At 45.9% G+C, this 144,179-nt stretch overlaps 1 protein-coding gene and 2 long non-coding RNA genes across 4 annotated transcripts; 1 reads left to right on the forward strand and 2 right to left on the reverse strand.

Moving 5' to 3' along the window:
• Window positions 1-17,087: 17,087 nt before the first annotated feature.
• LOC144687136 (uncharacterized) lies at window positions 17,088-103,779 on the forward strand. The gene is made up of 3 exons (XR_013578078.1): window positions 17,088-17,290; window positions 73,534-73,605; window positions 103,470-103,779. It is a non-coding gene; the product is annotated as an uncharacterized LOC144687136 (long non-coding RNA).
• LOC144687134 (histone H2B type 1-O-like) lies at window positions 44,194-44,624 on the reverse strand. Its single transcript, XM_078552885.1, has one exon. The coding sequence runs from the start codon at window positions 44,598-44,600 to the stop codon at window positions 44,220-44,222; it is 381 nt and encodes a 126-aa protein (XP_078409011.1). The 5' UTR covers window positions 44,601-44,624; the 3' UTR covers window positions 44,194-44,219.
• On the reverse strand, window positions 50,893-80,043 carry LOC144687135 (uncharacterized). Of its 2 annotated transcripts, XR_013578077.1 has the most exons (5): window positions 79,596-80,043; window positions 75,564-75,741; window positions 66,008-66,130; window positions 61,882-62,368; window positions 50,893-51,538 (listed from the first exon to the last, which is right to left on the reverse strand). It is a non-coding gene; the product is annotated as an uncharacterized LOC144687135 (long non-coding RNA). The 2 variants fall into 2 exon arrangements; XR_013578076.1 differs by lacking the exon at window positions 50,893-51,538 and having other exon boundaries at window positions 61,642-62,368.
• Window positions 103,780-144,179: the final 40,400 nt, after the last annotated feature.

Genomic DNA, 144,179 nt, shown 5'->3' on the forward strand with positions numbered 1-144,179 from the left:
GGCTCTTTGAACGAGCTATCCAATTAGTCCCAAAGCCCTTCAATTTCCTCATAGCGCTGTAATTTTCGTCCCTTCAAGTATTTATCCAGATACTGAGGCTTCCTATTGCTGCCAGTTGATTGTCATTTCATGGAGTAAATAAACAGCTAAGTTCAATGCCCTGGCAAGTCAGAAGGACCTGAGCATGCATAGTATGGCTCTCACTTGGATGAGCAGAAATTAATAGGTTTTGAGAGGAGTTTATGAGTTTCAAAGAATAGAACAACATGTAATGGTGGCTGTCTTTAGAAGGGGTTTCATGAAAATGTTGCGCTCTCTCATTCCCGATTACCTTGTAAATGTAAAAGAGTCACTAGGGGACATCAATTCCAATTTAGTAGGCCTCATATCTGAGTAAACAGCTTTAGATTTAGTTTTCCTTGGTTTTACGGACAGTTAAAGATCAGAACAGTCTCCCCCAGGAGAGCAAGACTTACTCCTGAGCTGAGGCTTCTCAAACGTACCTTTTAATTCACAAAGTCGATGCTCAACAGTGAAGGTAGCTCTGACAATAAATAAATTAAGCAGTTAAGCACTAATTATGTAGTAATTGGAGTGTGTTTGATCTCCTTTTTTGGAAGGCCGCAAATAAATTAGGAGTAAACACTTCTGAGCTGAGCTGAATTGATAATAAAGCAGGATTTTAGCTGTCGTAGGGCAGCTAGTGATAAAATGAAGGCTGTCAATGTGACCACCCACTGTTGCCATAAAAGGAGATCTTTTTTCACCACTGATCATTTGACAAGAGTTGTAAATTGAAATCACATCTGCCCCCTTTTGTTACTCTGGCATTGACATCAAACCTCAAAAGAGCAAGAAAGTTATGTTTTCTTTCATACCCCCATTTTTGCCTTATTTTTGTTATTCGACCATTCTCTCCTGAAGGAGAGCCTCAGGATATCATATCTTTTCTTTTACACCCTTCCAGCTTTCTTCCCTTCTGTCTTGAAGATGCTGACTCACAATAGGAACGAGAAGGGTTACAGCTCAGAATGAGGCCATTCGGCCCATGGTGGCTGACAGCCTACTGACTGACAAACACTGGTGTGCAAGTGAGCTGCATGATTGCTTAGCAGATGCAGGGCATGGACCAAAAGATTGAGGAAAATCAGGGGTAATGATTTAATAGTGCACAACCCACCCCAGTCCTGTACATAGGAAAAGACTTTGCCATTTCTGGCCTATTTACTCTATCAAAACCTTCATAATTTGAAAAACCTTGATTAAATCCTCTTATCCTTTGCTGCTGCAGTGGGAAATAGTCCAAGTAACCTAAGTCTCTCCTCAGACTAGAGGTTTCCATTCCATCACTCTTGATGAGGGAACCATCCACTAATCCTTCACTCGAGGGGCCACTTGTGAACTCAAACAGTGAATGTCAGCAGGTTATTGAACTGTAAAGGGCATCACAGCCTAGCCAATTCTGTCCTCACCCAATGTCCACAAGCCCTCAGTTGGGATCACAGGATGACAGGTGAGGAGTGAGAACCATAATTGATGCTTCATATTTTCTGAGCCCGGGGCGCTTGTAGTCCCTCTGGTGTTGCCCTAACTGAAAGTAGTGAACAGATCTGGGATTGAATCTGAAAGTTTCCTGGTCTGGGAGTATTCACGAGAAGAAACTACTAATATGCCAGTTATTATAGGAGGTTATATAAATGGACCTAATTGAAATTTTGCTATCACTTGCATTGATATTCCAGATAGGGCTAAGGGCTCCAAGCCAATGCATTTCTACAGACAAATTCTACATATTCTCAATGGTGCAAAGTAAGACTTGGGCCAAAATCTACAAAATGCTGACAGTCACCAAGAGTGAGTTAATCAATGCAGAGGCTATTGGATTGCAAGCAGAACATGTGGTATATATTGCCAAGGAATGCAACAAACAAGCCCGGTTAAGTGCATTAACTAGCAAAATAATAGAATTGGTCATTTAGAAAAAATGTGAAGACTGTCTATGTGAAAAGGATCTGGTTGGTAGAAGCTAATATGTCAAAAGGGACAGACCCTGTCTAACCAGGTTCCTTGGCGTTCTTGAGAAGGTCTCACATCAAGTTTAAATGATAAAATCCTATGTTATAAATGCACCTATACAGCCAGAAAGTCTTTGACAAAGTTCCACATGAAAGCTCAATATGGTAGGAATGTGAGGTAAAACCTGAGGTGGACAAGATGAAGCAAGGAAGCAGCAGATACAAGCTAGGGAAGTTCTGAGTAGAGTGGCCTAGTGATGAGTAAGGACTCAGAAACATTGTGTAAATTGATCGAATTGGCAGTTGATACCAAACTAAGGAAAAAGCAATTGAGTCTGTTAAAGCAGCCAAGGATATATATAAGGATCCAGGAAAAAGTTACAATTAGGATTAACTATGGCAGGCGAAGTATCATACAGACCCTTAAAATAGATTCAGATTAATATACCAGGATATTTCTCACTCATCACCTTCACAAAGGATGTTCTGGATCTTCTTCAATCAATGGGTCCATGAGAGAACTTAAGTAAATGAAGCAGTATATTGCCCACTCAACAGGATCCTTATGGGACTCGAAATGAATAACGGTCAACAGAGTCTCCAGGAGAATGAGTCAATACTGTAGGATATACCTCAGTCACCAGAGTCTGCAAGTGAGTCTGTATTTATATCAATATATAAGTACACACTCTCCTACTTTTATTGATAAACCTGCCACTTGGACAAGCTGGAGATAGGGCGGTAACTGAAATATGACCAATGACAGGGCCTTCAGCCACAACAGTCTCACATTCAATCTCTTAACACTTTCCCTTTGCTTCTTGTCTTCCCACAGTCAAAAGCCTTCTGAAAATCTGCTTCTTTGACCATGTCTTCAGCCGCCTCCTCTTATCTTTCTCCCCTATTTTCTGCTTCAATGTCCATCACTTGTCCTGTCAAACACCTTGGGAGGTTTCATGTATGCAAAAGGCAGTCAATAAATACAGTTTGATTCGCTGGTTGATCAAAGTGGCAGAGTTAATGGCTGATACGACCTGACGTACGGTGGTCATGATGCTAATGTCTAGTAATAGTAGAATGATAACTGAAAGGGGTGCATGTAGTGATGAGACTGCCCCTTTAACAGTGGCTCTCCTAATCCACAGAATCTCTCATCCAGTGACATACAGCACTTGTCAATTTCAAGTCAATTTCACAGATTCAGAATTACCCAAGCGGTGAGCAGGCTGTGATTTGAAAGTGGGGCCCAACAGGAAACAGATTACTGCAGCAATCTGTAGGGTGGAAGAGCTGGCGCTAAAATAATGACGCCGATTCCAAACAAGGACAATCTGAGCACCGGCCGACAACTTCAAAGAGGAAATCCAAATGAAAGGAACTAAAAGGCGGGAATAGCAGAAGATCCAGTGAGGCAGGTCGATTTGTGTTTATAAAATGACAGTGTTTAACACTGATAAAAAGCAGATGCTTTTCTCTCTCCAGAACTGATGGTGGAAGTTACCAAGGCCTTTCCTATTCAATCATCTGGTTTTGCTTGTATTGGTGCATGATTTCCCTTGGTGAGCATTTTCCACCCCGCTTTCTCCTCGCAATGACACTGAGGTACAGCTCCAGACATGCTGGCCACCCTTCGATACCTCACTCAAATTCTCAAGCATCAGCCCAGATGATGACTGCCAGCCAGCTATTTGTGCGATGGAATGCTCTCCACTTGCCTGGATGAGTGTGGCTCCAACAACACTCAAGAAGCTTGACACCATCCAGGACAACGCAGCCCACTTGATCGCCACCCCAGCCACCACCGTCAACATTCACTCCCACCACGACTGACACACAGTGGCAGCAGTGTGTACTATATACATGATGCAATGCAACAAATTGCCAAGCCTCAACAGCACCTTCCATACCCGCAACCACTACCATCTAGAAGGACAAGGGCAGCAGATGCATGAGAACACCACCACCTGGAAGTTCCCCTCCAAGCCACACATTATCCTGACTTGGAAATATATCACTGTTGCTTCACTGTTGCAGGGTCAAAGTTCTTGGACCTCCTTCCTAACAGCACTGTGGGTGTAAGTACACCACATGGACTGCAACAATTCAAGAAAGTGGCTTTAACAAGGGCAGTTAGGGTCAGGCAATAAATGCTGGCCTAGTCAGCGTTACCTACATCCCATAAGTGAATACATTTTTTAAAAGCCAGCTATTTAACCATGAGAGGAGCATCACAGCTTTGCTTGGACCTATTCTGGAACATATGGACTTTCCAATGGTAGGCAATGGATTATAAACAGAAGCAGGAAAGCCTGGCTGTATTTTTTTTCTTCCATACCCAGAGTACTCTGAGCAATCATAACTCCCCATCCCATCACCACCACAGGCAGCAGTTAATTCAGTTGTGTCGCTCAGTTCCCTTTTGATGTACTTGAGGTTTGAAGGGACCCCAAAGAGCTGAAGCTGGTTGAGAAATGAGAGTGAAATGGATGGCTGTTCCAGTCTGCAATTCAGAAATGGCATTCAAGAGGGAAGAGGAGGAAGCAAACCTGATCGTGGAACAACAGTGACTCTAATTTCTGTCCTGGTGTCAAAATTACCCATAACACCTGTCCATCAAACATGACAGTTTTAACACAGGTTTATAAAATTCCAGGGAAAACGTGACAACAGTTGCTTCAAAACACTTCCCCTGGCTTTGAGTCATAGAATCAAAGAATGGTTACAGCACAGAAGCTGGCCATTCAGCCCATGGTGTTCATACCGGCTCTCTACAAGAGCAATTTAGCCAGGCCCTTTTGACATTTTTTTAAGCAGTAAAACAGTAAGGAATGATGTGAAGGCTGAATCTCACAGGGGGCCAGTGTTGGCTGGGGAGGCTTTTCTCCAGTGAATCTTTTTTTTCCCCTTGTTGCTTGAATCCCAGTTTATTGACTTTTTTTTTGTTTGTTTTGAAAGAGAAAGCTGAGCTGCTTCTTACCAGATCAGTTTTTGTTATGTCCTAAGACAAAAGATCCAGTCCTACCCCCCAACCTGAGGAATAGAAAGGCAGAGAGAACTCCCTTTAGTAAGCCCCTTCACCGGAGACATTCCAAGGGATGTTTGAAAAGAATGAAGCAAGATGGTTTCTGCCAAACAAGAAAAGAAGGGGAAAGGTCACCATTCATCCCAGCAAACTTGCCAACTTTGTGTCTATCGATGGGGAGGAAACTCTCTGCATTGTGGAGGGAGACAAAGGGGCCTTGGACTGTCAGTCATTGGGTCTCATTTGCATGACCTGTCAATCACAATTAGAAGGAATGTGTCGGTTCACTGGGGTCAAAGAGGCAACCAATAGCCTTAAATAAATAGTAGCAGGTTCAGGCTGAAAAGCTAGGCCTGTGGTCAATGTAAGTTCCCCCTTTTGTGGCTCCCATTGCTCTCCAGATCTGTCCATCTTTTCCCTGATATATCGGTCAGGTCAAACAATCCCCGCCAGCTGCTGCTTACTTTCTGCTGCAGGGCCAGGGCTGACAGCAATGGGCTTTATTTTCCATTTCAGTCGGTGAGGTTCCCCTCCACAGAACCAACACTCACCCCAACCTCCTCCCACTCACCCCCACTTACACATAGGCCGGGTGCCTGCAGAGCTGAGGCTCCTTCGCAGACTGAACTGAGACCCTCGGACCTCGTGAGGCCCGAGGTGGGTGGGGGGCCAAGGGTGGGGGCACCCTGAAGGCTTTGTTTTGGTTTTAAAAAAAAATCACACGCCTGCTCCTGCTTTTTAAAACAAAGCCTAGTACTGGCCCAACATGGCAGAACTCAAGCCACAATGTAATCAGCCAATCGTGAAGAGGATCGTCTGTGGAAAATTTGGAAACTTTCCCAAAAATATACAAACTGTCTGGGACAAGCACATAGCTGAAGCATGTTGTAATCTCATACGCCTGCCCTCCTAATCCCCTGGGACCTTTACTCTGCTCTGCATTCTCTTCCCTCATTCCCTTAGCTCTGGACTCATTTTGTTAACAGTTCAGCTCCAAAGCAGCAATGCGCCCCCCCACCCCCACCCCCCACCTCTCCCAGCCCCCTCCCCCTGCCCCCAATCCCCTCCTACACATGTCAACCATTACTGGCTCCTTTAAACCATAACATTACATACCAGCAATGCCAGGCTTCTGTAGCCTCTGCTAGCGTTCACCTGCAGGAGCCCCCTTTTGCTTATAAGCTGTGCTAGTTCCCTGCGCGTGGAACACAAATACAAATTTTCTCCAGATAAAACACGTCAGTCATATTAGAAAGCATGCCACAATAGAAATCTAAAGGAACAAATCCAGATGGATTCCTAATTCCTAATTTCTGAGACCTGAGAACACTTCCCTTTATAATAAAATGGAGGATCCGGATCAAAACCAGACCCGCAGGCTGACCTAATTAAATCCAATTGCAGCAAATGCCACCAATGAAATATTTTAATAGTCATTAGGTGTGTGGCGGGGATGGGAAGCAGGAGAGGAATCACCCAAGACTTTTTGAAAACTTTTTTTGAACTGAGGGAAGCAGGTTGGTGAAGAGTGATGGCTCTGTACTGATCTTATGCTGTGTCTCAGTAGCTGCCATGAATTCAGAGACAGCCTGACCTCAAGGTGATCGCTGAGCGATGCTGGGTCCGAGAAACAGACGCTCCCAACTGAAACACTCTGTAAAAATAAACCCAATTAGATTGCAGATGTCTCGTGTCTATTTGACTAGAGTAGCTGATTGGTACCTGTGTAACCCACCGAGGACCTGGTTTTGCGGGTGGTGATAAAATACGTAACATGACTCAGGGTAAAGCCATTGGGGTCAGCCCGCTGCAGTATTCATGGATGAACATGAATTATTTCTGCACCTACCATGCCCCCAGAGCTCTCCCCCCCCACCCACCTCCTCTTTACTGATGCTGGCTCCAGCGAGGCGGCCAGAGTGTGTCATAGGTTCACAGATAACGGCCATGCAAGCCGACCTCATCCATGAAGCCATTCTTCAGGTGCCCTAAGCAGCGCTGGCATGGGGCTATTCAACTGTGGCAGGCATCATAATTCAAGCTAGATCCTGACCTCATCCAGCCGCACTTGCTGGATAGCAACGGGGAGTGGATCATCTTCTTTCCCCTCCCTACCCTGGGGCTGCTGAAATTGGATTGCGGTATCCCTGCTGTTGCCTTGGCTGAGAACCATTGATTGGCAAAGGCTACAGAGATCAAAGCCTAGAAACTCCTACTGGGCCTCTGTGCCATCAGAGTTTTGGGGGTAGGGGGGGCGGTGGTGTGGCCAGGAGGGTCAGGGGGGAGGCGGGGGGGTGGTAGGGGAAGAACCTTTGCTCACGGGAGACAAGGTCAATGGCACAAAGGAGAGGGCACCCACTACTGTTTCCAGCACTCTCTGGGATCTGCCCCACAGGTGAATGGGTCCAGAATTCCAGATGGGCCTATTGCTGCCTGATCAGGAGAGGCTTCTTTCCCGATGTGGCTTAGTCCCACCTTCTGTCACTGACTATCCAGAAGCATTTGAATAATAAGTAGAGATAACATGAGGAAAAACATTTTTTACCCAATGAGTGGTTAGGATTTGGAATGCACTGCCCCAGAGTGGATATAGATACAATAGCAGCTTTCAAAAAGGAATTGGATAAATACTCGAAGAAAAAAGTTGCAGGGATATGTGGAAAGAGCAGGAAACTGGGACTAGCAGGATAATGCTTCCAAAGAGCTTTTGCACATTTGATGGGCTGAATGGTCTCCTCTAGCACTATCCTATTCTGTGAACTGATGATAATGTGAAGTTCGAAGCAAATGTAAAAAAATTGTTAGGCGGGGTGTGGTAAAGGGCAGCGAACTCTGCTCTACTCTTATCTTTCAGTAAATGGCAAACCTGATCATCTTGCAATTCAGCTGGGGAGGGAGGACTCAACAAAGTAACTACCACAACAACCAACCCACCTACTCCTAGCCGCAGGAAGGGGCAGAGGTGAAATGTCACAAGTTTCCTATCTCTGCCTTTTAAAATGTAGCCCAAGCTCTGTGTGTGCCAGACTGCAATCCAGGTCACTTGAAGCAGTAAATCCCAGTGGTGCTAGATTTATTGTCCAAAATCCATGTGGAAGTCAAGAGAGCAGGAGTGGGCTTTGACAGGTTGCAGGGGATCCCTGGTCCTGAGACTCAAGCTGTAGATCTGTGGATCTGGGCTTCAATCCACATAACATCCAAATCTCACTCTTAGAAAGCCCACTAGAGCCATCTGTCACTTGCTCATCCTGCTTTCTACCATTAATGTCACCATTAGCACATCCTTTAGCTAATATCACCACTGTCAACACCCCTTTGACCTTTTGTTTATGACATCTTTGGCAATCTCTCCTTTGCCTCCACCTCTATCCAGCTTCACCTGTCCAACCTCCCTTAAACAGCTTATATTTCACCACATTTCTATTTCTCTTTAGTTCTGATGAAGAGTCATACGGACTCGAAACGTTAACTCTGTCTTCCTCTCCACAGATGCTGTCAGATCTGCTGGGTTTTTCCAGCAATTTCTGTTTTTGTTTCAGACTTCCAGCATCCGCAGTATTTTGCTTTTATTTTGCTTTAAAAGCTTGCTGTCTGATTTCTAGCCTCTAATCTCGCTTTCTTCCTTAAACGGCCTAGGTCCTTATTATGTTGAAACAAGACTCATCACACCTTCTCCCTCTCTAAATAACTTCCCTCCAGGTCTTGGAAACATCCTTTCCTCCCACGAACACACTTTAAAAACTCAAGCTTGGCATCATCTAACCAATGCATGTTTATTTCATTGTCTTTCCTGCTCTAATCAACCTTCTGTGGGATTGTGTGCTTTGGGCCCTGGGTCTTTCATCTGGGACTGATTGGCTGTGAGGCCTTTCAGCCTCTGATAAACTATAAAAGCTGCCTGTTTGATGCCAATTCCCCTCTTTCAAAATGCCCTCTTGTACTCACAAATCATTTAGGGAGGAGGGCATATTCATGAGCAGCAAGAGGTTCAATATGTTAATCTGGACAGGAGATGGTGCTGCATCTATTGCTTAATGTTGACTTGGCTGTTGTATACAACCCTTGCGCAGTCCCTCCCCCACACAACAGCATCCAACAGAGAGTGATTTGAAGTACTTTGTTCTATTTTTGACTCTTACGGACTGATGTTTGCATATATTTGCATATCCTATGTGAATTAAGGCATGAATATGCAGATGAGAGTGCACCACCATGCCAGAGGTGAATTTCTTCTTTCGTAAACTCGTGACTGAGTTTACACAACAGTCAGTGCCATCCCTTGCCTGCGGACAGAGAAGGAGGAAGTGGGGCACCCAGGTGCGTGATGGGATAGCTCCCGGCCCAACCCTCCAAAGCAAAATGTAAAGGATGTGGCACAATGTCCACCCAATGGAAGGGAGCACCCTTCTTTATACAGCAGCTGAACATGTTTCTCAGTAACATCATACGTTTCTTCAACCAGGACATGTTACTTGGAAGTAAAGCCAAAGGGGAAGTGGTGAGAGGAACGCAACTTCTCTGACTTTTTTTGCCATGAATTATATCTTCTGTAGAGTAAAAAGTTAATAGTTATGTTAATTAGACAACGATGTTGATGGTGATGTAAGCATAACATCGGCTTCAGATAACCAAGAGGCTCCAAGGGACCAAGTAAGTAGAACAGTTTGTGTCAATGAGGTCTTGGATGTAAATAGTTCTAAATAAGTAGTTTCATGAGACACTAAATGCTGACTATTTCCAAACCAGTCATAAAGTAAGTGAAACTTCATCGAGTTCAGAAGACAACACAGATGAAGGGCAACAAGCCAAACCATCTCCCTCAGCATCTCACCAAAAACCCTGTGTTGTTCCCTCCCCCAGCACTTCCGTTGTGATGGAACCTCTGAATTGCAGTATGTTATGTTGGGATACACAACAAGATCCCGCAAAGAGGAATGGTGTCAATGAGCAGCTTTTCTGTTGTTAATGACTTGGTTAAGGGAGAAATAAGGCTCGAGACACCAGAAAAACTGCCTGTTCTTTTTCAAACAAGATACATTAATGTGCTTACATGCCACTGACAAAACGTGAGTTATGTTTACACTTTACGGTCTGCTTTTTACAAGGTAGAAAATATCTTTTGGGATTTCACAGCGACACCCAGAACCATTCTGATTTCAAAGGGATTCCTTCACATCTCAGGGCAGACAGGAAAAGGAGAGAATCCAGCTGTTACCCTGCTATGCTGTGATATTTACACAGAAACTAATTGTCAGACTGGCCCTTTCTGACTCAGTGGTTACAAGCACTTCCCATGTGTTTCATTGAACCATGCACAGAGAGTGACAGCTACAGGGGCAGGCCTTTGTATAGATTGGTGCTGACGATGAGAGAGAGCAAATGGTAGCCCTAGACAGACCCTTCTCGGGACTGGGAGCAATTCATTTATTAAGCCCAGTTTAAGTGCAGCACACAGAGAGTGGCCTCCTGGTTTGCTGGCTCCATGCCAGCTCATCTTTCATTTCTTCCAAATGTCTTTGTTGTGAGTTTTACTGCTCGGACAGGCATGGGCACACCTACGGACCCCAGGCCATTTACATTTTCTCAATGAGTAATGTTGAACAAGGAGAATTTATCACTACTAGAATTCTGTTTCTGGAATCCCACACACAGCAGCAGAAATACTCAAAGCACAATGCATCGCAAAAAGCACTTCCCAGGATGAAAAAACTTCCAAAGAGTAAACCTTCTGCTGTGGCAAACTCATTAAGCAAAAGCCAAGCTATGCAACAAATAATGAATGTCACAGTGGAGGTTATATTATGGGTGTTGTTCAGTCACACAGCAACAGGCTTGTATCATTGTGGTGTCATCAGTCACTCACACAGTGACAGACCACGCTATTGATTGGTTACCAGTCACACAGTGGCAAGGCCACACTATCAGAAGGTCAGCTAGTCATACTATCGAATAGTTGTACAATCGTAAGGTCGGTCAGTACCACAGTGACAGGCTACGCTGTTGTTAGGTGTCAGTCATACAGTGACAAGGCCATATTATCGCATGGCCAGTCAGTCACACAGTTACATGGTTGTATCCTTGTGGGGTCAGTCAGTCAGATAGTGACAGGGCTGCATTGTTACACAAAATACTTCCACAGCTCAAACCTTACAGCTGTGTGTACAGTACTTAGCCGCGAGTTTATAGAGTAAGCATGCTGATTTAGTGAAGACCATTTCTTCAACAATCTTAGTATCAATTAGCCAAGGTTTTGGCAGCTGGGTAAATGAAGTGTTCAGATCCAGCTTATTTAAGCATGAGCTTATCAATAAGGAAGAGAATTATGGCATGGGGTACAGGAGGAGGATGGGAATGTGAAGAGATTAAAGGATTAGCAAAGAGGCAAAGTTTAGATGGAATTAATGATGGGAACATATGTCTGAGGGTTTTCTTTCCAATTCTCTCCACTCTCTAACTTTTGCTGGGACCTGCTTCTATGGATGCCAGCAATCCTCATCTCATTGATTATGAATCATGTGTGGGCCAAGGTAGTGGATTTCAACAAGCTATTCGCTGCTGGATGGTGTTGTATTAGAAGTTGAACCTGTCCTTACACACACGCACACAACACAGACAGATACATATGACACACACACACACATATACACACACACACATAGTTATACACACGCTCCAGCAGGGGTGACCAGATAACTCAGGCGTAGGGAACCACAAGTGCAGTTCGGCCATGTGGAATGTGCATCCTGTAGGATGTGGGAAGTCATGCAAGCACAAAGTGCTCTCGATGACTACATCTGCAGGAAGTGTCACTAGCTGCAGAAACTTGAGCTCTGGGCTGCAGAACTTGAACGGTGGCTGCAGTCTCTGTGGTGCATCTGCAAGGCTGAGGTTTATGTGGATAGCACATTAGAGAGGTGGTCACACCGCAGCTAAGAAGTACACAGGCAGAGAGGGAATGGGTGACCGCCAGAGTATCTAAGAGAAACAGGCAGGTAATGCAGGAATCCCCTGAGGCTATCTTGCTCTCTAACCACTTTTCCATTTTGGATACTGATGAGCAAGATGGTTCCTCAGAGGACTGTAGCGAGAGCCAATTTCATGGCACCATGGGTGGCTCAGCTGCACAGGGGGGAGCTGGAAGAACAGGTGTGCTATAGTGGTAGGGGATTCCATAGTTAGAGGAGTGGGCAGGCATTTCTGTGGCTGTAGATATAACTCCAAGATGGTGTGTTGCCTCCCTGGTGCCAGGGTCAAGGATATCACAGAGCAGCTGCAAGGCATTCTTTTGGGGAGGGTGAGCAGTCAGAGGATGTGGTCCACATTGGGACCAATGACATAGGCAGGAAAAGGGGGGAAGTCCTGAAAGAAGATTTTAGGCAGTTAGGAAGGAAATTGAAAATTAGGACCTCAACAGCAGACATCTCATGATTACTCCGACTGCCACGTGCTAATGAGCATAAGAATAGGAAGATTAAGCAGTTCAATATGTGGCTGGATAAATGGAGTAAGAGGCTTTAGATTTCTGAGGCGTTGGGGCAGGTGGGATGTGTACAAGTAGGATGGATTACGCCTTAACAGGACTGGGACTAATGTTCTCGTGGGGAGATTTGCTAGCGCTGTTGGGGAGGATTTAAACTAGATTGGCAGGGGGGTGGGAACCTGAGGGGAAGTTCAGAGAGGAGAGGAGAAAAACTGGCAGTGGGAAGTAGAGAAACATTAACTAATAAGGAGGGTATACCAGAGAGTCGTATCAAGGTAAATAGAATACTTGGAGAGTTTGATAGAATTAGAGTAGGCTATAGTAAGTCATTAGATGGGGTCAGAGCAAGGGGGAAAGTTAAAAAGTCTAAATCAGGATTAATGTACATGTATGTGAATGCATGAAGTGTGGTTAATAAGATTGGTGAACTCCAGGCACAGGTTGACAAATAGAATTATGATAGTACTGCTATAACAGAGACCTGGCCCAAAGAAGGGCAGGACTGGGTGCTAAATATTCCTGGGTACAAGGTATTTAGGAGAGACAGGAAAGGAAGAAAAAGGGGTGGTGCAGAGTGGCAGTATTGATTAAGGTTGGTATTAAAGTTCTGGAGAGAGAGGATGTTCCAGAGGGCTCAAGGATGACACCTCTCTGGCCAGAGGTAAGGAATGAGAAAGGTGCAATTGCATTGATCGGTGTAGTAGATAGACCACCAACTAACGGAAGGGATGTAGGGAAACAAATTTGCAAAGAAATTATAGAGATGTGCAAGAATCATAAAACAATTATAATGGGGGACTTCAATTATCCAAATATAGACTGGGATAGGAATAGTGCAAAGGGACAAGAAGGGCGAGAGTTCCTGGAGTGTACTCAAGATAACTTTCTGCAAACAGTATGTTTCCGGTCCAATGAGAGGACAGGCACTTTTGGGCCTGGTTCTAGGGAATGAGTTGGCCCAAGTGGATCAAATATCAGTGGAAGAACATTTAGGGGACAGTGACCATTGTATCATAAGGTTTAGGTTGGCCACGGAGAAGGACAAGGATCAATCCAGGGCAGGGGTAATTAATTGGGGGAATGCCAACTTCGATGGGATGAGTGCATCTGAGTCGAGTGAGTTGAAATCAAATGTTGGTGGAGAAGACAGTGGCTGAACAATGGGCTACCTTCAGAGATAATGTCAAGGTATATTCCCTTGAAGGAGAAAGGTAGGACAAATAAATCTAGAACGGATGACAAGAGAAATAGAGATGAAGATGAAAAGGAAAAAGTATGTGTATAACAAATGTCAGGTAGAAAATACAATGGAGAATCAGGCTGAATATAGAAGGACCAGAGGGCAAGTGAAAACACAAATCAAAAAAGCTAGGAGGGAGCATGAAAAGAGACTAGCAGCTAACATAAAAGGGAATCCCAAGGTCTTCTATAAGCATGTAAGTAATAAAAGGGCGGTAAAAGAAAGGCTAGGGCCAGTTAGGGATAAAAGAGAGACTTGCATGTGGAGGCAGGAGAAGTAGCAGAGGTATTAAATGAGTACTTTGCATCTGTCTTAAAGAAGAGGATGCTACCCAGGCCGAGGTGAGAGAGGAGTTGAGGAATTTACGATCGAGAAGGCGGAGGTATGAGAAAGGCTATCTTTACTTAAAATTGATAAGATACCAGGAGCGGGTGAGCTGCATCCAAGGATACTGAGGGAGGTGAGAGTGGAAATTTCAGAGGCACTGGTGATAATCTTCCGGTCTTCTTAGACACAGGGGTGGTGCCGGAGGACTGGAGAACTGCGAATGTTACACCCTTGTTCAAAAAGGGGTGCAAGGATAAAGCTGGCAATTAAAGACCAGTCAGTTTGACTTCAGTGGTAGAGAAACTTCTGGAAACTATAGTTCGGGACAAAATCAATAGTCACTTAGGCAGGTGCAGGATAATTAAGGAAAGCCAGCATGGATTCATTAAGGGAAAATCATGTTTAACTAACTTGCTGCAGTTTTTTGAGGAGGTAACAGATAAGGTTGATAAGGGCAACGCTGTTGATGTGGTGTACATGGATTTTCAAAAGGTAATTGATACAGTGCCTCACAATAGGCTTGTGAGCAAAATTCTAGCTGATGGAATAAAAGGGAAAGTAGGCACTTGGATAAGAAATTGGCTGAGTGACAGGAAACCGGGAGGAGTGATAAATGGTTGTTTTTCAGATTGGAGGAAGGTCGTAGTGGAGATCCCCAGGGGTCGGTGTTGGGACCCTTGCTCTTCTTGATATATTAATGACCTAGACTGTGGTGTGCAGGGCATGATTTCAAAATTTGTGGAGGATACGAAGATTGGAAGCATTGTCAACTGTGATGAAGATAGTCTTGAACTTCAAAAGGACATAGACATGTTGGTGAATTGGGCAGACAAGTGGCAGATGAATTTTAATGCAGAGAAGTGTAAGGTGATTCATTTTAGCAGGAAGAACATGGTGAGACAGTATAAAATAAAGGGAGAAACTCTAAAGGAGGTGCAGGAACAAAGAGATCTCGGTGTATATGTACATAAGTCATTGAAGATGGCAGGGCATGTTGAGAGATCTGTTAATAAAGTATATGGTATCCTAAGTTTTATTAATAGATGCACTGAGTACAAGAGTAGGGAGGCCATGTTAAACTTGTATAAGACACTAGTTAGGCCTCATCTGGAGTCCTGTGTCCAGTTCTGGGCGCCATATTTGGGGAAGGATGTGAAGGCATTGGAGAGAGTACAGAGGAGATTCACAAGAATGATTCTAGGGATGAAGAACTGTAGCTATGAGGATAAATTGGAGAGGTTGGATCTGTTTTCCTTGGAGAAAAGAAGGCTGAGAGGAGATTTGATGGAGATATTCAAGATCCTGAGGGGTATGGACAGGATAAATAGTGAGAAACTGTTCCCACTCAAGAGTACATCAAGAACTAGAGGGCACAGATTCAAAATAATGAGCAAAAGGAGTAGAAGTGATGCAAGGAAAAGTTTTTTCACCCTGAAGGGTGGTTGGAGTCTGGAACGAACTTACTGAGAGGCTGGTGGAGTTCGATCGAGGTATTCAAAAGGGAATTGGATTGCTACCTGAAAAGAAAGAATATGCAAAGTTACGGGGATAAGGCAGGGGTGTGGGACTAGGTAGAATGCTCTTTCAGCGAGCCAGTGCAGACTTGATGGGCCAAATGGTCTCCCTCTGCACTGTAAAGATTCTGTGATTCTGTGATCCTGTGATGTGCTTGGATGGGCCACTAGAGCAGGCTCAAAAGCTGTGGACCTGTATCGCAGCAGGAACCAATCTCTAACGACAGGATTGGCAAAAGAAGCCCAGCAAAAACTTGCATTTATATAGCGCCTTTACCATAGTACAACGTTTAAAGGCACTTCACAGCAGCAATAAGCGGCGATTGACACCAAGGCATATAAGGAGATATTAGGAGAGGTGACCAAAAGCTTGGCAAAGAGGTAGGTTTTAGGGAGTCTTGAAAGGGGAGAGAGGGCCAGAGAGGTGGAGAGGTTTAGGGAGGGAATTCCAGAGTTTGGGGCCTAGGCAGCTGAAGGCATATAAAGACATTTTTTTTTAAACAAACTGCAGTGTTTGTGTAGTGGAGGAATGTGTCTGCTCGCGGCTTGTGCAAGGAACTGCTCGACATTGCAGCTGAGGGCTACGCAGCGAGGGGACTGTAAAGCTAGCGTTAAACCCAGGCAATCCACTCGTCAATTCCATGTCAATTTCACGTCTTGAAAATCCCAATCTTCAAGTAATCACCCAGACTGAGACGCAAGCCTGTCAGTAAACAAATGACTGCAATGAAATGGAAATAACTTTTACAAGAAAAATGAGCAGGCTTACACAGTCAGCAGGGAGGCCTGGAGTAGGGGGGGAGGGTAGCTCCACACTGCTGTAGTGAGGGGCTGTAATTACCTCACAGCAACTGCCTTTTCTTTTGAAGGCACTGTCCCAGTCAAATAAAATCGAAATGCCCACATTTGTAGGGTACAGAATGTGTGCCCCACCTCATTCTTCCAAGCAAATGGCTTTAATTGTAGAAACTGTCAGAGAGAATTGAGACTATCATTTGAAACAGTTAATACATTTTTTATTTAAAAAAAATGGCACCTCTGAGTTTGAAAACCTTTCAAGGTCACTAGCTTCCCAGTAAACAAGGACAATCAACCTCTGACCTTCCTCAAAGACAGGATCAGTAATAACCTATTGGAAACCACTGGCACACTTCAAGATTAAAAATATCCTGGCCTTGGCCTCAGGTCATAAGGTGCCTTTCCTACAATAAATCAACACAGAGCTCAGGCCTGATACAGCAGGTGATCAGTTTGTTCATGGGGAAGGGTGTTGTGGAGATAGCTTGACAGTAAAGTGTGCCAAGTTCCCCAGGAAAGGAGAGATTGGGGGGGGGGTGGGGGGGGGCATGATAGCAGTGTCACACGATAACACCAATTATCAGGATTTGAGCCATGGTTGTAAAGAGCACTTCCTGTGTAAACAGGAAGTAAAGGATGAGTAAAAGGCATGCGATCTGTCAAAGTGCTAGGAGGGGGTTGGGGTGGAAGACGATGGAGAAAAAGGGTGAGGAGTAGGGAGTTATCTATCATTGATTGCTATCTCCTGTCAACATCAGGTGATTAAACGAAAGCAGAGCAACAGCCAAATTGTAATAACATCATAAATCAGAATAGCAGCATCATTTCGGATTGAGCAGTGAGAATGTTTGACTGACGTTGACTGTGTGGCTATCACAAAGCGTAAATAATCAGGTAACCTTGATTTTTTTTTATTATCATCATACACACTTAGCTATTAAACATTAGATCACCAATGTTCTAGGCTCCTTTAATGGAGGAGTTGGAATAAATGAGCACAGAATGTACTGAAAGCTGTGTCTTAGGCATTCTGATCCAAACTGCAAAGCCCGTGTACTTTGACAATTCAAGCTGACATTCCTCAGCACCAGGGATGTGCCAAAATCAACTGCAGCGAGGCTTGCCTTGGCATCCGTCCAAAACTAGGCCACACCAGTGAAAGTGAAAACATTTACACAGCTGGGCCCCGAGCCTGCTATTTTCAAAAGATCTGTTCATAAGTTAAAGCTGTCCCCATATAGTGTTGTACCCATGAGATCACATCTCACTAGCAAACCAGGCTACATAGAGCTCTTGCAGGGACTAGCCACCCATGTGCCATTCCACCCCAAGTTAAACTCTACCTGGAGGGTTCTCATCAACTTTGCAGCAGAGTGAGCCAAATGTTGGCAATCTCATTGACAACAAAATGTAATACTATATATCAGAAAATTCTCCCAGAGGCCATAGACTGTGATTTAAGAATAACAGAAATTATCTGTGATCTACGCAAACAGGGAAAGAGGCCCAGACCTCTGCTTCAACCTCTTTGTAATTTGCTCTCTTTATTTTACTAGGCTTTGCTTCCCAAAACAGAAAACGTACAGTGGCTACAGAAATTCCATTAAACTTGCCATTGCTGGAACTGGGTGCTGTTGTATGCATAATGCATAATGTTGTACAGTTGCTTCATCAGCCAATTGGAAAGCATATTAACCAGTGCTAACCAATAGTGACAACTATTGTAAGTCTTAGTGATGTACTTTTCGTGTTTTGTGTCCGCGTGTGTTTAAGTCTATGTGAGCGTTTGTGTGTGCACCTTTACACGTGAGGGGCTATGTGTGTGTGTGTGTGTGTGTGCATGTGCATCTAGCTGTCTCATTTCATGAACAATAAGATGGACCAGTATATGCCAGAAGGCCCCAGTTTCAATCCCCGACCTGCAAAGCAATGGAGGGCTTGGGAGTGGACAATCTGACTCATAAGGCAGAATTTTCCCTACGTTGGGGGGGAAGTTTAGGAACAGGCACGTGGAGGCGCACCTCCGATTGGCGCCCCCTATCGGGGGCGCGCCACCATTTTACGTGGGCAGGCTAATTAAGGCCCGCCAAGCGTGATGTCTGCCACAAAGCACTTGGCACTCCCTGTGCGGGCGGGGGGGAAATTCCTTAAGCCAATAATGTGCTGTTTTGCGCATGCGCACGAAAGAGCGTACTCATCTCCCTGAGGCTAAGTGCTGCCTCAGGGAGATTGGCTCCACACTAAAAAATCTTAAAAATAGAAAAAACATGTCCCCTCATGTGACACTGTTACATGAGTTGGGACATGTCCATCACTTTCAAAGACACTTTTATTACATTTTTTAAAAACTTACATGAAACCTCATCCCGCCCGTGGATGATGTTTCATGCTTTTTCTAATGCCCGCCAGGGCTCCCGGCCTGTCCGCCAACCTTAAGGTTGGACGGGCAGGTCCACTAATCACGTTAATGAGTTTGCCAATGGCCTCAATTGGCCATTGACAGGTCAGCGTTGCGCACAGCTGACTCTGCTGAGCCCCCGCCTACCTGAAAATTGAAATGGGGCGCGGTGACATCGGGAGTTCCACCTGACATCATCCCGCGTCATTTTATGTGTCAGTGAGTGGGCCCTGCCCCCCGCTTGCCGACCGGGAAATCCTGACCATAGGGTGGGATTTTCCGGCCCCACCCGCCGCCCAGATCGTCTGGCCCCACCAAAGGTCAATGGACTTTTGGCTGGGCCGCCGAACCTCCCAAGGCGGGTCCCGTCCCGACGGGGCTGGAAAACCCTGTCCCACAATCACTATCTTATGATATGTGCTGCAAAGTGAACATCCACGGCTGTCAGACGAAAGTGGACTTGACTGCGATGCCTGCTGGGGGTGATGGTGGTGCAGTGGTAATATCACTGGACTGGCAATCCTGAGGTCCTGGCTAATGCCCTGGGGATACAGGTTCAAATCCCACCATGGCAGCTGGTGGAATTTAAATTCAATTTAAAAACAACACTAAAATTGAATAGTTTGTCAACTGGGGTAGTAGTGAAGGATGGCCATTTGGGTGGGATACCAGAGGTAAGCCAATCCTCTTGGGACAGAAGTCCAGCATGGCTCACTGTTTCCTGAAGAAAAGAAGGAAACCAGGGGATGGAACCTCCAGCTTAGTTTTTCTCTGCCTCTTGACCTTTCTTTCCACCTATAACAATATACAGACTCAACAGCACACACACATTAATGAATTCCTATCCCCAATACAGTTTCATCCAGCTTAAACGTTATTGTTTAAAACTCCTCAGCCTGAGTCAGAACTATAAATATCAACATCTAACTTCCTCATTACTATCCAATGGCCATCATTTCGGTGCAGCTCAGAGCATGAGGAATGGATGCTGAGTGCTGATTATTTGTTGCCTCATGATGGGAGGGCTTCCGCCATAAGCTTGTTTTGTTTCCTGGGTCAAGGTTATTAAGTGCAAGGTTATTAAATAGATGGGCGAGGGCAGTAAATTCTTGTGGTGCTGCAGAATGACTGGCACTGAAGTGCCTGAAAAGATGGAAGCTTTCTAGAAGGGGCTATGAAGCCCTGAAGGTGAAGAATACTTCTTGTTTTAGGCCTTGAGCTCAGCCGACGTCTATGTGGTTAGTGCTTGAGGGCAAGAAACCTAGCCTTCTCTCTCCAACCTCCCATAAGGGGTATCCCTTGGGTCGACTGAGACAGAGGCACGAAGCAGGGAAATTGGACAGCATGCCAGGGATCACCCTGCTGGCATTTACCCCCAGCAGGCAGAAGACAGACTGTCAGAAACCTACCCAACTAGGGCAAGTGGAGTAAATTTTGGGGTGAGCATGTTGATGTAATGGTCAGCCTTGTCATTGGATTTTCCCCACATTTTGTGCCACAATCTAGCTGAATTTTGGGGTGGAACCATACAGGAAAATTCATCCAGCAAGTGTCTGTGCAGCATACCCATAGAGCTCAGAAAGACAGCATTCTTGGGTCTGTATAGTGCAAACTAGTCTAGTTATAATATTACTTGAATTTCACAGAATTAAACCTTTTCCAATTTAGAAACTAAATCCTGCATCTATTTCTTTTCTCCCCAAAAGTTGTCCTCTTGCCATCATGTTCATCGAATTCTATTCCATAATTAGAGTAATTGAGCATATTTTAAATTCAGCTCAATATCCCAAGGTATTCCATTTCCCAACTAACTCAGGCTGATCTGCTTTCACTGCTGATTTTCCAGGCAACATCAAGCAGGGCCTGTAAGTGTTCGAGCGATTTGGTTACTAGATGCAACAAGTGCTCAAAATAAATATTGAAATAACCTAATAGCAAATGATTGCATCTGCTCCTAAAATAGAAGTGAGCAAATATAGTGCCAAAGAATGGCATCTGCATTAGATGAAGCTGAGATCACACTTCAATGTGGCTGTGGCAAGATCCCCTGCAGTTCAGAAGTGTTAAGGTTTCAATGTTCAATGCCAAACATGCTTCACATGGTTAGCCAAATAATCTGAAATTCTGAAGATGAGTCATATTCGACTTGAAACATTAACTCTGTTCCTGTCTGCACAGATGCTGCCAGACCTGCTGAGTATTTCCAGCACTTTCTGTTTTTATTTCAGGTTTCTGTAATCTGCAGTATTTTGCTTTCATACAAATAGCAACAATTCTTAGCTGGCATTTACAGAGCTGGGAGTACCTTTGCTGGTGAACGATGAAATCAGGACAAATGGAGGATCAGCAGTGCTGAGGGTGGGTCATTGACTTGCCCTTTCAACTCTGGAGACTGCAGTCAAAGTTAAGGAACCAAATCTTGGCCCAGATGAAGAGAGAGATGAAAGATCTTGCCATGATGGCCCCAGTCCCACAACGATGTGGTTTACTCACCTACTGAAGTGCTCTAGCAAGTCATTCAATTTCATCGAACCTCAGAGAACAAGGAATGGGTAATGAAGGCCAGCTCTCACCCCAAGAATAATTTTTTAAAAGTAGGAAACATTGCTATATTGGCCTCTTTCACAGATATACTTCAGTCATCAAGACCCAATTTGACTCCTTTTCATAAGATAATCTTTAACATCATGAACCAGCAATTCTGATGTATTGTTTTGTACAAATATATTCCTGTTGATTGGCTGATGTCTATGCTGCTAATTGGTTGACTCTTGTGAAATATGGATTGGCTGCACCAAGATGCATTGGCTGCTCCCCAGTCAAACACACGCCAAACAAATACAGCACCAGATATATACAGAGTAAAGCCTCTCCAAAACAATCCCATCAAGTTTTCCTGAGTAGACACAACACGAGTTAAGGAAAGTGCTTCCAGGTCAAATATATTATTAGTCTGAAGCAGTGCCAGGTGAAAAATGCTGAGGTGAAATATCTGTATGCAGCTCAGGTCCTGGTATGTCCACAGATCAACACTGCTCTTAGTGCATCATCAATTATTATCAGATTAGCAATCTTACTCAGAGAGTGAATGAACTGAAAATGTCATATTGGTGCCTTGGGGGTGCACCTCAAAGAATAAAAATGAGGCATGTTGTTTGGAGAAGGGTAGAGGTAAACTTTATATTGCATCCTGCATCTGACCTGGAGTACTTGATGCTAAAACTGGGTACAAAATATGGAATTATTTGTACAGACCTGAAATCTGTGATTACCCTTGTGCTTTGGGAAAATCATGTACCTTCAATTTGTGCAATGGCCTCTTTAAAACCAAGGTGACTTGGAGAGTATTGTGAAATGGGATTAATTGGTTTCCTGATTATGACATCGTTAGGTTCCAAGAAATGCCCACATGACCTGAAGTTGCCAGGAGGATAAACAGCCAAGAAGCGAATGGTAAATAGAAAGCTAATTTCAGTGGGGTTGGGACAGCCAATGTTTTCTGGTTAACATTTGAGAACACACTAAGAATTTATGTAAAGAAGAAACAAGTAAGTTATTCTCTGGAACAGATCCTAATGTTGAAGCAGGTCTCTGAGAATAGAGCAGAGTCTGTGTTACTGTGTGTGTAATATAGTTGGAAAGAGCAAAGAACTGAAGACAGGAAGGGCAAGAGCTTGTGGATTGAACAAAACCCATTGCTGTTGCTTGAATGTTTCCTGAACCCAGCAGACTGTTTAAGGAGAGGGAGAGGGAGTCTCAGGGGATTTTGTATCATCAAAACTGTCATGACCCAAGTGAGAGAGTGTTCATAGACATGCACCTTCTCAGTGGTAACAGTGTCCAGGGACTTTGGATGGAATACAGCTGCTGTTAAATGTGATTGAAGGACCAAAACAATTGAGTGGGAAGCGAGAGATTCTAAAAAACGGAAACTGAGTTGGAAAGATTGTGAGATTGCACATGGCTCTCCATTTGTGCAGGAAGCAATATGAGTGCTTGTAACCATGTAAGTTGTGTCTTTGTTGTATCAGCTATTTAAATTGAAATTTACCTCTTTGTTGAAATATCCTTCGCCTGTTAATTAATGTTTGAATTATGTTGATTTTAGTTGGTTTGTTACAGTAAAAGTTTTAAGAAGTGAAATCTCATCCAGCGGTTTTCTTTCTGTTGGTGCTATGGGGATTCCTAGCTTTGTGAAAAGTTATCAGTCTCTATGGGGATCCTAACAAATCTCTTTTAATAAAAGTTTGTCGACCTGAACTATTAGGGGTAATTTTAACCCTCAGAAGTGGGTGGATTGGGGTCAGGTAGGATGTAGAAATTGTTTAACCCATCCCAACCTTCCTGGAGATGGGACAGGAGCTGAACAACCAATCCATTCCCAGGAGACAGGTTTGCTGTTTAAATATTATAATGAGGCTGCGTGCCTGTCTTCCAAGTTGAAACCTAGCCAGCCTGGTTTCCTGTGCCTCAGAAAAACCAGCAGAAAAAGGAGGTGAGGACTGCTTTGTGGAAAGACTAAATACCTTTACAGCCTTGCTTTTATGGTCAAGAGGAAGCAGGACTGCCCATCCACCATTGGACTCCCCCAGTCCAAAATCCCACACCCAGGTTTGGAAATTGAACACCCATCCCAGAATTCGGCTCCCAACCTCCACACCAACACAGCTGCAGGCTCCCTATAACCTGGGAGCTTGCAGCTGGAGCTTCTGCCAGAGGCTCCATCACAGAGCCTAAATCTGACAGTCAGGCTGTTTGTCAGGTGGAGATCAATACCAGGGCCAGGCATTCTTGTTTCTCTCTCCACACTTGCTGCCTAATCTGCTGAGCGTTTACAGCATTTTCTGTTCCTACTTCTGTAATCCTTTAACTTGATAAGCACAAGGTGCACAAGATCTCTCCTCCCAAAAATCTGCCACTGAATTAATATGATGGATAAGACTCTGAAATGGAAGTTCTTGGCATGGGCTGATATTTGTATGGCTGTGGCCTGATGTGATTGGAAATTTGTTTAATGACCAGATATGGACATGTCCACAGGTTGGTAAATTTTCAGCATGTTCAGCACTTTCTTTCTGCCCCACTGGATCATTTTGATTTTGTGCAATAATACTGGTGACAGTGAATCAGGAACAGGAGAGATTCAAACTGCCTGTCAATTTGCTACCCCCCCACCTCCCGCCCCCCCGCCCCTTAACACTATTGCACGAGGCCTAAATGACCCCATTCTGTCTAGAAGGTGAGATGCACAGTTTCAGTGGCTCAACTTAGGTCAATATCAAGACATGTAATTGGCAGCTGTAGGCAGGTATGTCTGGTCTTATTATTATATTCCCAACCATCTTCATCATGCATTGTATCCCTTGGGGCCCAATTTTAACTGTATGTAAGTGAATGGGTTTTGAGTGAGTTAAAACCTCACGCAAAGTGTCACCACATTTTGCTAAGTTTAAAATCAGACAGGGAACAAGATTGAGTGCATGGCAAGGTGAGGGATCAAGGATTAAGCTTTGCTCCTGGGAAAATCAATGAAACTTCAATAATATTGAGAACTAGTGGGGATTATTTTAACTCTTGGCAATGGTATGTACTGGGCAATATCTAATCAGGTGCCATTCCACACTTGACAGACACCTATGGAATGGAGAATCGTGTGGGGTGGAAAATGAACGGCTCAACTCCCATTCCACCTTATTGCCAAAGGATAAAATTGCCTCCATTAATTCCCCAATGACTTCACACCATGAGACACAGAAGCATAATTGAAAATGGATCATTATCTTTAAACACATCTTTAGACTCTCCAAACAGGTTTCTCAAAACCCAGAACACCCAGTCCAGATTTAACAAGCAGCAACTTTAAGGGATATATTTAATGGAGGCGATGGTGATCTCACCTGCTGGTTGGAAAGCCAGTAAGAGCCCTGTGTTGTCTCTTTTCAGCAAATCCCTTCAGATTAAGTGCCAATCAGGCACTAACTTGGTCAGCACTGGGCTTTTCTTGGGATCAAGTACCCTGGGGGGTGGAAGTCCTGCCTGCAAAGAGCTGTTAGCCAATCAGAGGCCAGCAGCTCTTCATTGCTTGGCAACGTCACCAGAAAGGCAGTGGCTGGTGCCAGACAACACCCACTCGAGGGCTCGGATTGAGGAGGGACCCAGGCACAAGGGAGTGATGGCAGGAGGTGGGGGGGTGTGGGGGCGGGGGGGTCACAGGGTAGGGGTATTAGGCGAGGAGAAGAGAGAAGAGGCAGCAAGGGCAGGTGGGTGGCTTTCTCCGTACCCCACCACCCCCCCCAACTTCCTGATGCTGGGTCCCTTGATCAGGCCTCTTGAATGAGAGTCCCCCTTACCTCCCCCTGCTGCACCCCTATCTCCCTCTGCCCACACCCCCCTTCCCCGGAAGACCACAAGCAACTTTGACAGGTGTTACTTTTTGGGCTTCCAACATGGCCATTCTGCAGCCTGCCACTGGGTGAATACAAACGGCGGCGGTATTTGTCCCTTGAATGGGCATTAACTACCCACTTAAGAGCCTCAATTGGCGGTGGGGGTTGGCGGAGACACTGTCCACAGGCCATACTGCCACAAACTTACTCAGGGCAGAAGCAGGAAGGCATTAGGGTCTCCACCTGGCACCCCCTCCCCAATTATACGTCCCCCCATCACCACATTTGCCACGGAGGAGTCAAATTTGAATTCCCAAATATGCACGATAGTGTTCCCATGTATTTGATGCCCGTGTCCTTCTTATATATCCCGTCCAACCCTACTATCTCCCCTGACATTCCTTATCAACCCAACCATTCCTAACTACCCTCCAGCCCTACCAGACCCTTCCAATTTTCTCATCCATTATGATCCCACCTTGACCAATCCTTCCAATCTCCCCTGACCCTCCAGCCCCCACCCTCACTCCTTCCAAACTCCCCCACTTTTCTATTCCCCCACTTAACTCCTTCTGATCTCCCCGTGACCCATTTGATCCAATTCCCCCCTTCTCACTCCAGCCTCTGCTATTCCTCACACCCCAGCCTTTCTGATTCCTCCCTCCCTCTGCTTCCCGGTTGCGGGCTGGTGCCTGACTGCCAACCAACCTCTCAATCTGGCTGACTGCGGCTGGTAAACGGAGACAAAACGTGTTAATCAAGTTCGCCCCTTAGATTTGGCAGGGCCTGAGGGAACCTCCTCTCCCGGGGTTTCATATACGTAAAACTGCCCCACCCCACATGCGCCTCCAAGCAAGGAATGGGGTCTAAGCGTCAGGAGCCAGCAGAACCCATTCACTGAGGAAAACGAGTTGGACCAGCTTGGATTGAGAGTGGCCGTCAAGTTTGTTATCCAACATTTTCCCCCGTGGACACTTTTCAAGTTGCTGATTTATGGTTTAGCAACTTGTGAATCAAATAAGGAAAAAAGAGGCCGAACATTGAAGGATGGTGCAGAGAAAGAAAGCGACATTTAAGCTGTGGAACCTGGGTTCAAGTCCAGTGAGGCTGATGGGATGAAAGTCCCCATTGCCTGCCTTGCTAGGAGGGTCCAATAAAGCCTGAGTCATCTTCACACAGTTTTTATAGTGGACAAAGATGCACAATTTGCACAATATTGCTCCAAGGGCACACAACAGCTGGTGTGGAGAGAAGCAAATGTCACCCTGGACCAGTAGGAATGTTCTCTTGAGACTGAGGCACACTGTTGGGGTTATGGTTTACTCTGCAGCTGACCCAGACTCTACCTGACCTGAGAGTGCCTGCTGCTGACATTGTGCCCAAAATAGAGAGGGTTCACGTTCTTTCAGTTTGATGGGTGCGAAAGCACTACTGTAAATTTAAAAACAAGAGCTCTAACGTTATACAAACAAACCATTCCAAACTGAAAAAGACATCACAGGTCTGAATAATTTCCTTCACCTCCTACATAATAGAGCGGTGTACATTAGGTAAAGTAGTGTCTGGACAAGCCTTCTGAGCTCCTTTAAATGCCTGCTATGACAGAAAGACCCTTAGCAGCTCAGAAACAGTCACTTGACACTGCTACACACCAGCAGACAATCAAGGTGTTGATGCTCTTAAGTTTGAACCTTATAACTCAAATGTACAGTACGTTCTTGGAGATCATAGTCAGCTCTGGAAACCTCCCAATGCTGAAAATGTCCCTCTCACTTGTAATAATTGGTCACCTCGCAGAAAGGCACATAAGTTATTGCATGCAAAATTTTATTTTTGTTTGATTTATGTAGAAAGGAAATTGAGTGTTATTTGTCTAATGCTTTTCAATGATGGCTCTCCCGGGAATTGCCGCAGAGAAGTAAGCAGACTTGTCAGGATGAGTGGCTGTGCCTGAATTCTTACATTTTTGTTTAATTGTCAATCTGGTTGCCGTTGAGACGTGTTTGTCGGGAGGGCGGAGGCAGCGAGAAGCAGAAAACCCCCAATAAAATACCAATGGATCAGCAGCATAGTGCGCAAAAAATGAGAGGAGGGGGGCGGATAAGGAGGATCTTTCTGTGCTGCATATTTCAGTGTTGGAGCTCCTCTGCTACAAGCTGTTTGACCACTTTCCCCTGGGAGATGAATCAGACAAGTCTCTCTCGTTGCTCTTAAATCCCCCAGGCATTTCCTGTCCTCAGACTACTGCCGACATCCCTCAGCCAATTAAAATACATGATCTCACCTTGGGTTAATGAGAACACCTTTCTCTCTCTCTGTCTCTCTCCTCCGTGTTTCTCCTGCCTGTACCTCATGAAAGAAGTTTGTTAGGTAAGAGGAACAAGTGTCGGCTGAACTGATGGTCATTTCTCAAAAGACCACCAAGTTTCCCTTGAGCTACAGTACTGAGAATCAAGGCAGGAGCTGTCAGCACTAGAGAACACAGTTGAGCATACAATCTTAGCACAGCCTCATTCCATCTTAGAGTTGGTGTTTGTTAACCAACACGCATATTATACAGGCAGAAAAAACACACATGTGATTCCAGATTGGTGACTGATTTATTGTGAAGTTTAATCATTTTTCATGTTATGGTCTGCATAAAACCACTGAAGAATTTTGGCCTTGGATTTAAAAATAAATATTGTTACAATCATATCAAATGACATCTTTTAATTAAAAAAAACACAATATGATTATTATTAATAACCATCCACCGACTAATCAATTCATCGTGGCCAGTGAGAAGTAAAGGCAGCTTTAATGAGCAGCATTAATTGAATGAGAATAATTAACCCTTTCCCTTGCCTTTATCTTTTGAGTGCATAGCCAATTGTCCATTCTGGTAGCTGCCTTTTGTTTTTCAATCAATATTTTATCTGCCCTCTTTTTGCCCTGAATCTGGTTAGATCACTGTTCAAAACACACTGGGCACTCACCATTCCCTTAGCTGACTGTTCCTTACTTGTAAACCCACAGAGTGTTAGCTTAATGGTAAGGTCAGGCTTAATCCTGCCCATAGACTTTTCAGGGTCAGACTCTAGTGATCAGCATTGGCTGCTTTTCCTTTCTCTAACCCAAGCGCACTCGCACCAATGGCCACTGCATTGGAGATTAAGCTACTCAGCATAGATGGAGGATGAGACTTGTCACCTTCTTCTTTGTAGGGCTCAGTATTGGGTGATTTATTTGCCAGGTCACTGGGGACTATACTGCTCCCTTCCACACGCCAAACACACAAGGAAATTGAGGCAGACTTGGTAGTGATCTGTCACTCTTGGATGTTGTTCCTGGCTGCATTTGGGACCTTGTCCTAGATGCAATTGGAGTGTACGGTGGTTGAGCCACTGGAATGGATCTGATAAGTCCTCGGTTACACCTCACCATTGAGCCTTTGTGTGCAATGACTTCAGAGAACCTTGGTTCTGAACAAATCCTTGTTACCTCGGCTGGTTGCCACGTACCTTCTCCTGGATGTGAACTTGTTGCCCCAACTGTAAACTTGGCAATTCTGTACCTGAATTTTTATCGTGTATGTTGGTCATCTTCCCTTGCAGTTTTAAAAGTTGCTCTCTAGTTTCTGACAGAGTAGAATGTAAGAGTGGGCCAATTGGTACACACTAGTCTGCCAAAAAATGAGCTCTGCCAGTGATGGAAGAGTTGCACTTAAAGGTGTTGCCTTCAGGTACAATATTGCAATGTGTAGATCTTGCTTGATCTGCCTACATTTGAGAATCATCCATTCAGCTAGGGTAATGAGGAGAAGAAGTAGTATGATCGATATTCCGCTTCTCACACATATCCTGAAATGGCTTGCCAATAAATTGTTATCCATAATGATCTCTCTAGGCACACCAAGTAAACTGAAAATAGCAGTTAGAGTTTGCATGACAGTTGTGCTTGATGTATTGTGCAGTTGTCAAATATTGGGGTTATTGGTAAAGTAATTGACAATGACAATGAAGTCAGTACCATGGACATGAAGGCGGTCCGATGTGATTTTGGACCAAGGATGTGTAGGAACTTCATTTGGAATAAGTCGTTCTTTGTGCTGACTTGGCATATGCTCTTGACATGCCTCGCACTTCTTGACAATGACTTCAATGTCATTGTTCATACCCATCCAACAGACTGTCTCTCTTACAAGTCTTCTTGTCTGATTTATACCCATGTGTGAGTGATGAAGTTGTTGAAGAATATCAGGTCACAAAGATTGTGGTATGATGACCAGTCTGCCTTTAAAAACGCATCCCTGGGAGATGCCTAGCTCATCCCAATAAGGCCAAAATGGTCTCATGTGTTCGTGGACATGCTGAATCGAATCAGACCATCCTTCAGTGATGGTTTTCCATGATTTCTTTAAGATGAAATCTTTCAGCATTTCTTCTTGTAGTTACTGGCATTTGTACCAGATCAATTGACGGACTTTCATTCTCCTGCAAGCGTAACATTGCAGGTTCCTTGAATCTGCCAATTTTGTTGAAACATTCTGGATATTTCCATGTTAGGTCATGAAAAGAGGCAAAAGTAGTTTCCGAGGTTGATCTGCCATGTGAGGTCTGAATGATTCCATGGATTGTCACCAGTGCAAGGTCATGACATGCTGGTAGACCTGTAATCACTGGGCCTTTAGTCTCCATGGTTTAGGACATCTGTGACACTCAGGAGAATTGACTGTACTTGCACTCCAGGACTATGGATCCTACACATGGAATTAGTGAACCATTGTACGGCAAAAGTTGCACAGCAGTAGGTTTTGCCAGGGCCCCCCATGTCTGTGGATACATGTCAATTAGAGTTTTCAGGGGTAGGATATTGGCACTTGTCTCTGTGTCAATCTTGGCCAATAATGAGTAGTTGCCAACTTTCTTAGGACAGATAATTTGAATCTTGGCAAACATTTTGGGTGATGTGATGACAACTATGCTTCCACAGGATTGATGGTGTGAACCCTGTGTTCACCACTCTTAGTCTCATCGTGAACATTTTCTGGTTTGTCAGTCACCTCATGTATGTTTTTCTTACGGGATACAGGATGGTCCTTTTTATTCATTGAAGGTACCCATGGTGTACAGTCTGTTTGGATCAGTTCACGGTTTCTTGTAGCTGCATCACTCTTGTGCACTGCCGCTGCCAATTGCCCTTTCTGCCACATGTATTGTTGGAAAGCTGGGCATTTCCTTGGTGCCTGCAGAAGGCCACACCTTCCAAATGTCTTGCTAGGTTTAGGTGTTCTAGTGAGTGCGTCAACAATTCGGGTGGAATGTAGGGCCTATAAGCATTATCAACCTGCGAGGATCGCTTCATACTTACTTCCATCCTGGAGTAGTTCTTTGATGCGATATATTTTGGGCTTGTCTAGCAGATCTTTCTAGAATTCTTCCATGGGAGTGACTGCGATCACCAATTCAATAATTCTGTCTGCTAGCTGTGCATCTGAAAAATCACAGTGCACACCATTTTCTCTGCATCAGCTGACAAAGTAGTTTATGGATTCTGTGGGCTGTTGTCGAAATGACATGAATTCTAGTTGATGAGTACGGAAGTTTAACCTGATTCTGAACTGGTCTTCTAATGTAGCCCATATCTTTTGGGGATCCTTTAGCTCTTCTGCTGTTAATCTGGAGGCGTTCAGCCTCTGTAGACCTTCTTTCCCAATTGCTAGGTGAATTTTTATGGCTTGCTTGCCTGGTTCAGATAAAGCTGAATCAAGAAACCCTAGATCTGTACGCTGTTCAAACATTTTGAATTTGGATAGTGGGTCAGCTGCATCCCAATTCAAACTGGGGGCTTTTGTGGACATTCTGACACTTTGACCTTCCTCCTTGTTTTATTCAATTTATTGCTCAGCAACTCGTAAAGACACCTGTTGAAATTGCAACCTTCTCTGGCCCGAATTTTTTTTTGATGGCTTTGTTTATTCTGTTTTTGTTTAACTCTCCTTTGCTCACTATCAATCCAGCCCACACCCTGTCTCTTACCTTTTCCGACTAAGCTAACCCAGTGTTGGTCCCCTTGACGCACTATCGCATTCGCTGAACAGACAGGCTGGGTGCTGCAATCCCACAACCAGGGATCTGTCTGTTTACCAGCTTTTTATTTGGGTACTATCTAGGCCCTGTGTCTTCAAAGCTTTTCTGTTGAGTCAGCAGGCAGTGTTTTCAACACTCTCTGACAATTAAAATTTGTTGCAGACCAACCAAAATGTCAAGAGTCATCTCATGGCATGTAGCATGATCTAAAACTGTTCACCATGTCATAACTGTACTGAATCTTGCTGCCAGGCTGTTTGATGATCGCTAAACACAATGTTGTGTTTTTATGATGATATAAAGGCACCAATCACTCATAAGGGATGTTATAAACACATTGTGGGCACATTTATTTAGACTGGGAACATAAGAACTTATATACAAAGGTAGAAAGCTTGAAGACATCAACAGCAGAGCTGTGTTTGCTGTGTTCTGGTCACAGGCCAAAGTGAAACTGAGACTGGATCACATGACACACTTCCCTTATAGTTATGGAATGCTGCTATTCCTTACAGGCATATTATAACAATTATGTGCAGTAGTGCAGGGGGAGAGACGGTGTGCAGTAGTGCAGGGGAAGAGATGATGCGCAGCTGTGCAGGGGGAGAGATATTGTGCAACAGTGCTGGGGGAGAGATGGTGTGCAGTAGTGCAGGGGGAGAGATGGTGAGCCGCAGTACAGGGTGAGAGATGGTGTGCAGCACTGCAGCGAAGAGATGGTATGCAGCAGTGCAGGGGGAGAGATGGTGTGCAGAAGTGCAGGAGGGAGAGATGATGTGCAGCAGTGCAGGGTGAGAGATGGTGTGTGCATGTGCATGGGGAGAGATGGCGTGCAACAGTGCATGGGGAGAGATGGCATGCAACAGTGCATGGGGAGAGATGGTGTGCAGCAGTGCAAGGGCAGAGATGGTGTGCAGAAGTGCATGGGCAGAGATGGTGTGCGCAAGTGCATGGGAAGATATGGTGTGCAACAGTGCAGGGGAGAGATGGTGTGCACAAGTGCAGGGGCAGAGATGATGTACAGCAGTGCAGGGGAGAGATGGTGTGCAGCCGTGCAGGGGGAAAGATGGTGTGCAGCAGTGCAGGGGCAGAGGTGATGTGCAGCAGTGCAGGGGGGAGATGGTGTGCAGCAGTGCAGGGGGGAGATGGTGTGCAGCAGTGCAGGGGGGAGATGGTGTGCAGCAGTGCAGGGGGGAGATGGTTTGCAGCAGTGCAGGGGGAGAGATGGTGTATAGCAGCGCAGGGGGAGAGATGGCGTGCAACAGTGCATGGGGAGAGATGGCATGCAACAGTGCATGGAGAGAGATGGTGTGCAGCAGTGCAGGGGAGAGATGGTGTGCACAAGTGCATGGGGAGAGATGGTGTGCGCAAATGCATGGGGAGAGATAGTGTGCAACAGTGCAGGGGCAGAGATGACGTACCGCAGTGCAGGGGAGAGATGGTGTGCAGCAGTGCAGCGGAGAGATGGTGTGCCACAGTGCAAGGGCAGAGATGGTGTGCAGCAGTGCAAGGGCAGAGATGGTGTGCAGCAGTGCAGGGGGAGAGATGGTGTGCAGAAGTGTATGGGCAGAGATGGTGTGCAGCAGTGCAGCAGAGAGATAGTGTGCCACAGTGCAAGGGCAGAGATGGTGTGTAGCAGTGCAAGGGCAGAGATGGTGTGCAGAAGTGCATGGGCAGAGATGGTGTGCGCAAGTGCATGGGAAGATATGGTGTGCAACAGTGCAGGGGAGAGATGGTGTGCACAAGTGCAGGGGCAGAGATGATGTACAGCAGTGCAGGGGAGAGATGGTGTGCAGCCGTGCAGGGGGAAAGATGGTGTGCAGCAGTGCAGGGGCAGAGGTGATGTGCAGCAGTGCAGGGGGGAGATGGTGTGCAGCAGTGCAGGGGGGAGATGGTGTGCAGCAGTGCAGGGGGGAGATGGTGTGCAGCAGTGCAGGGGGGAGATGGTTTGCAGCAGTGCAGGGGGAGAGATGGTGTATAGCAGCGCAGGGGGAGAGATGGCGTGCAACAGTGCATGGGGAGAGATGGCATGCAACAGTGCATGGAGAGAGATGGTGTGCAGCAGTGCAGGGGAGAGATGGTGTGCACAAGTGCATGGGGAGAGATGGTGTGCGCAAATGCATGGGGAGAGATAGTGTGCAACAGTGCAGGGGCAGAGATGACGTACCGCTGTGCAGGGGAGAGATGGTGTGCAGCAGTGCAGCGGAGAGATGGTGTGCCACAGTGCAAGGGCAGAGATGGTGTGCAGCAGTGCAAGGGCAGAGATGGTGTGCAGCAGTGCAGGGGGAGAGATGGTGTGCAGAAGTGTATGGGCAGAGATGGTGTGCAGCAGTGCAGCAGAGAGATGGTGTGCCACAGTGCAAGGACAGAGATGGTGTGCAGCAGTGCAAGGGCAGAGATGGTGTGCAGCAGTGCAAGGGCAGAGATGGTGTGCAGCAGTGCAGGGGGAGAGATGGTGTGCAGCAGTGCAGGGGGAGAGATGGTGTGTAGCAGTGCAGGGGGAGAGATGGTGTGCAGCAGTGCAAGGGCAGAGATGGTGTGCAGCAGTGCAGGGGGAGAGATGGTGTGTAGCAGTGCAGGGGGAGAGATGGTGTGCAGCAGTGCAAGGGCAGAGATGGTGTGCAGCAGTGCAAGGGCAGAGATGGTGTGCAGCAGTGCAGGGGGAGAGATGGTGTGTAGCAGTGCAAGGGCAGAGATGGTGTGCAGAAGTGCATGGGCAGAGATGGTGTGCGCAAGTGCATGGGAAGATATGGTGTGCAACAGTGCAGGGGAGAGATGGTGTGCACAAGTGCAGGGGCAGAGATGATGTACAGCAGTGCAGGGGAGAGATGGTGTGCAGCCGTGCAGGGGGAAAGATGGTGTGCAGCAGTGCAGGGGCAGAGGTGATGTGCAGCAGTGCAGGGGGAGAGATGGTGTGCAGCAGTGCAGGGGGAGAGATGGTGTGTAGCAGCGCAGGGGGAGAGATGGTGTGCAGCAGTGCAGGGGCAGAGATGATGTACAGCAGTGCAGGGGAGAGATGGTGTGCAGCCGTGCAGGGGGAAAGATGGTGTGCAGCAGTGCAGGGGCAGAGGTGATGTGCTGCAGTGCAGGGGGAGAGATGGTGTGCAGAAGTGCAGGGGGGAGATGGTGTGCAGCAGTGCAGGGGAGAGATGGTGTGCAGCAGTGCAGGGGGGAGATGGTGTGCAGCAGTGCAGGGGAGAGATGGTGTGCAGCAGTGCAGGGGGAGAGATGGTGTGCAGCAGTGCAGGGGGAGAGATGGTGTGCAGCAGTGCAGGGGGAGAGATGGTGTATAGCAGCGCAGGGGGAGAGACGGTGTGCAGCCGTGCAGGGGGAGAGATGGTGTGCAGCAGTGCAGGGGGGAGATGGTTTGCAGCAGTGCAGGGGGAGAGATGGTGTATAGCAGCGCAGGGGGAGAGATGGTGTGCAGGTGGAGAGATCGTGTGCAGTGGTGCAGGGGGAGAGATGATGTGCACAAGTGCATGGGGAGAGATGGTGTGCAGCAGTGCAGGGGGAGAGATGGTGTGTAGCAGTGCAGGGGGAGAGGTGTTGTGCAGCAGTACAGGGGGAGAGATGTTGTGCAATCGTGCAGGGGGAGAGATGTGTGTGTGGCAGTGCAGGGACAAAGATGGTGGGCAACAGTGCATGTGGAGAGATGGTATGCAGCAGTGCAGGGGGAAAGATGGTGTGCAGCAGTGCAGGGGGAAAGATGGTGTGCAGCAGTGCAGGGGGAGAGATGGTGTGCAGCAGTGCAGGGGGGAGATGGTGTGCCGCAGTGCAGGGGAGAGATGGTGTGCAGCAGTGCAGGTGGAGAGATCGTGTGCAGTGGTGCAGGGGGAGAGATGGTGTGCACAAGTGCATGGGGAGAGATGGTGTGCAGCAGTGCAGGGGGAGAGGTGTTGTGCAGCTGTACAGGGGGAGAGATGTTGTGCAATCGTGCAGGGGGAGAGATGTGTGTGTGGCAGTGCAGGGAGAGAGAGATGCTGTTCAGCAGTGCAGGGGGAGATGGTCTGGCTAAGTGTAAGGAGAGGTCTTTTGTTTCTCTGATGCTGATGGGAGGAAGCGGGGGGAAGGCTGGTGGGTTTGATGCTGAAACAATACTGGAACAGTGTCCCCTTGTTAAATTCTGCTTTTCTTTGTTTCTCGATTGGATCCAATGGGAATTTGACCAGGTGAGAACTGGACCACAAGTCTCGATGGGAGCACGGAGAATCATGCAAGCGCAGCCCGGATAATTCTTTGTCCAAATTCCCCTCCTTTCTACCTCACCATGTGAAAGCGTCTGAGGTCTAGGAGGGTTTCTTTTTAGGGAAGCATTCTTAACTCTACCAAAGCAAAACATCAGTCACAAGTGGCCTCAGTGAGATCAGTCCCAGACACTGGGAGCAGCAGGGCTCTTGAAAGGTTTATTACAGCATTCTGGAATGCAGGCTAATCAGAATTCTCTCTCTGCAATTACCTGTCACTCTCATTCTTGCTGGTTAACACATTAGTTACTTCGTTATTAGCCTCGCTTCACCAGGGGCCAGTCTTCATTAAAAACCCATTTAATTCCATCAAAGCATTGAATTTTGTGAGGGCAAAGTGTTAAGATTATTTTTATATGCCAATTTGCAGGAACGCGCGCACATTTTTAAGATAAAACATCCCAGTAACTGTGCAATATTTCACTCTAAAAAATTCCTCTTTGGTTTTGCTCCATCATTCTTTGTACCTTCTGTACCTGATGAGGAAAATACAGATACTTATGAACAATCTCTTGACTTGTATTGGTACCGATTACAACAGATGCTGAACACCATGGCTACCCCATCCTAGCTTGGTATAACATGATGGTCATGTGCCACTGTCCTAAGGATTGAAAGCTTCTCCGCACTTCAGAAATATGCTAGCACAGCTTTGATCAAGCTGTGAGTGTAGAGAAACCCGAAGGAGCCCAACCAGCAGTAATTTAAATTTGAGAGCAGCATAAAAAAGAAGAAAGAAACAGTGGAGGAGAGGGAGAGCAGAAAGCAGAGTGGCAAAATAGGTAAAAAGAAGAGAACGTGTGAGAGAGTCAGGAGGAGAAAAAGGGTAATGGGAAGATCAAGAGGACAATGAGGAAAATTAAATGGAGGAGTTGAAGAGGAGAATTGTGAAGTGGGAGGAAGAAGGCAAAAAGCAGAAATAGGAAAGAGAATGATGAGAATAGGGAGAAAGTAGGTGAGGTAGGAGGGAAGTATGGTGAAAAAAGGATGTGATACAAGAAGAGGCTAATTTGCAAAGGTGAAGGTATAGATGAAAAGAAAGAGGTAAAAGGAGATAAAAAGGTGATGATAAACAAGAGAAAGTGTAAGAGTTAGGAGTACTTCCAGCATGAATCAAACCTCCCCCAGACTGCTTTACCTGTCTACAGCAGGGTGTTTACAGTATGATTGTAACCCCACACCTCCTCCACACTGTTTCACAAACTGTCCTGTTGGATATTCTCAAGGAGAACCTGACCCATTTCTCCCTTTGCTCCATTTCACAGCTGTAAGGAAATCTCTCAGCGTAAGCTGGACCTTACCTCTCTCACATCTTATAAGGGATGAATTCTCAATAGAAGTTTGACCTTCCTCATCCTCACACAGCCTTCTCTCATTGCATTTGGCCACTTCTCTGCCTGTCACTCTTACTGCCTACAGCAGGTACCCTCCCTGTCAGTATCTTCCTACCACTGTCCCTCATTGGCTATGAAAGTTCTCCCAGAGTCAATCTGGCACTCCCCCCACTGACTGTAGTACTCTCACTATGGGCTAGATTTTCACAGAGCCTTTAAAAATGGACGCAGGACCAAATTCCAAGGCAATAAATAAAATAAAATAACTATCACTACAGTAGAAGTACTAGGGAAACTAATGGGGCTAAAGGTCAATAGGTCTCCTGGACCTGATGGGTTGCATCCTAGGTTATTAAAGGAAGTAGCGACAGAGATAGTGGATGCACTGGTTGTAATCTTCCAAGAATCCTTAGATTTTGGAAAAATCCCAGTGGATTGGAGAACGGCCAATGTAACGCCCTTATTCAAAATGGGAGGGAGACAAAAAAACAGGTAACTATAGGCCAGTTAGCTTAACATCTGTCATTGGGGAAATGTTAAAGCCTATTATAAAGGATGTAATAGCAGAGTGTTTAGAACTATTTAATCTAATCAAGCAGAGTCAGCATGGCTTCATGAAGGGGAAATCATGCCTGACAAATTTATTAGAATTCTTTGAGGAGGCAACTAGCAGGATAGATAAATGAGAACCAGTGGATGTAATATATTTGGATTTCCAAAAGGCGTTCGATAAGGTACCGCATGTAAGGCTACTTAATAAAAGCCCATGGTATTAGGGGTAATATATTAGCATGGATAGAGGATTGGCTAACTAATAGAAGATAGAGAATTGGGATAAGGGGGGCATTTTCAGGATGGCAACTTGTAACTAGTGGAGTGCCACAGGGATCAGTGCTGGGGCCACAATTATTTACAATATATATTAATGACAGATGAGGGAAGTGAACGTACTATCACCAACTTTGCGGATGATACAAAAATAGGTGGGAAGGCAAGTGGTGAGGATGACACAAGGAGTCTACAGAGGGATATGGACAGGTTAAATGAGTGGGCAAAAAAGTGGCAGATGGAATATCATGTGGGAAAATGTGAGGTTATGCACTTTGGCAGGAAGAATAGAGGAGCAGAATATTATTTAAATGGAGAGAGACTGCAGAAAACTGCAGCAGAGAGGGATTTGGGAGTCCTTGTGCATGAATCCCAAAAAGGTAGCATACAAGTTCAACAGGTAATAGGGAAGGCAAATGAAATGCTGTCCTTTATTTCAAAGGAAATGGAGTATAAAAATTGGGAAAAAATAAAAGCAAAATACTGCGGATGCTGGAAATCTGAAACAAAATCAGAAAATGCTGGAAAAATTCAGCAAGTCTGACAACATCTGTGGAGAGAGAAACAGTGTTGACGTTTCGAGTCTGTATGACCCTTCTTCAGAGCTACACATTTTATTGTGATAAAAATAGGGAAGTCTTGCTAAAACTATACAAGGCACTAGTTAGGCCACACCTAGAATACTGTGAACAGTTTTGGTTCCCTTATCTAAAGAAAGATATACTGGCATTGGAGGCAGTCCAGAGAAGGTTCACTAGGTTGATTCCGGCTATGGAAGGATTTTCTTATGAGGAGAGGTTGAGTAGGTTGGGCCTGTACTCATTGGAATTTAGAAGAATGAGAGATGACCTTAATGAAACATATAAGATTCTTCGGGGGCTTGACAGGGTAGATGCTGATAAGTTGTTTCATTTTGTGGGAGAGTCTGGGACCAGAGGGCATAATCTCAGAGTAAGGGGTTACCCAATAAAACCAGAGATGAGGAGGAATTTCTTCTCTCAGAGGGTAGTTATCTGTGGAATTATTTACCGCAGAGAGCTGTAGAATCTGGGTCATTAAGTATATGCAAGGCGGAGATAGACAGATTTTTAATCAGTAAGGGAGTTAAGGGTTATGGGGCAAAGGCAGGAAAGTGGAGTTGAGGATTATCAGATCAGCCATGATCTCATTGAATGGCGGAGCAGACTCGATGGGCCCAATGGCCTACTTCTGCTCCTACGTCTTATGGTTTTATGGACTCACAGTTCACGGCCCCTCAGCAGATCCATGAAGCATAAGCTAGATTTGGGAGCCTTTTGAAAGGTATGTTCAAAAGGTCTTACCCATGCTGCACCCCACCCCCTCCCCACAACAAGCCCACCCATGTCCCCCCCGCATCCTCCATGCCAACTAACCCAGTTTGCACTATAGAAGCAATGGGCCAGACAAAAATAATTGCAAGTCTTGAAATGCACTTAAAAAACACCCATTTAGAAATCTACTTTGATGAAAATTGCTACTCTTACAACCCAATAAAAGTGTCAGTAAGACAAAACCATTATATTATTTGGTAACCGAAGCTTTACCTCACTTCCCATCTCTTAATCCTGTCCAAATAAACTAACAGATATTGAAAGAAAGAGTTCAAAGAAAGAATACCTTATTATCACCTCATAAAGATGTAAATCAATCAAAGAAAACATTCCATTTTCACCTGTGCAAACAGACACCCTGCCAAGCAAATCCATTAGTGAGTTTTGGAGCTCAGCCAAGCATTAATAATAAGACCATTTGCAGAAACAGATGTCTGGCCATCTGTTTCTATTGATATAGCTCACAAGTGGTTCAGTGATTCTATAATGCATACTGGGTGAGTAAGCATGAAGGGCGCAAGGGGTCCATGGAAGGGGCATGGAGGTGGCATGGGGCATGGAGGAGGCAGGGGTGGCATGGGAGTGGCACGGGGAGTGGGCGGATATGTGGGGGTGAGGGTCTGTGAGAGATATAGGCCAGGGCTTTAAAACAACTCGAGCAAGTCCCAGAGAGCTGATGTGGGCCTTCTAATCAGGCCACTTCAGCACTTGCTATCCTCTGTGGTTGTATTCCAACTGCCTCCGGAAGCTATGGGCCACACTCCATCCCTCCCCCGCCCCCTGGAACCAAAATATGGCAGGTGGTGCCCATTTAATGGAGATATTCTGTGTTTAGAAATTTCCCAACTTGAGCTTCCTGCCTCGATGGTGGAAATCTGGCCTCATGAATATTCTCCCACTGCCTGACAATGGATCTGACAGTGTGAGTCACTCATAATCCCCCGCCCCATTCAACTGATCACAGGTGGCCATTCTGAGTATTTGTCTTGTGCCCTCATCCCTATCAAAAGCTTTACTTTTCTTCCAGCTTTGGCCAGGAGATCATTTTTGGGGATTCAAAGGTGTACAGCTTTTAAAAAATCTATTCTTTCAAGGGATGTGGACATCACATGTCTAGGTCAGCATTGCCCTTGAGAAGGTGATGGTGAGCTGCCTTCTTGAAACCGCTGCAGTCCATGTGGTGTAGGTACTCCCACACTGCTGTTGGCAAGGAAGTTCCAGGATTTTGATCCAACGACAGTAAAGGAGCGGCAATATAGTTCCAAGTCAGAATGGTGTGTCGCTTGGAGGGGAACTTGTAGCTGGTGGGTATTCCCACGTGTCTGCTGTCCTTGTCCTTTTAGGTGGTAGAGGTCACGGGTTTGAAAGGTACTGTTGAAGCAGCCTTGGTGAGTTGCCGCAGTACCTCTTGTAGATGGTACACACTGCTGCCACTGTGCGTCAATACTGGAGGGACTGAGTGTTAAAGGTGGTGGATGGGGTGACAATCAAGTAAGCTGCTTTGTCCTGGATGGTGTCAAGCTTCTTGAGTGTTGCTCATCCAGCCAAGTGGAGAATATTCCATCACACTCCTGATATGTGCCTTGTAGATGGTGGACAGGCTTTGAGGAGTCAGGAGGTGAATTTCTCAATATAAAATTCCCAACTTCAGGCCTGTTTTTGTAGCTACAGTACTTATGTGGCATGTTCAGTTCAGTTTCTGGTCAATGGTAACCCCCCAGGATGTTGATAGTGGAGAAATCAGTGACGCTAATGCCATTGAATGTCAAGGGGAGATGCTTGGATTCTCTCTTGTTGGAGATGATCATCACCTGGCACTTGTGTGGCACAATGTAGCTTGCCACTTATCAGCCCAAGCCTTGTACAGGTCTTGCTGAATCTGGACATGGGCTGCTTCAGTATCTGAGGAATTGCAAATGGTGCTGAACATTCCCACTTCTGACCTTATGATGGAAGGAAGGTCATTGATGAAGCAGCTGAAGATGGTTGGGCTTAGGGCACTACCCTGTGGAACTCCTGCAGTGAAGTCATGAAACTGAGATGATTGACCTCCAACAACCACAACCACCTCCCTTTGCGCGAAGTATGACTCCAGCCAGCAGAGAGTTGATTCCCATTGATTCCCTGATTCCCATTGACTCCAGTTTTGCTAGGGCTCCTTGATACCACACTCGGTCACTGATGTGCTGGGCTCCCCCATCATTGAGGATGGGCTTATTTGTGGAGCCTCCTCCTCCAATTAGTTGTTTAATTGTCCACTACCATTCATGACTGGATGTGGCAGGACTGCAGAGCTTAGGTCTGATCCGTTGGTCGTCTGATCGCTTGGATCTGTCTAATGCATGCTGCTTACACTGTTGGCAAGTAGCCCTGTGTCGTAACTTCACCTCATCTTTCGGTATGCTGGCGCTGCTCCTGGCATGCCCTGTTGCATTCTTCATTGAATCAGGGCTGATTCCCCAGCTTCATGGTAATGGTAGAGAGGGTTATATGTCGGGCCATGAGGTATCATTGTCACACTAAGCGACTAAATTATCATGTCAAAGCCTCCAGTAAAATCGTGCCAATGAGACACAACCTGTGCTATCACCAAGGTGTACTGCTCATACATTTCAAAATAGGTTTGAAGACATTTGCAGTTGTGGGTGTTCACTGTGCCAACATTACAAACTTATCTATTTTTTTCCCACAAATGTCTCTGCCTCTTTCCTGAAGGCAATGGCCATTAACTGGAGAGACCATGTGCTACTCTACCTCAATCAGGTAGTCAATGTTTGTGCATGAGCCCAGACAGTAAGTGCTGACAGGTATTGTCACATTTCAACCCAACCCTATTTCCAGTGAGATCACTGGATAATGGCCTGGAGCAGAACTCTGGCTGATACCGTTCCCACTCCTTAGCCATGGGTTATTACACCAATTGTAATCCTCCTACTGCTGCTCTGGTTAAAACAGCACTAAATGGGATTGAATCTGGGAACTTCCAAGTGATAGGGGTCAGTACTACATCAGTAGGTTCATTTGTTCACTGAGCTAGCTTAGTAATTTGAAACAAAATGATATTTTATCGTTCTTCATTCTGTCGTTGGGTCATAAGAAAGCGAACGCACAGCAGTGAGAGATGAAGTAACATTATTCATAATTCAAATTGCATATCTATGAGATAATTCCATAATCACACACTCATGGGAGCACCGGTTCGAGAATCAGAGTAACAACATTGGAGCCCTATCTCTGACTCTACGGGCAGAATCGTCCCGGATTTGCACTGTGCGGTAGCGGGCATGAGAAAAGGCATTTTACCTGCCAGCCACAGTGGCGGGTTTTTGCTTCATATCATCCCCTTCCCTCCTCACAAATTATGCAGTCATGGGAAACACACAGGATCGCTGGTGGCAGGCCTCCGATTGGCCCGCCAAGCTATTACCTCGCTGCTTCCAAACGCTAGGCGCCATATTTAAAATGCTGCTGCATGCATGCTTCTCAATGCTTGCAACCCAGGACTGCTCTGGTGAAATCATGGCCCCAAAAGCCAGGAAGAGTGTAGCCTGCCCGATTCAGTGATGCGTCTCCGGGACGCCTTTTGGATGCTGTGGAGGCCTGCCACGAAGTCCTGTACCCCTACTCTGGCCGCAGGAGGCACACCAGAATTACCACTCTGGCTTGGGAGGCAGTGACAGTGGTAGTCAGTGCCAATGCTGCACACAAGAGGTCGGCCATCTAGTGCAGAAAACGGATGAATGGTCTCATCTGTGCTGCCAGGGTAAGGCAACCATCTCATCCCTCTAAACTCACCCACTCAAAGCCTTCATACCTTCACTGTCATCGCACTCACTGCCAGCTCAAGGGACATCAGCACTCACTCTCTCACACAAACCCTCACATCTCCACCTAATCTCATCTCCTCTGGAGATAGCTTCCTCATCTCATCCACGGCTCTACTCAGCACACAAGCAAGCCTGGCATCCTTCTCATTTGGCCTGGCTTGCGCCTTGCTCACACTCTCTCCATCTGTCTTTATGCAGGACAAGATCACGCACAATGACCAGAAGAGGTCCCAGACTGGGGGTGGAGTGCCAGACATCAAGGTCCTCACTCTGTTTGAGAGTTGCGTGTTGGAGCTGGCCGGAAAGGACATTGACTGTTCCTGCGGCAATGGTGAGGTCGGTGGTGAACATGCACATGATGATCCTGCGCCACATCGTCCCTCTCACAAAGCTACTCTGAGTCCGCTGTTCTGTGTTCAATGTGGCTGCCAAGCACTAATAATCTCCACTTTCTGTCCTAGGCACATCTGACACATCACCCTCAGGCAACCTTGACCCCAACTCCAGCGCCAAGTGCACCTCAGATGAGGACCCTGAGGACAGCACTGTTGAAGATCCATCTTGGCGCTCACCCACACCCTCCACCAATACACATGTCAGTGGGATCTAGGTGTACAGTAGCCTTGGGATCACAATTAGGTAAGCACACCATTTAATCTGGAGGACTGCTGGAGGCAGTGAATCTGCTGAGTCCAAGTCAGATGATGAGCCTCTAGACTCGGTCCTCATTCAGTTGCTGGAGGTGCAAAGACAAGCTCGGGAACATCAGGAAGGGATGCCTTATGCACTCCTCACTTTGCAAGGGATGATGGAGGAGTCCGTCCGCCTTCAGTCAGAGATGATCGTACCAGCATGCTGATGCACCAAGGTCAACACTGGAAGGATAACGGCCGCCATGGAGACCTTGGTCCAGGACATCGGTCCTGCACTGCTGAAGGGCTGAACTCCATCACTGATGCCATAGATGGCGTCCAACAGTGTCAATGCGAGAGGGGTGTGGGGCAGTTCAATCTCACTCCAACGTCCCCTGTCAGCCAGGGGCTGGGGAGGAGGACCAGCAGCTCGACACCCCGGGGCCATCCACTCAGGTGACCCTGGGAATGTCCGGCCAATCCAAATTCCCCCTCCATGTGACCCCCACAGCTCCAGCTGCACAGGCTGAGGAGGGTGCACCTGGCACATAGCAGGAAATCCAAAGCAGGCCAGGGCCCTCCAGGTCTCGAACCTCCACGGCGCGCCCGCCAAGGTCATCACAGACAGGGTGTCCCAGTCAGCAGGCTGCCTCCACCTCCGCTGTGGATGCCCGGGGAGCACCAAGATGCAGCGGCACGGTTAGGAAGGTTAAGAAGATGTACATTACTTATTTCTCAGTGCAAGTGTGTTTCACTTGGAGCTGGTGTACTTGGTCACCGCCTTGGTGCCCTCCGACACGGTGTGCTTGGCCAGTTCCCCGGGCAGCAGCAGGCGCACGGCGGTCTGGATCTCCCGGGAGCTGATGGTGCTGCGCTTGTTGTAGTGGGCCAGGCAGGAAGCTTCGCCAGCGATACGCTCGAAAATATCATTAACAAACGAGTTCATGATGCTCATGGCCTTGGAGGAGATGCCGGTGTCCGGGTGGACCTGCTTCATCACTTTGTAGATGTAGATGGAGTAGCTCTCCTTCCTGGATCTCTTCCTCTTCTTACCGCTCTTGGGCGGCGTTTTCTTGATGATCTTTTTCGCACCCTTCTTGGCCGCTCCTGTTGCCTTTTTCTCATCAGCCATAATCACTCTCAACCTGGGCACGGGTGTTAATCACTTGTAGATAATGTTCATTATTGTAAATGAACTCCCAAGAATGTCTCCTTGCCTATGACTCCTTGTTATTATGAGCAGTGTTCATGTCACTCAGGTGTGAAGCTTTGGTTCTGCACATGACAAAGGCAGGTGTTTCAGTCCAGGGCCTCTTCCCTGTGCTTTGTGCAGCCTTCAGACCAAAGTGATGGTCCAGCTTCACACTCACTGGACATATTAGTGATTCCTGCACCTTGATGGTGCTTGTCATTGCTGTCAGAATGTCGTGGGCAGGTGTCACAGAGTTCCATCATTCTCTCTGTGTGCTCTCAGCACCTCTGAGGTGGGGCTGGCCCCCCATCTCTTCTGCATCTGCAACCGGTGATGCTGTGCTCCTGAAGGGGGCAGGTGCTGAAGGCTGACAAAGGATCAGGTGCATTTTAAGTTTCACAGCTGCGTCTCCATATGATCACAGAGCACAAGTGAGCTGCCCTCAGCCAGTGTCCTCACTGTGTGTCACCATCATCCTCCTGGAATATAGCAACTATTAGGGCCTGCGCTGCTTCTCCATGACATGAGCCTGAGCACTGCGGGTATGTGCGCTGCCATCAGCTACACAGGAATCAAACGTTCACAGATGCAAGGTGAGGATGTCAGGACTGTCCTCACTGCATCTCACCATCAACCTCTATGAATCTTGTAGCTGTGAGGGCCTCCTAAGCATGCCTGCCTCGTCTAGCCAGTGGGATGGTCTCATCGCCGGCATCCTCACCTTTGAGGGCCTCATCACCATCATCCCCTTCAGCACCCTCCTCACTGGAGGAGACGTGCAGCTCCTCCATCTCCTCCTCAGCAAGGTCCTGCCCCTGTTGCAGTACCGGGTTGTGTAGCACACAGCACGCAATGATGATGTGTGAAACTCTCGGGGGACTGTATTGCGGTGCTCTACTTGACCTGTTGAGTCACCGGAACCTCACTTTCAAGCTGCCTATCGTTTGATCCACCAAAGTCCGAGTCGCGACATCAGCCTCATTCTACCATCTCTCTGCTGCAGCCTGAGGCCACTGCCTGGGTGTCATCAGCCACTTCCTCTGTAGGTAGCAGGAGAGTGCTGGCCACCACTTGGATGGCCAGAGTGTAGTGTGCTCATTGGCTGCCTGAAACCCCACCCACCTCCACCGCACTTCTCTTTGCCGATTGACGGCAGCTTCGGCCATTGGACTGCATGCTGTGCTCTCAGCTCAGACACAGCCATTCTCCTAACCCGCACTGCAAGGCTGCTCTGTTAGCTTGAACCATAATGGTTACTGGTCCAAACCTTAATAAAGACATTGCAAGGGGCTCTGAGCGCCTCCACCAGTGACTGCGCCATGGCCACCTTTCGCAAGGGGATTCTACAATTTGCCCAGTCAGCCATTTGCTCTGCTGCCACCTAAAACACACATTAATTTGCCATCTGTGCCCGAGGGGTGGAAAGTTCAGAAGCATTTGGTGGCACTTTCATGCTTTTGCGTTGCTTGAGTGGGCAGTAAAGCTTCAGAGGCCCAACTCCAAACATGTCAATGGAGCTGCTGCTGAACGGTCTCAGCTGTGGAAGAATGCTCACTTTTGACCAGCTTTTCCAAGTGCTGGCCACTTCTGTCACCCCCACTGCCCTCACCCCCCCAACATGTGCTTGTGTACTTACTTCAGTCTGTGCTGCCTTGCCTCCCCACACAGCCCGGCCTGACTCGCTTCGGAGCCCTTACCCTGGCACCGCACTCAAAGCCAGCCGGGATAAAGCGACTTGCCTATGGACCCCCGAACGTGTGGCACTTCTTCCTTGATGTCCTATGGGCTATGCTTGTGAGCGCTGTGCAAGGTTGTGTGCACTCACCTCCAGGTTCACCTCGAAGTTCAAGTCGCCAGGTGCATGCCTTTTAAAGGCAGTCGTGAAGCACGCCATTTGGAAGCCACACCAACGTGGGCGGTAAATTTGACATGGGGGGATGATTCCGGCGAGTAGGGCTTATGATGAGAAGCTAAAGTAATGAAATTATTTCCCTATGTGGGGCGATGGAAAATGTGGCCCGCCATTGACGGGCAGAGTGGATGATCGTAAACTGGTTTCACAACAGCGTTAAACCGATTTTTGGCCTTCTTACCATATTGTCCGCTCATGCCCGCCATGATGTCCGCCACCAATGGGACTGGACAATCCTCCCTACTTCCTGTGTGAGAATCTCACTGTTAGGAGCATTAACAAAAGCAAAGTGCAGCAGATGCTAGAAACCTGAAATAAAAACAAAAAATGCTGTAAACACACAGCAGGTCAGACAGCATCTGTGGGGAGAGAGAGAGAGAGAAAGAGAGAGAACAGAGTTTTAACCTTTCAGGTCAATGACCTTTCATCAGAGCGGGAGTTAACCTTCTAGATGTAAGGGAGCTGACACCTAGCCAGAACTTCTTTTAATGGAAACCAAGGTGGACCAAGGTCAAACAGGATTAGTTAAATCAGGTCGTAGTAATCAGCTGACGCCTCTCTTGGGTTTTAAAAGCCTGACGATTGTAGTGGACAGGAATGACTGAGAGTAGTAAGGAGATCAATCGCTTTCAGCTCAGAAAACTGCAATGAGTCTCAACTCTAACAGTGAAGATGCAGAGAGGGGCTGGGGGTGGGGAGGAAGGTGTTAACACAAAGCTCTCTGTCTTTTCATAGAGTGAAGGATATTGGGATTATGTTAATCTAAGGCACCAGTAGATGTTAAAGATTTTCTGTTTGTTTTTTTCTCTGTTACATAGACATTAATTAACTAACAGCACATTTAGCCCGAAATCAGGTGGAAGTGTATACGATTCGGAAATGAGAATAAATAATCATTCCATTACTGCAGCTCCTCCTCTGCAAAGAGGTTCTTTCAGATTCCAAAGAGCCAAATATCCAGCTCAACAGCACAACCTAGTTTGAAAGCCTGACACAAAACAGACAAGGAAACAGGGGAATCATTTGAAAAAAGAACCTAGCAATTATTTTTTTTTAATTCTTCCTTTAAGCTTCAAATTCTGGGTCTGGTGTAGCTGTGAGCGCAGTGTCGATTTGTGACGTTTCAGAATCCAACTCAATGCGCATCTTTCAATGAAAGTTATAATATTCACTAACTGTCCCACTAAATGATGTGCTCGTGATTTATGATGTGCATTGTCAATGAGTAGATGGCCTACTCAGTGAATTACAGGCCTATAAGGTTCCAGTCCTGGTTTGAGCTAGCTGATCTTTGTTGTAGAGGGATTTGTAATGTTACAACATGCCTCGGTAGTCCTGCACTCCGGAAGATGGGTATAAAAATCAGAAAGATTTCTTAATCCTGATTACTATCTGGCTCGAAGGTCGGCCTGTGTATAAATGGGAAAAGAGGATCAAGCTCAGCTGTGAAATCCTTTGTGATGGAATAGCTGGCACATACTCGCTGTCTAAGCTCGTGAAGAATGAGGGTTACCATCTCGTGTGGAACTATATCCCAGCAAGGAGGCAGTGCCTTCAGGAGAGATGGGGAGAAATACTTGTGAAAGAGGGGGTGGGGGTGGGGGTGGTGGGTGTGAGGAAGTGTGTGACTAAACTTCTCTTCAACACTCAAAACCCATCTTTCGAGGAGGGCTATATCTGTAATTGACCAGATTACATCAATCCGAACTGAATCAAATGTGCCTATTTACTTTAATTTTACAACAAACTGCCCTTGGCAGGGTTCAGATGACAGCCTCCTGTAAAGCCCATGTGCATGCCAAATATCGATGTCTAAACACTCTGCTGCCATGGCCACCTGCAGTGGGATTAAATACACAAATCGCAGGTTTAATTCATATTACAACATTATCACACATGCAGGATGCTCTGATGGCATCAGGCAAAACCTGAGTAACTGCATAACATGTGGTTTAAGGCTGTTTTCTTTTGAATTCTTCCTATTATTGTGCTGCCTGGGAAAAGTGGATGTTTGCGGCTTTTTTAATTTGGTCAGGTTGTACAATAGCCTGTGTCATTAGAGGCATGGAGGATGTTAGGGAGACAATTTGCTTTTTAACCAATTAAACTAAGTACATCGGATGTCAAGTTGGTATTTTACAGTGCTTGTGTAGACTGCTGTCTCCTGGCTCTGTCTCCACTTTGTGCGCCTGTGAAATAATAACAAGGGCGCATTTATCTCAGCGGTACAGTCAATGTGGAGCTGGTGACGCTGCCAACAGACAGAAATGCTGCTCGATATGGGGAGAACCTGTCTCCTGCTCCACAGCTTTGTGCAGCGAGGACCGTCCTTGCCATGCCTTGCGCCGCCCAAACTCCGCAGAGTGGCCAGGAGTGTGCCAGCCGGTGAATCCCACCCGTAAACCAGAGCCTGTCTAAATGTGACGGGGCACGTTACTCCAAAACGTTTGATCTGAGTTCATTCATTTCTGAGCCACTTCGAGGCTGCGTATTGATTGGCAACCTTTCTACTACAGTCAGGAAGGGCTTCCCTTTCTCCACAGTGGAATGAGGATGATTTCAGAGCAAAATCAATCCAACTCAGTGTTGTAAATAACTCGTGGCCTTAAGATTGCCTTTTGAAAATATCTGGTTTCTGCTGTTAAAAATTCCTTCTGGGAAAATAGACCAACACTGGGCTTGGATCAGACTGAAGACTGAGGGAGAGAGTGAGAGGAGCCAGCAGCTCTTCGTGTTGATTAGTATTCATGTAGCATCACACTGCAAAGAGGATTAATGGAGTCTGATGCCTAATATCCTGAAGAACAATTAATTTACCCACAGTTTTGTCATGGTTGAAAGTCAAATGCTGGAACAGATCGATGCAGAGCGGTGCTAGCTGAATCACTCCAACCTTCTGCTGGGACTGAATTTTAATTTCATCATCATCATTTGGCTGCCATCCTCGGTCAGGCAATTCTTAATAGACCTAAAAGCCCCCTTACATCATATTTAGGCCCCCGCCGAGGAGCCTGCTCGATCTACACAATAAAATCCTCTAATGAGTTCATCTCAGCCTCACCTTTTTTCTTCTCTGTTCGTAAACTACAACAGGGGAGATAACCCCTCGCAAACAGAGGTGACCCCCAAAGGCATCGTCAAACCAGCCTCCTTTAAAAACCTCTAATCAGCTTTTTATCCCCTCCACCCCACGCAGCCTCCCCACCCCCGATTCTCATTGTTAGCTGACTGCAGGATGCAAATTGGAAGGAATTAAAACCTAATCGACGTGGATTTGGGGAAAGAGGGAAGACAGGATGATGCCAAAGGCAATTTGATCTTGAAGTTTATGTTGCTGTCTTTTTTTTTAGAAACCTGATGTTAAACAGAGCCATGTACTGTGTTTCCAGCATTTTGCTTTTATTTTAATATTATTGTACTTCTTGGAGGTCTCGGTAGGTAAATGCACCACCAAGTGCAGTACGGACCAAGAGGATCCCAAATCCAACCCTCTGTACTGAATTAGCTGACCTCCTCCAGGTGGCGTTAGAGATACTATAGATGGTTTTGACATTTCTTGGCTTAGGGGATAAATCAGTTGATGGCAATGACACTGTCCATTGACCACCCCCATCCCACCACCGCTCCCCCACCCCCAACCCTCCATTAAAATGTGGATGTTTGTGGGTGAGGACAAGTCCAAGTTCAGCTTATGGTGTTTCTCACAGGCAATAACCTGCTGACAGTCATTTTCTCAAATCGCACAAAGAGTGACCACTTGAGCCTCGACTTGAGAATCAGTGGCCGTTCTCAGTCAGTCTTCCCTTCTCCTAGTGTAAACCTCTGTTCCCATCCACCCTGTTTCAAGGTTGGTTTATATATCAGTGTTTATGGTAACTGCAGACAGCAATTTTCAAACCAGCAAATTCTCTGTTGTGAAGTTTCCAACTGTATTTTCCTCTTCAGCCTGGGCATCTTATTGAAATCGCTCCACAGGGTCAACTTTACCAGTAACACATGCTGACTGAGTGCTCAACAACAGCAATAACTTGCATTTATATAGTGCTTTTAATGCGAAAACAGCTCCCAAAGCGCATTACTGTATAGGAAGGCATAAGGATGCTGAGCCAGGGAGACAATGATTAGGAGAGGAGACCAAATAGTTGGTCAAATTGATGGGTTTTGAAGAGGTTCTTAAAGGAAGAGAGGGAGGCAGAGGGGGGAGTTGACGGAGATAATTCGAAAGAATATGACTCAGACAACTGAAAACTCTATTGGTGGTTGAATGAAATTGGCGGGGGGGAGGTTTGGTTGTGGGGAGGTGGGTGGGGTGGTGGGAGAAGAACAAAATTCTGTAAAACAAAGCATTTCAGAGGGAATACATATCTTGAATAGATCGCAGAGACAGAGTGGATTGAGTCCATCTAGACATTTAAACAGTAGGCCACAGATTTTCAGTTTAAAGCATTAGGATTCAATGAGGACAAGGTTGATTGGAGAGCAGGACTTAGTGTAGGATTGGTACAGCATAGTTTTGGACATATTGAAGTTTACAATCTTTAGACTGGTTGACCTAAATTGAGTTGGTGTATTTGGTGACCACTTTCCTGCCTTCGGAGACAGAGTGTTTGGCCAGTTCCCCTGGCAGCATGAGGCAGACGGCACTCTGGATCTCCCTGGCTGGGATGGTGTGGCGCTTGTTGTAGTGAATAAGATGCGATTCCTCAGAGGCGATGCGCCCGGAAATGTCAACCACGAAGGAATTCATAACACTCATGGCCTTGGACGAGACGCTGGTGGAAGGGTGGACCTGAGTCAGCACCCTGTACACGTAAGTGGGGTAGCTCTGCTTACGAGATTTCCTCCACTTCTTGGGCAGCTTCTTGGTGACTTTAGTCAGCAACTGCTTCGACGCCTTGCATCGCCCTTAGCCGCAGCCGCCACCTCAGGCATTCCACTCGACTTGGGCCAACTCAAATCAGCTCATCTTGAAGTTTATGGAGGACAGCAAAGAGAGAATACTTCATTCTGGACACGCAGAAGCATGTATCACAATTTCAGTTCAGGCGACTAAGTGGGTTTACCTTCGTGTGTAGGTGAGTGTCCCAATTTCAACCAGCTCAAGGGAAAAATAACAACATAATGAATTGCTTCTTGGGACTGGCGAAAGAGTCAGATTGGGAGAAACTGAGATTAGGGCAATAGAACACTAGGTTTACCAGTAATGGTAGATGCTGAGTGTAGGACATTGACCCACCAGCTTAAACATGGGGGAGGTTGAGGACATGATACTAGCCTATCAACTTAAGCAGCTCTCGAGAGGCTGAGAATATTGTCCAGGGTGAATTCTGGTAAATGATAACACTGCAGAAAGCATGATTGATTATACTGTTAGCACCCAAAGATCTGAGAGAGCCTTCAGAGAGATTTTAAGATGTAAATGACTCCCTTAATTGCTGCTCCACTCTTTGTTGCTATTTGAAATTTCTGACTTGTTAACCAAAAATCCTTGTACATATAAAGGGGCTAACTGAAGCAGGAGATACTGAAAGAGGGGAAAATGTATGAAGAATATTGGGTTAGACATAGGTCCACCATTATTTTCACAATGAAAGTGAATTGTCCCAAAGAAGCAATTTAAACTGAAACAGGAACAAAGAAGTTGAACTATTCATGAGCCATTAAATTGTAATCAGCTGCATCAGTGCATAACAACGGTCAATTCCTGGCCCATTAATTAGCTAATCGTTACTTCACCAATTAAGGCTCGCCATTTGTGGACAGTTATTAATAGGGGCCATTTAAGTTCCTTCTTTCTGACGTGCTGATAGTACCAGCAGCACAGAGCATCTCTGCCAACTTTTCACGTGATCCATGGCATCAAGCATTTAATGCAGAACTGGTAAGAGGTGTTGGGTACCTTCTTAAAATCTCTTTCTCCCCATTTCTTTTTCCCATCACTCCTGAAGACATGGAAGCCTTGAGCCCTTGCTGAAGGATTGTGCTGCGGACTCTGACAACCCTCAGCACCCCATCCAACTGACCACCCTTCAAGTCCAAGCAGCAACAACAGGGTATTCCTCCCCAGATCATCGTCATTGAGACTGATCCTCACCCCATCCGGTCACACACATTTTCCGCTTCTCATTGGACGGTGATTAGAAGCAGGGAAACTGGGTGATTATTTTTCCCTCTGTCTAACCCAGGGACACTGAAACCAGCCGCAGTGCCTGTACTGCTACCCTGGCTCCCATCAGCTGGATGAGCACAGACCAGTACTGAAATCAAGGTGCTTCTGAATGGTACCTTTTACCAATTAGGCCACCGGGAGAGTGAATATTTTTTATTGCACAAACTTTGCTCAATTAAAGCATGAAACCCTTGTTTCAAGATGTTGCATCAAATGTCATCATTTTTTTTTTGGCTTGTCAAGGCGGAATTATATTGGATGTTCCCAAGCTGACAGATTGGCACAATTAATCCAATTAGAGGTAGTTAAACAATAGACCTAGTGCATTCAAAAGGCTGACCTTCACTCAAATTACAATATTTAATTTTTGGAGGATTTCCTGCCAGCCCATTGGCTGCCAGTTTTGAATCTTAGGACTAAAAATTGGTCCGCGCTATTTTTTGAGTAGCAGGTCAAGATTCACTAGCCCACACCCATTGAGGTGGAAGTAGGAAGCACTCAAATTTGCTGTTGCCACCTCATTGACCTGATTGTAGCATTGGTCTGAGCCTGGTCCGTGCTGTCAGCTGTCTCTGCACTTAGTAGTATTGTATGAATAGCACGTGGTGCAGCCAGCCTGCTTCTCTTAAAGGCAGTCTGTTCCTCTTAAAGGGAGGCTACACTGCGTTACAGGAGGCTGTTGAATTCTACGGCTGCAATTGCAATCAAGGAAAATAGAACGCCAGGGCAGAAGAGGATTCCAGGTTCATGGATATGACGCCAGAGACCTTTGCACTGGAGGTCACCAGGAGGGAAGATGTCATGATTTTGCAGGGTGGGGGGAGGTGGGGCGATGCAGGGCACCCTCAAAGACCAGCATCAGAAGGGACAGGGGACAGGTGGCTAGGGAAGGCAATTCCATGCTTCTGACCCTGAGGACCTGGCAGCAGTGCCACAAGAAGCAAAATGGCCTCACGTGGTGAAGGTCAGGGAATGTGTTTTACCACATCATCAACCTCCCAGGCTGCTTAATACACCAGGCCCCTATCACTCACCCATCAGCACTCCCTGACACTCAGGACTCATGCTTAGAATCCAGATACTCCACATCTCCCCTCAAGCACCCCACAATGATGCCAGCTTCACACCTCAATCCTGACATTTCCACATACCTCTAGCAATAAGTATTACATAAGATGCTGAATGGTCTTGACAAAGTGGAGGTGGAAAGGTTGTTTCCTCTTGTGGGTAAGTCCAGAACTAGGGGGGAGGCACTGTTTTAAAATTAGGTGTTGCCTTATAGGTCAGAGATGAGTAGAATTTCTTTTCCAACAGAGGGCTGTGAGACTTTGGAACTCTCTGCCTCAGAAGGCAGTCACTGAATATTTTTAAAGCAGAGGTTGATAGATTCTCGCTAAGCAAGGGAATCAAAGGTTATTGGGGATAGATGAGAATGTAGAACTCGAAACACAAACAGATCAGCCATGATTTCACTGAATTGTTGAGAAGGCTCGGCGGGCTGAATGGCCTATTTCTGCTCCTATTTTGTATGTTCGTGTTGAACTATGACAGGCACATCGCCAAAGCGCAGAGCGGCACAATCACTGACATTCTGCTGTCTGTCTTACAGGGCAAGGTGGCCCACAATAGAAGGGAGCAAAGCAGAATCGGCAGGGGACAAGGACGTCTGCATCTCCTACGGAGCAGAGAATTCTCCGTATTGTGGGGCCATTTGTGATGGAGCTTGTGGCATCTGATGTCACTGAGACCACTGAGGAATGCAGTGTGTTTTCTCTCCTCCAAAAAGTGTCATCTGCCCAGGCACGGTAACCCCAGGAGGAGGAGGAGCAAGAGCTGCAGCACAATGCTAATGGAGAGGTCCCATCTCTTGTTTTGACACTCGCAGCCACCAGTTCTGATACTGGCACTGGACACACCTTGGGAGCTAATATAGAGTTGGGATCCACATTCAATCAGTTTCTTGGCCATGAGTGGGCTACAAACAAGCCAGAGCAAAGGATAGTTTGTGTGCTAGCTTACCAGAGGGCAAAGTCGCAGACAACTTCTGCTCCAGGGGGAGTCAGATGAGGACATCAATGAAGTGAGATACAGGGGAGCGCTGAATGGGCATGCACACCGAGACTGTGGGTGAATTGGCTGGCCTGTCAGGCTATCAAGGAGCTCCAACATGGCAGAGGGCATCACACTGAACTTCCACTCTTTGCAGCTTCTGTTCCATCTCCATATCGTGCTGCAGATCCAGAGGCACTGCAGCTGCAGCTCCCCTAGCTATTGTAGTCATTGAGTGGGCAGGTAAACAAATCCTCTCCCATCCCTGTGAGGATGCAGCAAAACTTGCTGTCAAATCCAAGAACTCATCACAATATCTCCAAAAACGCTCCAGAGTACTTCCAAGGACTTTATTTTAGTAAAAGCTATTCTAAATTACCTTACCGGAGGGCTGGGTGCCTGACATTTTAAGTAACGCTAGCGCTGGGGCCCTCTTGGAGCTTGTTCTGTGGTGAGTGACAAATGAAGGAGTACAATGGGCCTGCGTGGTCCACGTTTACTGGCAGAGTGCCACATCAGCTGGTGGAGCTGAGGGGAATGCCTGTGCGAATGTCCTTCTCAGCATTGGGCACCGTGCAGGCTGAGCCAGAAGCAGCTGGTGGTGCAGCACACCTCACTAGGAGGGCCTTTGGCTTCTATAGCACCAATGGAGACTGTGATACACATCTAAATTATACATCCTTAGTATTTTATTGGGTTCCTTCCAGCATCACCGAGCAAACATTTCACAAAGAGACCTTCCGATTTGAAGAAAAGTGGTTTCTAATCTTCTCCAGTTAAATGCTTCAAAAAGGGGCTTATTAGAAAGGACAGTTTGGGGTTCTCCACATGATCTGATATAAGAGAGTATCTGGTTCAATGAGAAAGTAGTCAGTTAGAAATATGAAACTGCTGACAGGGCCATTGACCTCTTCAATGTATAATGTTGTTCCCCTAATGGCTTAAGATGCTAGGGGATTCCTGGTATGTCACTGAATCATATCACCCAGAAGATTCCCAGTCTCAATTCCTGCTTTGGGCTGATCCAGGGCAGCTGTTCATCCCAGTGCCACTAGCCTAGGGAGGAATCAAGGTTCCTGCTCCTAATTGCTACCCAGTGTCCACCATGTCACCAGCACCCCACCCCCACTTCTGTCCTTCTGCCCATCCTTGTGGGAAAGTGTATGTGTTCAATGAAGAGTACTGGAGGGCATGCCAGGAGCAGCACCAGGCATATCTAAAAATGAGGTGTCAACCTGGTGAAGCTACAACACAGGACTACTTGCGTGCCAAACAGCATAAGCAGCAAGTGATAGACAGAACTAAGCGATTCCACAACCAACAGATCAGATCTAAGTTCTGTAGTCCTGCCACATCCAGTGGTGAATGGTGGTGGACAATTAAACAACTCACTGGAGGAGGAGGCTCCACAAATATCCCCATCCTCAATGATGCAGGAGTTCCTCGGGGTAGTGTCCTAGGCCCAACCATCTTCAGCTGCTTCATCAATGACCTTCCATCTATCGTAAGGTCAGAAGTGGGGGTGTTCGCTGATAATTGCACAATATTCAGCATTATTCGCGACTCCGCAGAGAGGGAAGCAGTCCATACCCATATTCAGCAAGACCTGGACAATTTCCAGGTTTGGGCTGATAAGTAGCAAGTAACATTTGCACCACACAAGTGCCAGACAATGACCATCTACAGCAAGAGAGAATCCAACCATCTCACCTTGACATTCAACAGCACTGTCAGCATTCTGGGGGTTACTATTGACCAGAAACTAAACCAGACCAGCCACATAAATACCATGGCTGCAAGAGCAGGTCAGTGGCTGGGAATTCTGTGGCGATTAACCCATCTCCTGATTCCCCAAAGCCTGCCCACTGTCTACATGGCACAAGTCAGGAGTGTGATGCAATACTCCAACACTTGCCTGGATGAGTGCAACTCCAACACAGTCAAGAAGCTCAACACCACCCAGTACAAAGCAACCTGCTTGATTTTCACCAGATCCACCACCTTCAATATTCAGTCCTATCATCAGTGATGGCAGCAGTGTGTACCATCTACAAGCTGCACTGCAGGAACTCACCAAGCCTCCTTCGACAGCACCTTCCAAACCCACGACCACTACCATCTAGAAGGACAAGGACAGCAAACACATGGAAACACCACCACCTGCAAGTTCCCCTCCAAGTCACACACTGTCATGACTTGGAACTATATTACCGTTCCTTCACTGTCGCTGAGTCAAAATCCTGGAACTCCCTCCCTAACAGGACTGTGGGTGTACCTACATGGACAGCAACGGATCAGGAAAATGGTTCACCAGCACCTTCTCAAGGGCAATTAGGACTGGGCAATAAATGCTGACCTAGCCATTGATGCTGACATCCTGTGAAAGAATAAAAAAATGTGTGGATGTTGGCTGAGGACATGATCGAGCTTAACTGGCCATGGTGAATTATTATGCCAGCATATACCATCTAACTCAGAGATGAGAAACAGATAGTTGGGTGAATGGCATCATAGCAAAAGACAGCAATTTCAGGAGAAGGATGACTAGTAGATTAATGTTGTTCTGATCTTGCTTCCGCATCACACAGTCAGAACCTTAATTTCCTTATGTTGCTGCTCTCTCTCCCTCTCAGCTTTTCTCACATAGCAAACGGAACATTTAATCCCGTGCAGCCGTTTCACGAGCTGTGCTTTCAATCCCTGCCACAATGCTATTGGCCAAGACTAAGTGGAGTGAAGCGCTATTCAATAGGTCAATCCACTTCATCAAGTACCCGGACTTGACCTTTTGCAACGCAAGGCAGTGCAATTTATACTGCGAGTCAGCCAGCCAGTAATGCAGTGCTCATCCAATTCTGGCCGAGGTGAAATGAGGGATGGAAAGAAATAGCAGGAAAAGTCTGATGGATTTTAGATTAGCTCATCCTTCCTGCAGAGCTTGCCTGGTACCCCTCCCCCCTCCTCACTGTCCAAGCCCTTCTAGAAAGAGGGGGGGAAGGCATCAGCAGATGCTAAACTCAGTTGAATTAGGAACCTGACAGTTTTACCTTTAAGAGTCTTTATGGCAATTAATTTACCAGACAGCATGCAAACTGCTAATTCCTTCTTCGTCCAAGGATTTGACCATCGCTTGACATTAAACTGACGCACAAAAAAACCCAGTATGAAAGCCCACAGTTAAATCATTTTTTGATAGTTGTCACAATTTTTCCCAGAAAATTATTTACGTTGGATTACTCCGGCAAACATGATAATAAAAAATATTTGGATTTTATAAGTGAATGTCACATCCAGCTACTGCTCGTGTAAATAGCGCTGGGATCATATCTGTAAGAGCTTTACTGGAAGGCACAGTCTGCGTGACAGTATTGAGGAGAGAAGCTCCCTGCTACTTATCCTCAGCTCATTTGATCAATCGGAAACATGACCAGGTCAAAACAGAGTCTGTCCTGATAAAATGCAGGAAGTATTGTTACGCACCATCTTATCTGATGTTAAAACGTATTTTCTGTCCACAAGAAGGTATTGCTCAAACCCTCCCAAGGGTGCTGGGTCAAAGGGCACTGCCGGACATACGGCTGAGAGGTACAGACTAGGCAGGTCTGGAGTTGGTGTTGAATTTACCAATCGCTAGCAGGCCGTGCTACAATTGGCCTCAGCTCAGTGCTGCTGGATTTGGAATCAGAAAATCAGTTCAAGATCTGAGTCCTGTTGTCGAGACGTTTTGGATATTTGGATGTTAGGTTGTGAACTGAGGTGATAGGAGTAGTTTCTGAGATTGATCTGCCATATGAGATCTGAGTGACTCCATGAATTGTCTCTAGTGAAAGATCATGACAAGCTTGTAGACCTACGATCAGTGGGACTTTAGTCTCCACGATGTAGAATATCTATGTCACACAAGAGGATGTATTATCCCTGCACTCCAGGGCTATGGGTCCTGTGTGTGGACTGAGTGAACCAATGTACGCTGAAAGTTGCACAGCAGTAGGTTTTGCCCTAGCCCTCCATGTCTGTGGAAACATCTTTTAGAGTTCGCAGGGGTAGTATATTGGCACTTGCACCGTGTCAATCTTGACCAATAATGGGTAGATGCCAACTTTCTCAGGGGAGATCATTTGAATCTTGATGAACACTTTGAACAGTGTGACATTATCTATATTTTCCACGAGATGACAGTGTGTAACCTGTGTTCACTGCCCTTCATCTCGTCGTGCACATCGTCATCATTTTCTCGTTTGCAAATCACCTCATGTATATGTTTCTGACAGGATACTGGATTCTTATCACTTGAAGGTATCTATGTATACAGTGTTTGGATCAGTGCATGGCTCTTTGTAGCTGCATCAGCCTTTGCTCTAGTGCACTGCTGCTGCCAATGGTCCTTTCTGCCACATGCCTCACAAAATTGTTGGAAAGCTGGACATTTCCTTAGTGCATGCAGAAGGCCACATCCTCCACATGTCTTGCTAGGTTTAGATGTCCTGGTGAGTGCGTCAACAGTTAGCATTGTGCTTAGGACCTGTAAGCTTCATCAACCTGCAAGGATCACTTTGTACTTGCGTCCATCCTTGAGTAGCTCTTCGATGCTATACGTTTTGGGCTTGTCTAGCAGATCTTTCTGGAACACTTCCTTGGGAGTGGCTGCGATCACCAACTCAATAATTCTGTCTATTAACTGCGCATTTGAAAAATCACAGTGCATAACCTTTTCTGTGCATCTGCTGATGAAGTGGTCTATGCATCCTAGAGGCTATTGTCGAAATGACATGAGGTCTTGTCGATGAATACAGAAGTTTAACCTGATTCTGAACCGGCCTTCCAATGTAGTCCATATCTTTTGAGGATCCTTTAGCTCGTCTTCTGTTAAACCAGCAATGTGGTTGACTCTTAATTGCCCTCTGAAATGGCGTAGCAAGCTACTCAATTCAAGGGCAATTAGGGATGGGCAACAAGTGCTGGCCTTGCCAGTGATGCTCACATCCCATGAAAGTATAAAGTAAAAAAAAGGATTGTGCAAACATGTTGTGGGTTTATTTATTAATTCTAGGCACATGAACATATATAAGTGGAAAGAAAGCATGGAGACACAGCAGCAAAGCTGTGTGTTGTGTGCTCTGCTATAGGAAAAGTGAGACTAAAACTGGATCACAGTGATGTTCCTTTCTAGTGATGTTATGCTGCAATCCCTTAAAGGCATATTACAACAAGTGCTATCCAGCGATCTCTGCTAGAAAGTGCATGTGTGTAGACATCAGATGGGGACAGGGCCATGCTTTGCTATAGTGCCACTCATTCCTCCCGTCCCCCAACTCTTCCCCCAAATATCCTACGATGCTGCCTGGGCTCATAAATATAGAATTACTATTTAGGTGATGTTCCAGTTGGTCTTTCAGGGACAGTACCATAGTAAGATTCAATGGACCACATCTTCAAGGGAAGAGGGAAGAAAATTGTGGGAGGGATGAAAGACAGTGACCCAGAATTTCCTGCTCCATTATAATGGCGCAAGGCTCAATATAGTGTGCAAAAAAAGCAGGAAATTGTAATGTAAGTAACAACAATCCGTCTTGGGAGACAATGGACTGTGCCCAGAGTGTATGTCACTTCTGTATTGAACATTGTCTGTTGTGGCAGTCGAGGCCGATTCATGAGTGGCAATCCCTTCCACAGATGAATAGCATTGTCCCGAGTTCGACTGATGATTTTTTTCCTTTAAGCAGGTTATCTTTTCCACCATCTTTTTATTTCTTTTGTTCTCTGGTTTTTTCCACGCCCTTCATGACTGTTTGTCTCCAGCCACTCTGGTCAGGCAGTGAGGACTTGCTGGGACTTCCCAATCCCAGTCAACTTGTAGTCTTGGAAGGGGATCTCCGTGTATCACAGACATGGGCAATTTGTTGGTCTTGTGCAAATAGCCAAAGCTCACCATAGAGCATATCTTTGGGGGTCGTCCATTCAGAGCATATGACATTTTTAATAGCACCTTTAACATACTAAAACATCCCTATGTGCTTCAAGGGAGGGTTATCAAACAGAATTTGTTCCCTAGACATGGAAAGGGATCTCAGGGTAGAAGTCCAAAGCTTGGCAAAGTGGTTCAAAGCTTGGCAAAGATGTTCTTTAAAAGGGCATCTTAAAGGAGGAAAGAGAGGAACTGAGGTGGCGAGGTTAAGGGAGGGTATTCCAAACTTTAGGGCCTGGGGCCCCGAAGGCACAGCCACCAATGGTGCAGTGTTAAATGAGAGATATGCAAGAGGTCAGAATTGGAGGAGTGCAGATATTTCAAAGGGTTGGAGGGCTGGAGAAGATTACAGGCATAAGAAGGGGAGAGACCATGGAGGGATTTGAAAACAAGGATGCAAAGTTTGAAATCGAGACATTGCTAGACTAGGAGCTATTGTAAGTCAGTGAGCACAGGGCTGATGGGCAACTGGGAATTGGTATGTTAGGATATGGGCAGTAGAGGTTTGGATGAGTTAAAGTTATGTAAGGTGGAAAATGGGAGGTCAGCCAGGACCACACTCGAATTGTCAAGTCCAGAAGTAACAAAGACATGGATGAGAGTTTTAGCAACAGCTAAGCTTGGGCACACTCAGAGTGGGTGACGTTAGCCAATAACATTAGTTATTGTTTATACTCCTCCATAATTTCCTGAGACTGTTGGGCTATTGCTGTTTCTCCCACTGAAACAGGCGAACTTCCAATTATAATGGTCCACTCACCATTAAAATCAAAAGTGAAGTCAAGTTTGCTGAATTAACATCAATGTGATTGTCGCTGTACCTAGCCAATAAAGAATGAGGCTGCTAAGCCGAGTATGTCTGATATAATAACAGGAAAATTAAGCCTGTGCAAAATGGGGAGATACTCGTTAGAAACTTAATAATTCTGAATGTAAAGTGCGATTTAAGCACAGACTGTACAAAGGTTATAAAACAAGGTTTGTTTATTCCACTGGCATCAAAGCTGTGTCAACTATCAAGGGAAAGTTGAGCTTCAAGGAACAAACTATTTACAGAGAATATTCACGGCGATGCTCCAAATCTCTGCCCTATTCAGGGCCTCGGCTTCTCAACACAGTGACTCACCAGTCTTGTTCTGCTGCCCAGCTCCTGGCTGCAGCCAACCTCCCCTCTCCCTCCATGAGGCTTCTCAGACTCAGGGGTGCTGCCAGTCGGTCTGATTACATCAACATCCCTTCCTGGCTCCTTAGACATCCTAAGGGGCTTCAAGCTGCCCTAGCCTCCTGCCACACTACAACTTACAAGTCCTAGCCTCATCCTTGCTGCTTTCTCCCTCACCTCATGGCACCGGGCTCTGCCCCTCAGCTTGCCAAAGACACTGCTCCCTGCAGGGAGGGCCCCATTGGGCCAACCAGTTTTCCTGCTCGGTGCCTTCTCCTATTGTCACCTGCTGCCGGAGGCCCCACTAGATTAACATAAACCTCTCCCAATGATAATGTTGACAGTAAATAAAGTAATCGGCATTTGCAAATAAGCTTTCGCAATGGTTGATTTCTGAATATTTGCACAGTCTTCGAAACCACAGGTTCCTTGGTCCTTGGCTATTACCATTCTAAAGGAAAAAAAATGTTTATTAATTTAGAACCAGTGCTTGCTAACTTTATTGTTAAAGTGCTAATAATGCACTGGAATATGGTTTTGATGTCAACATGCTGTTTACAGCTTCAGAGTAAGCACCTATGTGTAAACTTGTAAAGTTATCGCTACAGGATAATTTCACTGGATTTGTCATTTTTCTTGCATTGTTTGTTGTGGATTGAATTTTCTGATAGCTGCATATATTTTTTATTGTAAATTCTATTGAAATCTACCAAATGAAATACCAACTTTGGTTTGACGTCCTGCACACAAGAAAAAGGAATCCCCTGGAATTGTGTATACATAAATTAGGATTTTGCTGTTATCATTTATATCTACATGGGGTACAGTTTGAATAAGCACCAGCTTTGTTTATTAATGGCGGGAGACTATTCTCTTAAATAGCAATGTTCCCTGACAGCAAAAAGCACATGTTGGGGACTCCGTCTCCCTACAGAAAGAAGTCATTGCCTGCACTCATGTGTGCTTGCTATGGCGTATTCTCATCAATGTTCCAGCAACATTTGGTGTTAATTTGTCATTGGAAGACTGCGGGGCACAATAATCTAACTCCTGGCCTTCCTCACCAGATTTTAAGTTACCCAGAAATTTTGGCCCAGTATCAAGCTCAAGACAAATCCCTTTTATGATACACGTCATGATGGAATGCCATCTTTGACATTATGGACTAGACAGCTTGTCTCAACTGGGAAGATTTCGGAAGTAGAGTTTTCAGCTTCCCTGCCACTACTTCAATATTTCAATCAATGACAGGTGCACTAGCCATTAACATACTGGCCATTGTGCCAGCCACTGCAAACAGCCATTCCATTTCATAAGATTTCGCTGTTGAATGATGACACTGCCCCTTTAACACGGTTAGATTAAACTGACTGGCTGTAAATGGTTTATGCAAGATAGAAATACTTAAACGCTAATTACATCTTAATTCATAATTAAAGCAGATTAAGAGTCCCACAAGAGGGTGTAAAAAAAGAGTTTTCAAATAAGATCAGTTATACTGATTAAATAGGCTGACACGACATGTTTCATGGGGTTTAAGATAACAACATGAAGAGAGGAAAATACACCCAGGCTTCAACTTATGATTTACAAATGCCACTTGCTTTTGCTTTTGTTTTCCTTTCCCCACCTCTGCAAATTTTCTCCCCTCCTCTCCTGAAGGTATAGCTTTTTGATGGAGTGCAGTTCCACCAGGGCCTGCAACAATCAAGCAACTCACCCAAGTAGATGTTTCTCATGAGAGCGTGACCTTCGACATTGCAACAATGATGCAAGGTCCTTGTGACCCTGGTCCCCACATGCCCCCATAATAAACACCCTGATGAAGGACCTCCACACAAAACATGAACTTATCTTTCTCATTCAAATGTTGCCAGACCCACTGTGTATTTCAAGCAAAAACAAAAACACCTGGAAAAACTCAGCAGGTCTGGCAGCATCTGTGGAGAGGAGCACAGTTTACGTTTCGAGTCCAAATGACTCTTCATCAGAACTAAGGAAGAATAGAAAAGAGGTGAAATATAAGCTGGTTTAAGGTGGGGTGGGACAGGTAGAGCTGGATAGAGGGCCAGTGATAGGTGGAGATAGCCAAAAGATGTCATAGACAAAAGGACAAAGAGGTGTTGACGGTGGTGATATTAGCTAAGATATGTGCTAATGGTGACATTAAGGGTAGAAAGCAGGACGGGCAAGATACAGATAGCCCTAGTGGGGGTGGGGTGGGGGGAAGGGATCGAAATAGGCTAAAAGGTAGAGATAAAACAATGGAAGGAAATACATTTAAAAATAATGGAAATAGGTGGGAAAAGAAAAATATATATAAATTATTGAAAAAAGGGGGGATCGGAAATGGAGTGGGGATGGAGGACAGAGTTCATGATCTGAAGTTGTTGAACTCAATATTCAGTCTGGAAGGCTGTAAAGTGCCTAGTCGGAAGATGAGGTGCTGTTCCTCCAGTTTGTGTTGAGCTTCACTGGAACATTGCAGCAGGCCAAGGACAGACATGTGGACATGAGAGCAGGGTGGAGTGTTGAAATGGCAAGCGACAGGGAGGTCTGGGTCATGCTTGCAGACAGACTGAAGGTGTTCCGCAAAACGGTCACCCAGTCTGCGTTTGGTCTCTCCAATGTATAGGAAACCGCATTGGGAGCAGCGAATGCAGTAGACTAAATTGAGGGAAGTGCAAGTGAAATGCTGCTTCACTTGAAAGGAGTGTTTGGGCCCTTGCTCACTTCCTCACTGTCCCTTAATGTCACCATTAGCACATATCTTAGCTAATATCACCACTGTAAACACCTCTTTGTCTTCTTGTCTATGACATCTTTTGGCAATCTTCACCTATCACTGGCCCTCTATCCATCTTTACCTGTCCCAACCCCCCTTAAATCAGTTTATATTTTACCTCTTTTCTATTTTTCCTAAGTTCTGATGAAGAGTCATTCGGACTCGAAACGTTAACTGTGTTCCTCTCCGCAGATGCTGTCAGACCTGCTGAGTTTTTCCAGGTATTTTTGTTTTTGTTTTGAGATTTCCAGCATCCGCAGTTTTTTGCTTTTACCTTAGTGTATTTCAAGCATTTTGATTGTCACGGATTGCCAGTGTTTTCAGAATGATCATTCTTTACAAAAGAAAAGTTACAAGTTCTTTCCATGAAGACAATGCCCCTTTAAATTTCACTTGGCTCGCTGTTCCCTTAAGAAGTTAGAAGCCAATTTTTAAGCTGAGCTGTCAGGTCTGTTTGTTGACTCACAAGTCTGACCTATTACCTAGCGTCCCGGTTCTGAATACAGAACAGTGTGTTTCTTTTCCTTGTGTTTTCTTGTTGTGTGTGTTTTGTGTTTTTGCGTTCAAGAATGTGTGTGTGTCTGTGTGTGTGTGTGTGTGTGTGTCTGTGTGCGCGCGATTATTTGCATGTGTAGGCAATCGCCAGGCCAAAGCCTCTGGAAGCTAGCCCCAGTTACCTGAGCTGAAGATCCAAACTCTGCTTCCACTCATATTTTCCAGTCAAACACCACAGCTTGGACGCAGGGGCTGTTTTTCTATGTTTTACTTTGTTTTGCTTGCTGCATCAAGTGTACAGCAGACTTTGAGCGAGAGTGACTGAAGGGCATGTTTTCAGGCTCTAATTATGGCAAACAGATCACAACTGGAGCCAAATGTCTATTGGCTTTGCCCTAGCGACCAAACATTTTTAAGACAACAAAAAGTGAAGCTAACTAATCTCCGCTCCATTGTTTCCCTATTTAATTAAATGCAGCAGAACTCTATGATAAATCAACTCTCAGGATTAAAAGAGGTGGCCAACTTGATTTGTTCCACTTTTAAACGTCAAGTCTAATTGTCTCAAACTTGCCAGAAAACTTTCATTTCTTGATTAAAGTAAGTGAATTAAAACAAATAAATAAGCATCAGGAAAACATTAATTGACACAATGGCCCCAATTTTAACTCCCCCGATGCCTGGATGAAACCTGGCTGGGGATATGGGGGCAATTAAAATGGTAGAAGCCCCTCTAACTCCACTGACTTCCCAATGGTTTTGGATATTAATCTGCAAGAAAACACACTGGCATGTTCATTTCCCACTTACTCATGGCAAAATGAGGCACAGTCGATTATAAAAGTCAGTCCACACATAATTCCCGATGGACGAATCCTGCTCGGAGGTAGCCTGCCAACAATTCCCGATGGACGAATCCTGCTCTGAGGTAGCCTGCCAACAGAAGATAAGTGTTAGGATTGGGTTTGAATGGCATCTCACTGGGTTCTTGCAATCAGGAAAGTGAAGGTGTTAGGAGGTGGAGTGTTCTGCAGCAGTGAAGACCCAAGCTTTGCTTGTGGGGCCAGAGGAGCACCCCTCTGTAAAATTAACCCTCTTTTATGCACCGAATTGGGGTCAGCAAGAAACAGAGGCATTTGAGAGCTGGAGGTAGTGCTGAGAAAAGCTGTTAGGGGGTCTGAATGGTGAGGAAAGACTTTCAAATTTTTCAGTCTAGGAAATATGCGTCTTATCGGTAATCTTATAGAAGTGTATAAATTAATAAATGGTACATAAAAGATTAATCTGAAATACTACTTTAAATTAAAAGTGGGAGTAAGATGAGATGACAGCTTGAAATTAGTAAATGGTGATTTTATGGCTATTTCATGCACAAAGTGATGGACTTGTGAACTGGACGGTGGATACAAAAGACAATTAGAGGCAGCGAAGTGGGAAGTATGGAGTCATACTGTTTGGATAAATGGGACAAATGGCCTTCCTTAGCAGTAAGTACCTTGAGATCGTCAGCTGGAGTTGCAGCAGGGAATCAAGGATTCGGCAGTGAAAAATCCTACATGAGAGAATAGCTTAGCGCATAGATTGCAACTTCAACGAGCTTTCATTTGGTGAATTGCTCCAAATATCTGCCATGAATAAATACTTGAATTAAATTGCTGTCTCAGATTCACTTGTTCATTTTTCGTTCAATAAATTTACTTGATAATTGGACCTATGTGAAACATCCTGACCTTCTGCTGAGTTTTAGAAGGTGGGAGTGCTGTAAACATGATAACTAGGAGACAAATTTTCTGATCATAGGTAAATAGGAATGCGGGTGATCAGGAAAGACCACCATGATCCATTTGGTTGGCCACAGAAAACTTACTTGGATATCAGTACCACTGGGATACTCTCCGAATCGTAAGGGGCTAAGACTTACCTAGGAGACTAATCTAAAAGACTGGAGTTGAAATGCCTGGAGTAAGAAAGGCTTAAAAAGGTCAAAGGGATAGCTCCCTGACGTTGCACCAACACCCACCCCCAATTCTGCAAACGCCAGGCTAATGTGGGCAACCAGTTTCTTTCCGTTTTTTCTCATTTGAAAGCTCTTGGCTCCGAGTTCTGCCTTTCTTTTCCATTCTTAGAAAGAACTTCCTGCCCTTATTGATGCCCTCAGCACCTTTCAAATCACTTTTCCCCCATAGGGGTAAACTGAATCACTTCCAGCTGAACACAAATGGCTGTGACACTCCAAGAATGTCCGTTCTGCCTGTTTCTTGGTGTTCAAAATCACAAAGGGCAAATTTCACCCTCCCCCCACCTCCCCCCCCCATCTTCCCTCACTACCCCCTGCCTCTTTGACCTCTCCACCACCAACCACCTGCCCCACTGCCACGTCCCCCTGCCCCCACCCCAGCACCCCAACCCCCCCGCCCCCCCCCCAGCCCCACAGGGCTGTCAAGGCTGAGAGGATTGGGTTACAAGTCATTCAGTAATAAAAACGCAGCAGCCAGCAACGAAGATAAAATGGAAAAATCTGTTCCAGTTGCTCTGAAGATAGCTGAGGCTTCGATCGAAGGGTTAACGCGAACAGCACCACATCCAATTGCAGAGAAATCAGGGAAATCTGTTTCGAAACATGAAATAAAAACATCATGGCAGCCAGTAAACAGCTCTTTGATGGGGAGTGCGGGAACCAGGGCTATCAATTACATCACCTTCATTCCATTTGGGAATCTGCTGTAGTGAACGTGCTGGCTCTGATTTTCAGTTCCAGACGCCGATCTCATCTCACGCTGAAACATTCCTGTACAGTGCAAGACTGAAATGCACCCCCACTGGTTGAAACCTCCCCTGAAACAGCAAGTTAAACTTTCCCCCCTTCAATTCCCTGACCTGGGGGTACTAGCCTGTTACTAGGATAAGGTTCCATGGGCACTGGTTGCTCTCTGGTACCTTCCTAATAGGCTAATTTTCAACTGTAAACTTAAAGATTGAGTGAACAGAAGGAGCTTTGGCTACAGTAAGGGTGGGGGTGGTGCTGTTGTCATCACAGCCAAGTCTCACTAGAAATTCACATACGCATGCTCTTGTTAGGAGGGTCCATTGGATTCTTGTAGGAGCAGGGTTCCCTGGTAGCTGTTTCTGCCTCCCCCCAAAGCCTAGGGCACTGAGGCCAATTGTTACGGCTGGTCTGCTGCTCCAGGTGAGATCAGGTGAGCCACCAAAGAGCTGAGCCTCCAACTTTCTAGTTTAAGCGGCTCAATGTCCAGGAACAGAAAGACTTCCATTTACATAGTGCCTCTCATGACCCCAGGACATCCCGCAGTGCTTTGCAGCCAATGAGGCACTACTTTTGAAGGGCAGTCACGACTGTTAATGTAGGAAACGCAGCATCCAATTTGCACAAAGCAAGATCCTGCAAACATCAATGCTGTTTTTCGGTGTTGGGTGAAAGCTAAATATTGGCCAAGATTCTAGGGAGAACGTTCCTGCTTTTCTTTGAAATAAATAGTTCCACAGGATCTTTTACATCACCTGAGAAAGCAGACTTGGTTTAATGTCTCATCTGAAAGGGGCCACCTCCCGACAATGCAGCGCTCCCTCAGCATTGCATGGGAGTGTCAACCTAGATTTTGTGTTCAAATCTCTGGAGTGGGACTTCACCCACAATCTCCTGACTCAGTGTCAAGACCGCTACGATTGAGCCATGACTGACTCCTTTACTCCATCGTTTTTTTTATACTAGTGTCGAATTTAAAAAGCTATCACTTGATACAGATTTATTCTTTACTGTTTACAAATCATTAATTGATTATTAAACTGCTTGCATGTAATCCTATAGATAAATCATGAACGCTACACATTAACTCAATCTTCCCAGCAGTGGCACCACTGGGTGTCGTATATCATTTCCTTTTGCTCCATTTAATTATTGTGACGTTATTCAGCCATATTTTATTGCTGTGCCCAAAGCACTCTGTGCTCATTACTTCAGGCCACCTACCTTATAATTACATCAGTTACCTACTAAGAGCTGCAAAACTACTGACACAAGTGTGGCGAAGAAGAACCTTTATCCAACCCCGCCCAATTTCAGATACCCTGCTCCATATCCTGCGGATGGGGTAATTTGCATAAGCAGGCCAGGCGTGTGGTGCCTGGCAACATAATTTAGTGGCAAAGCAAAGCAGGTCACAGTCAATCTATCTGATGGCGACAGACATTAGGCTGAAGAAAACAATCAGAAAAAATGTCAACACCCAACAGAGACCCGGATTTTCCTGCCCGCACCCCCCCCCCCCCCCCACCCCCCCATGCCGGGACCCGCCATGGGAGATGCAATGCGCCAGCCATAAGTCCAATGACTTTCGGCGGGACCAGAAGATCCCAGTGGCGAGCAGGGCCGGAAAATCCTGGGCATTGTCTTTACACCTCCTCAGAGTAAAATAATGGGTCCCCTCCATCTTACTCTAGTATAGGTTTGGGTCCTTTTAAAGGCCTTGCCAACCCTCAATACTGGTTCTGCTGAGGCCTACCAGGGTCGTGATGGGCAGAAGCCTCAAGAAAGGCCACAGACTTCCCAGACAGTGACTCTGCCTCAACAGTATGACTGGGCTGAAAGATACAACTTGTGGCAAATCTCAAAACTTTATTTGTACCTTTTTATATGGGGTGTTTTTTTTTTATGTGAGAATGAAATCCTTTCCACTCAGGGTCAGTGTTAGCAGTTGGGTGCAGTGAGGGTGGTGGGGGGCCTATGGAAAAGAAAGGTATTTTTCCTTTTATTTCCAGCACACCAATGTGTTCTCCATCTTTCTCCCTCTCTCTCAGTTATGATAGACAGGTGTGATTGAAACACCTTTCATTCACCACACAAGTGTTATTAATAGGAGCCCGGACAACACTACCGTTATTGAATAAGTGGTCTATTAGAAAATAAGGCTTTTCATCAAATCAAACGTTACAGAAATTAAATAATCTGTGTTACAATTGCTTCATTGCACCTTGCATCAACAAAGGCACAAAATACATGGTTCCAAGGAAAGTTAATACAAATTATAATCCCGTACAAAAATGAGGATCGCACTTTGTGTTACCAAAGAGCCCTCTGTCGTTGCCTAAAGTTGAGAACTTTTATACAGAACTCCTCTGACTGCGATAATGATATAGTCCTTCCAGGATTTGCCTTCTTTAAGTTAACCCTTTTACTGTTGCTCTTGTTTTTCTGTTTCTTTATCACACCCAATGACTCAGAAAATGTTACAAAATAAATGTCAAAACAATAAAAAATGTCAAAATTTCAAGCACAATATTTCACTGATCGCACATGATTAATTGCAAAGTAAACCCCTGCTATGCTGCTGCATCAATCACTCCTCAATGAAGTACTGGATAATCATATACAGAGCAAAACAGAAAGAAAGCCTTGCACGTATAATATCAGGATGTCCCAAAGTGCTTTACAACCAATGCAGTACTTTTGAAGTGGAACTGTGGCAACTAATTTGCACACAGCAAACTCCCACAACAAGCAGTGAAATAAAAGATCAAATCATCTGATTGGCACAAGAGAGCAGAAGAAGCTCCTCTGCTCATCTTCAAATAGTGCAGTGTGATCTTTTATATCCAACTGAGTGGACACATGAGGCTTTTTTTAACATCTCTTCTGAAATGTAGCATTTCAGGCAGTGTAGCACTCCCTCAGTGCTGCACTGCCATGTCAGCCTTTATGTGCTAAAGTTTGGGAGTGAGGCTTGAACCCACAACCTTATGGGCAGAATTTTACAGCCCCAGCGCGGTGGGGATGGGGCCGTATAGTGCGGTGAGCCATTCAAAAATCCATTGACTTCGGCAGGACTGTAAAATCCCACTGGCATAAAATTCTGCCCTATGACTCAGAAGTGCAAATACTGCCAATTGAACCACAGTTGACACATATAGCTCACAAAGTGCCTTCAATTGTGCTCCAATCTCAAAAGACCCACATGAGCAATGTGCCAATTTCCCAATCTAGAGCTAATTCATGCTAATTAATGGTGAATTATGGATAGTTCTGTGCTTTGGATCTATGGTCACTACACATTGGATTGGGTTTACAAAACTCAATTCATAATACATTACTGCAGCCAGAAAACAGGGGAGGTTTTCATGTCATTGGTCTGGGCCCAGAGCACAAGAGGCTCTATTTCACTGACTGGGTCATCAAATCCATCCACTCACAACCCAACTTCCATTTTCTCTTAAAATGGGTCTGGTATCTTAGGAACTAAGGGGCTGAATTGCCTCTTTGGTTCCACCATTGCAGAGCAGAGGAGGAAAATTGTGCAGGGTCTCATCCCATTATCTCTCCATCTCTAAGGCCACTTCAGAGATTTTCCGTCGGGCATATAATATGCCCACCCAAAGACGGGATGTCAGGAGGTAATCTCAAAATAAAACAAAAATGAAAAGAAAATACACCATATGCATTATTGCTGTCACTTTCTCCTTCACAGCTCTGACCACTCAGAACATTGGTGCTTTCTTAATCGTCGAAATTGACCATGAGGGCAGGGGCTGTTACATTTGGGATAGCTGCTTTGCCATTTGCAGAGTGATTGACTCAGCTAAAGCAGCAAATTCAAAGGGAACATTTGTTTCTTTAAAATTTTGGTTGTTCAATTAGTATTGCTAGCCAAGGTGTAGTGTGGCAACCTGCTACTGCAATCTCAGGGTGCCTGACTCTGTTATGATAAGGAGCCGGAGCCCTGGAAACTGGCAGGGGTCAGGAAGCAGGCATGGGGTGAGCAGAAGTCTCTGTCCCCATTGTTACAAAGAGGAAGATTCTGCTCCAAGTCTTGCGTGCTAACATCGTTTATCCTTCATGCTTAGAAAATTTGATATTGCAACAAGCAGAGGGCACATTGAATTCCGTCCAGGGAATAAAAGAAAACCTGAGAAACAGTGGCCGTAAAGAAAGGAGGCAAAAATTCCACAAAGAAGCATTTGTTCAGGGCTTGTGATGCGTGTCCCCTTTATGATAAAACATAAGCAGGTCCTTTTGAGCTGTATTCAAAAATACAAAAGTGCATCATATTTATGGTTCTCTCTATCTACAAAGTGTACTTACATTGTGAAACATATATTAAAATAAACCTGGCAGTGTATACAGCAAAGTCAGCAAGGTGTTCCCCCAGCCCCCATTTAAAGAAATGACAGTGCAGGTCAGCATGTTGTTTCTTCGCCTCACGTGATCAGTTGATTTACCGGCCTTCCGACAGTCTCATTTTATAACGAATGATCGAAACTGGGTTTTAATTCCTTTTGATAATGGCAAACAGACATTGTACACAGCTGCCAGTCTGAAGCTGTAGTTGCCAGTGACCAACTGTCTAGACTGACAGCCATTCACAGTGCCCAATAGCTCAGACTATCAGCAGTTCAAGGTGCCCATAAGTTTAGACTGCAGGTGCTGGCAGTGCCAACCAGTCCAATCTGCCAGATACTCCTTATGCCCATCTTTGAATGCAGGTAGTTGTTCACAATGCTAATCCTTTGCCAGTGCTTTCAGCCCACAGCCAGCAATTATTTGCAGCGCACATCAGTTTGGGCTGGCATGAAATCATTGCCCATCAATAAAGGGTGGTGGCTGTTGGCAGCCCTTTAAGTCCAAACTGGCATTCATTTCCAGGCTGGCAGTCATTCAGTGCCTATCAGTGAAGGCTGCCAGGGGCTCACAGTGAATGCCAAAAGTAAAAGTAAGTAGCTGCCGACAATGTCCTGTGCAGGTGGCATGTTGTTGGCATTGGCCATTCTTTCACATTGGCAGTCATTCCCAAAGTCAAGACCAGTAGCTGTTCTCAGTCCTGTTCAATCCAGTCTGGCGGCCATTGGCAGTGCAAATCAGGCTCGGCTGGCAGACACTCATTGCATATCAGTCCAAGCTAGCAGTTGTTTGCAGAGCTTGTTGGTCTAGGCCAGAGTAGCCATCAATAAGAGCTGGTCACAGTTGGCAGTGCCTGCCAGTAAAGGCTGGTGAGATTCACAGTGCACATCAGAGAAGGCTGGCAGCTATTGGCAATTCCGATCAGCCCAAGTGGATAACTGTTGGCAGTTCACATCTACCCAGGCTTGCTTCAACCTCAGGCTTGGATACCCACAAGTACATAAGGAGTGCATGAGATTTTAGCAACAACGTTAGTTAATAAAATCACAGCACTGGGTTAGCTTTCAGTTTAACTCTTTCCCCCTCGTCAGAGATTACTACAGCTATCCCAGACTCCAAGGTAAGAAGAGGTTAGAAAGAGCAGATACAGTATTTCAAAGGTTGGTAGATGTACTCAGTCAAAAAGATTCATTTTGCTGTCCAATAGATTCCGAGGAACTGAATAGTGATTTGAGGATCCTGAAAATGGCATTGACCAAGAGAAATCAGTGAAATTGCTGTAAGTAAAGGTCAAAGGTTCAAAAATACTAATATTTTGATACATAAAAGTAGGATGTTTGAATTCCTATGGAATGAAATCGTACGAACGAGTCAGCATCTCTATTCACATTGCAGATGAACAATTTCCTGAAAATAAAAACATAAAATGCTGGTGAAACTCAACAGATCTGGCAGCATCCATGGAGAGAGAAACAGAGCCAACGCCTCAAGTCCATATGACCCTTCTTCAGAGCTAAAGCATTTTAACCAGCATATTCTGTTTTTATTTCAGATTTCCAGCATCCACAGTATTTCACCTTTAATTTCCTGAGAATGTTTAGCATGTTTGTATTAAACTCCTGTAACTGCTATTTTAGTGGAGGTGTTCACCCACTTCACACAGCAAATCATCCTTTTGATCTCTATCCATTTTAGTCCCCTCCTTTCTTGGCTCTGTCCAGTCCTGTAATGGGACTTTTTCAGCCTGAATGTGCCTACTCTGTTGAAAGGTCCCGACTGAAATGCTAACCTGACTTTCATATGCTAACGGGCTTGCAGGATTCTCTGTTTACATTTCAGATTGCTGCATTTGCAATTTTTCTAATTATCTTAGTAAGGAATGTGGAAGTTTCCTACAAACGCTTAACCAACATTCACTTACCCTCTGCCTGCCTCACCCAATGTCCTTACTAGTTGCATATATAGGAACATTACAAACAGGAATCAGCCATTCATCCCCTCATTCCTGCTCCATTCTTTGGTTAGACCATGGCTGATTAGCACCTTAATTCCATTTACCCGCCTTTACTTAACAAAAATCTATCAATCTCAGTCTTGAATCTCTTATTGTCACAGCATCCACAGCCTTTTGGGTAGAGAGTTCTACATTTCTACCGCACTTTGTGTGAAGACAAAGTGATTTCCTGATTTTGCTCCTGATTGGTCTAGATCTAATCATAAGATTATGTGCCCTTTTTTGTTCTTGATTTCCCCATCAGAGGAAATAGTTTCTCTGTATCTACCCAAATAAATGCCTTTTAAAATTTTAAACACCTCAATCAGGTTACTCCTGTTGTAAACTCCAAGGAGTACAAGACAATTTTATGCAACTTGTCCTTGTAATATTACCCCCAGATTGGTACATCCCAGATCACTACACCCCCTTGTGCATCAACACTCTTGCTGTAATAGCCATCAGAGGAAAGAGACTTTCATGCTTCTTGGCCATTCTGCTCAGGGCTTTGTGATGGGTTTATTGCCTCCAATAGACATCAATCAGCCTCTACACAAGGAATGCACAGATACAGCAGGAAGGTAAGATAAGATGCCAATGGGAAGAGCTGCAAATTTAATTATAGGGATGTCGCAATTCAATGTTTGATGGCACTGTAATTGCTTAAGTACGGTACAAAGTGCAGTCACACTTTGATAATCACCCCGCTGGAAATTACTGCTAATTTTCTTGTATTACCAAGAATGTTAGTCTCTGTTGAAGTGTACACTTTGGTGTACATTGGGTGATGTCTTGACTGATCATCTTTCAGCCTGACTGTGAGTGTTTGCTTTGGATCGGAGTGGAGCTATGTAAGTTCACATCTGGACCACTATTGAAAATCACTATAAGACTTCAGTATAGTTATGTTGATCATCAGTAAAAGGACGGAAGGTGTCGGCGACAGTGCTATCAACCGGCGCTCACTCAGCAATAACCTGCTCACTGACACTCAATTTGAGTTCCACCAGGGCCACTCAGCTCCTGACCTCATTTCAGCCTTGTTCTGAACATGGACAAAAGGGTAAATTTAAGTGGGGAGGTGAGAGTGACTGCCCTTGACGTCAAGGCAACATTTGACCAAATGTGGCATCAAGGAGCCCTAGCAAAACTGCAATCAGTGGGAATAAGGGGAAAAAATCTTCAGTGGTTGGAGTCATACTTAGCACAAAGAAAGATGGTTGTGGTTATTGGAGGTCAATCACCTTAATCCCAGGACATTGCTGTAGGAGTTCCTCAGTATAGTGTTGTGGGCCCAACCATCTTCAGCAACTTTATCAATGACCTTCCCTCCATCATAAGGTCAGAAGTGGGGATGTTCGCTGATGATTGCACAATGTTCAGCACCATTCGCGACTCCTCAGATACTGAAGAAGTCTGTACCTGCATGGACAACATTCAGTCTTGGTCTGACAAATGACAAGTAACAGTCATCCCACAAAAGTGCCAGGCAATGACAATGTCCAATAAAAGAGAATCTAACATTTTCCCCTTGACACTCAATGGCATAGCAAGCCTCAAGATGTATTGGAGCAACTCGCCAAGACTCCCTTGACAGAAATTTCTAAACCCGCCACCCCTACTGCCTTAAATGACGAGGGCAGCAGATGCGTGGGAAGATCACATTTGCAAGTTCCTCTGCAAGTCACACATCATGCTGACTTGGAAATATATCCCCTGTCCTTCACTGTCGCTGGGTCAAAATCCTGGAACTCCCTCCCTAAACCAGGAGTTCCTTGTACTGTGTATCACATGGACTGCAGCAGTTCAAAAAGGCAGCTCACCACTACCTTCTCTAAAGCAATTAGGAATGGACAATACTTTCTGGCCTTGCCAGCAAAGCCTATATTCCATGACAAAATGAAAAAAAGGGGGGTCTTTCCGTAGACAAACTGATTTTCCGAGATGTAAGCGGTCCTCAAGTAGAATGTTAGCAGACATGTAGTACTCAAGGACTGGAATGGCAATGATTAAGAATGAAACTTTTTCTCAACTATGGACCCAGTGACCGCAGCAAACATGGCTAAGTCTACATATAACACCATTCAGATGCCAACATGAGCTTGCTCTGACAATATTTAAACTTGGCCCTTTGTCCTGGTATCGCATGAGTTAGAAATAACATAGCTTTCTAACTGCATCACCTCTACAATGGGCACAGCTATTGGCATTGGTTCAAACTCCAGCATAAAGTGTAAGCAAACCAAACTGGCAGCTTTCTCATGTTGCAGAAAAGGTGGATCTGCAAAGATATGCAAATACACATTTGGCACAATGGGGGAGCCATAGCACTGCTTCAGACAGCCTGTTTTCCTATGATTGGTGAATGGGTGAAATGAAAGCCAAAGAGCAAATGTTCCTCACAAATTTAAAGTTAAATTCTCAATTCACAGCAGAAGAAAAAGCAGGGGCTCTGAAAAAGCTCGAACTCAACCGGGGAAACATTCAGCATTGTTGTGCCAATGGTTTTGGTGGTGGTAAATTAGCGGTGGGTGGGCGAAATTTGGTCCTTGAGACCACACACAAGTTCTCCTGCAGAGGACAAAAAGTACGCTAGCTGCAAAATTGGAAGCTGACGACTTCTCGGAGTGCAGGGTACTCACCTGAAACAGGTATCCAGCATCTTGCTAATGCAAATCAGTAATCTGGATGCCAGTTGATGGACCCCAATTGAAATTGGTCAGCAGGTGGGTGAAACGTATATCCTGCTTGCTTTGCTCACTTGTTTCGGGTCTTGAGTGACTTAACCAGTGGTCGTTAAGCCTCTCAAACTTAGCAGGAATGCTTCACCTGGCTCCAAATAAAATGCCACAGGGCGCTGTCGATCTGTGTCTGCCCTGCTCCATTCCACCACCTGGCACATGATTACCTGGTCTCACCAGGAATATCTAACTGGCAGGGTCAGATGAGGGGATTGAGGCTGACACCACCCCCAACACCCACAAAAAACAAAAATTAAATTATTTTCATAATTTTTAAATAACGTTTGCATTGTACAAGTTCAATAGTCGATACAACCATTGAGGTTTTCCAACATATAACTGGACAAAACTCAAAACCACACAGCATATGCTGTCCTCTGGTACCTCACACCAGTGACCATTCATGTGGAAATCGGATGATCAGTCCTCAACTATTTGGTCACACAGACAATTGGAAATTTTGTGCATTTAACTTCGTTATTTCCCCCCTCAGACTTTCATAGTTTTAGACTAATATAACTTCCTCCTGCCTGGATGTCGGATATACCTACAGCTTGTGATGAGCCATAATATGGTTGTGGCAGTGGTGAGGTGGGGGGGTGTGGGGTGGGATGAGGGGTCAATTTTTAAAATTGACAATTAGCTTTTGCTGGTGTTCCAGGGTTAGAAGCAATAAGCAAGGACAACCCAAGACGGTGACGCACTCTTTGGTCTGATAGCAGTTTGGTCACTGAATTGAATGAGCTCTATCATTGGCATCATCTCTCAGTCAGTTAAAGACATGTAATTCTGCACATCAGAAATAACAGAACATTCACTTTTCAGGGAGTGTAGCTAATCACTTAGAAACAGGATAATTCAATCTTTTTGGCTAAATATACTGCATAGAAGTTTGTAAAGTAACAGGGTGCAAGCAGTTGTTGTATGAAATTGATTTTTAATATCTGTAAAATTCAGCCTGTGGCTGAAATGAGCAGGGTAGAGATTCTGAGCATGCCCGCTGCTGGTCTTCAACAATCTGTATGTGTGTGTGTGTGTGTAGATATCAGGAATTGTTGCAGTAGAGAGGTGAGGAACTCAGTTTCTGATTGGAGTCTGAACCTCTCATGACTGCCGTTGGAGGGGTCTACCTTTGGGCAGAATGTTTTGCTCTTTGGGCGGGCCCGTGCCTGACCCAAGCGAGTGTAAAATGACGCGCGATGATGTCGCATCCTCCCTAAAGTATGGTGACCAAAACTGGATGCAATATTCTAGATGTAGCCGAACTAGAGCTTTATAACGTTTCAGCATAACTTCTCTGCTTTTTGTACTCAATGCCACTATTTATGAAGTCCATGATCCCATAAGCTTTGCTAACCACTCAATATGTTCTGCCACCTTCAAAGATTTATGCACATGAACTGCCAGGTCCCTTTGTTCCCCTACATCTTTAGAACCGTGTCGATATAGCCTCTCCTTAACCCTTCTTCCAAAATGTATCACCTCACACTTCTCTATTAAATTCCACCTGTCACTTGTCTGTTCGCTTATGTTCTGTTGCAGTCCATTTGTGTCATTCTCACCATTTACCACTCCTCCAAGTTTGCTATCACCAGCAAATTTTGACATTCAAAAAAGCAGTGATCCTAGCGCTGACCCTTGGGGGAGACCACTGTCTACCATCCTCCAGTCTTAAAAATAACCATTTGCTGACATTGGCCCTCCTATTCCATAAGCTTCAATTTTGTTCACCAGGATCTTATCTGGTACTTTGGCAAATGCTTTCTTAAAATCCATATCAACAACCTCCATTGCATTTCCTTCATCAACCTTCTCGATTAGTGAAGCACGATCTGCCTTTTACAGATCAATGCAGGCTCTCCTTAATTAACTCAAACCACTCCAAGTGCCTATTGATTTATTCCCCTGATGATTGTTTCTAAAACCTTACCACCACTGATGTTAAACTACCTGGCCTGTAGTTACTGAGAATGTTCTTGCACCCTTTCTTGAATAACGTGCCACATTTGCCACTCTCCTATCCTCTAGCACCTGTCCTATATCTAAGGAGGGTTGAAAGATTGAAACAAACACTTCTGCTAATGCCGCCTCCACTTCCTTTTGCAACCAGGGATGCAAGCCATCTGGACCAGGCGACGTATCCACTCTAAGCGCAATCAACCTTTTCAGTACTCCCTACGTCTCAATTTTTTCCCCATCCATCTATCATCTTTGCTTCTACTGATATTTTGTCAGCTTCTTCTAATACCAATTCAATGTACTCATTAAGTATTCTAGGCTAGCCCTGTGCCTCTAAGCATACATTGCCCTCTTTGTCCCAATACGACCCACTGTACCTCCTATTACCCATTTACGATAATTAGGACCAAAATTGTCCACTAAAACCAGAAAATAATAACGCTCCAAATCTGGTTTGTGAATTCAGGTGTTAAATGCCAATTAGAGACCCGGTCTATTGTACACATAACTACTGTGAGAGCCCAGAAGTGGTTCATTGTAAATGTACAGTTGCTATGATACTTAAGCAATACACACCAGGTTCAATCACTGTTCCTTACTGAGTTCAACCAGGTCAGCTCCAATTGGCCTCAGAATCCCGGAGGTAAAGAGAGGGAAAAAAATCAGCCATTGATCATTGAGTGAACTCTGCTTGTTTACAGGCGTCATGTGAATTGGATTGATTTGTGAGATTCCTCCTCAGTCAATTGGTATACTGACACTCACAGTCTAGGTTCATATGAAGGAAGGCCAATTGGGCAGGTGCTGCCACTGTTTTGGGAACCATACCTCAGGAAAGGTCAGTAGGGCCACTTTTCCTGACTTCCTTCCTCTAGCACAAACCGGGAGCCTCAAAAAAAATGTTGTCGTGACCTGGCACTCATTGTATTGGTGCAAAACCAAAATCTGAGTTCTCCATGGCAAGTTTTTCGTACACCAACTGAGACATTCCCACAAATAAATGTTAACTTTTATAATCCACACCCTACCACCTTATCACCCCTACATCCCCTCCCCCAACCCCCCACCACATCATCCCCATGCCGCCATCCCCTGCCCCACCCTACCACCTCATCACCCTCCCCCACCCCATCACTCCCACACCCAATCACCCCCACACCCAATCACCCCCACACCCCCTACCCTCCCCCACACCCCTATCCCCAACCCCAAATTCCCACCCCACCACCTCATCACCCACGCACACCCTCCCCAACACCCACCCCCTACACCCCATTACCCGCACATCCCCTCCCCACACCCAAACCCTCTCCCCCAACCCCCACCCTCCACTCCATCACACCCACACCCCATCATACCCACACCCCATCACCCACACATCCACCCTCCCCCAAACCCTTTCTCCCAACCCCTATCCCCAACTCCATCACCCTCTACCCCATCACCCCACATCCCCTCCCCCTCCCCAAACTCCCTCCCCCAGACACCCTCTACAACCCCCAACCCCCCCAACTCCTCCCCCCGACTCCACACTCCCTCCTCCCCACCCCTATCCCCCACACCCCACATCTCACAACCCTATCTCCCACGTCCTACACCCCACACCCCTATCCCCCACACCCCGCAACCCAATCTATTACATCCCTCACCCCTCCCCCCACACCGCTATCCCCCACACCCCATCCCCCGCACCCCACCACCCACACCCCTATCCCTCACACCCCTATCCCCCACACCCCTATCCCCCACACTCCACACCCCTATCCCTCACATCCCTATCCCCCACACCCCACACCCCTATCCCTCACACCCCTATCCCCCACACCCCTATCCCCCACACCTCACACCCCTATCCCTCACATCCCTATCCCCCGCACCCCACACCCCTATCCCTCACACCCCTATCCCCCACACCCCTATCCCCCACACCCCACACTCCTATCCCTCACACCCCTATCCCCCACATCCCTATCCCCCACACCTCACACCCCTATCCCTCACATCCCTATCCCCCGCACCCCACACCCCTATCCCTCACACCCCTATCCCCCATACCCCTATTCCCGACACCCCGCACCCCAATCTATCACATCCCTCACCCCTCCCCCCACACCTCCCCCGCACCCCTATCCCCCACACCCCACATCTACAACCCTATCTCCCACCACCAACACCCCTATCCCTCACACTCCTATCCCCCACACCCCTATCCTCACAGCCCACACCCCTATCCCCAACACCCCACACCCCTATCCCCCACACCCCTATCCCCACACCCCTATTCCGCACATCCCACACCACACACCCCTATACCCCACACCCCAGCCCCCCACATCCCACACCCCTATCCCCCACATCCCACACCCACCGCACCCCACACCACCTAAATCCCCCACACCCTCCACACCTCTACTCCCCATACCCCACATCCCTAACCCCCACACCACACATCCCTATCCCCCACACCCCTATCCCCCCCCACACCCTACACCCCTATCTCCCACATCCCTATCCCCCACATCCAACACATCCAACACCCCTATCCCTCACATCCCACACCCCATACCCCTATCTCCCACACCCCTATCCCCAACCCCAAATCCCCACCTCATCACCCCCACACCCCCTCCTCAAACCCCCCCCACCACCACCCGCACATCACCCCCACACCCCTTCCCCCACACCCCCTTCACAACACCCCCTCCCCCAACCCCACAGCCCCACCATCTGACGTCCACAAAGAGAATGCGCTTAGCCCTCTAGAAAAGCTTTCACAACAGAGGCACAACGCAGACAAGTTAAAATTCCATGCGCAGCTTCAACCCAACTGATATCAATTCTGCTCAGACTGACTCTCACTTAAAGTCATTGGCATTTGCAAGGAGATTAAAATAGAACTGTTTTCATTGTGAAAGCAATCCAGATGCAATAACAAACCCAACAGTTGTCTCACTGTTCTCTCGATCAAGTCAAACTTTCAGCACTTCGTCAAGGAGGCTTTTCCAATCCACCAAGAGGGTGAGTGGGGGTGGAGGCACATAGGACATCAGACACATTGGGAAATAGAAATCTACTCACAGTTATGCTGTAAAATATATATATATATATAATATATATATATGTATATATAAATGGATCAGAAGAGCTGTCAAGGAAAGCAGCAAACTCTTAATAGAAAGTGAGAGGCTCCAATAAATAAAATCATTGCTCCAGCTTTCTAATCATTAACTGCTGCCTCACCTACTCAAAACAATGACCCATGAGAATCATAGGCCTGAATTTCACACTTGGTGTACATGCCAAGTTGGCGGGAGCAGGAGTGGAAGCGGATGTGGCCCCCCCTGCCCCCACCCCCCCACCAAACCCGACCAAGGCGGTGAGCCCTAGCTGCTTGGCCTGAGTGCCTTGCGGGTCGAGGACCACGGCTCGGTGTCCCAGAGGGGGTGGGTTTGGCCAGGCTGCAATGGCGCTGCACGTAGAGAGCGATCAAATCAGTGCTTCTCTGTCATTTCAGGAGAAGAGAATCCCTAACACCTACGAAAGATTTAAGACAGGCAGAGGCCCCCCAAACCTCCTCATTCTGATGAGAAACAAGGTGGATGCCTTAGAGCTGGAGAGCCACCACCCACCTCGTCGGCCAGTTGTGGAGAGGCAGGGGTCTCTGATGAAGGTAAGAGTGCAGTGCACAGAGTTGAGAGTGTCAGATTGTCCAAACATTCTTGTGTAGTCTCATCATTAATGTGAGCCTCAAACCTGAAGTTCCTATTGATCATTGAAAGATGATGGCACCATGTTACAGATCTCCATTGTCTCACCAGGGTGCCTGGCATGCACAGTGACAGTGTGATGGCTTAAGCTAATGACATGTCGTTGTTCTCCCCTAGAATCTCCAGCTCGCCCAAAAACACTGGACCCCAAAGGGCCACCCTTGAGCTAGAGGCCCAGGGGGCTTTAGATTTACCTGTATCACAAACCAGTGCAGGTACCAGCACCTCGATGAGCATTAGACCATTGACTAGAACGTCGGTGCACAGCAGTGAGGGCACTTCACACTCACTTGAGGAGCAAGCGGAGGCAGAGAGTGCCCTGGGTGCCAGCAGTCAGAGGACTGCTGGAGACCAGGACAATGCTGATTCAAAGGCAGATGATGAGCCTCTGGAGTCGTCCATTAGGTGGCAGATGCTGGATGTCCAGTGATATGTGTGGGAAGATCCGACGGAGATCCATGAGGGTTTGCATGCCATGGTCTCTGTTGTGAAGAGTCCATGCGGAGCACGAGCACTGTGTTGACCCTCATGGCTGAGCGCACTGCCTCCTCCATTGAGAGAGCGGCGACTCTCCTGGAGAGGCAACTCCAGGGTCAGAATCAAGGGTTCCTGGGGTTGTGCTCGGACCTGCAAGCCCTCACACAGGCAATGGCCTCAGGAGGTCAGTGCCAGTGGGGGAAATGGATGAGGTACTCAGTATCCCAGCTAGGTGTCCGTCCATCAATGGCGAGCAGGGAGGTCCAGAGCGACCTCATGTTGGCACATGAGCTACTTGTTGTCTGCTTGCTCCTCTCAGGGAACTCCGGATGACGGCAGCAGCTCCTCCACCCCTCTGCCAGTGACCGTGGCATCTGATGAGGCTGCGATGACTGGGGTGATGCCAGCCCTGGAACTGGCCGCTCCCTCCCAGGCGGGGCCAGCACAGGCTCCACAGGCCAGAGGACGACCGCCAAGGTCATCAAGGCCAATGGAACAGCAGAGTCAGCAGCTGTCTCCAATGCCGCTGCCAGCGAGGGCGGGAGGGAGAGGGCAACAAGACGCAGCACCACAAACGTAAGCTTAAGGCACCGTGAGCACAAGAGGGACTGTTCACGGGTGATCTTCTGCTCTGTAATGTTTTGTTAATATGTTTACTGGTGTGACCATTAATTCTATATATTGTTATGTTCATTTGATGTGAGCGCCAACATGATATAAATTTTGTTTTTGTTTTAATGGCCTGAGGATGCTTTGCTTGTTTTGTAGGTGCGGGGCCGCCAGTATCTCATGCTGGACGTGACTGGCTCCAAACTTTATTGCACAGGCACTGGGTGGACTTTGGGTTCAAAGGAAAGGGTCATTTCAGACATTCAGGATGGAGGCAGCAGCCCTGGCACGAGGTGGAAGCAGATCTTTGGCAGCCGAGCTGAAGGAGCGATGGATCAAGGTGTCCCTGGTGTCTCTGTCTTCCTGAAGGATCCAGAGGTCTGCCCTCCACATCCTCACCCCATGCTCCTCACCATGCTCCCCTTCTGACTCACCACTGGATTCATCCTCTGTGACCTGTGGAGCTGCCTTAACATCCTCTTCCTCCAGTGGGTCCCCCCTTTTCAGTGCCAGATTGTGGAGAGCGCAACATGTAACCACTATCAGTGACACCCACTCTGGGGGGTATTGTAGTGCTCACCCTGAATGGTCCAGACCTATGGTCCTCTCTTGTGGTGGCATGACTCGTGTTGTAACACTTCTCTGTCTCTGCTCTTGGGTGGTGGAGAGGCGTCATAAGCCACCTTTTCAACGGACAGCCCTCGTCACCCAGCAGCCACCATCCAGTCGAGCTGGAGCAGTGAACAGAATCGGCACCTGGGAGTGTCTCAGGATGTAAGCATCATGGGAGCTGCCTGGGTACCTTGCACAGACTTGCAGAATCTGCATCTTGTGGTCACACACTATCTGGACGTTCATGGAGTGAAATCCCTTCCTGTTGACGAAGGCACCCGGCTGACCCGCTGGCGCCCTGATGGCCACGTGTGTGCAGCCGATGGCACCCTGGACGCGGGGGAACCCAGCAATCACTGCAAAGCCTCTGGCTGGCCTCGTCCATATGGAAATGAATAAATGTCATTACCCGCCTGAACAGAGCTTCTGTCACCAGCTTGATGCAACTGTGGACAGCTGATTGGGACACTCCACAAAGGTCCCCCACTGACGCCTGGAAGAAGCCGGAGGCATAGAAGTTGAGGGCGACTGTGACCTTCAGAGCCACTGGCATGGAGTGTCCACCCAGACAGTTGAACATGATCTCAGACCTAATCATCTGACAAATGGAGGTCACAGTCTCCCCATCCTGAGACACTCCCAGGAACCTCCTTCACCATTGCATCTTGGACATATTGAGGTAACTGCATCATTATCTGTAAACCCTGGCAGCAGGATAGTGGCATTTTCTGCAGCCCCTTGGACTACGTACTGGCCCTGTACCCCTTGTGCCTGTTCCTCTCCTCCCACTGGTCACTCCCCTGGAAGCTACATTGGGACACCTGGCCTCCTCTCCCTTCTGCCCCTCTCTTCCTCCTCAGGGAAGGTGCCAACTGCAGTGAGCACAATCCCCATTACCAGGATTACAGGGGGCTGTATGGCGCTTGGAAGGGTCCATATGGTCAAAGTCTTCCAGGGGTCTTAGAGACACCAATAAGTCCTGAAATGAAGCCTAGAAAGGCTAAGACTGAAGCTCAGAACAGAGATGAAGCAGTCAAGTTCAAATAAGCAACCAGCAGCAAACTATCTCCTACATTCCTCACTACTCACACTGGCAATGCTGCTGATCCTTTTTATCACACCCTTGGATGAGGTTTCATCAAAAGCGGGTTGCCTGCCTGCCTGTGTGATGAGCACGAAATCGTATGGGCAATGTAAAATCGAGATAAATTGCCTTTTTAATGGCCTTAAGTGGTCCTTTAATTGTCGGCTGGTGTGGCTCCGATACCCGCGTGCACCCGGCCTGAAGATTGCTTGCACGCAGGATGATGTCGGAACGCACGCCAGACGTCGTCTTGTGCGATTTCACGTCCTTTCAGGTCGGGTGCGCGCCCGCCCATGAGACAAAAAATTATCGCCATAGAATCATTAAATATGATTCATACAACAAAGATGTAGGCCATTCGGCCCATTGTGCTTGTGTCCCTCTTTATTTCAGCATTGTGGCCAAGTGGACACTGTGATAGTCAATTGCCAGGCAATGACCATCTCCAACAAGACATCAACTATCATTGACATTCAATGGCATTACCATCTCTGAATCCTCCGCTATCAACATCCTGGGGGTTTCTATTGACCAGAAACTGAACTGGACCAGCTATATAAACACTGAGGCTACAAGGGCAGGTCTGAGCCTAGGAATCCTGCGGCAAGTAACTCACCCCCTGAGTCCCCAAAGCCTGTCCACCATCGACAAGGCACGAGTCAGGAGTGTGATGGAATACTGTCCACTTTCCTGGATTAGTGCAGCTCCAACAACACTCAAGAAGCTTGACACCATCTAGGACAAAGTAGCCCACTTGATTGGCACCCCACCCACAAACATTCACTCCCTCTGTTATCGATGAACAGTGGCAGCAGTGTGTACAATCTGCAAGATGCACTGCAGAATCTCACCAAGGCTCCTTAGACAGCACCCATGACCATTATCATCTAGAAGGGAAAGGGCAGCAGATACATGGGAACATCACCATCTGGAAGTGTCTAAGCCACACACCATCCTGACTTAGAACTATATCACTGTTCCTTTACTGTCGCTGGGTCAAAATCCTGGAACTTCCTCCCTAACAGCACTGTGGGTGTACCTACACCACAGGGACTGCAGCAGTTCAAGACGGCAGCTCAACACCACCTTCTCAAGGGCAGGTAGGGATGGGCTGTAAATGCTAGCCTAGTGGGGGATCTTTGTGGAGTGTCCCAATCAGCTGTCCACAGTTGCGTCAAGTTGGTGACTAATGCTCTGTTTAGGTGGGTAATAACATTTATTCATTTCCGTATGGATGAAACCCACATCCTGTAAATGAATTTTCAAAAAATAACAGGAGGGAAGGTATGGTGTGGATTGTTGTTAGATGGGGAATTGGAATTGCAATCATTGGGACACAGCGGATGAGTCAATCAGGGATATCCTGGTCAGAAAGTGGATCCTCTCTTCCCCCTCCTCCTCCTCCTCTTTCTCCTCAGCTGCTCACCATATACCTGGTAACAAGGAATGTGAGAAGGTGGATTAGATAAGAGCATGCAATCATCTTTGAGGGATTCAACCTGACCTCTGCATGGTCACAATCATGGCTGCCCCAGTGATGGTGTACACCATCTCCTCCATCAAGATAAGGGCTTGAAGCCATGCCTGTTCCCACTGGTTATGTGCAGATTGCAGTTATCCTTGTCCTTCAAGGGAGAAGGAAGTGTGTCAGTGAGTGTGGTGTGATGTGTTTGAATGACTCAACTTTCATGAATGAATATCTGGAATGTGTGCAAGCTGTGAGATGTGAGTGTGAGGCTTGCAGCAGTGCTAACTGTGTGAGGGTGAGGTGAATGTATGCATGTTAGGTATGAGTCATGGTCGATAGAGATTTTAGGTATGTGGCTGAAGGGAGTAGTATGTGAGGCTATAGCGATTCAGTTGTAAGGATGTGGTGTTTGAAGGTGAATTTACTGACTTTGACCACTTGTGTGATGTCCTTAAATTTCTTGCAGCTCTTCATCCAGGACCTCAGGGCTGCAGCATTGTCATTGACAGTGATGGCTATCAGCTCCCACTGCCTTTGCAGTATCTGTCTGGAGCGCCTCCTAATCTACTCTGGATAGAAAAACGTCTCTCCTCTTGTCCACTTCCTGCACCTAGGTCTCCAGTGCTGCGTTGGGGAACCTTGGAATATGATCTCTCTTCTGTTGCACCATTATTCAGTGTTCTTCCTGCTCAGGTGCTCCTCCTCAGTCACTTCCAGCACCTGCTAAGGCCAGAACGCAACTCCATTCAAGAGGTACAGTTTGGCTTTAAGTAGTGCAGTTTTGATGGTCCTAGCCTCATTTGTACTTGGGCCCTCTGCTGAGGAAAGCAGCCAATCAGCAGCATGTTTAGCATTGGCTGCAGTCATGGTAATTCAGCAAACAGCACAAAGCTTGGGTGCTGCCTTCATCAGAACAGATCCTGATTACCCAATGTGAGCCTCATGCCGGTTTTTGGGGCTCACCCAATTTTGCCCATATAGTCTAATTCATGATTACAGCCCCGTCTAATCGAATCAGTAAATGCAATTCTCCTAGTCCAATTAAATACCCCAGCCCCACCTAACTGTTGATTTTAGCAAAGTCAATGACATCAATCACACCTATTCTACTCAATGATCCTGGACACCTTGAGTTTAAGCAAAGGTCCCAGCCCCATCTATTAAATCCTGTAACCTGTCCCTACCTATTATAATCACCAATCCCAGCTCCACAAACTCTCATCATGAACGCTGCCTCCTAACTGCAATGCTCAATCTTCAAAACAGCGAGAACAAGCAGGGGTGATACCTCAGGGGATTTCCTAAAATTAATATCTGTAAACATTTGTGAACGAGCAACACAGATGAGAACTGGATTCAGTTACCCTTGGAATGTAGGTAACATTAGATTTGATGCTTTCATTCCCACCTGGAATTTGACCCTTGGGGTATTTAACGACTGAGTGTTGTTGCCAGACTTAGTAAAATATTTACAGTTAAAAGTTCAATAGATTTGTTTCTACCCAAAAAGAATGATCAATAGATTAAGCTTTAGAGACTCATAAGCTCAGGGAACATTTCCTGATCGGAGTAATTCAGATAGTACTGAGGCCATGCAGCTTTAAGAACAGGCACAGTAATATAATACCTTATTGTTTATAAACTAAAAGAATTCCATTTGTGGTTTTGTTACAGTGAATTGGCACTGGGTTTAGCCCCCAGCCAGTTACCGTGGCAGCTTTACGCATAGCACATTTTTTTTAGGAGTCAGTGCATGACCTATGCTGTGGACACCTAAGTGGTCCTTCATTCTATTTGTTACCTGTTTTTTGGGCAGTTTTTGGGCAATAACAAGCGTACAATGGGGTGGTAAGGCCAATCCACTCCATGCCAATGCCGCTGACTTCTCTTAAAATATTTATCCCTCAACCAATACTTAAAACAGATGATCTGATAATTATTACATTACTATCGTGGGAGCTTGTTGTGAGTACATTGGTTGCTGTTTTTCCTACTTTACAACAATGACTACACTTCAAAAGAACTTCATTGGCTATGTGGGATGTGCTAGGGTGTGAGAAGCACAATATTAATGCAAGCCTTTCTTTCTCCCCTTTCTCTCCTCCTCTCACCATTGATTAGAATCTTAACTGGAGCAACCATATCATCACCACAACACAATGACTACAAGAACAGTGAAGAATCTCATACCCCTGAGTTAGCTGCACTTAGCTGGGGCCATAGGGATCAAATTGGGGGAGATGGTGGTGTAGTGGTAATGTCACTGGGCTAGTAATCCAAAGGCCCAGGCTATTTTTTTATTCGTTCATGGGATGTGGGCGTCATTGGCTAGGCCTGCATTTATTGCCCATCCCTAATTGCCCTTGAGAAGGTGGTGGTGAGCTGCCTTCTTGAACCTCTGCAGTCCATGTTCTATAGGTACACTCAGTGCTGTTAGGGAGGGAGTTCCAAAATTTTGACCCAGCGACAGTGAAGGAACGGTGATATAGTTCCACGTCAAGATGGTGAGTGGCTTGGAGGGGAACTTCCAGTTGGCGGTGTATCTGCTGCCCTTTTTCTTCTAGGTGGTAGCAGTCGTGGGTTTGGAAGGTGCTACCTAAGGAATCTTGGTGAGTTACTACAGTGCATCTTGTGGATGGTGCACACTGCTGCCACAGTGTGTCAGTGGCGGAGGGAGTGAATGTTTGTGGATGGGATGCCAATCAAGTGGGCTGCTTTGTCCTGGATGGTGTTCAGCTTCTTGAGTGTTGTGGGAGCTGCACTCATCCAGGCAAGTGGGGAGTATTCCATCACACTCCTGACTTATGACTTGTAGATGGTGGACAGGTTTTGGGGAGTCAGCAGATGAGTTACTTGCCACAGGATTCCTAGCCTCTGACCTGCTCTTGTAGCCACAGTATTTATATGGCTAGTCCAGTACAGCTTCTGGTCAATGGTAACCCCTAGGATGTTGATAGTGGGGGATTCAGTGATGATAATGCCATTTAATGACAATGCTCCAGGTACATGGCTCAAATCCAACCACGGTAGCTGGTGAAATTTAAATTCAATTAATAAAATCTGGAATTGAAAGCTGGTCTCAGTAAAGGTGACCATGAAACGATCATCGATTGTTGTAAAAATGTATCTTGGTTCACTAATGTCCTTTAGGGAAAGAAATCAGCCATCCTTACCTGGTCCGGCCTACATTTGACTCCAGAGTCAATCTGGTTGACTCCTAACTGCCCTCTGAAATGGCCTAGCAAGCCATTCAGTTCAAGAGTAATTAGGGGTGGGCAACAAATGCTGGCCTTGCCAGTGACACCCACATCCCATGAAAGAATGATTTTTTAAAAATTATTCGGGGTTTCCACTCCTATCACTAAGGCTCCTACTGCACACTTGGCACCCACAGGGCTATTCCAGAACAAGAGTTAGATCCGTTAGGAGAAGGGTAGAAAAAGATGCAAAAAAAAAAGGAATGATTAGTCCACAGGTGTTTATCATTTCTACATTATGTCACAGGTAGGCATTGAGATCCTGATCTCAGCTCGGAAGAGAAGGAGATCGGCGGAAACATGGCCCTTCCCAACAGGAAGAGGGCGGCAGGAGAAGAAAAATAAATTGATCTCACATCTTTCAGAAATATCTCAAAGTGTTGCACATTCAAATAATTACTTTGAGATTCAGTGACTGTCACTATAGACATGCATGGCAGCAATTAGGTGAATGAGCTTTCTATCTGTTTTTGATTGAAGCTTGCGTGCTGGCCAGGACACCAGCGTAGTGCCATGAAAGCTGTTAATATCTACCTGAACCACTAGGTAAGGCCTTGGTTTTGCATCTCAGGCAATCTTCAGTATTATACCAGAGTGTGAGCCTAGATTAACAGAAACAGCATCAATTTATATTTATAGGGCGCCTTTAATGAAATAAAACATCCCAAGGCCTTTCACATGAGCATTATAAAACAAAATATGACACCAAGCCATGTAAGGAGATATTAGGTTAGATGACAAAAAGCTTAATCAAAGAGGTGGGTTTTAAAGTGTGGCTTAAAGGAGGATAGAAAAGTGAAGAGGTGAAGGGAGGAAATTCCAGAGTTTAGGATTTATGCAAATAAGGGCGTGACCATCAACGGTGGAGCAATTTAAAATCGGGGATGCTTAAAAGGCCAGAATTAGAGATGTGCAGATATCTCAGAGGGTTGTGGGGCTGGAGGAGATTACAGAGATGGGGAAGGTTCTGATAAGTGTAAGTGTTCAAATAAGTAAGTGTCTGCTTCGCATACCCATGAACATCCAGCAGTCAAAGGAACAGATCACTCACTTACTATTCCCTTGACCAGGAAATGTAGGAATATCTCCCATGCATGTTATCTTTTTGGTGGGTTGGGGAAGAAACAAAAACAAGTTTACCCTCTTGGAAATCTGGGCCGGGATTTTCCAGACCCTCGCGGCGGGTCCCCCACTGAGGTGGGTCTGACGAGCCATTGAAATCTCCATTCACATCGGCGGGAGTGGAAGATCCCACCAATGTGAGGGGCTGGAAAATGCTGGCCTTGATTTCAAAAACATTGTTAAAGGCTTTTAAGTACGTTGTTGAATATTCGCTGAAGACTGGTCATGGGGATGAGCCATCAAGTTTCCCAAGGAACAAATTTTACCTTAAGAGAAGAAACTTGTTCCTAGCAATGTTACTCATTTCTAGGGGGAGAATATTCCTTCCCACTTCACACTCCTGTGCTGAAACGCCGCTGGCTCCACAGCTCCACATAGTTCCATTAAGGAGAGATATCCTAGATTTGTGCATTCCAGGTCCAATCCCATTATCAATAGTGCTTGTTTCATTCATTTACTATTAATCCATCCAGCACATTGTTATTAAAGTGTATGCCCATAAACGGTGGATAAATTCTAAAAATTATAAATTATAAAAGTGGCAGAGCATTAAAAGAATAAAAACATTTTGAAAGTGCCAGCAAAGCTGCTGAATAGACATTGTCATCATTAAAAAAAATGTATTAGCCGAATCTTTATTTTATTTCGGGGAAGTTAAAAGACACCACACAGAAATCAATGCGGTGATGGGTTGTCCACTCCCGGTGCCCCTTCTGGCTCAGTGAGGGACCACCGACATCAAGTGCAGCACACAGCTGTGCACACTAGGAAGGTCTGGAGTTCAATCCTTAGACTGCAATGATTGAGCTGATTTAAGCTGGGGCAGCAATGCTGTGTTTGGTCCCAGGGATAAGCAAGGGGAAATATCAGTCAGACACTTGCTCCTGCTCAGCCTCCAGTGACAGCCACAGCATGAAAGTGTGTGTGCAGGAGAGGACAGGCAGAGGCTTATGCTGTCCGATTTTTATGTTGAAGTCTACCGGAACTCGCTGTAGGATGACACCCCCTGTGGGCTGGCATGCACGACCGCGGTGACCAGCAACTGCATCAATTTGGCAACAGGCATCAATGCTGAAACATAGAAACATAGAAAATAGGAGCAGGAGTAGGCCATTCGGCCCTTCGAGCCTGCTCCGCCATTCATCATGATCATGGCTGATCATCCAACTCAATAGTTTGCTCCCACTTTCTCCCCATATCCTTTGATCCTTTCGCCCCAAAAGCAATATCTAACTCCTTCTTAAAAACATACAATGTTTTGGCCTCAACCACTTTCTGTGGTAGTGAATTCCACAGGCTCACCACTCTCTGGGTGAAGAAATTTCTCCTCATCTCAGTCCTAAATGGCCTACCCCCTATCCTCAGACTGTGACCCCTGGTTCTGGACTCCCCCACCATCGGGAACATCCTTCCTGCGTCTACCCTGTCTAGTCCTGTTAGAATTTTATAGGTTTCTATGAGATCCCCCCTCATTCTTCTGAACTCCAGTGAATATAATCCTAATCGACTCAATCTCTCCTCATATGTCAGTCCCGCCATCCCAGGAATCAGTCCCAGGAAAACAACAACCCATTGTGTCACTTGGCAGCTTCATGTGCAGCATTTGTGGCAGAACCTGCCACTCAAGGACTGGCCTTCACAACCATCAGCAAAGGTGCATCATATGAAGACACCCTATCTAAATGGATTGTTTGCTGCATGTCCATCATCCCTCATGGATGGAAGGAAGACAACGCACTGGAACTCGCTCATCGGAGTTTCTCAATATCCACCAGAACTTTCCATGGTACAATGCCTCGCACTGAAATGGTGAAACCTGACTAGCAATCCCCACTTGCCCGAGATAAATGAACTTTACAGTGCAAGAAAGATTAAATTCAGACTACCGTACTTGTCTTCATTCGTGTGGGAGGGTATTGGTGTGCCACATCTGGAAGTCCAGAATATGGGGACTTCCGATTATCCCCCAATTTCCATCCTCAGTTTGGTGGAGAAGGGGATGTGAAACATCAGCTAGGGTATTGTTCCCACTTGCTGTCTAGTTGCCCCCATGCAGTGTGTACAGATATCAAAGTCAGATGAGGGCAGTTTTGGATTTGAATACGAAGTCCTCCACAATCATTCACTACTGAGGCTCACAGTGGAGACCTTCCACTTGGGTGAGCCAAGGAGATCTACTATGAACATAGGAACGATTGAGAGTCAGAAAAGAAATTCCTTTAAAAATCAAATTTTTGTCATTGAAGAGAATAGGTATTCCACATGTAAAGGAGATATTGCAAGAACACACAAAAACCTCCTGAAATTAGAAACCAACGTATTTAAATTGTGGGCAAACTTGTTAAACAGTACTTGATGAATGTAATAATTGAATTAGAGAACCAGAAAGCATGTCAAAATCATTAATCAGTGGTTTCCGTCAACTCTGCATGAGAGTAAAGTACAGAATCATGGGAAACAGAGAGCACTCTGTTTAGGAAACTAATTTTGTCGTCTAGCAGGTATCAGATAGCCAGGGCCCCTCCACAAGAAAAGTCAGGCTTTGAAAAGGAATGTTTCTGGCCAGTTGGAAAACCCTTTAAGTGTTGTGATTGGCAAGCTGTGCGCCAGACCGTGGGACTTATAAACAAACATTTCAGCAAGGTCTGCGAACGCCAGCATCGTTTCAGCAGCCCCAGTGCTGTGCATGCTCTCTCCCCCACCCCCCCCACCTCCTCCCCTCCCCAACTCTCACTCTCTCCCCTGGGCCCACACCAGCCTGGGCCTGCTCCAACTTACATTACATAAGCTCCCGACATGACATTGTATTACAACACTGTACGTGTGCGCCCTCTCACATTACACTAGCACTTAACTGCAAACAAGCCTGGACACCCTGCATCTGTTAGCTCATTGCATTTCTTAAAATGGCAATGCCTACCATGCACCGAAGCCTTTCTGGTCGCTTCTGGAGCAAAGGGACAATGTTAATTCCCTGCACTTGGTGGAAATGGGATGGCTGCTGTGATTAAACCGAGGTGGTCGACCTGCTGCCCAGCTCCCGCTTTTCCACCATTTTAAGCCATGCCTTTGGCTGGATGACCCAGGCATGTGGCTCATTTATCTGTGCAAATCAGAGTCCTGTGACATAAATAAGAACTCAGTGCAATTTTATGGGCCTCCTGGACACAGTTTGTGCAACAACACTCTGCAAGGAAAAACTTGGTCAAGAGGAAGAGGCACCAAAAAGGCACATCCGGAAGTATTTTTTTGAGACCAGGGGCTATGCGCAAGAGTGCTCCCCTGGACTCCACAAGAACAATATATGTTACTCAGTGTCCCCCCCCCACCCCCCCCCAACTGTAATCTTATCCCTTTCCCTTGATCTACAACCCAGCCTCTTGCCAGCTGGATCAATATCTGGGCTACCCAGTACTGTGAGGGCCTGGAGTTGGCAAGCTGCAGCTGGATTGTCAGGGGTGGAGTAGAAAGGGTGTAGCTCAAACGTGGCAGGTTAATGAGGCCCCCTTCTTCATAATGGACTGAGCCTGCAGCCAGATGGCAGGGGCATCCATCCTGCGCGCCCTGTCATCCAGACGCCCGATGTTTCAAATCCCTTTTTAACTGACTCTCACTTTTCCATCCAAAGGCACTGCCTCTTTTTTGCCAACAACCTCATGAATGTTCTCATGTTTTACCTAAATTCCATTTGTCACAGTGGGGCCAGAATTTTACCAAAGCCATCGAGGTCCTGGCAGCCATCAGAAATGCATGTCGGCAACACGCATGGGCGGCTGGCAGGAGTTGGCCCTCAGCTTTATTACCAAATAAATGGGCGGCAGCTAATGAAGTAGCTGCTGCCAGGGTTGTCACCCGTTCAGGATGGCTGGCTGCCCCTGACAGCGGCCAACCCAACGCGTGGGCCAGCAGCTAGGAGCCTCCGCAATGCCACCAGGAGTGGTGCCCACTGCTGAGGCAGGCTGGAGACTGGTGAATTCAGCTGGTAAGGAAAGAAAAATTTTTAAAGTTTCAAAGGCCTATTTCCTCCATGGAAGTCGCTGGGGCAGCAGAGGCTGCCTTCCCTACCCCGCCAACACTCTTCGCTTAAAAGGTCCTTCCCCCCTACGCCCCAGGGCTGCCACTGGAAGACGACTTAAATTGAGCTGTTGGCTTCCCAATATTGTGGGGAGAGAAGTGGGGGTGGGGGGTGGGGGGGGGCTCAGTCAGCCATGGCTGATATTTTGGATCTTCATTTTAGTTGCCCAAACCTACTCCCACCAGTAAATTTCCCCATCAGCATGACATGGTTGGGAAGCCAATTTGCAACCCCCGCATTGCTTCAGCTCCTGGCCAATGGTAAGCCCCAGGATGTTGATAGTGGGGGATTCAGCGATGGTAATGCCATTGAATGTCAAGGAACAATGCTTAGATTCTCTCTTGTTGGAGATAGTCATTGCCTGGCACTTTGCTGGCGCGAATGTTACTTGCCACTTATCGGCCCAAGCCTGGATATTGTCCAGGTCTTGCTGCGGGGCAGGGACGACCTCAATAACCGAGGAGTCACAAATGGTGCTGAACATTGTGAAATCATCAGAAAACATCCCCACTTCTGACCTTGTGATGGAAGGAAGGTCATTGGTGAAGCAGCTGAAGTTTGTTGGGCCTAGGACACTACCCTGAGGAGCTCCTGCAGCGATGGCCTGGGATTGAGATGTTTGGCCTCCAGCAACATACACATCTTCCTTTGTGCTAGGTATGACTCCAACCAGTGAAGAGATTTTCCCTGATTCCCATTGACTTCAATTTTGCGAGGGTTTCTTAATGCTACACTCGGTCAAATGCTACTTTGATGATGGGGATGTTCACGGACACTCCTCCCCCTATTTGTTGCTTAATTTTCTGCCATCATTCTTGATTGGATGTGGGAGGACTGGAGAGTTTTGATCTGATTTTATAGTTGTGGGACTGCTTAGTGCTATCTATGGCATGCTGCTCTGTGTTTAGCACGCGTGTATTCCTGTATTGTAACTTCACCAAGTCGGCACCTGATCTTTAGGCATGTCTGGTGCTGTGCCTGGCTTGCCCTTCTGCACTCCTCAGTGAACCAGAGTTGGTCCTCTTGCTTGAAGGTAATGGTAGAGTGAGTAGTATGAGAGGCCATCAAGTTATAGATTGGGGTGGAATACTATTCTGCTGCTGCTGATGGTCAACAGTGCCTCAGGCATGCCAAGTTTTGAGCTGTTAGATCTGTCTGTATCAACTTACGTGGTGGAGGGTCTTTTCAGTGTGAAGATGGGCTCTGCTTCTACAAGGACCATGCAGTAGTCACTCATACCAATACTGTCATCAACTGATTCATCGGCAACAGGTAGATTGGTGAAGACAAGGTCAAGCAGGTTTTTTTATCCCTTGTGTTGAGTCTCCCATTACCTTCCACAGGCCCAATATGGCAGGTATGCCCTTCAAGACTCAGCCAGCTCAGTGAGCAGTGGTCTACCGAGCCACCCTTGATTCTGGGCGTTGAATTCCCCACCCATTGTTCATTCGGGCCATTGCTATCTTCAGTGCTTCTCCCAAAAGGTGTTCAACATGTAGTACTGATTTATCAGCTGAGGGACGGCTGTAGGTGATAATCAGCAGGAAGATTTTTTGTCCGGGTTTGACATTATGCTATGGGAATTCAAGGGGTCCAGAACCAATGTTGAGCATTCCCAGGGCCAATCTATCCTGGCTGAGTACCACAGTGTTGCTACTTTTGATGGGTCTGTCCTGCCTACGGGACAGGACACTCCCAGGGATGATGATGGAGGAGTGCGGCATGTTAACTGAAAGGTACAATTCTGTGAGGATGAGTATGTCAGGCTGTTGCTTGACTAGCCTTTGGGCTAGAGATCTCAGCCAAGATATTGGTGATACTTATTGTAGTTTATTGTTGCTGTTTGGTACAACTGAAAGGCTTGTTAGGCCTTATCAGAGGGCAATTGAGAGTCAGTCACAATGTTGTGGATTTGGAGTCACATACAGAGTATTAGCCAAACTGGGTAAGGATGGTAGATTTCCTTCCCTACAGGGCATAAGTGAACCAGATGGGTTTTTGCAACAATCTGGTAATGATACTTGCCATTACTGAGTCGAGCTATTTATTTAATTACTTGAATTCAAATTCCTCAGCTGCTATGGTGGGATTTGAACACTTTTCTCATTATTCCTGGCCTCTGGATTTCTAGTGCAGTAACATAAACATTATGGGACTGTACCCCTTAAGCTGCTAACACTTGAAACAAATTACACCCAGATTATTGAAGTCTATGGCAAAAAGATTCATGGCTATTTATTAACGAGTTTTAGGTCACCTTAGAACAGTGGAGAAAAATTGTTGTATTGCCACCCATACACAAGTGAAATAAAATGGTTTGTAGAATAGGAGCAGGGGGAAAACAAATCACTGTTGATGACGAGAGATTGAATTATTACAGCTGGAACAAAACGCATGGCACAGATCAGCCTGAATCTCGCCAAAGTGTTTCAAGGGAGTATTGAAGTAAGGACAGACTTCCCTGTCAGTGGCACTGATGTTTTTCTGACTCAGCAGAGAGGTATAAATGGTGTGGGTGGATCTTAGACACACTTCTCAATAAGCGAAGCACTGATCACCAGGATGGCTCACCACCTGTTCTGGTACTGATGCCAAACAGGCCGAAGGATCCCTCTGTCCTCTCCTGCTCAATGCTGGGTTTGCTCAGCTCAGTTGCTGCAATAGTTTGGAGCTAAAACTGACAGCAATGTTGCTGCTCATGGGAGGTGAAATTGATCAGCCAGCGTCTCCCCTTTGTAGCCTACCTCTGTGACAAATTCCTCACCTCTTCTGCAGACGGACGGAAGTTTGATCATCTCCTTGAACTTTGCTGTGCATGTGTGCGTGCGTGTGTGTGATTGTGGGTGTGTGTGTGTATACATGTGTCAACCTGCCAGGAGAGGACAGGATCAGGTTTGACTGTGATCACCTACTGCCAGGGTGAACAACTGTCCTGTATTTTAAGGGATTATCCCCTATTTTGGCTGTTTGTCCCACGTCCCTTAAGGGACCCTTTTGACCCGTATTTCTCGTACAGCCTGGGGGTTTCAGTTGAGTGATTTGAGCAGGGCAAGTCTCTGAGTGGGCCAGCAGAGAGATGATAATGTTGCGACTGCACAAGACAAGTTGTAAATTTTGATTTCTTTAAACTCCTGCCCCCTCACCCCTCCACCGCCCATCCCCACCATGCCCCCAGTCCCACAGCCGAAGTGTAACTTACTGTATTTCGTAAGAGTTGATCATCCTACTCACTGCCTTGACTCACACATGGGAGATGACTACAGGAATGAGGTACAAGGTTGTTGGATGCCAGTTGAATCCACACCAAGTCAACCTATTGGTTCCTTCAGAAGAGGTGGAAGAAAAATTGGAGGAAAGTAAAAGACACTAGAGTTTGGAGTCCAAAGCCGCTGGCAGTACATTCATTAGCTGGTGACTGCAGATCCCAAAAAGCATCATTTAAAGCAATATCCGTGGATATTCTCTGAGTGAGCTGATGCATTGAAGAAGGCTCTAATGCCGTTATTTGTGGTTTCCTGTTTGGATTTTTCTACAAAACCTTCACTAACCTCTCAAACAGTCTATAAAAATCACTGACGCCTTATAAAACATGACCAGCTCTACCACATTAAACTGAGCTTCTGGGCTTGTGTGTATCAAATACACATAGCATAACTGGTTAGTCCAAGCCTTTGCATTAAATGTGTTTCCTCCATCTCTGGTCTGTTCCGAATCAGCTGACCTCAGCTGGTGTGGGAACAGTTCATTTTGATGGATAGAAGTTTTCTATGGAGCACAGACGCTGAAAATCTCATCATCAATGTTGACACGCTCATTAAGAGCAGCCACTTGAGTTACAGGTGCCCATAGAACTGCACCTGAGGAAGAGCATGGTGCCAGTGGGAGAGGAGGAGGGAAGAAAGCACAGAAACTTTGAGGAAAAATACTCTAAATAACGTAAGTTAGCAGTTACTTTACTAAATGGCTTAGATGCATGTGTAAAGCTATTTCAAAAGTACAACCATTAAAAAGGCCCCAAAGAATATTATTTATAAAGTTTGCTATTTGTCTTATTTCGCTGCCCAACATCTTTGATATGGCTCCACTGGTATCTCTCTCACCAGCATCAGCATCATGACGTAACACCTTTAAGGCCAATTTCTCATCAGCAATAGGTGAGTTTTCTGATTGAGTTTATGATTGTAGAACACTCAAATTCCAGCTTTCTCAGTAGTAAATTAACTTTGATGAGTGTTTCTGCAGGATATTTGTCAAAAAACACTCAAGTCAACCGGTGCCCAATCATTGAGCTCTGCTCCACTGTATGAGGATGGGACAAAGAATTAGAGGATAGATTTTGATACCTTACTCTTCCAAATTTCTCAATGACAATGACAAAGCCTCGGCCAAGATCCCTGAGAGAACTACAGTCCCAGATAGAGACAGAGAGGGAAGGCCTGAAAAGAATGGATAAGGATCCAAGAACAAGGGGTTTGGGGGGAGGTGGTGCAGAAAAGGATTGAAGGAATAATATCTTTCTATTTGATTAGAGGTGAGGCAAGAGTGACTGCCCTTGACATCAAGGCAGCATTTGACCGAGTGTGGCATCAAAGAGCCCTAGCAAAACTGGAGTCAATAGGAATCAGGGAGAAAACTCTCCGCTGGTTGGAGTCATAACTAGCACACAGGAAGATGGTTGTGGTTGTTGGAGGTTAATCATCTCAGCTCCAGGACATCAGTGTAGGAGTTCCTCAGGGTAGTGTCCTTGGTCCAACCATCTTCAGCTGCTTCATCAATGACCTACCTTCTATCATAAGGTCAGAAGTGGGGATGTTCGCTGACGATTGCACAATGTTCAGCACCATTCATGACTCCTCAGAAACTGAAGTGGTCCATATCCAAATTCAGCAAGACCTGGACAATATCCAGGCTTAGGCTGACAAATGGCAAGTAACATTCATGCCACACAAGTGCCAGGCAATGACCATCTTCAACAAGAGAGAATCTAACCATTGCTAAATCCCCCACTATCAACATCATGGGGGTTACCATTGACCAGAAACTGAACTGGACTAGCCATATAAATACTGAGGCTACAACAGAAAGTCAGAGGCTAGGAAGCATGTGAGGAGTAACTCACCTCCTGACTCCCCAAAGCCTATCCACCATCTACAAGGCACAAGTCAGAAGTATGATGGAATACTCTCCACTTGTCTGGATGAATGCAGCTCCAACAACACTCAAGAAGCGTGACACCATCCAGGACAAAGCAGCCCACTTGATTGGCACCCCTTTCACAAACATTCACACCCTCCACCACTAACAAACAGTAGCAGCAGTGTGTACCATCCACAAGATGCAATGCAGAAATTCACCAAGGCTGCTTAGGCAGTACCTTCCAAACCCATGACCACTACCATCTAGAAGGACAAGGGCAGCAGATAGATGGGAACACCACCACCTGCAAGTTCCCCTCCAAGCCGTTCACCATCCTGACTTGGAAATGTATCGCTGTTCCCTCACTGTCGCTGGGTCAAAATCTGGAACTCCCTTCCTAACAGCACTGTGCGTGTACCTATATCACATGGACTGCAGTGGTTCAAGAAGGCAGCTCACCACCACCTTCTCAAGGGCAACTAGGGATGGGCAATAAATGCTGGCCTAGCCAGTGATGCCCACATCCTGTAAATTAATTTTAAAAAATCATGCCTTCAGCAAGTATTTCTGCTTGAACTGAAATTGAACTAAGGCAAGGTGCCATATATACCTGCCACCCATTGTATCTTGCCCATGTGTGTGCCTAGACAGTGAACATTGGCAAGGTGTTTGATTAAAGAAGTCATTGCAACCAAGGCTACTCCTGCCTCACATCACATCCACACATGTTCACTTTACTCCAAGGGTCCCTGGATGGAAGTCAGAAGCAATAACCCTGACTTTTCTAGCATGGAGTTCAATTGTGAAACTCCCACTGCACCTTGGCTAAAATCAGATAGATCAGCACAGCCCAGGGGTCATTTTCTGCAGGAATTGCAAGTTAGCATTGCTCATTTGTTAAACAGAGTCATCTAATTGTGCTGATGGGAGGGATACCACTGGAATAATATTAAAGGTACAGCCCAAAAAAAAAATGAGGCCAACAGCAAGCTTTATACTGTATTCTGGGGCCTTTTAAATGGGTGTACCCTGAAATATCTTTAGAAATAGATCTGAGGCCTTCAGTTTAGTGTGGCTGCTAACTTATGATTGAATGATTTGCTTTAAGAAATCCAATGATAAATTTGAACCTTTCCTGGACCAGTGTGAGGCTGAGTGGAAAGGTTTGTGTTAGTCCATTAAAGTTGGAGGAAACTTCAAGGAGCTAGATGTGTAGTAAGTCAACTACTTCTTGTTCCAAGTGCTCCCCATCCACAGGAAGAGTTTAGAATGGAATCATCTATTCTTTGGCTTGGTCTGGGATCTCTGGGCCAAGGAACGCACAGAAAACCTGTTCATAATCACCTGCAAGCAAAATACTGCTGTTGAGAGTTTACGATGAAACACCTTTACTTGGTGAGTCAGAAATTCTCCCTGAAACAGTCCACACTATAGAAGGCTGCCATCTATAAACCAGCCAGTGTCAGGGTGGCTCAAGCAATTATCTCTTTACTCCCCGTGGGGCCATTGGACTGTTTCATCTTGGGCTCAAGGTCCAGATGGGGTTTCTTTAGGGTTTGCCTGTTACCCTAAGAATGCTACCATAAGCTGTTATTCATAAAAAACATTCTTGTTTATTTACAAATCTATGTACTTCTACTTCCCACCAGATCACAGTCTCTTAGTCATGTGACATTGCATCATAGTTACATCATTAATTACATCAGGATCAGGTGCTCCTGACATTAACTCTTTACATAGACCAATGCAACCGAGTTGATCTAAAGTAGAATGTTTCAGTTGGAGTGGACTGTTCCAACACTGACAGTCTGATAGAACAGCTTAAAGCATAATAGCACATATATTCATCCATATGCAATGCACATTTGTACGTTGCCACAGCAACTTGGACTCCTTGAGGGCTCATTGGCTCAGTTGGCTGGATGGCTGACATGGATCAAATTTGTGTCAACAGCACGGGGTTCAATCCCTATTCTGCCTGGGGTGGAACAGGGTCTTGCCTCCTTGCCCTACCTGTGGTGGAGGTTGCAGCACTGTGGGTCACACCTACCTTCAGGTGAAGAACAGAAGAAGAATGCACAGTTTGCTATTGAGGATAGTTATTCTCCTGTGTATTGTAATACAGTACATGTTCCCTATGGCTGTTGCTTTCCTTCACATATTCAAATAAACCATGACCTTTAAATTCCTGGCAATTCTCCTGGTGTCCCGCCATGCCTTTGATGGGAGACTCGCAGTGGCTCATAGAGAAATAGCATCAATAGCTGATTAACAGAGATACCCTGGGAGGCCAGGAGAACCCTGCGGATTATCAAGGCTCATGTGCATACCACGTAGGCATTCTCCTATACATTGTAATACATGTTAACCATGTAGGTCAATCGCTTTTGGATATTAAAGTGTCTAATCTGGGATAGCCAATGTTCAGACCAGGGATCAGAATTCATTGTAGCAAGGCATCTAATGGTGCCTGCCATTCATTAAAATTGTCCCTGTGCCCTTACACTCAAAAAATCTAGGTGCCCAGAGAGTTGCTGAATATACAAGCTGATAACATTGCAGTGGGGGAGCAGGGCATCTGAGACCTGAGTGAACAGGGCAACCAACAAGATAACTCCTTAACCAATGAGATTTAAGGCTTGGAAATCCAATAGCAAAAGGACTGAGAAGGAAGAGAACTGGGGGAGACATTTTCAGGAATACATAAAATGACGCGCACTGGAAACGCTGGAATGTCTTGGGAGACATTGTGCCTCTATTACATTGTGTTTTTTTACTGCTCAGTCAGTTTACAAACATTTTGAATGTTCAATGGCTTCTGGCAATGCAATTTTTTTCATCAGGGAGATTTTTCTGGCAATTCCGGTCTCACAAGAGGAGGAGGAGTTGGATCCAGATGAGGAAATACACAAAGAAGCAACTGCAGTGAAAAAAGGAGGACATGTGTTCGCAGGAACCCTCACCCTTCCAGCAGAGCATTGGCCTAGACAACGGGCTGTAACTTCCTCGGAATGGCAATCAGCGTTGGATTTCCACTCCGTGTCTAATTGCTTCTGTGATTTTTCTCCTGGGCCCGTCTTGCCCGAACTTCCGGCTCAGGCCAGGCGAGATCCAGGCAGAGCGGCTTGTCCTCGAGGCCCAGTTTCACAGTCCAACTCCGTCGAAGCGAAGGAGGATGCACTCCCGTGTTTACAGCACTAGCTGCCGTAAACCAGGCGAGTTAAAGGCCCCATTGAAATTTAAAGGTCCTCGACAGACCAAGGAGAAGGTCGAGTGGATAGGCTTTGAGGGGTGGGGGGAATGTCAGAGGTCGGGGGAAGGTCAGCCCTCGGAGGGGGGAGTGCCGGACCTGGGGAGGTTGGGGTGGCAGTTTGGGGTTGGTCCTCGGTGGGGGGAGAGCGGGGGTTATCGGTCATTGTGGTGGTGGGGGTGTGACAGACCTCCAGAGGGGGTTGTGGGGTGTGGGGGGGAGGTTGGGTCGGGTTGGGCCTCCCGGGGGTGGGGGTCAGCTCGGGTCGGGGTGGGGTGGGGTCATGCCAGGGCGGTCGGGTCGGATCATGAGAGGGCCAGGCCTCAGGTGGGTGTGGGGGTGAGAGTCGTGCCCATGGGGGTGGGGAGGAGAGACTCATGCAGGTGGGGGGAATCCCATGGTGGGGGTTCAGGAAGTTGGGGATTACTGTGGGAGGGGGAATGGTTAGACGGATGTGGGGGGTGTGGAGGGAATCCCCTGGAGGAACAGCTATGTGGGGGGAGTCCCATGGGGGGGTGGGGGGAGGGGGGGCAAGGGTTGGTCTTGATCTTAACAATAGTTACCCAGAAGTTAGAAGACGTTTTAATTTGTCTAACCTTTTCTGAGTCACTATTGGTGTAACTCTGTCAGAACCATCTGAAGTTTGCGATTTATATCACATTTTCAGGTGACTCCCAGTGCAGCGCATTGTCCAGCAGAAGTGCTGGGCAGTTGCTGTGCAAACCCTTACCTGTGAAGCTCCAAGAGGGGTTCCCCAGCGCATCTTTCGGGTACCCCCAATCCGACAAGGGAGAACTTGGAAGTTACGGCCCAATGTACCTGTACTTTTCTCAGGAGCCTTGCATAAGGAGACACAGAGTTCTGCCACCTCCTTCAACAAGAACTGGAACAAACTGTTACAGCTAATGCAGAATGGCCCATTGCAGTCAAGACCATTGCAATGGTGCAATCCTCAACCTCCTTGCCCTAAGTTCCGCCCAGGCTGCCAAGGGGAGTTATCAGCAACATCAGTTAGTATGCTTGGAAATAAGACCATAAGACCATAAGACATAGGAGCAGAAATTAGGCCATTCGACCCATTGAGTCTGCTCCGCCATTCAATCATGCCTGATAAGTTTCTCAACCCCATTCTCCCGCCTTCTCCCCATAACCTTTGATCCCCTTACCAATCAAGAACCTATCTATCTTGGTCTTAAATACACTCAATGACCTGGCCTCCACAGCCTTCTGTGGCAATGAATTCCATAGATTCACCAGTCTCTGGCTAAAGAAGTTTCTCCTCATCTCGGTTCTAAAAGGTCTTCCCTTTACTCTGAGGCTGTGCCTTCGGGTCCTAGTCTCTCCTACTAATGGAAACATCTTCCCCACGTCCACTCTATCCAGGGCTTTCAGTATTCTATAAGTTTCAATCAGATCCTCCCTCATCCTTCGAAACTCCATCGAGTATAGACCCAGAGTCCTCAAACGTTCCTCATATGTTAAGCCTTTCATTCCTGGGATCGTTCTCGTGAACCTCCTCTGGACCCTCTCCAAGGCCAGCACATCCTTCCTGAGATACGGGGCCCAAAATTGCTCACAATATTCTAAATGTCTGACCTGAGCCTTATGAAGCCTCAGCAGCACACCCCTGCTTTTATATTCTAGTCCTCTCGAAATATGCCAACATTGCATTTACCTTCCTAACTACCAATTCAACCTGCAAGTTAACCTTAAGAGAATCCTGGACTAGGACTCCCAAGTCCCTTTGCACTCCAGATTTCTGAATTCTCTCCCCATTTAGAAAATAGCCTATGCCTCTATTCTTCCTACCAAAGTGCATGACCTCACACTTCCCCACGTTGTATTCCATCTGCCATTTCTTTGCCCATTCTCCTAATCTGTCCAAATCCTTCTGCAGCCTCCCAGCCTCCTCAATACCACCTGTCCCTCCACCTATCTTTGTATCATCTGCAAACTTAGCCAGAATGCCCTCAGTTCCTTTATCTAGATCATTAATGTATAAAGTGAAAAGTTGTGGTCCCAACACTGACCACTAGTCACCGGCCGCCATCCTGAGAAGGACCCCCTTATCCCCACTCTCTGCCTCCTGCCAGACAGCCAATCTTCTATCCATGCTAGTATCTTGCCTCTAACACCATGGGCTCTTATCTTACTGAGCAGCCTCCTGTGCGGCACCTTGTCAAAGGCCTTCTGGAAGTCCAAGTAGATAACATCCATTGGCTCTCCTTTGTCTAACCTACTCGTTACCTCCTCAAAGAATTCTAACAGATTTGTCAGGCATGACCTCCCCTTGATGAAACCATGCTGACTTTGCCCGATTTTACCATGCACTTCCAAGTATTCTGAAATCTCATCCTTAATAATGGACTCTAAAATCTTACCAGCGACCGAGGTCAGGCTAATCGGCCTGTAATTTCCCGTCTTTTTCCTCACTCCCTTCTTAAACAGGGGGGTTACATTAGCGATTTTCCAGTCTTCTGGGACCCTCCCTGACTCCAGTGATTCCTGAAAGATCACCACTAACGCCTCCACTATCTCTTCAGCTATCTCCTTCAGAGCTCTGGGGTGTAATCCAGATCAATTTGTAATCAGTAATTAGGTCAATTTGCACACATGGGAAACACTAGCCAATGGGAAATGGCGACATCGCCTGAGGGCCGATGTGTGCCACCATGACGATCAGCAATTATAGCAGCTTCACAACAAGTGCCAACACCAATAACAGCAACCCACAACGACACCTGATAGCCACCTCATGTACAACGTTTGTGGTCGTCATGGATTGGCCACATCAGCCATTCGCAAAAGTGCATCGTATGAAATTATCCCATGACCAATGGATTTGCTGCATGTCCATCATCTGAGGGAGAGGAAAGGATGCTAACAACAACAACGTCAACTTCTTATTGACTGTTCTCTCCCCAGTCCCAATCCCCTCCATTTCAACATTCCCAGGTCCCACTTCCTCGATCTTCTTTCCTCCCCATCCTCTGCACTAATCCCCAAACTGCCATCCCTGATCCCAAGATCACATCAACAGACAGTTACTTATAGTTAGTTAGCAAGATAGACAAACAGGCAGACAGACAGACAGATAGATAGATAGATAGATAGATAGATAGATAGATAGATAGATAGATAGATAGATAGATAGATAGATAGATAGATAGACAGACAGACAGACAGACAGACAGACAGACAGACAGACAGACAGACAGACAGACAGACAGACAGACATGTCTACATCGACTGATAAACAAATGAACAGAAAAATATATACAATCCTATTCATCTATAAATTTCATCTTTGATCCATCTGTGGATTATGTTTGACTAAATTCATCCGTGAAAACCAGGTAGTCGCTGATGTAAAGTATTGCTGATGCTTTAGAGCAGGCTTGTCCAACCAATGGCTGTGGGCTGGATGTAGCCCCTGAAGCCATTCTATGTGGTCCCTGGAGCCAGTTTTCAACTTGCCAGCCAATCATGTAAGTTGGAATGGAAAATTCTGCAAAGAGCTGCTCCTCCAAACATAGTGAGTAAGAGAGAGAGAGTGTCTGTGTGTATGTGAGTGTGAGTGAGTGTGTGTGTGTGTGTGATTGTGAGAGAGAGTGTGTGAGAGACTGTGTATGTGAGTGAGTGTGTGTGTGTGAGTGAGAGTGTGTGTGTGTGAGTGAGAGAGAGAGAGTGTGTGTGTGTGTGAGTGAGAGAGATAGTGTGTGTGTGAGTGAGAGTGTGTGTGTGATTGAGAGTGTATGTGTGAGTGAGAGGGAGTGTGTGTGTGTGAGTGAGAGAGAGAGTGTGTGTGTGTGAGTGAGAGAGAGATAGTGTGTGTGTGTGAGTGAGAAAGAGAGTGTGTGTGTGTGAGTGAGAGTGTGTGTGTGATTGAGAGTGTGTGTGTGAGTGAGAGTGTGTATGTGTGAGTGAGAGAAAGTGTGTGTGTGTGAGTGAGTATGTGTGTGTGAGTGAGAGAGAGTGTCTGTGTGTGTGTGTGTGTGTGTGCGAGTGAGAGTGTGTGTGTGAGTGAGAGAGAGCGTGTGTATGTAAGAGAGAGTGTGTGTGTGGGTGAGAGTGTGTGTGAGTGAGTATGTATGTGGGTGAGTGAGAGAGTGAATAAGTGTATGTTTGTGTGTGTGAGTGAGAGGGAGAGTGTGTGTGTATATGTGTGTGTGTGTGAGTGAGTGTGTGTGTGTGAGAGTGAGTGAGGGTGTGTGTGTGAGTGAGTGAAGGTGTGTGTGTGAGTGAAAGATTGAGTGTGTGTGTGTGTGTGGAAGTGAGAGAGTGTGTGTGAGTGAGAGAGTGTGTGTGAGTGAGTGAGTCAGTGTGTGTGTGTGTGTGAGGGAGAGAGAGTATGCGTGTGAGAGAGAGTGTGTGTGAGTGAGACAGTGAATGTGTATATGTTTTGTGTGTGTGTGTGTGTGTGTGTGAGTGCGAGAGTGAGTGTTTGTGGGAGTGAGAGAGTGGGTGTTTGTGTGTGTGGGAGTGAGAGAGAGAGTGTGTGTGTGCGTGAGAGTGAAAGAGAGAGAGTGTGTGTGGAGGAGTGAGAGAGTGTGTGTGTGTGTGGGAGTGGGAGTGAGAGTGAGTGTGTGTGTGTGGGAGTGAGAGTATGTGTTTGTGTGTGTGTGTGGGAGCGAGAGAGAGTATGTGTGTGTGTGTGGGAGTGGGAGTGAGAGTGAGTGTGTGTGTGTGGGAGTGAGAGAGAGTGTGTGTGTGTGTGGGTGAGTGAGAGTATGTGTTTGTGTGTGTGTGTGGGAGTGGGAGAGAGTGTATGTGTGTGTGTGAGCATGTGTGGGAGTGAGAGTGTGTGGGTGAGTGAGAGTATGTGTTTGTGTGTGTGTGTGGGAGTGGGAGAGAGTGTATGTGTGTGTATGTGTGTGTGTGGGAGTGGGAGAGAGTGTATGTGTGTGTGGGAGTGAGGGAGAGTGTGTGTGTGTGGGTGAGTGAGAGTGTGTGTTTGTGTGAGTTTGTGTGTGTGTGGTAGTGAGGACGGAATTTTCTGGGAGCAGGATTTTACATTTCCGCCGAAGCCAATGGAGTTTAGAATGGCTCTCCGCATTTACAACCCAGTCCCCACCACAACAGGGCTGTAAAATTCCAGCCTGTGTGTATGAGTGTGTGTATGGGTAAGAGAGTGAATGTGTGTGTGTATGTGTATGGGTAAGAGATTGAATGTGTGTGTGTATGTGTATGGGTAAGAGATTGAAAGTGTGTGTGTGTATGTATGGGTAAGAGATTGAATGTGTGTGTGTGTGTATGGGTTAGAGAGTGAATGCGTTTGTGTGTGTGTATGGGTAAGAGATTGAATGTGTGTGTGTGTGTGTGTGTGTATGGGTAAGAGATTGAATGTGTGTGTGTGTGTGTGTGTGTGTGTGTATGGGTAAGAGATTGAATGTGTGCGTGTGTATGGGTAAGAGAGTGAATGTGTTTGTATAGGTAGGAGAGTGAATGTGTGTGTGTTTGTGTGTATGGGTAAGAGAGTGAATGTGTGTGTGTTTGTATGGGTAAGAGAGTGAATGTGTGGGTGTGTGTGTGGGTAAGAGAGTGAATGTGTGTGTGTATGGGTAAGAGAGTGAATGTGTGTGTATGTGTATGGGTAAGAGAGTGAATGTGTGTGTGTATGTGTACGGGTAAGAGTGTGAATGTGTGTGTGTGTGTGTGTGGGTAAGAGTGTGAATGTGTGTGTGTGTGTGTGTGTGTGTGTGTGTGGGTAAGAGTGTGAATGTGTGTGTGTGTGTGTGTGTGGGTAAGAGTGTGAATGTGTGTGTGTGTGTGTGTGTGTGTGTGTGGGTAAGAGTGTGAATGTGTGTGTGTGTGTGTGTGTATGGGTAAGAGAGTGAATGTGTGTGTGTGTGTATGGGTAAGAGAGTGAATGTGTGTGTGTTTGTGTGTATGGGTAAGAGAGTGAATGTGTGTGTGTGTGTATGGGTAAGAGAGTGAATGTGTGTGTGTGTGTGTGTATGGGTAAGAAAATGAATGTGTGTGTGTATATGGGTAAGAGAGTGAGTGTGTGTGTGTATGGGTAAGAGGGTGAATGTGTGTGTGTGTATATGCGTAAGAGAGTGAATGTGTGTGTATGTGTATGGGTAAGAGAGTGAATATGTGTGTGTGTGTGTATGGGTAAGAGAGTGAATGTGTGTGTGTGTATATGCGTAAGAGAGTGAATGTGTGTGTATGTGTATGGGTAAGAGAGTGAATATGTGTGTGTGTGTGTATGGGTAAGAGAGTGAATGTGTGTGTGTGTGTGTGTGTGTGTATGGGTAAGAGAGTGAATGTGTGTGTGTGTGGGTAAGAGAGTGAATGTGTGTGTGTATGGGTAAGAGAGTGAATGTGTGTGTGTGTGTGTGTGTATGGGTAAGAGAGTGAATGTGTGTGTGTGGGTAAGAGTGTGAATGTGTATGTGTGTATGGGTAAGTCAGTGAATGTGTGTGTGTGTGTATTGGTAAGAGAGTGAATGCGTGTGTGTATGGGTAAGAGAGTGAATGTATGTGTGTGTGTGTATGGGTAAGAGAGTGAATGTGTGTATGTGTTTGTGTGTATGGGTAAGAGAGTGAATGTGTGTGTGTATGGGTAAGAGAGTGAATGTGTATGTATGGGTAAGAGAGTGAATATGTGTGTGTGTGTGTAAGAGAGTGAGTGTGTGTGTATGTGTGTGTGTGTGTGTATGGGTAAGAGAGTGAATGTGTGTGCATGTGTGTATGGGTAAGAGAGTGAATGTGTGTGTGTGTGTATGGGTAAGAGAGTGAATATGTGTGTGTGTGTGTTTGTGTGTATGGGTAAGAGAGTGAATGTGTGTGTGTGTGTATGGGTAAGAGAGTGAATATGTGTGTGTGTGTGTGTGTGTGTGTGTATGGGTAAGAGAGTGAATGTGTGTGCATGTGTGTATGGGTAAGAGAGTGAATGTGTGTGTGTGTGTATGGGTAAGAGAGTGAATATGTGTGTGTGTGTGTTTGTGTGTATGGGTAAGAGAGTGAATGTGTGTGTGTGTGTATGGGTAAGAGAGTGAATATGTGTGTGTGTGTGTGTGTATGTGTGTATGGGTAAGAATGTGAATGTGTGTGTGTGCGTGTGTGTGTGTGTATGGGTAAGAGAGTAAATGTGTATATGTGGGTAAGAGAGTGAATGTGTGTGTGTGGGTAAGAGAGTGAATGTGTGTGTGTGGGTAAGAGTGTGAATGTGTGTGTGTGCGTGTGTGTGTGTGTATGGGTAAGAGAGTAAATGTGTGTGTGTGTGTGTGTGTGTGTGTGTGTGGGTAAGAGAGTGAATGTGTGTGTGTGTGTGGGTAAGAGAGTGAATGTGTGTGTGTGTGTGGGTAAGAGAGTGAATGTGTGTGTGTGTGTGTGTGGGTAAGAGAGTGAATGTGTGTGTGTGTGTGTATGGGTAAGAGAGTGAATGTGTGTGTGTGGGTTTGAGAGTGAATGTGTGTGTGTGTGTGTGTGTGTGTGGGTAAGAGAGTGAATGTGTGTGTGTGTGTGTGGGTAAGAGAGTGAATGTTTGTGTGTGTGTGTGTGTGTGGGTAAGAGAGCGAATGTGTGTGTGTGTGTGTGGGTAAGAGAGTGAATGTGTGTGTGTGTGTGTGGGTAAGAGAGTGAATGTGTGTGTGTGTGGGTGGGTAAGAGAGCGAATGTGTGTGTGTGTGTGTGTGGGTAAGAGAGTGAATGTGTGTGTGTGTGTGTGTGGGTAAGAGAGTGAATGTGTGTGTGTGTGTGTGGGTAAGAGAGCGAATGTGTGTGTGTGTGTGTGTGTGTGTGGGTAAGAGAGTGAATGTGTGTGTGTGTGTGGGTAAGAGAGTGAATGTGTGTGTGTGTGTGTGTGGGTAAGAGAGTGAATGTGTGTGTGTGTGTGTGGGTAAGAGAATGAATGTGTGTGTGTGTGTGTGTGGGTAAGAGAGCGAATGTGTGTGTGTGTGTGTGTGTGTGGGTAAGAGAGTGAATGTGTGTGTGTGTGTGGGTAAGAGAGTGAATGTGTGTGTGTGTGTGTGTATGGGTAAGAGAGTGAATGTGTGTGTGTGGGTTTGAGAGTGAATGGGCAGAATTTTGCCCTTGATGGGTGGGGGGGGACCACTGGCCCGGTGGCGGGCAGGCAGCCGATCGCCGCCGCCAACATGGGCCCTGCCGCCATTTTAAGGGAGCGGGTCAATTAAGGCCCGCCTGATGGGAAGCGCTATGCACTTCCTGTGCAGGCGGGGCTGGGGGATTCCAGGCTAAATGCTGCCTCAGGGAGAGCGCTGAAAGTTTTTGAAAGTTTAAAAATAGAAAAATAAAAAAATTATTAACATGACCCTCTCATGTGACAATGTCACACGAGATGGGACATGTTAATAAATATCACAGAAACTTTATTAAACTTTTTTAAAACAGACATGAAACCTCATCCCGCCAGTTGATGAGGTTTGATGTTTTTTCAGAAGCCCGCTGGGGTTCCTGGCCTGCCCACTAACCTTAAGGTTGGACGGGCAGGGCCTTTCATTGATTTAACTACCCTGTCAATGGCCTCAATTGGCCATTGACAGGTCGGCGGGCGCACAGCTGATCTCCCGCCTTCCTGAATATTTAAATGGGGCGGGATGTCGTTGCTGGTTCCCCCCGACGTCATCCCACGTCGGCGAGCAGGCCCCGCCCCCAGCTCACCGACAGAAAAATTCTGCCCCATGTTGTGTGTGTGTGTGTGTGTATGTGAGAGACAGTCTGTGTGTGAGAGTGAGAGAGTGTGTGTGAGTGAGGGAGTGTGTGAGACATTGTGTATGTGAGTGAGTAAGTGTGTATATGTTGTGTGTGTGTGAGAGTGAGTGCGAGAGTGGGTGTTTGTGGGAGTGAGAGAGAGTGTGTGTGAGAGTGAAAGAGAGAGACTGTGTGTGGGGGAGTGAGAGAGAAAGAGAGAGAGTGTGTGTGTATGTGTGTGTGTGTGTGAGTGAGAGAGAGTGCATGTGTGGGAGTGCGAGAGTGAGCGTTCCTGTGTGTGGGAGTGAGGGCGTGATTGTGAGCCTGCCTTAGTCCCAGCCTCAGGTTTCTCATTCACACTCACTCCCACACACCAACACATGCACACATACACACTCTCACATTTGGTAAGGATGAGTGTGTGGACACACTGACACAGGGAGTGAGCCTTCCACACACAATCTGATCCCCTTACACTCTGGTCGTATTTATTAATTTTTTTTTATTTATCGCTGTAACATTGCTGTATTTTTGCCGAGCAATTGTTTGTTTTCTTAATACATTTTTTTTGAAATTCAGTTTAAAGTTGTGCCAAATCTTATCTTTCCAAAGTTTGCTCAGCAGCCCCTTGAGTGAGAAAAAAATGGACATGTTGCCCCCAAGTGAAAAGGTTGGACAGGCCGGCTTTAGAGAATTGGTGCATTTCATTTTAGTTATTGTGCTCTTACTGAAGATCAAGTGGATCATTTCCAGCTGCTGAGACATTCAAGTTATTTGAAGTCATTGTTTGCACCAACAATGGCCAGAGCAACTTTCGTTTGTATATTACCTTTAATCTCAGAAAATATTCCCAGATAACTCACAAATTGGTGCCAGGAAACAGATGCCAGGCAAAAAAGGAGAGATTGGGAAGGGTGACCAGAAGCGATTGGGCTTGAGAAGGTTTTTAAAGGTGGAGAGAGAGAGGGGTAGAGGTTTAAGTAGTGAGTTCCAGGGAATAAGGCAAAGTAATGGAATTTTCTGCCACACTGTTGGGCAAAGAGAGGAATGCTGCCCAGATCATCGGATCAAAAGAACTGAGCATTTTAGAGGAAATAAACAGCTGAAGGAGTTTGCAGAGATGAGATCGGACAAAGCCATGGAGGGACTTACAGACAAGGACTAGGATTTTTAATGTGATGCATTGTAGGATGAGGAACTAGTGTAAGTCAGCAAGGATGAAAATCATGGACAAGCGAGCTTTCATATGGAGAATAATGCGTGCGGCACAGCTGAAGTTTATGGGGAGAGTTTTCTCCCAGTTGGGGGCAGGGAGGGGGGTTGGGCGGGAGCAGGCGCGGGCAGGCGGGCGCGCGGCCGAACGCCGCTCACGATTGGCTGGGCGCCGCCATTTTAACGTGGGCGGGCCAATTAAAGCCCGAAGATTCAGGCCTATGGAAAATAAAGGATGGGACACTGGGGAACAAAAGCCTCCTCCATATCTGACCAGACCACACCAGTCAAAGCTGTTCTGACACATGCTAACTGAAATCAGACAGGGCTCACATCAATTTCATAAGAGGGATGAACATCACATTCAAAAGTGCCATAGGTGCAGGGGCACAGTCCCAGAATAAGGGGTCGGTCTCTTAAGGCTGAGATGAGGAGAAATTTCTTCACTCAAAGGGTTGTGCATCTTGAGAATTTTCTACCCCAGAGGGTTGGGGATGCTTCATTGTTGTCCATATTTAATAGGCTGGATAAATTTTTGGTCTCTCGGGGAAACAAGGGACATGGGGATTGGGCGGGAAAGTGGCATTGAAGCCCAAGATCAGTCATGATCATATTGAATGACAGAGTGTCCTCGACGGACCATATGGTTTACTCCTGTTCCTCTCTCTTGTGCTGTTGTATATGGGCTGCACTTTGGAAATCTATTTGAACACCTGTCACGGAGGCCAGAAAAAGCGGTAACCCTACACGCTTCCTCACTCACTCCCTCTTCCCTTTGATGTTTTAAGGAAAGGCTCTGAATTCTATCCAAATAAAGACAAAAGGGTCAACTTCAAAAATAAACATTCCTCCTTAATCTAAGATGAGCAACAACATCGATTAAGCACTGGCAGGCTTAGTGATTGGCCACAACCCCCTGGACAATGCAAGCTGTGAACCATGGCAACTCTCCTCCCCCCCCAAACCACACACTGACAAATCTGCAGTGCATTCAGAGAGGCTTTGTGGAGCTTGTCTGTGAGCCAAGTTAATCCATAAAGCTAATTCAATCCAAACATCAGTGACCCCTCTCATCAAGGAAATCAATAGAATCAAAATTTGCATAATTTATTAACTGTCTAAGAGCTGTAATAAATTATTCATGCGAGTCTGCATTCTCTGTTTCAAAAAGAAATTAAAACTCTTGTGAGGAAAATATTGTAATAACGTTTAAGTGAAATATAACAACCTTTTGTCTTCAGCATCCTGGCTTGGAAAAATGCCATCCCAGTAGAAACAAAGCACCTCAAGGGTTCTATAGGCACAGAATACTTAGGAAATGGGTTTTTTCCTCACAAATGAAATAGGTGAAAACTCTTCAAAATGGAGGGGCAAACTAGAGGATGCTCCATGAGGAGCAATTGCCAAAGAAAGTTTTTTTTTTAAAATGTCATATTAAAAGCTTGTTCATTCTTCCCACAGCAAGCCCGCTTGGCCGATATCTATTCCCACTGGCTCCTGTATACAAACTTGTGCTAATAGTTACAATCAGTACACAGTGCTACCAGTTGGACAGTCACTCAGTTGCCTACCATGGAATGGCTGTTGACCCCAGGCAAAACACATGGGAGCAACCAGTGTGTAAGCTGTGAGCTCCAAACACAGACGAGAGGAACCTTCAGAAGAGTAAGGCTACAAAACATTAAGATCAGAGCAGAAACAGGTTCAAATGTTCTGGCTTCGAGGGGTTTCAATTGGCCCTCACAGGAGTGAGATCTTCAAAGCTTTTGGCTTTCTTTTCATGTTTTCACTGAAAAGCTGCTATCTGTGGCCACAATCTCCATTTGCCAGGCTGGGGCATGCTAGAATGATCAAAAGCCTGTAATAATTCTCAGCATATTTGCATGGAAAATGTGTGTTGGGAAGGGGAATAAACCAATTATAGCCACTTTTCCATCTCCTCTCAAAAGACACAGAAGATGTTTACAGTGGGCCAACGGATATGTTTCCTATGGCCCCTTGCACCCAACTGTTAGGCTGGAATTTTCCATCATGGCAGGCGGAGGATGGGGGGTGGGTGGGGGTGGGGGGGGGACAATATGGCGAGACAGCCAAAATTCAGTTTCATGCCATCGTGAAACCAGTTTGCGACCGTCTACTCCATTCGTCAATGGCGGGGCCACATTTACCATCGCCGCACATCGGGAACCTAATTTCAATACTTTAGCATTTTATTATAAGCCCTGTTTACTGGAATCATTCCCCCCCCCCACTCCCATGCTGGATATCCGGGCACTTCAGTGTGTGTTTCACAACTGTTCATAAGCATCGTGCACCTGGTGAACTGGCAACTTCAAGGCTTGTTTGCCTACCTTGCTTCGGGAGGCACTTGCAATCATCAGTGCCAGGCTTTGCAGGCAGCACCACTTCACATCTAGGGGGGGTGCTCACAGGCAGGCCACTATCTACCAGACCAACCGTAAGGCCGGAGTGGCTTTTCAATGGCTGCAGGGCTAGGGCTTGCTTGGAGAAGGGGGTAAGTGGCCTCAGGCAAGGGAAGAGGCTGCAGGGCGAGGGCTGTACTGGGGAAGGGGTGTATCTCATGGCGTGTGTGGGGGCACATGTTGATTTGTGCAGGTGGCCTCAAGGTGGTGAGAGCTGAGGAGGCAGTCTCCAGAGGAGATGAGGCCAGTTGGAGATGTGAGGGTGTGTGTGAGTGAGTGAGTGGTGATGTCCCTCGAGCTGGCAGTGAGTGAGATGCCAGTGAATGTGTGATGGCCTTGTGAGTGGGTGAGTTTAGAGTGATGAGATGGTTGCCTTACCCTGGCAGCACAAATGAGTTTTCTGCACTGGATGGCCGACCTTTGTGTGCAGCATTAGCACTGACCCCCTCTGACACTGCCACCCAAGACGGACTGGTGAGACTGATGGGGCTCCTACGGCCAGAGCAGGGGTAGAGGACATCGTGGCGGGCCTCTACAACGTCCAGAAGGCGGCCCAGGGATGTGTCACTGAATCGGGGAGGCTGCACTCTTCTTAGCTTTTGAGGCCATGTCTTCATGGGCTGCAAGTCCTGGGCTACAAGCATTGAGAAGTGAGCATGTGGCTGCAGTTTAAACGTGGCGCCCAGAGTGAGGAGGTGGCGAGGTAACGGCATGGAGACCGCCCACCAGCGAGACAGTACGTTTCCTGTGGCTGCATAATCAATAAGGCAGGAATGGGATGATACAGTGGGAAAACCCGCCATTGTGGCCGGTAGGTAAAACGGCTTTTTCCTGCCTGTTACTGCACTTTGTGCAAATCCGAGATGATTCCGCCCTTAGTCCTATGGCCATATTACCTTCTGAATTTTATCGCCAGTATTGGTGCTCATTAAGCACATAGCAAAGATTAGATAAGGAAAGGACCATTCAGCTCACCAAGCTCCTTTCATGGACTTTATACAAGCTATTCTATTACGGACCCTATTCCACCCATTTAATCCCCTGAAGGAAGGTTCTCCAAAGTTTCAAGCTTACCTTTTCCCGTGATTGTACAGCTCTCAATAGTCTTTACCACCTTACGATTTTCAAGGAAAAGCTTTAGCTTCTGCGATCTTAAAAATAAACAGTCGTGTCTGGCACAACAATGAGACTGGGGAAACAGCAATCGATGCAAAGCTGTAGGACTTGGGGTTGTGCCTGCTGCCCAGTCTCAGGGTGCATAAGGTAGGATTGTCATGCAGGAGCAAGGCAGGAAACATTGGAGGGACAGTCATCACAATTTCTCAAGCATCTCCTTTTTGGTAGTTCTCTACTCCTTTCACAAATACCACTGACAGATTCACTTGCCTTCTCACAGGCTCCTTCTTTCTTTCTGCAGAGACCCTCAAATGCCCTTTCCAAGTGGATGGGAGTGGTATAGTTTGAAGCCTGAGAGTGAATTACCTGGGTGCATTTTTGGCTTTGCACAACGGAGAGTGAATGCCATGGAAATAAAAAGGAATGAGCAAAGATTACAGAGAAGTAAAATTAACCCTCCAAAAAATAAATAAAACAAACCTACTTGACAGCTGGGAGTCATGTGCCTGAACTACAAACAGATAGTTTCACCACCCCAGAGCCTCGTGTCAGCTGAACCTCTCCACCCCATTGAGAATGTCCTTCAAGCCATGTTTGTTTGTTTATTTTCACAGGCTGCAAAGAGAGCATGGCTCAAGACGGTGTGGGATTCATAAGGCTGCCCGACAGTGTGTGGGACGCAAACACAAAACGAAATGCTGTTCAGTTCCTAGCCTGAGATGCATGTATTCAATTTAATTAGCAGAAGTGAAGTCACCAAGAGACATTCCTCATCTTCACTAACTAGCCACACTGGGGCCATTTCAGGCAAAGCTGCGGTTAATTCTGACACAGGCCATCTGTAAAAACCACTTTCCCAAGCCATAAGGCTGCTTAATTTGTGTTTTAAGTGGTACAGTATTAAAGAATTTAAATAGAGTGCTCAGGGTTAAACACTGACCATTCTTACATGAACTTACTGAACATTTGATAAGTCAAATCTCTCCATCCCGACTGCACAACAACTCAATATTTCTGCGCTGTATGTTAATGGAATCAAACTGTAACCAGGAGAATATACACTCCAGCCTCGTTAAGCAGAGCATCAATATTCTGATACTGGCTCTCTTCCTGAAGCATCCTGGTGCATATTAGATTCATACAACCTGCATGAGCCACCTCACAGCAAAAATCCAGGGCAGATTCTAGACAAACTACACCAACGTGTGGGTTTGGCTCAGCGGTCACAGTCTTGCCTCTCAGTCAGAAGGTTGCAGCTTCCAATTGCCCCAGAGCTGTAGCTTTAGGGAGGAAATGCTGTAACATCAAAGCTTCCTTTCTTGGGGACATGAGGTTCTGTCACCCGTTCTAGTCGTTCAGGTTGATTTTAGAGAGCTCATGAGACAATTTGAAGATGAATATCCTAGCCAGTACCCCAAAACTAGGTTCACTAGTCATTTACTTCATTGCTCTTGGTGGGATCTGATTTTTAACAGTACTCCCTGCACTAAAAGCAATTAATTGCATGTGAAGAATATATGCTCAACTTAAATAATTCTGGGAGACTTGTCAAGGAGCAAAATAAATACAGATGAAAAAAAAATGCACTCATTAACTCTGACAAAATTTGGGAAGTGGTGTTCCACAAGCAATGGTGGGAAGAACTGACGTTTACCATTTACATAAACCATTTGTACTTGGGAATCGGAAAACAATCAGAAAACTTCCCGATGACACTAAATTGGGTACTATTGTTAAAGCAGAGGAGGACTGCAGCAAAGTATTGGAAGAAATTAATAGTTGTAGAATGGGCAAATGAACTTGAATATCGATAAGTGTGAGGTGGTAAATTTTGAAATGAAGGAAGAGGAGGCCCCATACTGCTTGGATAATAAGTGGATAGGGGAGCAGAGCAATCTGGTCTTGTTGATTCATAAATTGCAAAAAGTAGCCACACAGATTAATAACATCATTAAAAAAGCAAACAAAGCACTCAGATTCATTTCTGCAGGGATAGAATTGAAAATCAGAGAAGTTAAGTTGAAGTTATATAGAAACTTGGTTCGGCTGCAGTTGAAGCACTGTGAACAATTCTGGTCTCCATATTATGAAAATGGATATAGAGGCACTGGACAACAGACAAAGAATATTTACTAGGATGATACCATAACAAGGAGCATGTGACTATCAAGGAAGGTTGAACAGGCTGGAGCTATATTCTCTAAAAAAGGGAAGACGAAGCAGTGACCTTATAGAGGTATTTAAGTTTATGAAAGGGTCCATTGTGGTAGACATAGAGGCCGGGAATTTCCGCTTTAGGCCTAAGTCCCGTGGTGGGGCGGAAAGCTAGAGTGTTATCCGCCAGGGAGCCCGGTGAAATATCGCACCGAACCGCGCGATACTAGGCTCATTAATTTTGCAGCTGGCAGATTCCCAATGTTTTACTCAACGGGCTGGACAGAATGTCATGGCCCCGCAATCATATCCGGGCACCATAATTAAAAGGTGCCAGGGCCACTGCAGCTCGAGGATCCACGTCCAGGAACTACCTGCAGCTCGAGGATCCACGTCCATGAACTACCTGCAGCTCGAGGATCCTCGTCCAGGAACTACCTGCAGGTCGATAGACGTTCCACCCACCCACTGCTGCTCGTGATCTTCCAGGGTCCACAGGGGCTGGAGGCCTCCACCTCTTCCACTTTCCGCAAGCTGGCCCAGGCCTTTATCCAGATAAGTCCCGACATGCACGTGTTCCAGACCAGAGTGAAACTGCGCCGGCAGGGAGGGAAAATTCCAGTCAGGGATTCATTTGCATCCCAACAATGGGATGTAAATGGTTTCCCGACAGCCTCTGGCAGGAATGGCGATGGTCGGGCAAGTTCCAGCTGCCGATTCCCGCTGCTGGGAAAACAATTCTGCAGTTCCCATGGGATTGTTTGCCCCCGCCCGCCATGACACCCACCAGTGGTGGTTGGGGGGTGTGGTTTCCACTTGTGAGGGAGACCAGAACTTGAGACCATAAATACAACATAACCACCAATAAATCATGGTTTCTGCAGCTGTAGACGTGACTCCAGGATGCTTTGCTGCCTCTCTGGTGCCAGAGTGAAGGATGACACAGAGCGGCTGCAGGGCATTCTTTTGGGGGAGGGTGACAGCCAGAGGTTGTGGTCCACATTTGGACCAGTGACGTAGGCAGGAAAAGGGATGAGGTCCGAAAGCAGTTTTCAGGGAGTTAGGAAGGGAATTAAAAAGCAGGACCTCAAGAGTAGTAATCTCAGGATTACTCCCAGTGCCACGTGCTGGTGAGCATAAGAATAGGAAGGTTGAGCAGTTCAACACATGGCTGGAGAAATGGAGTAAGTGGGTTGATTTTTGAGGCCTTGGGACTGGTTCTGGGGCACGTGGGACCTGTACAAGAAGGACAGGTTACACCTTATCAGGATTAATGTCCTCACAGGCAAATTTGCTAGTGCTGTTGGGGAGGATTTAAACTAGATCAGTAGGGGGATGGGAACCTGAGGGGAATTCAGAGAGGAGAGGAGAAAAACAGGCGAGGGAGGTAGTGAATTATTAACTGATAAGGAGGATATATCAGAGAGTAGTATCAAGGTAAATAGAATACATGGAGAGTTTGATAGAATTAAAGTAGACAAAATAAGTCATTAGATGGGGTGAGAATAAGGGCAAAAGTAAAAAAAGCCTAAATCTGGGCTAATGTGCATGTATCTGAATGCACAGAGTGTGGTTAATAAGATTGGTGAACTACAGGCACAGTTTGACAAATGGAATTATGATATTATTGCTATAACAGAGACCTGGGTCAGACAAAGACAGGGCTGGGCGTTAAATATCCCTGCGTACAAGGTGTTTAGGAGCAACAGGGAAGGAAGAAAAGGCGGGAGGTGTGGGGAATGGCAGCATTGAGTAGCAATACAGTACTAGAGAGAGAGGATGTCCCAGAGGGGTCAAGGATGGAATCTCACTGGCAAGAGGTAATGAATGAAAAAGGTGCAATAACATTGATCGGTATAGTACATAGACCACCAACAACCGGAACTGATGTAGAGAAACAAATTTGCAAAGAACATACATAGCAACATACAAACTAGGAGCAGGAGTAAGCCACTCAGCCCTTCAAGCCTGGTCTGCCATTCAATGAGATCATGGCTAATCTGATTGTAACCTCCCGCCTACCCCCAATAACCTTTCACCCCCTTGTTAATCAAGAATCTATCTAGCTGTGCCTTAAAAATATTCAAAGGTTGTGCTTCCACTGCTTTTTGAGGCAGAGACTTCCAAAGTGTCATGACCCTTTGAGAGAAAAAAATTTCTCTTCATCTCTGTCTTAAATGAGCAACCCCTTATTTTTAAACCATGACCCCTAGATTTAGATTCTCCCACAGGAGGAAACATCCTCTCCACATCCGTTCTGTCAAGACCCCTCAGGATCTTAAAGGCTTCAATCAAGACGCCTCTTACTCTTCTAAATTCCAGTGGATACAAGCCTAACCTGTCCAACCTTTCCTCATAAGACAACCCGCCTACTCCTGGTATTAGCCTAGTAAACTTTTCTGACTTCTTCTAACGCATTTACATCTTTCCTTAAATAAGGAGTCCAGTATTATACACAATACTCCAGATGTGGTCTCACCAGTCACCTGTACAACTGAAGGATAACCTCCCTACTTTTGTAATCAATTCCCCTCACAATAAACCAGCATGAAATTGTGCAGGTGGTGGTGGGGGGGTTGTTCAAAAAGGGGTGCCAGGATAAAGCTGGCAATTAAAGACCAGTCAGTTTGACTTCAGTGGTAGGGAAACTTCTGGAAACTATAGTTCGGGACAAAATCAATAGTCACTTAGGCAGGTGCAGGATAATTAAGGAAAGCCAGCATGGATTCATTAAGGGAAAATCATGTTTAACTAACTTGTTGGAGTTTTTTGAGGAGGTAAGAGAGAAGGTTGATAAGGGCAACACTGTTGATGTGGTCTACATGGATTTTCCAAAGGCATTTGATACAGTGCCACACAAAAGACTTGTGAGCAGAATTCTAGCTGATGGAATAAAAGTGAAAGTAATTGGAAAATAAATTGGCTGAATGACAAGAAACAGAGAGTAGTGATAAATGGTTGTTTTTCAGATTGGAGGAAGGTTTGTAGTGGAGTTCCCCAGGGGTCAGTGTTGAGGATAGTCTTGAATTTCAAAAGTACATACACATGGTGCAAAATTTTTACCTCGGCAGGTGGGCGCACACCCGACCAGATCGAGTGTAAAATGACACACGTTGACATCGGGTGAGGGTCCTGATGTCGACGCGCAGCTGCGCAATATTTCGGTCAGCAGGCATGTGCGGGAATCGGCGGCGCACCCGCTGACAATTAAAAGGCCTGCTAAGGCCATTAAAGTCTTAATTAACTTACATTTTTCATTGCCCGTCCAACCTTACAGTTGGTGGGCAGGCGAAAAGACCAAGTGGCCTTTGCACCTTTTAGGAAACCTCATCCACGGGCGGGATGAGGTTTCCAAAAGCAATTAAAAATAAAATAAAGATTACAAAATTTAATTAATAACATGTCCCTGCTCATGTCACTCTGTCACATGAGGGGACATGTTTTATAACATTTTATGAGCGTTTATTTATTGTTCTGAAAACTCTTCATCTCCCTGAGGCAGCCCTGTGCCTCAGGGAGATTTGCAAGTACGCACATGTGTGCATGCACTAAGTTTGTGTTTGCATCCCCCCCTACCCACCACACAGGCTGCATCCAGTTCTGAGGCACTATACTTGAGGAAGGATGTGAAGGCTTTGGAAAGAGTACAAAGGAGGTTCACAAGAATGCTTCCCGGGATGAAGAACTGTAGCTATGAGGATAGATTGGAGAGGTTGGGACTCTTTTCCTCGGAGGAAAGAAGGCTGAGAGGAGACTTGATAGAGATATTCAAGATCCTGAGGGATATGGACAGAGTAAATAGTAAGAAACTGCTCCCCCCCCAAGGGAGTACCAAGAACTAGAGGGTGCAGATTCAAAATAATTGGCAAAAGAGGTAATAGTGATGTGAGGAAAATTTTTTTCACCCAGAGTCTGAAACGAACTCCCTGAGAGCGTGGTGGAGGCAGATTCAATCCAGATATTCAAAAAGGAATTGGATTGCTATCTGAAAAGAAAAGAAGGTACAAGGTTGCAGGGATAAGTCAGGGGAGTGGGACTGGGTAGAACGCTCTTTCAGAGAGCCAGTGCAGACTCAATGAGCTGAATGGCCTCCTTCTGTACTGTAAAGATTCTGTGAAATAAAGAGAGACACAAAAGATTGTCCAGGAGGGAGAGGTCAAGGTGCAAGGATGACAGAAACGACTGTTCAGACAATAAACTTGTTCTTGTCCCTTGGTCAGGAGTGTGACAAATCATTGACCATCACATTGACTAATGTTACCATCATTAGGTTGGATAAGTATGAATTGGCTCCCTGGAGTTCACAAAATATCTCATGGCTGTTCCATGGTATCAGAAACCTGACTTCTTATCCTGTACATTTAAGTGCCACAATTACACAGGATTGCACATTAGATGGAAATAAGAAAGATTATTTTGTCAGTCCCACCTCATATTTCCAAAATAAAAGGCTAGATTTCCCATCATATTATCTGACTCTGTAATGACTCTTAAGTTTTTGCCTCCCCCAATACGAAGATGATTCAGAGTTTTAATTGCACTGTGTGATAAAATTACTTCCTGGCTTCTTCCAAAACTTTTATTTCATTAGTTTCTGCATTTGTTTCCTTATTCTATTAACCTGGCATTTGTTGAAGTAATGCTCCAGGATTACGTTGTCTTTGGCTTTAATATTTTGTCTATTTCCATTAGGTTCCCTCTCAGTTTTCTCCTTCCAAAGGTAAAGAGCACCAGTCTTACCTCATAACTCAGATGCTAGTGTCTTATGAATCTTCTTTGTGCTGTCTCCAAGTCTTGACTGTTTCCTTTATGCCCTTTTAACCAAAGCTGAACTTAATGGTCAGAAATAAAACAACAAGTTGCATTTATATAGCACCTTTACTGTAGATAAACATCTCAAGGTTTTTCACAGGGCCAGAATCGGACAAGAAATGGGCACTGAGCCAAAAAAGGTGACTAAAAGACAAGGTAACCAAAAGCCTGGTCAAAACGGTGGGTTTTCAAGAAGTTCTTTAAAAAGGAGAGGGAAACGGAAAGGTGGAAGTGTTTAGCAGGAGTATTTTACAGCATGAGCCCTAAATAGGTGAAGGTGTGGCTGCCACTAGTGGGGTAATCCACCAGTGGCCAGGGTGCAGAGTCTGGGAGGTTGTAGAGCTGGCGGAGGTTACAGCAATAGGGAAAGGCAAAGCCATGAAGAAATTTAAAGGGTGAAGATTTCAAGTTGGAGGTATTAGGCTAGCAAGGATAGTTGATAGTAGCCTGTTGGTGTGTGATAGGATACAGGCATCTATGGTGCTTTTGTGGAGCTGAAATTTACAGAGCTTAGGGGATGGGAGGGGGCATCAGGAAAGCATTAGAACAGTCAGGTTTTAGGCATGGATAAGCGTTTCAGTAACTAACTGGCTGTAACAGTGGTGGAGATGGGGATGCTATATACATAGGCATTAGGCATGGAGATGATGTGGGGACAGAAGCTAACCTCAGCATCAGATAGAAAGCTAAAATTCCAAATGGCTGGGGAGGAGGGGGTTGGAATCTGTGACAAGAAAGCCATTCGCACAAGTTATTGGGGGTAAGGATGGAGAGAGAAGGAGAGAAAGGTTTGAAAAGCTCGCTGGTAGTAGAAAAAGAAGACTGTGGTAATCTTTGCTCTCCATGAAATTTTTGGAGTAGGGGTTGGTTATAGCATAGGAAATTGAGGTCTGATGTAGTCCAACTAGGTCTGATGGTGAATGGCTAAACCAGTTACGCACCAAATTATTTAAGTCTGTGCCACTTATATTTAAAGGGATGAAAATGGGAGCCAACTCAGGAAGATCAAGTGGGAACAGGAGAAATAAAGGTTTCAACTGAGAACTAGGGCACCAAAATGAAAGTGAGGGAGCGGATCAACAGCTGGATCACGCAAGGCTGGACTACTGGCAGCTTAAAAGTGTAGTTATAAGTGAGAGTTTAGGGATGTGCACAGAAAGAAGGAGGGTTTAAAGGGGCTAAGGGGTTGCAGATGCTGGGGATACACAGAAGTGGCCAGCAATGACCATGTCTTGGATCAAGTCCAATGGAGTAAAGTATCCCAATGAGATGGTAGATCAAGGGAATGGCCATCAATATAAGTAAATGAGTTCATATGAAGTGAGAGGTGCCAAGAAGGCAGTGAAATCAAATGAGAAAGAAGATGAATTGAGGTGAAGATTGAAATCATCAAGGATGAGGAATCACTCAGTGCAGATGCTGAAGAAGGAAATGAGATGGATACCTTGGGAAGAAATTCTGGGTGGGCTTATGGTGGATGGGTAGGAACAAGGATTTTAAAAGAGAGGAGACAAGGTGCAATGTTATAAAAGGAGGAGACAGTACCAGAGCAGTAGAGCAAGGTGCGATTATTTGTACTGTACTTGATCTGCCACTCATTTTTCCTTGGCTGCTTCATCCAGATCAACAGTCTTTCCTCGTTTTGTTGTATCTGCCAATTAGCAGTCTGGGTAAAGTCTCCATGAGTCTGCATGTGACAAGAAGAGTGATGTTACAAAGGAAATGCCACAAACATACATAACAGAGAGTGAGAATAATACTGGATAATAATGCACATTGTGGGGTACATTTTTCTTCATGCTTAATCATATACAAGTCGAAAGTCTCTATGTTTCTCCAGTTATTTCTCATGTAAAGAGATCTCACTCACACAGAGACGATTATTTGCATCAACCTTTGCCCCTTAGATGAATTCCTCCCATACCTCTCAGCTTGCAGTGCATTGAAAGAGTCGGAGTCAGGTCAACCCCTGGGGCAGTGGTGCCATTTTCTGATAGAACCAGCTGATTTTCTGGCCTGGTAATTTTGCACAGCACCGCTCCTCTTAGTCACTTGAGAAACATGATTTAATATTGTGCTAAAATGAGTCATTGTCCCACTGATTATGAGATTTCCTCATTTGCTTTTGAAATAGGAATGGCAGTGTGTGTTCTGAGGGAATAGATGGACACCTCAGCCAGCATATTGGGGCCAAGGGAAAGCAAATCCTAACTTCCCAAAGAGAAGTGTATTTGGCCCTGAGGCAAGTTAATTATAAGCGTTTATTAAAGTGGCTATTATGAATTGCTGTCCACTGCACAAAGTTATGGTCACTCATTTTATAACTACCGAGTTGCTAATTATTCAGCAGGGTAAGGATTACTGACTGTAACTGTATAGAATTGTTTATTCAGCAGGGTATTTCTTACTACAAATGTATAAACTTGCTTATTTAACAGGGTAAAGGTTATTGACTGTAATTGCACAGGATTATTTTTTCAGCAGATTAAAAGTTGTTCACAGTGTAACTGTACAGAGTTGTTCATTCAGCAGGGTAAGGGTTACTCACTGTGTAACTGTATCAAGTTGTTTATTCAGCAGGGTAAGGGTTGTTTATTGTGTAGTTGTACAGAGTTGTTTATTCAGCAGGGTAAGGGTTACTCACTGTATAACTGTACAGAGTTGTTTATTCAACAGGGTAAGAGTTACTCACTGTATAATTGTACAGAGTTGTTTATTCAGCAGGGTAAGGGTTACTCACTGTATAACTGTACAGAGTTGTTTATTCAGCAGGGTAAGGGTTACTCACTGTATAACTGTAGAGAGTTGTTTATTCAGCAGGGTAAGGGTTACTCACTGTATAACTGTACAGGGTTGTTTATTCAGCAGGGTAAGGGTTACTCACGGTATAACTGTACAGAGTTGGTGTTTATTTAGCAGCATAAGGGATACTCACTCCCTAATTGTATCAAGTTGCAGTTTCTTGAATCTGGTAATTCCTGGGCATTTCCAAGAGGCGATTAGTTGCATTCTGCACCATTAACCAATATTTGAGCCGCAGGCCAGGACTTGTGTGCTGGTGAAGTGTCTTCACCATCATGGAATAATTCCATCATTTCCTGAGGCTATGGCACAGGCTAATTGGAGCTCCTTGGCAATCACAGAGCAAATATTGATATCCTTCTAGAATAATCTATTTGCTTCTACTAACACCCAGACTGCAATAACTGGGCAGACACAGATAATCAAGGAATTTTACACACTAGATACAGGTAATTTATAAATGATTAAAAAACCATAGTGAGCGCTCTTCATTGGGCAACATTGCTGAGTCATGCAGACTAGTCCGTCATGTGCGAGCTGACATCTAACCGGGGCAGGGATATAATTGGTACGGCTGACCTCAGCTTCCCTGAGCTGGGAAAGAGAAAATTTGATCAGAATTCGGGTTCCTGATTACGCAGGATGATGCATGTTTTTGGGTGTCAGGTGAGGACACAATCACATTCCCTGTGATGTCCCACGGCAGTAGAAGGGGGGAGCAATCTGTTTTCCCTACCTTCGGGCTCTAATAGACATCGTGGGCTTCTAGGTTTAATGTTAGCTTTGCTCGGTGGTAATTTCAGAGTTAGAAGGTTGAGGGCTTAGGTACCATTCCAGGATGTGAGAACATAATCTAGGCTGACACTTGATTGGAGCACTGAGACAGCGGTACATCATCAGAGGTGCTATCTTTTAAATGAGGTTAAACCAAGGCTTTGTCAGCCTGGTTCAGGTAGGTGTGAAAGGTCCCATGATGCAATTCAAAAACAAGTATGTGGGTTCTCCCAATGACCTGGCCAACATTCAACCCGTAACCAACACCACCAATATAGAATAACAGGTCTCTCGCTGCTGTTTGTAGGGCTTTCCAAAGTGTAAATTGGCTGCCATGTTTGCCTACATAACAACAGTGACCACACTTCAAATGCATTTCAGAGGAGGTGAAGCACTTTGGGACATCCTGAGGACATGAAAGGCGCTATATAAAATGCAACATCTTTCTTCCTGTTTGAGCAGTTTGGGTAATAGTGAGCTGATCATTAGCCAGAGGAGAAAACTTGCTGAACCTCCAAATAACTGCCAAAACTTTGCTTGTCGTGAATCCCTTTGTCTGCTGCACATTGTTTTCTTGCCCTACTGACTCCCCTTGTTGCAGTTTGAATTAGGATTATCATAGAAATCATCAGAAAAAAACAATTTCACTTGTTTAATGACAATTTATTTAGCTCCCAGTTTACATCAACAAAGTTGATCATTTGGGAACAGAGATACCCATTAAGTAGCTGTAGTCATATGTAAGGTGTCTGGCTGACTGGACCCAGCAAATAAATCTTAATATCATTCTATTATGGTGACATTACAATTTTCAATGGTCTTCTGAACAGTCTGCTCTCTTTCCTAATCTCGAAACAAAGATAACAATAGCTTGTGTTTAAATAGTGCCTTTAGCATAGTAAAAAGTCCTCAGGTGTTTCACAGAAGGCGCAAATGGACATCAGACCAAAGGTGGACGTAATAAGAAGGGTGCCTGTACTGATATGCTCTTCCTTCTTCCTGCATCCTGAGCATACTGAAATCTAGACTCTCTTTCTCTTACCCCGACTCATTGTATCCAAAAAGCTCAAAAGCAGATTGCAGGCCTGAAAACAGACCACTGCAGCCCTCCATCAAGGTACTTTCCAGAAGGTTCCTCAGCATGGTGAACACAGACAAGACATACTAATGGATATTGGAGCACAACAGGATCCAGCAGGAATCCACAGGATCACTTTCCTGAGAGAGCTCACAATTGTGCTTAAAACATCCTCTGTTTCAGATGGCCCTGATGCTCCAAGTGGACTGCTCTTCCGTAAAGGTGTCACTGCACAGGTACAGCTAATGGACTCCACCGTACTAGTTAAAACACCTTACAGGATGTTTTGAAAACTCTCAAAAGGCTCTATGAATTTACAGCTGTCAGAAAGAAGAAGCCTGATATATTCAGCTCCTGAATGGGGATGAGTGCTGGAATTTCGCTGCTTGATGGTGGTTCTTCAGTCGGCTGTTTAACTACCCACTTCTTGGTTCTGTCACCTGCTGCTGCCTGCACTTTCCCTCCTCACTCGTGCTGCATGTTCGACTGATGGTCTGAATTTAAACTGGAATCCCCAGGAGTGGATACTCGTGTGCTGTGAGGTGGTAGCTTCAGCATCCTCCTGGCCTGTCGCTTGCAGTTTTCAGGGACACCTATGGAAACACAGGAGGAACAAATATCACAATGATACGTTCCTTGTAACAAATGTGCCTCGACAAATTCACCACATGGTGCATTGTAGCAAATGTAAGTTTTTTCCATTTATTCTTTCACAGGATGTGGGTGTTGCTGGCAAGGTCAGCACTTGTTGCCCATCCCTAATTGCCCCTTGAACCGAATGGCTTGCTAGGCTATTTCAGAGGGCAGCCAGGAGTCAATCATATTGCTGTGGGTCTAGAGTCACATGTAGACCAGACCAAGTAAGGATGGCAGATTTCCCTCCTCTGAAGTGCATTAGTGAAGCAGGTAAGTTTTTAACAACAATCGGTTATAGTTTCATGGTCTCCATTACTGAGATTAGCTTTCAACTCTAGGTTTTATTAATTGAATTTAAACTCCACCAGCTGCAGCGATGGGATTTAAACCCTGGTCCCCAGGGCATTAGCCTGGGCCACTGGAGTACTAATCCAATGACATCAGCACTACACCACCATCTCCCCCTGGGTGTGCACAAAATTAAAGAGGAAGAAAAAGCATCAGCCATGAGTAATAGACTGGAGATCTGAATGCCCTCTCCATGATTGCCTCACCAATTCTGAGTCGATGATTTGTGGGGTGATTTCTTCACGGTGGATTAAGGTTCCAGTTGGAGGATCTTTACTGGATCCTCACCTCTTCCTTATATTATGGGATTCTTTTTCCTTTGAGAATACACTGGTTGGTAAAGTGCTGCAAGTCCAGCGAGTCCTTACTCTGAAAGCAAATGGCCACCATCTACCGAAAGTATGGGTCAAGGAACATACAGCTTGAAAGTAGTTGTTGGTGGACTTCCATTTTACCGAGAAGTGAGCAAGCCATTGGAAGGCAATCTTGGACACTTTGAAGGTGTGCGATGCATAAACATGGATGGCTTGGTGACTGTGTGAAAGAAACTAAGGGATTCCCAATTCATCATCGTGCAGCCACTACCAAGATGTGGTTGACTGAGGCAAAAATAGAAGTACCTAACTGGGCTCTACACGGTCTGTGGGGAAGCTTCTTATTGACTTTGTATTCCTGAAATGGGAAGTGTGCCCACACCTTTATGAGTTCTAAATTCTCTAAAAGAAGTTTTAAAAATAGTTTACATGTTGCTACTTAAAGCACATTTCCAGCTGCCATTCCTCGACAGGATTGAAAGGAAGGCATTACCTTATATGATGCTGAGTGCTGCTACGATTAATCAGCTGGAAAAACGAAGCTAGGCTCTAACCGAAGTAAGGATCTTCCAATAATCTTAGGTAACTTAAGGGTGTCCTGTTTTGCTTGGTTAGAATTATTGAAGCCATATTCTGCACAAAGGATAGAATCCAGACAAGTCTGTTTATAGTGTGACATTTCACAAGTTCTGTTTTTTGTTGGAAAAGCGTCATTTTAGTCCTTACAGGGTTAAGGGCATGCTGCAGTATTGATGTTTTTATGATAACTAAGAACAGGAGCAAGGACCCTTTAAACAAGCTGGTGATGTAACTCTCATACCAGGTTGCATTGGGCAATTTCAAACAGCTCAGCCTTATTAGTTCAAACCACTTTTATTTACTTAAATATTACCCACCTAGAACAAGAAAAACAAGCTTGGAGTATTGGAATGTGAACTGCCCTCTGTTGCCAAAGTAAACCAGGATAATGAAATAGTTGCAATAATTTTTCAGCATGATAACTACAAGCAAGAACTCCTGGATCATAAAGTGCACATTGGAGCCAACATTTGCCTAACTGTACAGTGGCACTCAATGCAATTAAGAAACACAATATAAATAAGGAAGGAATGACCCATTAATTCCTTAAAGGACTGCAGCAATGTCTCACGAGACTCTGAATGGCTGTGTTAGACTATCTCTGGGATCCCTACTAAAACAGTATTATAACAGGGGCATGCTGCAACGAGAGTGCTTTATATTAATGAGGGAGATTTAAATGATAGGGGGGGGATTTTAGGCTGGCAGCATTTGGCAAGCATTCCTGGAATAATTTGAGCACATCTCACGTTCCTCATGTACAGAGTGGACCAGCTATTATTTCCATAGCACCTTCCAAATTCCAAATAAATCTTTTAGTTAAGGTCAGCAGTGTCAGAGAAGTCTCCAGGTTCCATATTCCTGCACTAAGATGAAATCAAAATTCTGCGGACGCTGGAAATCTGAAATAAAAACAGAAAATTTTCTCTGAAGAAGAGTCATATGGACTCGAAACGTTAACTCTGTTTTTTCTCTCCACAGATGCTGCCAGACTTGCTGAGTTCTTCCAGCATTTTCTGTTTTTATTCCATATTCCTACACTCTGGTTGTTTGAGACAGAGTAGCCGGTTTCAAAGCAATAACAACATTTTTGAAACAGTCAGCACGTCAATCAACTTTTATTTTTGCAGTTAAAGGAAACCCACACTAAAGGGAGAGGTTATCAAATGACAGTGGTACCCACAGCCTGAAGTTCTTAACCTACCTGGCGAACAAACTTTGGAGATTCCAGAGGATCAAATGATGAGAGTTAAGCAGGTGCCTGCCTATAGCTTGCATCTCCAGGCTATGAACTGTCAGCGCCTCTTTTCCTTCGGGCCATGAAAACTTAACAGGCAGCTGCACATATTAGCAGAATGCTATGGGCAGCATCTTACCTATGACGGGCGGGCTGGGCGGGGGCAGGCGCAGAACCTGTCAGCGTCTGCAATCGGCTGCGTGCTGCCATTTTACATGGGCGGGCCAATTAAGGCCCGCCAAGCGTAACGCGCGGCCGGGAGCGTTACCTGTGCCGGCGGGGGGAGGAGGGAGAGTCGGGGCCTGCGCTCTTTCACACATGTACACGCATGCACGGAGCTGCCTCAGGGAGATTAAGTTCATAATAAAACTTTGAATAAATGAACGGAAAAATTATTTAAACATGTCCCCTCATGTGACAGTATCACGTGAGCTGGGACATGTTTGTACATTTAGTAAAACTTATTTAATTATTTTATTAAATCTTCAGGAAACATCCCGCCCTTGGATGAGGTTTCCTGAAAAACGCAAAGGCTGCTTGGGCTCTTCGCCTGCCCGCCAACCTTAAGTTTGGACGAGCAGCATTGCTAACAACTTTAATTGGTTTCTTAATGGCCTTAATAGGCCGTTGACAGTCCGGCGGGCGCGCAGCTGCCTCCTGCGCGCGCCCACCGAACAAAATATCTAAATGACGCTGGGACACATGCCCGACGTCATCGCATGTCGGGCCCAACCCCACAAGCCGACAGCAATATTCTGGCCTATGTGTTGGCTGGTGAAATATGTTACGAGGAGTGTGGTTGAAATGGTTGCAGGAAGTATGCTTGAAATATGTTAAAAGGGGTGTGTTTGAGATGTATTGTGGGAATACAGTTCTGATATCAATAAATGCTTGAACCTATTATTTTTATCTCAAATTGGCTGAGCAGCAGCAAGTCACAGTGCCTGAGTATTTGGGGCATGCACCTCATAACACACAACAGCATTCACTCCAACTACAGCACATAGCAGCCAAGAATATCCACTCTAGGGATTCAGATGAAGAATCAGAGTTCCAGCAGTAAGCACTGGGTAACACATATGAGTGAGAAAGAGCTAATGTTGGCCAGAGTGGACAAAAGAGCATTCTTCAGGCTTCCTTATAGGTGTATTATGTTCATTTATTCACTGCTTATGGAAAATCCAGTGTCCACTGGGCAACATACTGGAAAATCTGAAGGAACAGAAAGAACACTAGAAATGAGATAGAGGGAAAGATTTGATACAGTTCAGAGAGCTCGATACAAAGGCAATAACATTATTGTGTGATTTTAACTATCCTCAGTTGGACTACCAGGATGATATTATTTGTGGTTAAGGTGGGAATTTTTTTTAGAATGCATACTAACCTGCTTCCTGGATCAGTATGTTTCTAGTCTAACAAGGAAAGAAGCATTGTTCAATATTTAGGGTAGCATGGCTGAGCAGTCTAAGGCACTGGATTTAGGTTCCAGTCTCTATCAGAGCATGGATTTGAATCCCATCGCTGCCAAAGTTTCAGGCGATTTCATCTACTTCAACATTTTTGTGGGAGACAGTGGCGTAGTGGTAATGTTACTGGACTAGTACTCCAGAGGCCCAGTATACACTCTGGGAACATGGATTCAAATCCCACCATGGCAGATGGTGGAATTTAAATTCAATTATAAATCTGGAATTGAAAGTTTGTCTGTGAAACTATCATTGATTGTCATAAAAACCCATCTGGTCCACGAATGCCCTTTAGGGAAGGAAATCTGCTGTCCTTACCTGGTCTGGCCTGCATGTGACTCCAGACCCACAGTAATGTAGTTGACTCTCAACTGCCCTCTGAAATGGCCTAGCAAGCCATTCAGTTCAAGGGTAATTAGGGATGGGCAACAAGTGCTGGCCTTGCCAGTGATGCCGACATCCCATGGAAGAATAAAGAAATAGGGTTCTGGGATATGAAGTGGGGCAAGTAATTGTCACAAGGGTATAGAGTTCAACTCCATAAGAAAATAATATAGGATACTCTAGAGCCAAAGGTCATGGTGCTGAATTTGAAAAAAAAAAAGACGAAGTTCAATGAGATAAGAAAGAATGTGGTGCAAATTAACTGGACAGTAAAGTTAGCAAACTGTATATGGACCAGCAATGGAAAATCTTCAACTATGAAATGGATTGAATACAAAATAAATGTAATTCCAAAAAGGTAACAAGATGTATTGCAAAATGTATTGAATTCATGGTTCAACAGATACAGTAAAATTAAATTGAAGTGTACAGTGAAACTAGGTTTAACAATACTAAAGAAAAACATGAGTGCTGCCGGCAGAACAGAATTTGGATAAGCCACCGAGTCCTGATAAGATGCACCCTAGGCTGTTGAAGTAAATCAGAGATAAAATGGCAGAAATTCTGACCACAATCATATAATACTGCTTAGATATACAAATTGTGCTATTGGACCAAGAGGTAGACAATGTAACACTCCTGTTCATTAATGTGGAAGGTGAAGTGATGGGTAGTGTTTTCTGTTCTCCTTGATGGTGAATTTGGAGCCAGGGACTGCATTTAATTGGGTAGGATGGTGATGGGTAAGGACCCCACCACCTTCCAGCCTCCACCCCTGATTAACTCGATGGCGGGAAGGTCTGTGGACAGCCTTCCCATCCCACCCCCAACCGAAGGCAGTTAATGCCCAATTAAGGGTTTCTTAATTCTTAAGGTATTAACCCAGTGTCTTGTCACCAAACATGGAGCACGACAAGCAAATCTGTATGGGTTATTTGTGGTCTCCTGGGGGTGGGGGTCCCTTGTTCAAAGGCACTCAGTACCTGATCAAAGGACCCGGCATTGGGAAGGGAGGGCTCGTTGAGAGCCACAATCCTGCCCTTGCAGCTGACCCTGCACTCGCACCTATGAGCCTATTCCGTGAAACCCCACTCACCGTCACTTACCACTGGCCTGGGGTGATCCTAGGCCTCCAGTGGGTGTATTTCCCACAGCAGCCACTGCCTCCCTGGTGGCACTGCTGAGCAAAAGAGCTGCCGGCGTCTGATTGGCCAGCAAATCTCAGCAGGCAGGACCTCCCGCCCCCAGGATCCCAATCTCATGGAAGGCCCACGGATGACCTCTCAATGGCCTGTTTGCCTCATAATACAGTGGGCTTTCCCAGGTGGAGGCAGTGCAGATGTCTCTCCAGCTCTCCAGCCATTGGCCAAGACCCCTACCACCTCCACAAAATTCCACCCAATGAACTTTGGGTGGAAAACATGGGTAGGTTTGTCAGAAGGTGTAGCTGAGACAGAAATGTCATTACATCTGGTCATGAACAAATAAAGATATGGGCCAGAATTTTACGTCTCACGGGTGGGCACATGCCCGTCCCGAACGGACGTGAAATGGTGCAAGATGACGTCAGGTGAGCATCCCGATGTCATCCCACACGGGAGCCCTCTTCAGGTTGGCAGGCGCGTGTGGGTGTCAGAGCTGTGCCCGCCAACAGTTAAAGGGCCACTTAAAGCCATTAAAAAGCTAATTGATCCGGATTTTATGTTGCCCGTGCAATTTTGCACCCGTAACATGGGCAAAATGGGCAACCGGGCAGCCTACTTTGAACAAAACCTCATTGAAGAGCAGGATAAAAAGGGTCAGCAGCATGGCCATTATGAGTAGTGAAGAGTTTAGGAGGTCGTTTACTGCTGGTTGCTTATTTGAACTTGACAGCTTCATCTCTGTTCTGAGTTTCAGTCTTAACATTTCTAGGTTTCATTTCAGGACTCATTGGTTTCTCCAAGGCCCCTGGAGGATTTTGACCGTGTAGACCCTTCCAAGCGCCATACAGCCTTCTGTAACCCTGGTAATGGGGATTGTGGTCTCTGCTGGTGGCACATCCACTGAGGAGGAAGAGAGGGGCAGAAGGGAGAGGAGGCCAGGTGTCCCAATGCAGCTTCCAGAGGAGGGACCTGTGGGGGGAGAGGCGCAGGTACAAGGGGCGCAGGGTCAGCAGCTCATCCAAAGCATATGGGGCCGCAGAAGACACCGCTTTCCTGCTTCCAGGGTTTACAGGCAGCAATGCAGATACCTCAATATGTCCGAGATGCAATGCCAAATAAGGCTCCGCCTCTCCAGGGAGACTGTGACCTTCATTTGTCAGATGATTGGGTCTGAGATCACCTCCAACTGTGTGCCAGTGGCTCTGAAGGTCACAGTGGCCCTCAACTTCTATGCCTCCGGCTCTTTCCAGGGGTCAGTGGGGAATATTTGTGGAGTGTCCCAATCAGCTGTCCACAGTTGCGTCAAGTCGGTGACAGGAGTTCTGTTCAGGCAGGTAATGATATTTGTTCTTTACCGTATGGATGAGGCAAGCCAGACACAGCGAGCCAGAGGGTTTCCAGCGATTGTTGGGTTCCCCCACATCCAGGGTGCAATTGATTGCACACACGTGGCCATCAAGGCGCCAGTGGGTCAGCCGGGTGCCTTCGTCAACAGGAAGAGATTCCACTCGATGAACATCCAAATAGTTTCTGACCACAACACGTGGAGTCTGCAAGCCTGTGCAATGTACCCTGGCAGCTCCAATGAGGTGTACATCCTCAGACACTCCCAGGTTCTGCAGCTATTCAGTGCCTCAGCTCGACTGGGTGGACGACTGCTGGGTGACAAGGGCTGTCCGTTGAAAAGGTGGCTCATGACGCCTCTCCACCACTCAAGGACTGAGGCAGAGCAGCGGTATAATAGGAGTCATGCCTCCACAAGGGTGATGATAGAGAGGACCATAGGTCTTCTGAAGATGCACTTCTGATGCCTGGATTGTTCAGGGTGAGCACTACAATACCCCCCCCAGAGTGGGTGTCACTGATAGTGGTTACATGCTGCACTCTCCACAATCTGGCACTGAAAAGGGGGGACACACTGGAGGAAGAGGATGTTAAGGCAGCTCCACAGGCCACAGATGATGAATCCAGTAGTGAGTCAAAAGGGGAGCATGGCGAGGAGCATGGGGTGAGGATGTGGAGACAGACCTCTGGATCCTTCAGGGAGGCAGAGACACCAGGGACACCTTGATCCATCGCTCCTTCAGCTCAGCTGCCAAAGATCTGCTTCAACCTCATGCCAGGGCTGCCACCTCCATCCCGAATGTCTGAAACGACCCTTTCCTTTGAACCCAAAGTCCACCCAGTGCCTGTGCAATAAAGTTTGGAGCCAGTCACGTCCAGCATGAGATACTGGCGGCCCCGCACCTACAAAACAAGCAAAGCATCCTCAGGCCATTAAAACAAAAACAAAATTTATATCGTGTTGGCGCTCACATCAAATGAACATAACAATATATAGTATTAATGGCCACACCAGTAAACATATTAACAAAACATTACAGAGCAGAAGATCACCCGTGAACAGTCCCTCTTGTGCTCACGGTGCCTTAAGCTTACGTTTGTGGTGCTGCGTCTTGTTGCCCTCTCCCTCCCGCCCTCGCTGGCAGCAGCATTGGAGACAGCTGCTGACTCTGCTGTCCCATTGGCCTTGATGACCTTGGTGGTCGTCCTCTGGCCCGTGGAGCCTGTGCTGGCCGTGCCTGGGAGGGAGCCGCCAGTTCCAGGGCTGGCATCACCCCAGTCATCGCAGCCTCATCAGATGCCACAGTCACTGGCAGAGGGGTGGAGGAGCTGCTGTTGGCATCCAGAGCCCCCTGAGAGGAACCCACAGAGATGACAAGCAGCTCATGCGCTAACGTGAGGTCGCCCTGGACCTCCCTACTTGCCATTGAAGGACGGCCACCTAGTTGAGATACTGGCATTGTTGGGATACATTCATCTCCCACACTGGCACTGACCTCCTGAGGTCATTCCCTGTGTGAGGGCTTGAAGATCCAAGCATAACCCCAGGAACACCTGATTCTGTCCCTGGAGTTGCCTCTCCAGGAGAGTCGCCACTCTCTCAATGGAGGAGGCAATGTGCACGGCCATGAGGGTCAACACAGTGCTCATGCTCTACATGGAATCTTCACAACAAAAGACCGTGCTACACAAACCCTCATGGATCTCCGCCAGATTCTCCCACACATCCCCCTGGCCATCCAGCATCTGCCACCTAATGGATGACTTCACAGGCTGGTCAGCAGCCTTTGAATCAGCATCGTCCTGGTCTCCAGCAGTCCTCCGACTGCCGGCGCACTGGGCACTCTCTGCCTCCGCCTGCACCTCAAGCGAGTGTGGAGTGCCCTCACCGATGTGCACAAACATTCTAGCCAATGATCTAATGCCCATCGAGATGCTGGTATCTGCGCTGGTGCCCAATTCAGCGAGGGGGTGTGACGCAGGTGCATCTAAAGCCCTGGTCCTCTGGCGTCAAGGGTGGTCCTTTGGGGTCCTGCGTTCGTGGGCAAGCTGGCGATTCTAGGGGAGAACAATGACGTCATTAATTTAAGTCATCACACTGTCACTGTGCATGCCAGGCACCCTGGTGAGACAATGGAGATCTGTAACACAGTGCCATCGTCTTTCAATGATCAATGGGGAATCCAGGTTTGAGACTGCCATTAATGATGAGACTACACAAGGATCTTTGCACCATCCGAAGCTCTCAGCACTGTGCACTGCCCTCTTACCTTCATCAGAGACCCCTGCCTCTCCGCGACCAGCTGACCGAGGTGGATGGCGGCATCCAGCTCCAAGGCATCCATCTCGTCAGAATGAGGGGGTTTGGGGGGCCTCTGTTCTTTTGTTATTGTTATGGCTTCTCTTCCCATGGAATGACAGGGGAGCACTGATTTGTTCACTCTCTACCTGCAGTGCCATTGCAGCCTGGCCAACCCCATCCCAGGACGCCTTGCAGGGCACATCCGAGATGTGGCCCTCGACCCACAAGGTACTCAGTCCAAGCAGCCAGGGCTCACCCTCCTGGCTGGCTCCAGTGTCAGTAACAGATGGTACTCAGACTCTAACACTCCTGAGCTCCACAGGGAGACAGCCCCTAACACTTCTCCACATTGATCCATGCCAACACGGTACTCACCCCTGCCGAGTGCAGCACATCATTGACCCTTTTGTGGCTCTGCACCCATGTGCACTGCACAACATCGTGGTCGCTGACCTCGGCTGCCATGTCCTCCCAGGCTTTATTGGTCAGGTGCGGTGACCTTCTCCTGCCACCCCTGGGTGCTAGAGTGTCCCGCCTGACACTGACCTCCTCCACAAGGACCGTGAGGCACTCGTCCGAGAAATAAGGAGGCCGAGTGCCCACCCGACTTGCCCTCCCACCTGACATCTCCGGCCGCTGGTGAGGCCATTGTTCGAATGAAACGGTTTCCTGGGCAGACGCCAAAGATTCTCCCTGGCAGCCTTCAGGGAGCTGCCTCTGCCGGTTTTAAAGCACCTGCTGGGTCGCCATTGGTCCCGCGCCCGACAGGCTCCCACCCTTCCCGACCATTGAGAAGACACGTTTCACGCTGGGTGGATCTTAATTGACCATCCAGTGTGAAATCACATTTGCAGCGTAACCATGGCCGAGAGCGGATTCCACATCCACTTCTGCTCCCGCCGACTTGGCACACACACCAGGCAGGAAATTCAGGCCCTGGAGAATTGTATTGGAATCATTTGTATTTGCAGGTCATGTTATTAGGATCATAGCCATTCAGCCCCTCGAGCCTGTTTTGCCATTAAGTTAGATTATTACTGATCTGTGCCTCAACACCATTTGCCTTCCTTTATTCAATATCCCTTAATATCATTTTCTCATAAAAATCTATCACTCTCAATCTTGATCAATCAATCTCAGCATCCGTAGACTACTGGGGGGAATAGCTCCTAACCTTCCATGTTGATGCCCTTCTGTGTTTGTCACTCTTCTGTCCCTCTTATTTTTCTGTTCATCTTACATCTATGTGCCTGACATATAGGCACCCCTCCACTGATGCATGCCTCTTAAGCTCATTCTTTTGACCTTCAATGTTTAGTACTCCTCAATGTCTCTTTCCCCTGCTTCCTTAATTCACTTCTCTTCCTCTTACCATTCTGTGATTCACTCACTTCTTTCTTTTAGTCCCCTGTGCCTGTATTTTACCTCCCTCTTTCCTTTCTGCCCCCCTTGCCCTTGTGAGTGTCTCACCCTTCTTTTTCTCTTACTTTTTGTCCCTCTTGTGCATGTAAATTTAAACTGCAAACAATCTTGTGTTTCATTACACGTATGAAGTAAAACTCTAAGCCATCAATATTAGATTTTACCTCACACACATGGATTTCTCTGAAAAAAAATGCTGACCTTTTGAGAACTCACTGTTTCCTGCCCCATCTCTTTGAGTAACTTTCACCTTTCCATTAATTTATCCTTGTCTTTTCACCCTGGAGCCATGCCTCCCTTTTTCTCATTTTGATTCACATTCTCCCCTTCCTGCTCATTTGTCTCGTTGTGTCTACTTTTTCTATAGCCTACCACAAAACCAGGAGAAAGATTAACTCTTTCCTCAGCCCCTGAATGGATTCAACCGGCACTCTTAAGAGGCAAGAATAGAGGTAGACTTAGCAAGGTGAGAGTGAAACTGCAGGTGCTGAAAATCTAAAATATAAACTGAATATTTGTCACCAGATTAGCAGATGAAAACACTTTCCACAGAACCGTAGTACAAGTTCTGTTTGCATATCATTGCCCAGGTATCAGGGCTCCTGCATTGAAGTCAATAATGATCCTCATAAGGAGAAGGAACACAGCACTGTTCTGCAGATGTTCCTGTTATCACCATAAAATTCACCAAGTCAAACTTCGTTATTGCAATTGATGTTTGATTTCTATATGTAAGATATAGAATTTATTGCAATGCATCCATGGTGGTCCAGAAAAAAAACCCTCATTGGAAGGAATCATGATCCTACGTAAGTAATTTTTGGCACTTGGATGGAATGTCACCGATTATGATATTAGGTTCTAATAAGTGCATTTTTGCCTTATGCCAGCTGACCTGAAGATGAAGGGTTAGATGCCTCTTGATCAAAAATTCATAGGAATTCCGTGAGGGTGTCCACAGTTTGAGCCCAGACCACTGTGTCGTCAGCCAAATCCAGATCCGTATCATACAGTTATCGCTCACCTGGCCCCACATCCATGTTGTTCTGTTGTTGACTTCAAGATGTAGTCAACACCAGGCAAGTTTAAGGTTGGGGGTGAGAATATAGCCCTGCCATACTCAAAAGCCTCAGAAAGCTCTCTGTCAGTGCGACCTGGCTGCTTGTGTGGCCATAGAGCTGTCTGATTAATGATGTAATTTTGGGACAGACACATAGAAATTGTAACAGGAGCCATTGGCATTCTCTATTCAGTGAGTCAAAGGCTTTTTCTCTACCTACAGTAGCTCATTGTATTCACATCACCTGGATCCCCAAAGTGAAGAAACCCTTTAAAAAAAAATCAAAGTACAAATGACCCTCATTATCAACGAAGCAGTTACACTATTTCCCTATGAACACCAGTGTCATGCATAAGAAGTATCTTTGCTTATGCCTTGTGTTTTAATAGACCTAACACCTTGCTTCACCTACATTCAATGGATAGTCACAATCAACATGCAACAAGGCCAAAGCCAAAGATTGCCCATTGACTTGCCTCCACTCAAACCTTAGCCATCATATGCTTTATGTATTCAGTCTTTATTTTGCCATCTGCTTCAAAAATTCGACTTTTATGCTACTATGATCCCCACAATGTGTTTAAGCATTTTTCTTGTATCTATAGAAGCCAAATAGGTAGAATTGGATCCAGATGGAGATGTTAGTTGCTGTTGAAAAGTCCAAAAGTCCTACCTACTTGGCACCATTAAGCTTTTGCTTTCCCAAGCCTTCTGAAACATTTTTTTGAAGATTATACAATTGACAACAACAACAACTAATATTTATGTAGCACCTTTAGTGTAGTAAAAACTGCTGAGGTACTTCACTGGAGTATTATCAAATCAAATTTGACATCAAGGCACATAGGGGGAAATTAGAACGGATGAACAAAAGTGTTGTGAAAGAGGAAGATTTAAGGAAGGTCTTAAAGGAAGAAAGGGATGTAGAGAGATGGAGAGATTTTGAGTGAGAATTTTCAGAGCTTAGGGCCTTGATAGCTGAAGGCATGGCTACCAATGCTGGAGCAATTAAAATTAGGGATGCTTAAGAGGCCAGAATTGGAGGAGTGCAAATATCTCAGAGGGTGGTAGGACTGGAGGAGATTACAGAGATAGGATGTTTCCATTTGGAAGATACTGTAAGGTACATAATTGCCTTGAAAGGAAAAATCTTCAACATTCTTTTGGATGATCTCAAACTGTGAGCCATGTTTCTCCTTTTTCTTTAAAGCTTACCCCCCTCCTCCTTTCCTGAAGATGCTGGCAGCTTCCTGGGGGATAATTTTACTAATGACAACCACTCACCAATACCAGGCCTAAGTATCTTTGTGTCTGAACCTAGACAGTGTCCATTAATGAGCTGTTGTACCATACAGGGCATAAGAGAATCTACTGCCTTTGTCTACGCTGACAACCACACACTTGCATTTTGTAGCGGGAGCAATGGAGAGAGATCAGAATTGGGAGCCCTAGTCAGAGATACTCCAAGGAGCAAGTGGGAAATTGGGCACAAATTGTGCTTTGAATTGCATTGCTTTGGCTACAATTCAATTTTCTGCTAAAATTAATTTGCATAATCACAAACATAAGATCTCCCATAATCCAGCACAATAAGTCAACATCATAGGGCATAACTGTTTGTTTTATTTAACATTTTAAAAAGTTCATTGATATACTTAAAATGCGGTTTTATTAATAGAGTTGATAATGGGTTTATCACAAAAGATAAGCAGTTTTAATGTGAGTATCTAATCCGCCACTTGTGAGTAGCCTGATTTTAAATCACTGCAACTAGCTTGAAAAGAATTATGCTGAACCATTTACTAGTTTCGTTGGTCAGCTTTCATTTTTTAGTAAGTTAATTATTTTTAGTAAGTAAAACCTTTTCAAACATGCTTATTAGCACTTGTGTGGCTAAGAAAATTAAATCAATTTGAAGAGCCTCTTCGACAGCTGCAAACAGGCCCAATTGACTTAAACTTGCCACAAACTTGTTCATTATTTTGGTCTGGGATATGGGCAGTTTTGTGTGTAGGACCTGCTTTGGGCAATGTTATCTTTAAACCAGTGTTAAAGGCTGGGAAAACTCAGTTTGCGTTTGACACAGCTTATGCTTAAGCATCCGCTATCTATCCATTGTTAAGACAAGTGTAACACTAGCAAAAACTCTTGTCTGTTGTGTTAGTTGTAATGTCCATGTTGTAGTGCACAACTAAAATTAGTTAAAAGAACACAGACCAGGGATCAAGTGCAAGCTCTTCTCTGCTAAGTGCTGCAGTAGACAATTCTGAGGCACAAGGAGAGTTAGGAGCACTGACATTATAATGCTGTGCAATGTTAACAAAACATTCCTTTTATTTTGACTGTGATTCAGTAGCTGCTATTGTGCATATGGATCTGCCTGAGTGGAGGGGGAGGGCAGAATATGCACAGAAATGTGTTATTGAAGTGTTTATGGAGCAAGACAGGAGGGTCTGTGTTTTAATACCACTTTATTGTATAATATGAAACATATTTATGTCACAACTCCTGGCCTAGTCTGGTCTGGATTCACTTTCAGTGAGGGAATTACCACAAGACTTCAACCAGGTGAAATAAATACGCCAGTACTGCCTGGATGGCATTACAGACTGTTTTCTTTGCTGCTCAAAGTCAGCATGAAACCCAAGTAAAAACGGAAACAGTATGCTCTTGAAGAATGTGGCCTACATTGAGCAGCCAGTGCCTGCTAGGCACAGCAGTCTGGCCAGCGATTAGTGAACTAGGTACTGGCACTCAGTCCGCTTCCCATAGAGGGACTGACAGGAAAAAAAAACAGGAGCCACTGCAGTATTTCACAACACTATCAATATTTAGAAAACATCTTATCGAATCTCAGCTGATTGGATCTCAAGTGTAAGAGAAACACGCACTTATATAGCATCACAGAAACACCTCAAAGCTCTTTGTGCGCAATGCGCTACTCTGAATTGCAAACACAGCAACCACTTAACTTCCAGCAAGATCTCATAAACAGAATAATCAGTTAATTTGTTTTTGCTGGTGTTAGTTTAGCA

The sequence above is a fragment of the Cetorhinus maximus genome, chromosome 12 (assembly GCF_964194155.1).
Source record: "Cetorhinus maximus chromosome 12, sCetMax3.hap1.1, whole genome shotgun sequence".
Classification (NCBI taxonomy): domain Eukaryota; kingdom Metazoa; phylum Chordata; class Chondrichthyes; order Lamniformes; family Cetorhinidae; genus Cetorhinus; species Cetorhinus maximus.

Bases quoted from the DNA above. Each gene is read 5' to 3' on its own strand.
- LOC144687134 (XM_078552885.1), bottom strand. From the start codon at position 44,600: ATGGCTGATGAGAAAAAGGCAACAGGAGCGGCCAAGAAGGGTGCGAAA.